This window comes from Bubalus bubalis, chromosome 22 (genome assembly GCF_019923935.1).
Source record: "Bubalus bubalis isolate 160015118507 breed Murrah chromosome 22, NDDB_SH_1, whole genome shotgun sequence".
In the NCBI taxonomy this organism is placed as follows: Eukaryota; Metazoa; Chordata; class Mammalia; order Artiodactyla; family Bovidae; genus Bubalus; species Bubalus bubalis.
The window spans coordinates 31289973-31434151 of NC_059178.1; the positions used below are offsets into that span (position 1 = coordinate 31289973).

Below are 144179 nucleotides of genomic sequence, written 5' to 3' on the forward strand. Positions count from 1 at the left end.
GTTAGGAATACCTAATATAATGTTGCTGCTAACTATAGAACCCTATCTTTAGAAGGAATAAAAATGCTGTCCAAGAGACTCTTTGGTAAAACTGAACATCCTAGGCTCAGTTGCCCACCTTGCTGAGCTGTCCCTTTGCACAGATATACTTGTGTAACTTGGAACTTTGTAACAGGACCATAAGGGGTTCTCTGACTTCTCAGTCAACACTTGCTGATCACCTGACCAAGGTAAGCTAGTCCAGTCCACCAAGTCCTAGCATACAGGATCACAAAGAATTCTCTGAAACAGCAGTGCGTTCATGCTGAACTGAGTGCCCTGAACTTCACTGAAAGCCATTGGCAGCACTGGATAAGCCTCCCAAATGGACCAGGCGCATTTCCACAATGCCAAGCAACCAACTAGGGCTACTGTTGCTTCTTTGTTTTCATTCCCAAAATTCAAAAGCACGGATTCCTCTTGTCCACTGGATGGATGCTGGTTTGTCCCTTCGACATCTCAAGCTTGGTTCAACCCTGATCACCAGACATCTACCCAAGGGCTGCCTAGCCTCTCATCCCTGAGAATGGAGCAGCAGTGCTCAGCACCCATCGCAATTCAAAGAACAGAGATTTTGGAGACCAAAAGTAGACTTCTGGAGCTAGGTGGAATTCCAACAACTGCTTTCCAAACTTGGTTACCCAAGAGCTTGTTGGAGTATCCAGAAGTCACTTTTTACTCTGAAATCTTCAGACTTCTCTAGATCCACAAGGCAGATGCTGAAAGCTCCAGCAGGCTTTAAGCTTCTTTCCCTAAATCATTGTGGATCTCAAAGATCCCAAGTGCAGCCAGCAGAGGAAGGCAGGGTACAAGGTTGGGAGAAGCGGACCTGCCTCTCTCTTGTTCTTCCATCAAAATCCTTTGTAGCCTTCAAAACCCAGGTCAGGCCTTACCACTTCCATAAATATTTCCCTGATGACTCCCTCTCTCCATGAGAATAAATCACTCCCAGCTCTGTACTATTTCTTTATTTGTATAGACTCTACTGTTGCCTGTATCATTTCATGTGTTTATTTCTCATGTTCAACTCTAAACTCCATGAAGGCAGAGATTTTCACCCCTCTTTGTAATTCTCAGTACTAGCATAGAGCTTGCAATTTTCTAGGAACTTAATTAGGGTTTGTTAACTGTCTGAGCAAGAGTTTTACCACTTCCCAGGTGGTGCTAGTGGTAATGAATCCACCTCCCAATGCAGGAGACGCAAGAGACTTGGGTTTAACCCCTGAGCTGGGAAGATCCCTTGGAGTAGGAAATGGCAACCCACTCCAGTATTACTGCCTGGAAAATTCCATGGACAGAGAAGTCTAGCGGGTGACAGTCTATGGGGTTGCAAAGAGTTAGACACAACTGAGAGACTAACTTTTACACTTTTACTTTAACATCTTTGAAAAGAAATTATTTTCTTTAATAGAACCAGCAGGAAAAGCTTAAGGTACTTAACTAATTCAGGGAAAAAGAAAATCTACTAACCTAAATCCAAGGTGCAAGATTCAAATGCATACCTGCAAAGTGTGTTTTTATGTTCTTGGAAATAAGAAAATATTCCCTTCTAGCTTCAAATGGGAGAGAATAAGGGAAAGGGATCACAATAAGGGTGGGGGGTTGACAAGAAAATTGCTAGAGCCAAGAGCACCGAGTCCACCCGCTCCTTCCTGTGTTTGAGGACCCCCAAACTGACATCAGCCAACCCATCACCCAGGCATTCTCTGGGTTGGAGTGACTCTCATAAAGACACCAGAAGTTTCCCTACCCTCCTCTCCCCACCTACCCTCTCACACCACCCTCCTCCTGTGACGGCCCGGAATGTTAGTAAACTCTTCTCAGAATGGAGGGTGAACATCTTCACCTTCAGGGTGGTGGCAGGAAGGGAAGACCTCCAATAGGCAGGGACCATATGGAACCATTTGAAATCAGCCTCCCATCAGCACCCACAGTGGCGGGACACACCATCCCCATTACAACGGCCTTACAACTGTGCAACGTTCTGAAACCTGGAACCATCCCACATCGACATCAGGCAACTCAGGTGCTGAGTTTCCCTTGGTCCCTGCAGGACTCTAGTTAAATGATGTATGGCTTGAGGAGGGAGCCGTTGTCTACATCTCCAAGCTACATAGTGACTCCTGTGTTTGGGATTATGAAGAGTCTTTTAGAACCTATCATTTAGCTTCTAGCTAATACCCAAAGTGCTAACATTTTTAGTACTGGGGCTCACTTCAAAAATGTGCTTACAGTTAAAATCTAACCTAAAGTATACATTTTCTTACTTGGTGACTGAGGCGTGAAATGGAATCATGTGGGATAAGGAAGTGGCTGAGTAGAACAAAGAAACAATACAACAACACAGAAATCAGTGTTTTCTGAGCTCTGGGAAACACATGTTTGAGAAAGCGAATTCCCCAGGAAGTACTTGCTTCTGTGTTGTAACTTTTTTTTTTTTTTCTTTTCTACTCTACCACATTTTCCTTATCCCGTGTGATTGTGTTTCATGGCTCAGTCACTGAAAAAAAAAATGTATATTTTAATTTTGAAGTGAGAATGCTGAAATAGCTTTGAAGTGTGCGGTGGTGCAACAAAGCTGAATCCCTAGGCCTGGAAGATCAGCCACGGAGGTAAGACAATTGAAAAGGAAGTTGAGAGCGCAAAAAGTTGATTCAGCAAGAAAATGGGAAGACATGAGGTGGCGAGAAGTAAATAAGCACCAAACTAACCTGCTGCTGCTCAAAATCAGGTATATACTAGGACCACCAGAAAACAGTTCAAGTGCCTATGGAAGGCAGGTGGTAGCAATTAACAGAGGAACAAAAGGTTTTTGGTTGTTTTTTTTTTTACATTGCTTTTTCTGGAAAGAAGCATGGCGATGTCTAAGCCCAATTAAAAGAATTCTAATATTAATCACTTGTAAAGAAGAATAAATCCAAAGGAAAGGTGTATACAATAGGTTATTGTTGTTTTTTTAATCAGAAGTACAGCATTTTAAGAGTCCAGTCACATTTTTTAACGGCAAAGAGAATTACAATTGTTTTTCCAAGACAGCTATTCAATAATTCTTACACTAACTATTTGCTGTTATAGAGAAAATCTTTGGAGAGAGGGAACTGATGGTTGTAGAGGGACAAGACCTGCAGAAGTTCCAACACAAAAATGCTCCTAACGTCCAGTTGATGATTCTATCAAAGTCAACAGCCATCTGGGGCTTGAATGTCGTTTGCTATTTGTGTTTCTAAAAGTTATTTATCATCCTTTCTTTTTGTCTAAAAAATTTTTTTTAATTTAGAAAGAAAAAGATCAACTTTTTGTACCCTGGGAGATAAATTTCACCCTCAGTGGAAAAGAGCTTTATGTTCATATGTTTTCCTTTCAATAATAGCATTTGTGTTACCCAACCAGCCTCCTTCTCAGCTCTACAATAAAAATCTACTATTCAAAGAGAGACAGGATTCCCAAGATAGTCATCATGCTTCAGTTTATTTACTGCACTAAAGGAGAAAGAACACCGATCTCTCAAGTTTTCGCTGCACTTTTGAGGGGTCTCAAGATTCCCAAATTTCATTTGATGATTGAAAAAAAAATTCCTACAATATTGTATGTGAAAAGTCGTGTTCATCTAATAGGCCTGAATATTACAGTCACCAAGACAATGACACGACTGAAAAGAAGTCTTGGAATAAGTGACAAAGAATAAGAATAAGAGAATAAAAGAATAAGAGACAAAGATAGCAATGGGCCAGTTGTCCCTGAAAAAAGGCCTTTGGTTGATTACACATCTTTTTGGACTTTTTTAATAAACCAGTTCAATTATCTATTAAACCTCTCCGGAACCTTTCGCTAGCAACTTTTCACTCCTCTCTTTACTTAAGAGAAAGTGAGATAAATAGTCCAAACCGGGGGGGGGGGGGGGGGGGGGAGAAATCTATAGTAATGGTTATTAAAATCAAGAACTTAAGAGTTTTTCTCTTAAAAATGAAATATACAAGAAAAAAAAGAATAAGAAACATGAATTACAAATTTTCCAAGTCATGACTTTGGCCTTTGCCACTTTTATTTAAGAACAAAGTCTACAGAATTCTGAAGAATGTACACACATGTGCAAATGGTTCAGGAACTGTATGTATAAATTCAGAGATTAAATCTCTTTACTGTTCCACATATCTGAGCTCACATAAGTCAATAAATTTTGAGGCTATGAGTTTCAAGAGCAACAGGAATTTTCCAACTCCTTCATAGTGAATATTTTACACTTTTAAAAATACATAAGCAAATCCAAACTGAGAGACATTCTACAAAATAAACAATTTGTACTCTTCAATAATGTCAAGGTCATGATGAAGAAAGACTGGAGACTGTTCCAGTTTGAAGAAAATGAAAGAGACTTGAAGTTTAATACAATGCATCATCTGAGGTTTTCACTTGTTATAAAGAAAACTATTGGGAAAACCAGCAATTTGAAAAAGGTAGATTAGATAATGGGGGCTTCCAAGCTGGCTCAGTAGTAAAGAATCCACCTGCCAATGCAGGAGACACAGGAGATGCGAGTTTGATCCCTGGGTTGAGAAGATCTCCTGGAGAAGGACATGGCAACCCACTCCAGTATTCTTGCCTGGAAAACCCCATGGACCGAGGAGCCTGGTGGGCTATAGCCCAGAGGGTCGCAAAGAGTCACACACAACTGAGTGACTGAGCACAAGCTAGAGATTAGTCAATAGTATCGTATCAATGCTAACTGTGTAACAGAATGTCCTTACTTTAAGAAACGTGCAAGCATTTAAGAGTAGAGGGGCAAGGACTTCCCTGGTTGTCCAGTGGTTAAGACTCCACACTTCTAATGCAAGGGGTGAGGCTTCCATCCCTGGTTGGGGATCTAAGATCCCACGTGCCACACGGCAAAAAATAAATAAGTAAAAGATCATCATAGATCACTCATCATATATTCACTATTTAAAAAAAAAATCTTTGTAGAGTTCAAAATACAGTTCAGAAAAGCCTAATAAAATGCACATACATGTGTATATGTACATTATACACACATACACAGAGAACAGGGGCAGCATAAATAAAGCAAATGCAGTGTAGTGCAACAATGTGGAGACTGAGGGCATACAAGAATTCTTTGTACTATGCTTCTAAATCCTCTGGAAATCTGAAACTATGTTAAAATGAAGAGCAAATACAAAATATTTTTAAATAAAAATACATAAGATTAAGATTTTTACTACATGCACTCTTACACCACAGTTACCCCTACTTAAAAAGAGAAACATATTAAGGGTCAAGACTCCTACTAGGGTGTTTTACCCTAAAAATATATATGAAGGAGCACTATTTTAAAAAGGAAATATCTAACAAGTTTGAAAAAAAAAAGTAGGGATCATTACATTCACAGCCTGGTATCTGGAAAGACACTTTAGAATGTGGACAGGTTTCTTATGTGTTAGCAATAAATGTATTTTAAAAGTTGAGGCTTACTAATTTTAGAAAAGGGAAGAATTAGTATCAAAGGCAAGAATTATCCTTTCCCCACATCAGTTCAGTTCAGTTCAGTCGCTCAGTCGTGTCTGACTCTTTGCAACGCCATGAATCGCAGCACGCCAGGCCTCCCTGTCCATCACCAACTCCCGGAGTTCACTCAGACTCACGTCCATCGAGTCAGTGATGCCATCCAGCCATCTCACCCTCTGTTGTCCCTTTCTCCTCCTGCCCCCAATCCCTCCCAGCATCAGAGTCTTTTCCAATGAGTCAACTCTTCGCATGAGGTGGCCAAAGTACTGGAGTTTCAGCTTTAGCATCATTCCTGCCAAAGAAATCCCAGGGCTGATCTCCTTCAGAATGGACTGGTTGGATCTCCTTGCAGTCCAGGGGACTCTCAGGAGTCTTCTCCAATACCACAGTTCAAAAGCATCAATTCTTCGGCGCTCAGCCTTCTTCACAGTCCAACTCTCACATCCATACATGACCAAAAGAAGATTCCACCCGCTCCACTCATTGCCTACTATACTAAAGGTAGAGGAAGTTTGGGGAGAGGAATTTGATGGGAATGAAAGTAGCAATACCCAACATTGATAAAAGTCCCTGCATAAAATGCCCTAAACTGGGTCCCAGGCTTGGGTTCACCCGGTGATTGCTTTAGTAAATGGTTTCCTAGAAACACAGAAGAGTTCATCAACCTCCTTTGCACCAATCAGTGGATCCTTCCTTAGGAAGGATGGGGTTCACCCTCCCTTTCATTTTAACTTATACAGAGAGAGGTATCAGTGCAGATGAAATGCAGCTGGAACAAGAAGTCTCATAGTAGTCCTAGACAGTCTACAAAATCCAGTGGCAAAACCAAGAAAAGCATTTGCCTCCTGTGTTATGTTTAATGTATTTAATATTAGTCATTTGTTCAGAAACTTAATGACTTTTCCAAATGTCCCAAGTTTTCAGATCAATGTCTAGAAGAGTGGGTTGCTCTCTTCACCTTCTTAGAGAAAGATCAGATTAAAATAAGAGAAATTCATCATAAAATATGAATAATATTGCTCTATTACTAATTCTTTCATCTTCAGTAAAATTTCAAACCAAAGTGCTTCATTTGCCAATGTAAACATTTATTTATATATATATATTTGCATTTAATTTCATGAGTATGAAAAGTCCTGAGCCAAAAATAAGAGCAAAGTTAAAGATTAATGCAAATAGTGCCTTGTTTTAACCTGACCTCAGTACCTCTAAAATCATGAAAATTATTGTGAATTGTCTAAATGTCTGGACACAGGCTTAAATTTTTAATACTCCCATCTAAAAACTATGAACCATTTTTCTTCTAATTTGACTTCATTTTCTTTGCTCAATGAGAACGCTACTCACATTCAATTTGAAGTTTATGGCTTCAGCTCTTTGAGTTATATAAGCCTCAAAAGGTCACAGCACTTTTCTTAGAGCAGAAAGTAAGTTTTTTCACCCTCACATGACTCAAATATGGCTAAAGTGACCCAGTGGAAGCTTTAAAAAGACTCACATACCTGTTGGTTTGGAAAGTTTTAACCTAAGAGAATGTAATCCATAACCTAAAAATGACTTTTCAATAGCACGTGTCAGGGAGGGGAAATTTTCTTCTCTACCCCTCTTGAGTTCTTGAGGCTGGACTAATAATAAAATTGATATAAGATAGAGTAACAGGAGAAAAAGTAAAAAATTTTAATTCATCCACATGTAGATCTCATAGACACAGGATTTAAGAAGTGGTCATCACAGGCAGCTTTCATACTTTTTAGACAGAGAAAGAATAAGCTTGTGAGGAACTGCCAAGACAAAGAAATTTAGGCTCTGGGTGCTCAGTGAAGAATCTGGAGCCTGGACTTGGGGTAGTAAATTAAAGAAATCACAAGGTTTGTTTATAAATACCCTGTCTCTGGAGGTAAGGGCGTCCTTCTACCTCCAGACGCGTGAAGGGCACTTCTCACATGAGAGATATATACCCTCCTTTTATGGAGACAGAGAGGAGAGTCAGAGTGTCCCTTTTGAATTGGCTGTTACTTGAGTGGATTTAATTCAAAAATAACCAATGTGTGGTACATATATATACAATGGAATATTCCTCAGCCATCAAAAGGAACAAATTTGAGTCCATTGTAGTGAGGTAGATGAACCTAGGGCCTGTTATACAGACTGAAGTAAGTCAGAAAGAGAAAAATAAATATAAGATATTAATGTATACATATGGAATCTAGAAAAACAGTATTTTGGAACATATTTCCAGGGAAGGAATGGAGACGCAGATGTAGTGAATGGATCTGTGGACACAGCAGGGTAAGGGGAGGGTGGGATGAATTGAGAAACTACCACTGACATATACACACTGCGTGTGTGCATGCTAAGTCGCTCAGTCGTGTCTGACTCTGTGTGACCCTATGGACCGTAACCTGCCAGGCTGCTCAGTCCATGGGATTCTCTAGGCAAGAATCCTGGATTGGATTGCCATGCCTCCTCCAGGGGATCTTCCAGATCCAGGGATCAAACTTCCATGTTAAAACAGATAGCTAGTAAGAAGCTGCTGTATAGCACGAGGGGCTCAGCCTGGTGCTCTGTGATGACCCCCAGGGGCAGGATGGGGGTGGGACAAGAAGGAGGGTACATATATCATATGTATATATAGTTTTATATATATATAGATATAACTGATTCTCGATGCTGTATGGCAGAAACCAACACAACATTGTAAAGGAATTACCCTCCAATTAAAATTTTATAAGATAATAATAATAATAACCAATGCCATTATGCCATATTTGAGGCAGTCAAACATGTTTGATATTACCTTGATTACATGTTCTGTAGTAACACATACAATAATTTATTAATTTTTGGGTTTTTTTTTGGCCGCAACATACCACTTACGGGATCTTAGTTCCCTGACCAGGGATCAAACCCAGGGCCTCCACTGTGAAACTGCAGAATCCTAACATGGGAGCTGACTGTGGCTCAGACCATGAACTCCTTATTGCCAAATTCAGACTTAATTGAAGAAAGTAGGGAAAACCACTACACCATTCAGGTATGACCTAAATCAAATCCCTTATGATTATACAGTGGAAGTGAGAAATAGATTTAAGGGCCTAGATCTGATAGATAGAGTGCCTGATGAACTATGGAATGAGGTTCATGACATTATACAGGAGACAGGGAACAAGACCATTCCCATAGAAAAGAAATGCAAAAAAGCAAAATGGCTGTCTGGGGAGGCCTTACAAATAGCTGTGAAAAGAAGAGAAGTGAAAAGCAAAGGAAAAAAGGAAAGATATAAACATCTAAATGCAGAGTTCCAAAGAACAGCAAGAAGAGATAAGAAAGCCTTCTTCAGCGATCAATGCAAAGAAATAGAGGAAAACAACAGAATGGGAAAGACTAGGGATCTCTTCAAGAAAATCAGAGATACCAAAAGAACATTTCATGCAAAGATGAGCTCGATAAAGGACAGAAATGGTATGGACCTAACAGAAGAAGATATTAAGAAGAAATGGCAAGAATACACAGAAGAACTGTACAAAAAAGATCTTCACGACCCAGATAATCACAATGGTGTGATCACTGACCTAGAGCCAGATATCCTGGAATGTGAAGTCAAGTGGGCCTTAGAAAGCATCACTACGAACAAAGCTAGTGGAGGTGATGGAATTCCAGTTGAACTATTCCAAATCCTGAAAGATGATGCTGTGAAAGTGCTGCACTCAATATGCCAGCAAATGTGGAAAACTCAGCAGTGGCCACAGGACTGGAAAAGGTCAGTTTTCATTCCAATCCCAAAGAAAGGCAATGCCAAAGAATGCTCAAACTACCACACAATTGCACTCATCTCACACGCTACTAAAGTAATGCTCAAAATTCTCCAAGCCAGGCTTCAGTAATATGTGAACCGTGAACTTCCTGATGTTCAAGTTGGTTTTAAAAAAGGCAGAGGAACCAGAGATCAAATTGCCAACATCTGCTGGATCATGGAAAAAGCAAGAGAGTTCCAGAAAAACATCTATTTCTGCTTTATTGACTATGCCAAAGCCTTTGACTGTGTGGATCACAATAAACTGTGGAAAATTCTGAAAGAGATGGGAATATCAGACCACCTTATCTGCCTCTTGAGAAATTTGTATGCAGGTCAGGAAGCAACAGCTAGAATTGGACATGGAACAACAGACTGGTTCCAAATAGGAAAAGGAGTTTGTTAAGGCTGTATATTGTCACCCTGTTTATTTAACTTATATGCAGAGTACATCATGAGAAACGCTGGACTGGAAGAAACACAAACTGGAATCAAGATTGCCGGGAGAAATATCAATCACCTCAGATATGCAGATGACACCACCCTTATGGCAGAAAGTGAAGAGGAACTCAAAAGCCTCTTGATGAAAGTGAAAGAGGAGAGTGAAAAAGTTGGCCTAAAGCTCAACATTCAGAAAACGAAGATCATGGCATCCGGTCCCACCACTTCATGGGAAACAGATGGGGAAACAGTGGAAACAGTGTCAGACTTTATTTTTCTGGGCTCCAAAATCACTGCAGGTGGTGACTGCAGCCTTGAAATTAAAAGACACTTACTCCTTGGAAGGAAGGTTATGACCAACCTAGATAGCATATTCAAAAGCAGAGACATTACTTTGCCAACAAAGGTCTGTCTAGTCAAGGCTATGGTTTTTCCTGTGGTCATGTATGGATGTGAGACTTGGACTGTGAAGAAGGCTGAGCACCGAAGAATTGATGCTTTTGAACTGTGGTGTTGGAGAAGACTCTTGAGAGTCCCTTGGACTGCAAGGAGAGCCAACCAGTCCATTCTGAAGGAGATCAGCCCTGGGATTTCTTTGGCAGGAATGATGCTAAAGCTGAAACTCCAGTACTTTGGCCACTTCATGCGAAGAGTTGACTCATTGGAAAAGACTCTGATGCTGGGAGGGATTGGGGGCAGGAGGAGAAAGGGACAACAGAGGGTGAGATGGCTGGATGGCATCACTGACTCGATGGACGTGAGTCTGAGTGAACTCTGGGAGTTGGTGATGGACAGGGAGGCCTGGCGTGCTGTGATTCATGGGGTCGCAAAGAGTCGGACACGACTGAGCGACTGATCTGATCTGATCTGATCTGAACCACTGGGCCACCAGGGAATTTCTAAAACTTACAAAGTTTTAAACTCACAAATTTTAAGAATTTAATACTATTATTTTTACTTGATTTTCAATACTTTTTGTAGAAGTAAAAAAGGAATTTATTACTGGATTAATAATGTTTTAAGTAAAACTATCCATTTGAACAAATAAGACTGATAGGCATAAAGCAACAATATATGTCTCCCACTGTCCTTCAATTTAATCCTATCTGAAGCAAGTTTCTCCCACCTCCTTAGATAAAAATTAGGGCAGTTTCAAGAGTTTTTCTGGATTTGCTTAGGTAAGAAACATTCGTCTCATGACTCTGGTCCCCCAGTCTGAGTACATTTATAAAATGTTCACTCTCTGATTGCTGTTGTTAGTCACTAAGTCATGCCCAACTCTTTTGCAACCCCATGGACTGTAGCCCAACAGGTTCCTCTGTCCATGGGATTTCCCAGGCAAGGATACTGGAGCGGGTTGCCATTTCCTTCTCAAGAGGATCTTCCTGGCCCAGGGATTGAACCTGTCTCTCCTGCATTGGCAGATGTATTCTTTACCACTGAGACACCAGGGAAGTCCTCACTCTCTGCTGCTGCTACTAAGTCACTTGAGTCGTGTCCAATTCTGTGTGACCCCATAGATGGCAGCCCACCAGGCTCCCACTCCCGGTACCTGTTAAATTTCCAACTATTAAGCTGGGCCTGATTCAGGCTGGACACTGACAGTGACAAAGATGAGCGTGATGCTTCCACTTTTTCTCTACCAGCACTACCCCTTTCCTCTCCACCATCCCCATCTCAGCTGCAGCTGGGCCCTCGGATCTCTCGGGGTTGGAGAGGAGCGAGGAGGAGGGTAAGAGCTACAATATGGTGTGACGCTGTCTTCTGAAGACCTGTATAGCTGACTCCCTCTCCTGGGCTCTTTAGTGGGTTCTTGGGCAGTAGAGGACTTCTTGACTTGTAATCCCAACATGCTGGAAAAGGTATCATCTTAGACTGACAGCTTACACCTCCTCCCTCAACTGCCATCTGTCTGTGCTTCTCCAGGATCCTCTTGATGGACCTCTCCAGATGGACCTTGGGGCAGATCTCAGATGATCTATACCAGTTCTCTCTCTTTTGCTGCTCACAGAACCACTGACATTTGTTGTTGCACAAATTTGAGTGTATAGCCTGCCCCCTACCCGGTAACCAATATTCCCCGTTCTGCCAAAGCAGGCAACCAGTGCCAGACCTGAAGCAGCATCATTCCCTAGGCATGAGAGGAGAGTCAACCTCTTCCTCCTCTCCCTTTGGAACTTCTTAACTTTCCCCCAGATTTCTTATGTCCAGTTCCCCTCTGAGTGTCTTCGACAATGCTCATAGGTTGGAGACAGGTGACCAGCCAAGGGTTACCAAACCATTTCTCAGACAACATCTTCACAACTGCTTCCTTAGTAGTCTGGACCTCTGTTCACACCCATTGTTTTGGGACCTGAGCCAGAACTGATCACATTTTTTAACATCTTGTTTTTAACACTTTTGCAACACCTGCCAAGATGATTAAAACACCCTGGAATGTAACAAAGCCAGGACTGGAAAATGTGGTAGTAAGCATTCAATTTATACTGTTTTAAATCATAGTATCCGTTTAAGGAAAGATAAATTCAGAACTTCATGCTATTTTCAGACCACGGAATCAAGTGTTCCCAGATAACAAACCCAACTGGGACCATAGAGACAATGGAGAAGAGGTAGACGACAGAGGCTGACCGATTATAAAAAAAAAATTGATCCTGAAAGGGAGTCTAGGCAACAGGAAAGAAACTGTTAAAGATAAAGGAAATCAATCAGAAGCCGGTGGAAGACCCATTGGCACTCCTGGAGCACCTCAGGGAATGCCTGCCACTGACCCTGAGTCATGGGAAGGGAAGGCAATCCTGTTGCATTTCATTTCCCAAAGTGCCCCTAGCTCTAGGCATAAGCTTCCTACCTCTCATCTGGTCAAGGTTGCCTAGCAGGTGTTTAAGAACAAGATATAGAGGAGGATAAAAAGACCAGAGGCAAGGCCACCTACTGGCTGTTTCCCTCCAAGGTCAGTCGGTCAGCAGGAAAATCTGGACTAAACCACCCACAGAGACTTGATTCCAGTGAGCAAGCCCTGGCTCCCATCAAGGGACACCCAGCCAAATAAACTAGGACCCAGTCAGCACGCCCCATGTGGACAAGAGGGACACTGGGAAAGAGAAGGGCCTCACTGTCCCCACACAGAGATGTAAACGGCAGATCCCAGCCACTACACTTGAATGCAGATGGTCCAAATAGATTGAGCACGATGGGGCTGGAGGCAGGCCTACTGACCCCAAGGAGCCCCAGCTGACATTGGACGTGGAGAAAGCCTGTCGAATTCTTAGTCGACACCAGAGCCACCTACTCAGTTTTGAACACCACACTGAGCAAACTCAGTCATGATGGTTGTAAACCTACGGGGGTGTCAGGGAAGGTCTAAGAAGAGGCATCCACAGAACCTTTAGAATGCCATCCTTTCCTGCATGTACAGATTGGAGATTGGCACCCCCTTTAAACAAAGGGCACAATATGATAATATTAATGGCTGAGGGCAAACCTCCATGGACAGAGCAGATCCATCTGCCCAGAGTAAACTCCAAGGTTGGGGCTCACAGGTAGGTGAGTTGCAAATGTTACTTCATGGAACTTTTTTTCTGTAATTTGAAATAATTATTCAAATGACCTGTTTCACATGGGTGATTTGTAATAGGTTCTACCTTTACCATTTCACGTATGTTTTCAAGTGAGCGATCTTCGTATATACTCTATAGACGTTGAGTGTTTGTTAACAGTCTCTTACTAGCCTCTTGATGTCTATAGGTTTAGTGTCAAATAAAAATTCAACCCAGTAACTATTAAAGATCACATACATTAGTTTTATATGGTTTCTCTCTACAGTGGAGTCTCTTTTATTGAAATATAATTGATTATAATATTGCTCATTTTGGCTATACTACATAAAGTGGTATGTGCGTGCATGCTAAGTCACTTCAGTCGTGTTCAGCTATGTGACCTTTGGACAGTAGCCCACCAGGCTCCTCTGTCCTTAGGGATTCTGCAGGCATGAATACTGCAGTGAGTTGCCAGGCCCTCCTCCAGGCATCTTCCTGACCCAGGGCTCGAAGCCACATCTCTTAGTCTCCTGCGTTGGAGGCGGGTTGTGTACTACTAGCGGCACCTGGGAAGACCCACATGATGAGGTAACATTTGCATTTGCTTTATAATAAGGAGCCAATCCCATGATAGTCCATCAAACACCTGAACATTCACACCCACCAGACATGAGCACCTCTTTGTAGAGAGACCTTGTTGGGCACGGCCTCCTGATACAGGGCCTAATTGACCAGGGCCTTGTTACATCAGGCCAGTCAGCCTGTTCTCTCTCCATTCTCCCCACAAAGAAATGCACTCGGGAATGAAGGGTGGTGCAGGACCTCAGCGCAGTCAGTGAAGTGCCCCCCCCCGGCTCCGATATACACCAATGGTCCCCAATCCCTACACCCTGCTGGTTGCTCTACTGTCCACCAGGAGCTGGTTCTGCATTAGACCCACATGAAGCTCTTCTTCCAAAACTAAACAACAATACGCCAGGGATATTCAGGCCTCGACACCAGGGCACACTCACTTCCAGGCAAAAGATGTAGATCCCTTCATTTTTTTTTAGGAAAAATGTAACATGTGACCATTATTCCCTTGCTAATATTTGAGCCATGCATCCTAAATTGTCTAGAGTCCTTTGTCTTCAAAAGGTTAGACAGATGGTATTCACTCAGGGAGACTGAGGCCTGAGGACCACTAAACACATCTGAAGGTAGCTGAAGAGGTCTGCTTCTCCACCCGCAGGTGTAAGGAGGAGCAGACTCACACCCACACTCAGACACCCACACTTAGAAAGCTGGGAAAAATTGAGGGCAAGAAGAGAAGGGGGCAACAGAGGATGAGATGGTTGGATGGCATCATTGACTGGATGGACATGAGTTTGAGCAAACTCAGGGAGATAGTAATGGACAGAGAGGCCTGGCATGCTGCAGTCCGTGGGGTCGCAAAGAGTTGGACACGACTGAACAACGAACAACAGAAAATGCAGCTGAGTCCCTCAGCATCCCCTGGGAATGAGGAGCAGGACAAAAGGCAGAGGAGGGGTTTGTCACCAGCAAAACCCATTAACAATTTCCAGGGACTCAAGTGGGAGTGATAAAGTCTAACCTTCTTTTCCTTGTGCGTAGTCTCTCTTACTGGCTCACCGGGTGCTGTGTGCTGAGGCCTCACACCTGCCACTTGACATCAGAGTTCCTCTTGTAAAACGGCTGCCCCGGCACCTCACCTGGGAGGGCCGTGTGCAGAGACCGTGCCCACCACCCCGCAATCCAGGGTGGGGGCGGCGGGCCGTGTGCCGAGCGCTGTGCCCGGCACTGCTGTCTGGAGCCCAGGGCTGCGCACCTGGGCCTGCCTCACGAGGCCCGTCCCCTCCGAGGTTCCTGTAAAGCAGCCTGTCCGCGCACCACGACCCACACCTGTCCGCAAGAGCGTGTGCTCCCAGCAGGAGCCTGCATCTCTCCAATCTGTGATGAAAGAATAAAGCATTTTTACCCTTTGCTTCTGAACCCAACTCTGTCTCGCTCCACTGCCTCAAAGAACATGGGACAGGAGGACCCTCATTGGGGAGCAACTCGAAAGGTTAGGTGACATTAATCATCAGTGCTCAGATTCAAAGCAATCTGGGGTCTTTGTGCTTGTGCTCAGCACATAACAGCATCCTCCACTTGGAGGGGGGGGGTTCTTCGTTCCTGCAGAACAGCTCAAAGATGTGTGTCAAGTTGTTCCTCCCTTCTGGAGGAACTAGGTATCCGTTTTATCACCGAACTAGGTTCTCGACTGCTTTTCCTTTGTTTCTGCATTCCCTCGCTCTCCTAATTGCAATTGCTCCTGCCTGCTCTTTGGAACTCAGGAAAGGCCTAAGGGACTAAGATCTTTTTCTTACAAACAAGAAGTGGGGAGCCTAAGTGGGCTTTTATATTTAGGAAGGTTCCCCCAGGGTCCTGCTCAGTTTCAATCACCCCCCCTTTGCTTTGACACTTCTCAGTCCTGGGGAAAACAGAGGTGGGACAAGAAAAGGAAGAAGGTTTTGGGCGGAGAGGTTAATTATCAGCTCCACAGAGGAACTCAGTTTTAGGGGAACTAGGTTTTGGTGGCAAGACACATACACAGCTGGGGAATGTTAAAGTTGGTAGTGTCAAAGGTGACTATAAATATCATCGAGTTCAATTCTTTTCGAACTTTGGAAACAGAATTCCATAGGAATGCCTCAGGGTCCCCACCAGGAATAAAGGGACAACTGATTATGTGACTTAGGAACGTTCCTCTGCAGCTTTAAATGGAACAGCTTAAATGTAATGTTTAAATATGAGACTTACACAAATTGTTTCTTTCTTTTTTTTTTTTAAAGGGTCCTCATGCAGGAGCCTGGACTACCCTGTAGCTCAAATGGTAAAGAATCTGCCTGCAATGCAGGAGACCTGGGTTCAATCCCTGGGTCAGGAGGATCCCCTGGAGGAGGGACAGGCAACCCACTCCAGTATTCCTGCCTGGAAAATTCCATGGAGAGAGGAGCCTGGCGGGCTACAGTCCATGGGGTTGCAAAGAGTCAGATGACTGAGCACGACAGTGAACAACTGGGAAACAAACCCCTGCTAAAAAGCAGAGCGCTTTTTTACAAGAGCCACCAAATGGCCTTCGCTTTCTTATTGCCGTCACCATCATGTTCTGCAGTAGCAACTCCATACATGGCACTTGCCCAAGACAACACTGGAGAAGGAAATGGCAACCCACTCCAGGATTCTTGCCTGGAGAATCCCACGGACAAAGGAGCCTGGCATGGGGTCACAAGAGTTGGACACGACTTAGTGACTAAACCAAGCACCACCCCGAGACAACACCGCTGATCAGTGGTAAGCAGAGACTGGAACCGAGGTCCCCAGATTTGCAGCCCAGGGTTATGACTGGCATTGTCACACTTCTGGTTCTTATGGTCCTACATTCAATAAATACTTGCTGAATAATTGCACTAATCTGCTCCATGGAAAAATAGATGCATACTTCCAGGAAAATATATTCAGCCCCATTGTCTTGGTTGGTCATGGCTTTTCCCCAGACTTAGCTTTGGGTTAAGGTGGGACAAAGGGTTCCCTTGGTGGTGCAACTTGAAGAGGAGTGGCTATGGCGACACCATAGAGAACCCAATTTCCAAGCCTTTTGATAGAGATTTCTGTTTACCAGACTTCTGCTCTTTCAGCACAAAATTTTGCATCACCAGAAGTCCCTTTTTCTAATGCAAATGCTTCTGGGTAGACCAATTGTCATTATAAAAAATGAATTAGATCAGTAATTCAAAAAATGGTGCACAGCTTTTATCTAGGGCTCTCCTTACAAAGTAACTTCTGATTCGGTCTTTCTGGAGTGAGGGCTGAATTTGTGCATTTCAAACAAGCTCTCAGGTGCCTTGATACCGCCACCCTAGGACCACACTTTGAAATTAAACAGTCTCCAGAAAAAGACTTGGCGGGAATAGAAGACAGGCATAAATCTAGAGGCAGAGTTTCTTCATGAGTTCTAGATTCACAAAGGCCAGGTCTTGGGCGTTTCTAGTGGGGGAGATTCTAAACATTTTCCAAGAAGGACCTCAGTGTGGTCACGAAGCACAGAAAAGGCAGGGCACCGAAGACCATTTGGCTGGAAGCTGCCTGGTTTGAAAAAGAAAGTAAAGCTGAGTTCAGCCAAGGGAATGGGTGAGTGTTAAAATGAGCCATCTCTATGCTTAGCACCCACCTGGGCAACCACGAGAGCCTGGTGTCCTGGATTGTTTAATAAGACCCACTTCCCAGGCTCCCTTGACTTTCAAGCTAACACCTCACTGAGGTGACTAAGCGGTAAGCACGCACTGGAGTCGCACCTAGCTCCTCCGCGGCAGCAATATTATCTGATTGGAGATGATCTTCATAAAGGCTGGGGGACAGGAGTGTTGGCTAAGTTGGTTTCAGTGAGACTTTCACAAAGCTCCTTAAGCAGTTTGCCGCGTAGCAGGCAATATCCAGCCTTCCTCCCTCTGTGGCGTGATGCAGGGACTTGGAGTTTCATTAGCCCCAGCTTAATTTTTACCAGATCCCTACTGAGCATACATAGAAGCAATTTTTTTTATTGGCTATTTTTTTTTTATATTTTGTACTTTTCTTTCTTCTTTTTTTTAAATTGAAGAAATACTATTGCACAAGGGAGATGAGTCATTGGTGAAGTTTGAAGTTTTATTTGTCAGAATTTTTTAAGGCATGACGGTAAAGCATATCTTCTCTTTCTTAGACCTATACAATTTTAAAATATATATGTATCTTTTAAGGGTGGGGAATATCTTTGTATAACATAATAAAGAAAAACTAGCTCTAAAATAATTTCCCAAACTGTGGCATATAGAAAATTACATCATTCACTCCTTTGCCAAATAAGGTATAATTTTAATGTCTAGAAATAATAGCCATGTACTTTGTGCTTATCTTGAAAACATCTTTTCTCTAACTGAAAAAAAAGAAACAGATTATCTTAATCATTTGTATCATTTGTCAGCTGCACATTTGAGGCAATTAATCTCATTTTTAACTTTCTGAGTTTGTTGACACCACTTTGCATTCAGATAGCCCTCCTCCTCCCAGAAAAGGAAAATTTTCTTGTTGGTATTCAGTCAGTACATTCTGCAGGGTCGTTTTCCTAAGTTCTCATCTGCACTTCCCATGCTGAAGAGTCTTCCTACTTCTTTTCTAACACTGAAAACTTAATGTTATTTTAAAATGTCCCCTGTCACAGCCTAGATTCTCTGGAGGAGCATATTCCTTTCCATAGAATGGGCATTTTTGCAACTTAATATCTTACATTTGATTACCACTGGTGCATATTTAAATATTGTCTTGCTCATCTTGTTTATTACATATATGTATTAAAAACTAATAAAAGCAAAATAAGGCAAAAAATGAACATTTCATTTTGGCATCCTCCCTACTACAAAACCCTGCAGATGTTTGGCTGCCTGTGATATATTTTGGAGGATGGAATTTGCAACTGTTATAATTAAGCAATACCATTAAGTCACCCGAGAGTAAATTAGAAACTAAACTGGTGCTGTGTGCTCAGGAACCCAAGATTATGGGCTGAGATCTCTATTCAGTATCTGAAGTCAGCTCCCTTCAAATTGATTCTGAAATAAAAGGTGTTATTTCTATTCCCCACCTCCAAAATACATAAGTGTATAAAACATGTCCCTAATATTGATTTGGCATGCCGGTTGTAATCTTAAATTGTAGGGGGGAAATGTTTTCGTAAATAGAGCTATTTCTGTTTTGCTACTACTGTTTCAGTTGTAATGGGCAAGAGAAATGTGTAGGTCTGGATTATTTCCAGGGATTTGGCCGAGATCCATGAACTCAGTTGTGGTTTAAAAAAAAAAAAAAAAATGGAAAGAAAGAAATCAAGAGAAAGAAAGGGGGAGAAAGGAATCTCAGCACATCCTGTTGCAGTTAGAATTAGATAAGGGTAATGTCATGTCTCAGAGTTTTCCCTACATAATACCATCTAGAAAGACACAATCAAACCCCAGCAACCCAAGATACAAATTGTCTGTAATCAGAATAGAACATCGATACAGTAGCTGTCCTAAAAGGCAGCTTGAACAATCTATATGCTGATACATTTAGAATCTCAACAACTAAAAACTTGTGAATAATTATCTAATAAAATTAAAGTAGATAATCTTGAACACAGCACCAGGCTAAACTCTTTAACAGCAATTTAAGTTGGTTAAACTAAAATATAAAGGTCCAGTCCCTCGCTACTAGCTGTTCAAATTAATGGTCTTTGATACCAGCCCCTTGCTACTCTGGGTATGATCTTTGAAAGCACTATTATGAGCACAGGTTGGGCGTTTGTTGGAAATGCAGAATCTTGACCCCACCCAGGACCGAATCTATATTTTCACAAGATCCCCAGATGATTCATTCATATCTTTAAGGAGAGAAGCACTGATCTTGGCTTTCTACCTGTTTTCAGGACCCAGGTCAGCCCAAATTCACAAAGCCTTTAGTCACAGGACAGGGGCAGCTTTTTTCTACTTCCCCACTTGTCAGTCATTTCCTTGACTTTCATGACATGGCTGATCTCCCTAAAGTCACACTGCATTTCAACATTTTCCAAGAATTCTTTACAAATACCACTGGTGTAGAGGATTGGATCCCAGCTCTTCTTTTCAACAGAGCCACTTTTACGGAGCTCCTCACAGACACATTGACAAGATATTGATGCTATACATTTTCAGAGTAGTTCTCAGACTGATCTTTCTGCACCTGAACTGTTGTTAGGATGGCTTGCTTTTCTCCCCAGACTTGACATATGCCTCCCCTGATCTAACAATCTGCTGCAACTTGGCAGCCTGAATTTATCAAGTTTTCTATTCTTTCAGTTTTTCTTCTACAGATAGTAGTCTGATTTTCTTCTTCATTTGTCTGGGATTAATCAGTTTTGAGGCTTCCCTCATGGCTCAGCAGTAAAGAATCTGCCCACAATACAGGAGACACAATGTAGGAGAGACAGTTTGATCCCTGGGTCAGGAAGATCCCCTGGAGAATGGAATGGCAACCGACTCCAGTGTTCTTGCCTGGAGAGTCCCATGGGCAGAGGAGCCTGGCAGGCTACAGTCCATAGTGTTGCAAAGAGTCTGACGTGACTGAGCACAGTGACCAGTACAGTAACCGGTTTTGATCTGATAGACTTGATGCAAAAGGAAGCTATTTGCAGAAGTAACATTTGTCCTTTATAGATATGGCCAGTCAGGAATGTGTCCTCCCTAGGGTGATTCCAAACGCTTCCTTTCATGGCCTTCTCAGGCTCCCACTTTTTCACTCTACCCTATCAACAGAGGTGGAACGGTGTTCACATTCTGTGTGATTTTGTTGGAAGACTGCAAAAGACATCAATACCTGAGGACATATATCCTCTAATGAACTTTAAGGAAAAGAAAAAACAAAAAGACAAACCTAGCTACATGAGGTCCATTGCACCATGTTAATACAGATACAAAATCATTTTATGGCAAAGTCCCATCAATCGCTATGGTAACTAGTATATCAACCAAAAAGCCAAGATCTGCTTTGTCCTCCAGGCAGCCTCTAAAGATTCTTCTCCTCCTCCAGTTGCCTCCACAATCATGTTCAATCCAAGATTTTGCTACATAGGGTTTGCTTTTATTTCTACTTGGCAATTTCAGTTCTGCTATGACTTCCACAAACTCAACATCATGAATCACTTGAGCAAATAATGAGCCAGTAAGCACAAATCCAAGGGAAATTTCTACAAAGCCATCTTTTGACTCTTTTCACACACAGTGAAGTGTTTCTTGTCATGGGATAATAATCTGAGAAACAACATCTGGCCAGATCCACAACTTCGTTTCAAATTGCAAACTATTTTAATATGTTAGAATAAACATTCCTTTATGCAATCAATATCTATTCAGTGCCTACTTAGATGCAAGAACAAAAGAAGAAAGGAACAACTCTTACAGCCTAAAGATTTTTTCCCCTTATTTCTTCAAGCCTGTGCTTCTCAAATCCATCAAAAGCGCCTCCTAACTAAGTGAAAGGTCTCCGTGGCTCCCCCTACTCCTAAACAGCTCACATCAACCCTGGGAGCACTATCAATTCAGAAGAGGCCTTGAACAGTTTTCAACTCCCCATGGAGGCACTCTCCCAAGCATCCAGAAGAGAGAGCTCTTGATGGCAAATCAAACATAATTTGAGTTAATATGTTTCTTAGTCATCTCAGTTTAATTTTTGTCCTCCCCCCACACATGCACCATTTTTCATACTTCTTCCACTGGTAACAATTTCCCAGCCTCTTGAAACTCTATGTGCTCAGCACTGGGGGACCTAATCAGGTTTTCTAAGCAGCTCCATGCTGTGCTCTCAGCACTCTGGGACAATGCAAGACAGCGCTGAAATAAACTGGGGGAAGCATGTTTTTCTTTCCCGATTCCCAAGTATGCAGTTGGTTCTCACCAAGTTTGCTTCTGATATAGTAGCCAGGCATAAAACCTTGTGATCATATTGAGAATCACTGCCCCCAAGATGCATCCAAAGGTGCAGAGAGACTGCTGATACCAAGCAGGGGATTTCACAAGACCAAGGAAGGGGCACTCAAGAGAGGCAGTCTCCACATTGGATGCTGGGTTTGTACATCATTGGCTGGGTATGAGTGGAGAGATGTACATGAGCAAATAAAATCTCATTGTGTTGAAAACCCTACTGGTTTTGGCTACCTGCTCCAGTTTGGACTGTTTTCCCATTGAGATGTTCTTTAACTTGGAAGAACTCTTTGTTCTGTTTTCCTAAACATTCCTTGGTAAATTCTTCTCTTTTGCATGTGGTAAGTTTTGTTTGTTTGTTTGTTTCCAAGGCTTTTCCTTCTAAGCCTTCCTAGAACTTCATACTGCCTCTTTCAGGAAATAGCATAAGAGAAAAGGCGCAGAGAATTATAAAGTTTAGACCAATGCTACCTGATTCTAAAACTAAAAACAAATAAGATTCAGCCATCACTGTCTAGGAAAATAAACCCTATTAATAATAATAGGATGCTTCTGGTACACCCCCTACTTTATACTTTGTAAATCAGTCTGCCATTCTCATCAGTCGCCCCTCAGGGTTGGCGAGAAGAGCACTGGCGCCCCAGGTAATATTTTTTTGGCAACCCCTCCCCAAAACAACAAAGCCAGTCCCCCACTGCTCTCTCCTCTCCAGTCCTCAGGTCGCCCCATGTCTCTAATTGGTATTCATCCAACGTGGAACAGTAGCTATCAGTACTTGATGATTAACAGCCTTGTGAGACCTTGTGCTAGCAGCAAGAGTTGGCTCTTGTAGCCACCATTTAAAAGGGACGCTCGAATGTGAGATTCTTGTTTCAAAGAGTTACAGATGGATGGCATTGTGTTTCCACCATCTGAATGGGTCCTGGGAGTAAGGGATGTGTGGTGGAGGACGTACACCAAAATCCCTCTGTGTTCCCTCCCGACTTTGCTATGTACTGGGAAACTTTTAAAGCTTGATCTGCTTCTACATCGCTCAAATATTAATAAATCACTGGACTGTTTAGTGGTGAGACACCCATTTGTATTTCAAAGGACCTTCTGATCTGTATTCACTTTTCTCCTCCATGTTGATTTTTGTGCAATGCAACCCTCTTCACCCCTGCTACCCCCCACCAATCCCAGATTCAGGATTCCTGACTCTCTGCCTTTTGCCCCAACTTCACTGACTCATAGGAAATTGGATGATCATCTACATTTATACTAGAGAGCAACCCAGACTTGCATACAGAATTCAACTTCTTTTCGGAATGATCCTAAAGGTCTCTAGTTACAAAGACCTTTGCATGTCAAGATGATGATCCCACCATATGGGGCTCTTGGCTTTGCACTGGACCTGGGCACAGGGTTTCAGAAACAAGGTTTGGGTCTCATGGAACCACCAAGAATGTTTAGATGGCACCAGACTTCATAAGCCACAGAGCAAATTGTAAATACTTTGGGATACTGGTGAACATTTTATAAATAATTCTGGCAGAGCTTTAATTCTCTAGGACTTTAGGGGTTTGTTATATTCCATTTTTCATTATTTGTTCATTTCCATGTGGCCTTATTTCTGCAAACACAATTTCTTGAAAAATGGAATTAGGTCCAGATTTAGCAAATACAAAAGGATGATTTGTAACATTCCTCTCATAAACTGGTTCTAAGCAAAGGCAAAATGAACTCATTTATACTTAGAAGAACATAATTATAAATTTACACATAAAAGTTGAAGGGAAAAATTGATATTTTGAATTTCACCAGTGTCTCCAGTTGCTTTCCTAACCTCTTCAGGGTGACGAGGCCTTTCTCTTTCCGTCGGTCTTATGACCAGAACCCCACAGGGCCTGTGTACTGACTACAGGAAGCAGTGACCCTGTGGCTCCGGAGACAAGTTCCTCTTAGTAGAACCATTTCTTTTCTGAGTGCCCTGGAGTCACCACTGTGCACTGGTTCTACAGAGTGACCCAAGGAGAAAAGAAATGGCTCACGTAAAAATAATGTGTGAGCTATTCATATGATTGTGTTCTTTCTGCCTGAAATACTCTGAGCAGGTGACACGACACGGTGCCTCACTCCCTCACCTCTTTTCTGGTCACTTGGTTGCCACTTTCTCAAGAAGGACTTCCCTGACCACCAATTTTACATTGCAACCCATCCATGCCCAAACCCGGATCCTCTCTGTTTTTTCTCCAGAGCCACTGTACACACACACAGACACACAGACACCACCTGGATGCCGGTGCCATGAGGAAATGGATTTGGGGGCGTTTGGTCACTCCTGTATTCCCAGTTCCTAGAATCGTGCCTTGCACAGGAGAAACACTCTATAAATACTTGTCGAATAAACGGAGGTATACAAGTCCATAAACAATGTGCATAAAAACACACTCTTGGCCATATTATCTCTGTAAAGTTCACACTAGGATATTCACTTTTCCCTTAGACTCATTAGGACCAAGCCTACACCTGATATGCCTTTTAACCTGCTCTTATCTCTGTAGAATCCCCCTCCTCCTCCCATAATTTCCTCTCTATTCTCCTTGAGCCTTGACTTCTTGTTTGTCTTCACCAGAGATCTAGAGTGTATTCATCTGTAGAACCCAGTGCCTGGAGAAGCTAATAAAACTGAGCTATCAGGGTACTTTAAAAGTCACATGAACAAATGAAATAGATGATGAGCTCCATCTTACAGGAGGAAACTTGAGGCTCTGCGAAGTTATGTGTAACTCCCATGCTCACAGGGTCTTGGGTGAGCCAGAGTGGGAACCAAGTCACCAAGGGTTGGTGCTAGAGCAAGATGTTGTTGTTTGGTCACTTAGTCACGTCCACCTCTGAGACCCCATGAACTGCAGCCCACCAGACTCCTATGTCTATGGTGATCTCCAGGGAAGAATACTGGGGTGGGTTGCCACTTCCTTCTCCAGAGGATCTTCTCGGCTCAGGGATTAAACCTGTGTCTCCTTCATCAGCTGGCAGGTTCTTTATCACTGAGCCACCCAGGAATCCCAGAACTAGATAATGTAGCAAAAAGGCAACGATGAATGAGTCTGAATCTGGGTTCTAAAGAATGCTCAGAGTTAAGAGGAGAAAAAGGTAGAAAAAATTAGGATGCCTGGGAGCACATTTGCCTAAACCAAGCAAGGAGAAGTCTGGATAACTGCCACAGAACAACGGAGATGTTCACATAATCTCTGAAATTTATATTTACTGGCTGTTTGGTGGGATTGATCAGAAAATGTTGAGGCTAGGACTCAAGTTGAGGTCCTCTTCCTCAAATACCATTAACTTTTGTTTTTTTAATGATATAAAGCTCTTGGTTTCCTTAATCCATTTTATGGATTGTAGATGTCATTCTCATCTAACAACTTAATTAATAACTTCCTTGTATAGCTCACTCTTGAAAGATGATTAGGAATCAAGAATATTTACTGAAGTAATTCATCTCCACAGTTCATGTTAGTTGCAAAAGAGTAAAAAAGGAAGAAGAGAATTAGAGGGTATATGGGTTCCTCAAATACCATGGCTAACAGGGGGAACACTGTACTCTCTGGAATTCAACAGGGCCATCACTTGCGGCTTACTCTAGTTCTGAAAGAGCTGCTGAAGAGCTAGCTGCTAACATCAGGTGTGTCATTCTTATCAAGCTTGCCAACAAGGCACTGATGCAAGAAGCAAGATGACTGCCTTCAACCAAAGGTGAGTTATGGGGAGAAATGACCCCATGTTTCCTGGATGAAGGCAAAAATGATGGGAAGAATGAGTAAACACAACACAATGACAATATTTGGGCCCACTAATAATGTGACTTGGAAGACTTTTTTATGATTCCTATTTTGGGGAAACTTTTAAAATCTTTCACTGGCCAAGGGAGACCCGGTACTGTTAGCTGGACTGATTAATTTTACATCTGTTCTAACACAAATAGCCAACAGGCATATTATTTCCAGATTCCTAAAGGTTGGTGAATAGCAGTGGAATTAATTCTTGCGTACACATGAGAACATGCTCTCCCCCTACTTAAATACCACTGTGTTTTTTCTTATAGATGACACACAGCAGAGCCTTGTTCACAGTACTCGAATTCTTTCTAAGAAAACCTGATCCTTTTGAAAATCTGAATTCCAAAATTTTGGAGTTTCTATTATACGATTGCTATAAAAATTGTGAAATTCATCAAAACTGTGATCCTGGATTTGATTTAGATAAACTCCTAATAACAGAATTATTATAGCAAACTATGTGTTAAAGTTTGGTTTTCCTCATGGAATTTACTCTGAAACTAGATTTTATATATACATTTATATATATATAGCATGCATGCTAAGTTGCTTCAGTTGTGACCAAGTCTTTGCGACCCTGTGGACAGTAGCCACCACGCTCCTCTGTCCATAGGATTCTCCAGGCAAGAAATATATACATACATATATATACACACTTATACATATATGTGGGCTTCTCTGGTAGCTCAGGGGCGAAGAATCCACATGCCAATGCAGGAGACTCAGGTTCAATCCCTAGGTCGGGAAGATCCCCTGGAGAAGGGCATGGCAACCCACTCCAGTATCTTGCCTGAAGAACCCCATGGACAGAGGAGCCTGGCGGGCTACAATCCATGGAGTCACAAAGAGTCAGACACGACTGAGCGACTAACACCTTCAGCTTGACCAACAGATGACACAGCAAAAACTCCCTTGAGACATACTTGGGACTATTTGTGAAGTTTTATCACCTGATGTTCATCTATCCTTTCCCACTAATACATCTTTCCATCTCAAATGCACAGACTAAAAGCAAGAATAACTTAAGATACAAGATTGTAACCCAGCAGAGCTAACTGTAACCAAGGGAGGGGCTTCATCTACAAGAGACACGAGGGCTCTACACTTGAATTCCAACATCCTCAAGGGACTGCCTTCTACCTCTCTCTGCATTGCCCTGCCGGTAAAACGGGGCTAATTCAGCTCTCCTAGATAACCCACAGACATGAAAGTCAAAGTGTTAGCTGCTCAGTCGTGTCTGACTCTTGGTGACCCCATGGACTGTAACCCACCAGGCTCCTCTGTCCTTGGGATTCTCCAGGCAAGAATACTGAAGTGGGCTGCCATTTCCTTCTCCAGGGGATCTTCCCGATCCAGGGATCAAACCCAGGTCTCCCGCATTGCAGGCAGATTCTTTACCATCTGAGCCATCAGGGAAGCCCCGCAAACGTGAAGAGAAGATGAATTATTCAAGGTTCGCCAAGTGCTTTCAATATGAAAAGCACGATGTATGTCACAAACAGAGGGCTCTGACTTCAGGGGAGGCAATCAGCAGCAGGCACAGATGAACTTTTAAAAAAACAAAGGCCCTATTCTCATGTAAATACTCCATAATAAAGGCTACGGAAAGGAAGCTGCAGGAAATATAAAATATAAACAGAATATTTTCCATGAGGAGTCAGCAGATTTTATCAAGTTAATAAATTATTACAATAGAGTATATAAAATCAAACTCATGCAGAATCAGACCAGAGACTATCACGTGTGGCTGCTGGGATCATCTGGTGAGAAAGATCTCATTGATTTTTGTAGAGCACTGGATCTGGGAGATTTTTAAATTAGGTAAAGATGATGACCCGGTTTGGGTGGGAAACGCTTAGAGATTCCCAAGGAAGAACACAGCCCAAGAAGAAGTCTCTGGAGGTGCAGTTATTTTTAACCTTTCAGACCTGCATGACATGAAGAGAATTCTGAAAACTGAATGCAAAAAGGAGACATTTTAAGAACTTCTATATCCACTTCTCCTTGTCATGACCTGGGCTAAGATTTAAAAAGGATGGGCAAAGTTTATTTATATTGAAATAGGGATTCAAGGAAGATAAAATTCAGCTTGATATTTTGTATTTACCAGTATATGAAGAAACAGAGCTGGGTGGATTTTCTCTTGGACTGTGATTGGACTAGGAGAGCACCATAGGAAATAAAGGCCATGTGTAGTCGCTTCAGTCATGTCCTACTCTTTTCGACCCCATGGACCGTAGCCTGCCAGGCTCCTCTGTCCATGGGATTCTGCAGCCAAGAATACTGGAGTGGGTTACCAGGCCCTCCCCCAGGGGATCTTCTCAACCCAGGGATCTAACCCACATCTCTTTCGTCTCCTGCATTGGCAGGCGGGTTCTTTACCACTAGCATCACCTGGAAGCTACACTGAGACGGCTGAAGAATGTTTATTTTGAGACCACAGAAAATTTCTGTCATCACCCACCATGGTTCCCAACAGTAACTGAGGCCTACACTGCCCAGGGCAGCCTCCCTTTCACTGCCTACATGTAGCAGCTGCTCCAAAGCTTCCCACGCTAGTCAAGTTCTCCATACTCCATGAAGATCCTGCCTACCCTCAGCAGCTAACTTGTTCTTAGAGAAAAATGCACTCACCAGGACCTGTCTCAAACTCTTCTCTTCTACCTCTCCCGACTTGCACTTCTGCATGTATCCATGCAACAGTGGATCCTGTGGGTGCCCACATCTTCTTTACTGAAAGGTAATTTTGTCCCTCAGGCTTTCCATGTGACTCAGTTCAGTTCAGTCATTCAGTCATGTCTGACTCTTTGTGACCCCATGGACTGCAGCACGCCAGGCCTCCCTGTCCATCACCAACTCCCAGAGTTGACTCAAACTCATGTCCATTGAGTCAGTGACGCCATCCAACCATCTCATCCTCTGTCATCCCCTTCTCCTCCCACCTTCAATCTTTCCCAGCATCAAAGTCTTTTCAAATGAGTCAGCTCTTTGCATCAGGTGTCCAAAGTATAGGAGTTTCAGCTTCAGCATCAATGCTTCCAATGAATATTCAGGAGTGATCTCCTTTAGGATGGACTGGTTGGATCTCCTTGCAGTCCAAGGGACTCTCAAGAGTCTTCTCCAACACCACAGCTCAAAGAATCAGCTTGTCAATGCAGGAGATGTGGGTTCAGTCCTGGGGTTGGGAAGATCCCCTGGAAGAGGAAATGGCAACCCATTCCAGTATTCTTGCCTGGAAAATCACATGGACAGAGGAGACTGGCAGGCTATAGTCCATGGGATCTCAAGAGTCAGACACAACTGAACAACTGAGCATGCATGCTTTTGTCCCTCAGCTGTTCTGAGAGCTGGTTGTTTAAAATTCACAGCTACTGCCTTCCGCAGAGAATTGCCCTCAGATCAACTGTATGTACCTAGTCTGGAAGGCTATGACCCATTCCCCTGGTGGGCAGAGCTTAACCAATGAGTAACTGTCAGGAGGAAAGGCCAGTCCTCTGGCTCAAGGTGGGTAACCTTGTGGTGCAGCCCCTCCTTCCATTAGAGTGACATTAGTTTCCAGTCAAGATTACACTCTTGCTTAGCTTTCTTCCCTACCCCATAGAGAAGATAGAGAGTAGTATCAAAAGAGATTTTATAAGAAAAATGAATTGCTTTTGACATGTTAAGTCTTCAATGCCTGTGATATTAAACTTGAGATGTTGAGTAGGCAATTGATATTGAGGGTTTCAAGAAGTTTTGTGTTGGTAAATACATAACTGGCTCCTGGTGGAGGAGGGGAACGCATGCATACATAAGCATTTATACATTTTCCTGATGTGAAGGATGTGTGGTGCCCAACTTACACATACTAATAAAATATAATACTCTATTGTAAACTCCATATCACCAACCAATTCTCATAAAATGTTTTTGTTGACTTTGTGCTTGGATCCACAGAAAACCTATAAATGCAACTGACAAATGAGTGTAGTTATGGTCAATATTTATGTTTAAGAGAAAGCGAAACAAGTACTTTCCTGGTAGTGCAGTGGATAAGAATCCTCCGGCCAATGCAGGGGGCACGTGTTTGATCCCTGGTCCAAGAAGATTCCCCAGGCCACAAAGCAACTAAGCCCATGTGCCACAAATCCTGAGGCCCACGTGCCTAGAGCCTATGCTTTGCAACAAGAGAAGCCACCTCACTGAGAAGCCTTCAAACCGCAGCAAAGTCCCAGCACAGCAATAAATAAATAAATGAAAAATTTTAAAAAGAGAAAGTGAAACAATAAAGCTGTAGGTCAGGATTGCTCTTGTTCATCAATGAAAGGACCAATTTCTTCGCTGAAGTGGATAATACTTTTTGAATACGAAAAGACTATTTCCTCAATTTTTGGCATTACTATGTTACAGCTAGGAGAAGGCAATGGCACCCCACTCCAGTACTCTTGCCTGGAAAATCCCATGGACGGAGGAGCCTGGTGGGCTGCCGTCCGTGGGGTCGCTAAGAGTCGAACACGACTGAGCGACTTCACTTTCACTTTTCACTTTCATGCATTGGAGAAGGAAATGGCAACCCACTCCAGTGTTCTTGCCCGGAGAATCCCAGGGACGGGGGAGCCTGATGGGCTGCCGTCTATGGGGTCACACAGAGTCGGACACGACTGAAGCGACTTAGCAGCATGTTACAGCTATAGACATGACACTATTAAGCTTAATCTACATTATTAACATTTTCTCTATCACCTTCGTAAGTCTAGACAATCAACTAAACAATAAATTAAACCCTGATTTGAAGCATTTCCCAATTTCCATGGCGTAAATATTCCCACTGTGGCAGTTTTCAAGTTACCAAGATGACATCGCAGAATGCAAGCTGCAAGAGATGTGCAGTAATACGCCACCATCAAGTCCTTTCAATGTATAAATACAACCGACACACAAAATCTCAAGTGCATTAATAGTTTTAAAATGTAGAAAAACTGTTAGGAAGTAATGAGTTTTACGTATTTATTACCTTTGTTTTTTTTTTTTTACTATAATTTATTTTGTTGTAAATTTATAATAAAGGCTGGGTTTGGCATTTGGCAGCTGGCTCACAAAGTTCCTGAAAATGTAATAGCTGGCTGGCTGCAGCACACCATCAGCGTAAAGTGAAGTTGAGTGGTCTGGGCGGAGACAGTAAGTATATAAGTAATAGCCCAATCAGGGATATGGATGAAATTCCCCCAGGGCGAATATTTTTCATAAAAAGGTAAGACAAGGTAGTGAGGAGGAAACCAACATTTAAAGGCAGGTAGCAGAAAAGTGAGTATGGGGAGGAGATGAGACAGAGCCAAAGAGAACAAATGAGGCAGCAGAGGGTAGGGGGGAGGGCAAGGGTGAAAAGTGATGTAAGAAACTGGGTGTGGTAACACTGTGAAATGAGGCCAGGAAGTGATCACAAGGAATGAAAGTTATCCATTCATTCATGGGATCATTTGTTTACTCATTCAACACTAACTAATAATTCATTAAAAAAATTTTTTATTGTGGTAGAAGTCACATAATATAAAAAACATACACTTTTAATCATATTTAACTGTACAATTCAGTGGCACTAAGCACATTCACACGGTTGTGCAATTCTCACCACCATCCATCTCCTTGATTTTTTACCTTCCTAAACTGAAACTCTGTTCTCATTAAACACCAACTTCCCATTCCCCGTCCCCCACTGCCGCCACCCCCTGGCCCTTGGCGTCTACCAATGTACTTTCTGACCCTGGATTTGACTTTTGCAGTTTCTCTGTATGTGTGTGCACTAAGTTGCTTCAGTTGTGTCTGACTCATTGCAACCCTGTGGGCTGTAAGCCACCAGGCTCCTCTGTCCATGGAATTCTCCAGGCAAGAATACTGGAGTGGGTTGCCATGCCCTCCTCCAGGGGATCTTCCCAACCCAGAGGTGGAAACTGCATCTGTTATGTCTCCTGCATTGGCAAGTGGGTTCTTTACCACTAGTGCCACCCGGGAAGCCCATCTCTGTATAAGGGGAATCAGATAGTATTTGTTTGTACCTGGGCTTCCCAGGTGATAAAGAACATGCCTGACTGTGCAGATGTAAGAGATGCGGGTTTGATCCTTGGGTAGGGAAGATCCCCTAGAAGAGGGCAGAGCAACCCACTCCAGTATTCTTACCTGGAGAATCCCCATGGACAGAGGAGCCTGGCGGGCTACAGTCCATGGGGTCACGCAGAGTCGGACACAACTGAGCAACTAAGCACAGCACAGCAGCCTGATGGTGACTCACTCCAGGAGAAAGTGTCCACCTGAGGGGCAGGCTGAAGTGGTCTATAGTCTGGGTGCTCGGACACTCAGTTGTGTCTAATTCTTTGTGACCCCATGGACTGTAGCTCCCCAGGCCTTTCTGTCCATGGGATTTCCCAGGCAAGAATACCAGAGTGGGTTGCCATCTCCTCTTCCAGGAGATCTTCTAGACCCAGAGATGGAATCCTCCTCTCTTACCACTAGCATCACCTGGGAAGCCCTCTACAGCCAGAGAAGGAAGCTACGTTTGAGAAGTACCACCTCAAAGGAGGACCTTGGCCCCTTTGAATGCATCCTAAGGGCATTCTGCAGAGGGCCAAGCAGTCTCTGGAAAATGGCTGGAGGTATACATTTGGCTGCAGAGATCACAGCTGCCCATTTTACCATATTTATTTTCTTTCCTTAAGTTTCTATGGCATAATATCTCCCAGTTTTCCTCTTGATTTCTCAGTTTCACTAATCCTCATTATCCACCCACTCCCACACCTGCCTACGTCGTTAGCCATTCAGTCCTCCTTGTATCACTGAGACGCCTCTGTAAAATTATCTTCAGAAAGAAATACTACTTCCTAGTTTGACCTGAATATACTATATTTCACCTAAGACTCGTGTTTTATCTGAGTTTCCAAACTGAAATGATAGAATATGGCTTATCTTTGTCAGTCTGAATTTTCATACCCTTTCCTTTGTCTGTCGTGGCAAACTTCTCTATGCATCAGTCCAAATATGAATGTACAGATCCCACATGTGCTTACCAAGGTATTCCAAGGAGCTCTTGCTATCTATTTCTCGTAGAAAAAGACAAATTATTAGTTAACAGTAATGCCATGTCAGAAGCCCCTCATGTAAGGGAGCTGTCTACCAGAGGAACTTGGAAATGCTTAGAAGCCATAAAAGGTTAATAAAGGAAACAGGTTTAACAGGCAACTTGAATGAACATGGTTGAGTGAATATTATGCGGTAAGGAAAGCCACTTGGAATGTAAAGGTATGTTTGTGGAGGGTGATGGAGAGGTGGGGGAGAAGCTCTAGGAAACAGAAGGGGCATTGTTAAGGTAGGATGGGCGCACAGCCAAGGGTACAAGAAAGATGTGGAGAGGACAAAGAAGTTCCTGATGGCAAGATCATTCTGTGTACCACACAGAGGGCTACAAGGGTGAAGGAGGAACACTGCATTTTTGCCTCGTAAGTTGTAGGATCCTAATCATTTAGCTCTGGGCACAGAGTAGAGAATAACTGAGACCAAAACAAAGACAGGAATGTTGTCATCAATGTCATCATTCTCCTCATCTAAACAGACATCCCTGAGGAGAATTCCCTTTTTTTATTAACAAGGGGAAATAAGACAAAGTTAGCTTTGCTTATCATTTTATAACTATAAACTTATTGCAATTCTATAATTAATAAGTCACCAATATAAACAGGCAACTACTCCTTGCCTACTTAAAAATGAAATGTATTGTTCTATTATACAGCTTAGGTGGCTCAGTTGATAAAGAAACCTGCAATGCAGGAGATGCAGGTTCGATCCCCTGGGTTGGGAAGATCCCCTGGAGAAGAAAATGGCAACCCACACCAGTATCCTTGCCTGGGAGATCCCATGGACAAAGGAACCTGGAGGGCTGTCCATGGGGTCACAAAAGAGTTGGACATGACTTAGCAACTAAACCACCACAGATATTGACACAGGTTCACAATCCCTTATTTGAAATTCCTAAGACAAGATATTTCATATACAGTATCTTACATTAACACCTCAAGGGGAATCTGAGTCAGATAAAGACAGGCCAGGCTTTGCAGGCAGATGACCACAGGATAGGTCAGGACTGGGGAGTTTTGAAAAGGGAATTGTGGACCTGTGTTATTAATAATAATAAAACCCTTCTATTTTAACCCATTTGTTTCATTATTTCATTTATGATTCCTAAATTTCTACATCCTAATTCATAACCAACATTCCTGATACACTTTCAACTAATACTTATGGAATTTCCTTTACCTATCAGGCATTATTCCACACACTGAGAGACCAGCAATAGACAAAGTCCCTGCTTCAGGGAGTTGACAATGACTCCCTTTGAGCAACAGGAAGATTCATAAATGAGCTATAAAGTGATGAAAGAATTCGGTTTCCTTCCTAAATCTAGTCATGACTCCCAAAGAAGCCAAAGACCACACCCTACATCTATTTTGCGACATTAATACCAAATGTAAGAAGTTTATGATCAGGTTGGCTATACAGATCTTTTATAGTTCTAGCAAATATTTGGAATACACAGTACATTTGTAACCACACTCCTTTCTCATTCTCAAACTACTTGCTGCTGCTGCTGCTGCTGCTGCTAAGTCGCTTCAGTCGTGTCCGACTCTGTGTCCGACGGCACCCCACCAGGCTCCTCTGTCCCTGGGGTACTTACTTGTACCTTAATATTTTTTCATGGTCAAATTATAGCTCTGTTAGTTATTTTCAAAACACAGATGTGGTTCTTATTTGATGATCCTGTCTTATTTTATTAATTTACGATCTTTATTATTCCCCTTAAAAATCTTCCTTAGATTGTTTTGTCTGTGTTTAGTTTTGGCTTCCTCATCCATATTCCTGAGTTGAATTTATTTTCCACCTTTTTGTTTTCACATAAAGACATTTAAGGCTATCAATTTACTTCTAAGAACTGTTGCATCAACACCTCACGAGTTTTTATATTGACTTTTATTTTAGCTCAGTTCTAAATGTTTTAAATATCCACTGCAATTTTCTCTTTAACCACAGATGTTTACTAATAAATTTTTCAAGTTTCCAGCACATGTACCGTTGTCAGATAGTGACTCATCCAATATGGATCTATAAAATTTGATCAGATTTTATAAAGTAGCATAAGGTCAATTTTTGTAAATATTACATATACTTGAAAACAATGTATACTGTCAGGTATAGGACTTTATATTTACCTATTAGATTTTCTGCATCAAGGCTATCCAGCATGGTAGCCACTAAGATAGGGTTGCTGAGCACTTGAGATGTGACAAGTGATGCACTCTTAAGTATGAAATACAAACTAGATTTCTAAGACTTACTTTGAAAAGAATGTGAAACATCTCATGAATTTTATCTCGCTTGAAATAGCATTTGGGTTACTATGGGTTACACAAAACATATTATTAAGTTTCTCTGTTTCCATACTTTTAAATGTACGACTAGAAAACATTCTAATTACATATGGAGCTGACACTACATTTCTATTAAACAGAATCTTTCTCTATCTTTATTGTTGTCTGGATAGCAGAGCCAAGTTTCTACTAGAAGTAGATTAAAATCCTTCCACTAAGGCCATGCAGGTGTTCCTTGTGGCTCAGCTGGTAAAGAATCCGCCTGCAATGCGGGAGACCTGGGTTCGATCCCTGGGTTTGGAAGATCCCCTGGAGAAGGGAAAGGCTACCCACTCCAGTATTCTGGCCTGGAGAATTTCATGAACTGTATAGTCCATGGAGTCACAAAGAGTCACACACGACTGAGTGACTTTCACTCACTATGGTCTTGCCGTTTTACATTTTTGCTTCTAATTCTCAGTTTTTGCTTTATACATTCCAAAGTTATTATACCTTAAGTGGTTTTTCTATTTAATTATGTCAGATCCTTTATTCTATTACTGCTTTTGCTTATAAATTCTACTTTGATATTAACATACCTGTTTATTTTTCTACCTTTTTGTTATAGTTTTAGTAATATCTCAATAAGAATAGTTAGGTTTCCCAATTAAATATCCTATAATGAGTAAGCTAAATCTGTTTATACTTACTGTGACTGATGTATTTAGATCTAATTCTATGATATTCTTCATGAGTTTTTACCACCCCATCTCTTTTTCTTCCTTCCACTGGGTTAACACATTTTCTCTATTTCTTCTTCTCCTTTTTTCCTCTTCCTCCCTCTTTCCTGGCTCTTAAATTTATTAACTGTATTTGTTTTTTAACATGACTCATTCTTTATGCTGACACTTTTAACATTACTCTTACAATTATACCCTAAAAATTTCCAACAAAGTCTAAAGTTTTAAGTCTTTCTATTCCCCTGAACATGAAAGAAAACCTACACGCCTCCTATCTTGTATCTTGTTTTTGTATCAGCTATCTATGGCTGCAATAATGCTTCAAAACCAAGAAATACATACACATATGGTCAGTGACATATAACAAAACAAGAGCTTAAGAGCCTGCAGGGTGTAGTTCATCTGGACCAGACTTGAATCTAACCTGTGGTCAGCTGACTGGCTGGGTGGCTTTGCTGGCCTTGCCTGGTGTTCACTGTGTTGATTCGGCTTTGCCTCTCATGACTCTCCCATTCCTGGGCTGGTTAGCCCGGGCAGATTTCCAAGGCAAAGGCAGAGGTACAGAGTGGAAGCAGAACTGCACCAGTGCTCTAAAAGCCCTCTATACAAGTTACAGCTATGGATGTAACAACCCATGGATAAAAACCAAGTCACACAGCCAAAGTTAGAATCCAGAACCCAGAAAATGAACTCAGCCTCTTCAGTGATGGCAAAGGTGCATGAACTCCGAGAAGGGTGAAGAACTGAGATCATGAATGCAACCAACCTACCACATTTACATTTATGAATTTTTTTTTTTAACCTTTACCTTTCCTTTCCATGGGCTTCCCTAGTGGCTCAGATGGTAAATAATCTGCCAGCAATAGAGGAGAGCCAGGTTTGACCCCTGGGTTGGGAAGATCCCCTGGAGAAGGGAATGGCTACCCATTCCAGTATTCTGGCCTGAGAAATTCCATGGACAGAGGAACCTGGACAGCTACAGTCCATGGGGTTGCAAACTGTAAACAGTCAGTGACTGAGTGACTAACACTTTTTCTTTTCCATCCCCTAAAGAAGTGATCTGTTTCCTATGAATAATTACATTTGACAAATTTTATGTAATCTCTTTTCATCATCCTATACCTTCTTCTGATCATTATTATTATTTCTTTGCTGAAGTACATCTTCCATGGATGATAAATTCTCTTGGTCTTTGTAAGTCTGAACATTTCTATTTTGCCTTCACTGAAGAAGGCTAGTTTAGCTAGGAATAACATTTAGACTGACTTATTTTCCCTCAGTACCTGCTTCTCTGTGTCTTTTAGATTGTTGCAGATTAATTCTCTTGCCAAAATTTTATTTCTTCATAGGTAATATGTCTTTTCTCTCAGGTAATTTTTAGATGTTTTGAACACCACCATAATGTTATCTGAATATGGATTCACTTTCCTTTGCCCTCACTGGACCTAGGGCAAATTGATAATTCAAGTATTAATAGACTGAATTGTAGAAAACTGTCAGCTTTTATCTATGCATACTGCTACTGCTAAGTCACTTCAGTTGTGTCCAACTCTGTGTGACCCCATAGACGGCAGCCCACCCGATTCCCCCGTCCCTGGGATTCTCCAGGCAAGAACACTGGAGTGGGTTGCCATTTCTTTCTCCAATGCATGGAAGTGAAAGTGAAAGTGAAGTCGCTCAGTCATGTCAGACTCTCAGCGACCCCATGGACTGCAGCCTACCAGGCTCCTCCATCCATGGGATTTTCCAGGCAGGAGTACTGTATCTATGCATAGCTTTCCTACTAATCCCTCTATTTTCTTCTGGGGCTACCTTATTGAAACTCTGCCTTCACTTCCATATCTCTTCAATGTTCCTTCATTCATATATATATTTTAACGTTTTGTGTTCTTGTATGAGACAATTTTTCACACTGTCATCTAAATCACAAATTTCCTCTTCAGTTATGCCCAGCCTACAGTTTATGCCAATTGAGCTTGCTTCAGTGATGTTATTTACTTGTAAGATTTCTCAGTGGTTTTTATATAACATGTTTCTTCATGTTTTTGTTTTGTAATTTCATATCCATTCAAGGATGTGACTGGATAAATTTCCTTGAGCTGCTTAAGCATTCACATTTTAAAATGTCAGACCATTCTATACTTTTAATTTTATATAGTGGAAATACATGTTCTTCCAAATGATTCTGACATATCTTGAAATTTTAGTTCATGGGTTTATTTAAAGGCTTTACTTGTACTTTTTTTCTCTTTTCCCTACTCTTCTTCCTTCTTTCTGCATTTCCATTTGCACTCCTGGACCCTTGCAGAAAATTCAGAACCAAATCTCTAAAAACTTCTTTCCCTACAATAATTATTTTAGGAATATTTTAGATCTAATTACCAAGTTTCAGAATACCTTGGTTCTGCTCCATATTAAGATGCTAAATATGTATTATCTAGCATCATTATACTTAGCTGCCTGGAAAGAAGGCCCTAGATAGTGATCAGCAGATTTTTTTTAAAAAAACAAAACCTCCTTTTGGATGTGTGAACAGTTGGGAAGAGTCACATTCGAGCTTCTCTGATGTTAAATAGTAAACTTGGCTCCAGTGTTCCAATCTTATTACTTTTAGTTTTTATTACTTCACAGGAGCCAATTTCTTAAGTACCACTACCTGCTTCTAGACTCAAAACCCAGGTGATCTGTGGTTTCAGTCTCACTCACCAATTCACATTTTTTATTCTGTTTTTGTTCAACAGAGATACTTGGTTCTTTGAGCGTGACTATATCTGCTTTGGTTCATTGTTTTGTCTTATCTTACAGTAGCAGTATTAGTTATTAGTATGCCTTTGGAGATAATACATCAAAACATGAACCATCCCTACTTGATCGGAAGTCTACATGGAATGTTCAAATACATACACACCCCAAAACAAACCCCCAAAATCCATACACATTCTTTCTGACTTTGAGTGACTGATCTTAATCATTTTCCATTTCCAAAGAAACTTTAAAATCAAATGATCTATTTAGTGATATTAATGACATAAACTGTTACCTCCCAGAAGACTATCGTAAATTATGGTCCAAAGTCCTTTAATCATGGGAACATTGAGGTATATTTTATTTCAAAGAACCAGAGTTAAGTGCCACTGATCTGCAACTTGGAATTCAATTTCTTCTCATGAAAATCCAGTTATAACTTATTAAAACTCAAAATTAAGTTTTAAGTTGGGGGGGGTGGCTGAAGGAGGATGAATGACTTTTAGAATAGCCTGAGAATCGTGAATAAAGAAAAACATTGCTGTGTTTATTTAGAGAGTATTACCCCTTGGAGCCAGCATTTGCACTAATGCATTTTACATTAGCATGCCGCATCAGGAAATCCTGAATTCTGGTGCCAAGGGGGTAATTAATATCAGTTCATGTTTTCAAAATGGTTGTGTTTATGTGGGAATGAGGACTGAGCACTAACATGTTGAGTTTGAAGTATGAAAGCTTGCTGTGAAGCAAGATCTTGGGAAAGAATGGAATACTGAAATTAATGAATAGGAATAGGATTTCTATGGATAGACTAATATTAGTACTGGAAAGAAAGCTACTGCCACACTTTCTTGTTATTAATTTACTAAGCTAAGCATTAACCGAAATAATCCCCTGGTATAGTCGCATCGATAGAAGATAAAATCCTTGATAGCTATAAACAGTATTTTGGTCCATGATGTCAGGAGTCCTAAAAGTTCAAAAAACTTGATGTGTATGAAAAAGTATGAAAAATAATCAATATTCTAAGATATCCTTCCATACCTAATATAGTTACACTTCCTATAGATATTAAATTCTTTATATTTGACCTGAAGCCGAATGATAAAAGCTGCTACAGGTATAAAGTTAGAATGCTTTTAGTACATCTTAAGGCCCTCCCCCCTCCAAAGGAAAGTTGGCGGGTAAACTAGAATCAATGTATACACTTCAGATAGTGAAAGTCAGAAAACTAAGGAAAATAGCAAGAAAACATTAGAGAAAAGGGTCCAAAGATCAAGTTAGGGCAGAAGAAGCCATAATAAAATTAAAATCATAAGAGATTTTATGAAGCCCTATCTAAAACATAATCCTCAAAGTAAGTAAGTAGAAAACATGCTATTTGTAAAATGTATAAAGATGCCAAATGATAATAAATAGTAAGTATATTTTTTACCAGTACTTTAACTAAATCTATTGTTACTAAATACAGCATTTAGCTAATTCAAGTGGTGGAAAGCTGAATATGATCTTAAAGGAAATATAATGGGTTTTGTCCTGTTTCACTAGTTAAGAATATGAACTATGAAGTACACTACACACACAATAAAAACTTGTCACTCCTAAAAACTGTGACTCCACACAGAATATGTCACAGGTAGTATGAACTGGCCCTCCCTTAGTGACCCTACCTGAGAATATGGGGTTTGCTGCTACAACAAAGAGCCTCATGAGACAGAAGTGTTACTTCTCTCGTGTCACCATCCAGGCAGATGGGCAGTAGGGGGATCCATGAGGCCATTCAGGAGACTTTTCATTTAATTTAGCTGCACTGTCATTCTCTAAGTAATTTTCTAAAATGTTAAGTTTGGGTCTCCCCACTAACATGTGATATCCAAGCCCTTGGGAAATGGAGGAGAGAAAATGGAGCATACTTTACAAACTGTTATCTAGAAGTCACACACATCACTCCAGCCCCTCCTCCACAGGAAGCTGTAAAACGCAGTCACTAGGTAGGCAGCAATGTGTCACCCAAAACTAGCGGATTATTTTTAAAAGGAGAGAGGAGACTATTGATTATCATCAGTATTTCCTAAAAGAGACCAAAAATGATGAAAAATCTCATAATATTCAGGATTTTCCATTCACCCATTTTAACATTAAATAATTATTTATAATGTACCTCTCACAAAAAACCTCTCAGTATATTACCATAGTTACAAATTATAGCCTAAACATAAATGCACTGCTCACACATCTAAGTTCTTAAACTATAGATCCCTATCAGGAAAAAAATTTTTTTTAATATATACATACATTTATCCATATATATACAAATATATAATACACACATATATATGAATGTGTATGTGTAATGTATATTTCAATAATTCTCTTACTATTAAGAAGCCACTCATTATTTATACAATTGCAGTTAACTCTTAGCCAATAGTAAAACCCTTGTGAGGGGGAAAAGTTAATAACTTTATGCCAACTAAATGAAGTCATATTTAAATAAATCTAACTAGTCTTTGAAATGGCATAAATCAAGCATGCCTTAGCTATAATTAATTTTTTAGATAAACAAAATAAGGTGACTTCTTAAATAAGTTGGTTTATTCAGTGAATGATATTGAAAACAACTGGTTATCATATAGGAAAAAAACCAATGCTCTAAATCATATCATGTACAGTAAGTTTAGAAAAAGTATGGGGAATATTCTCATAAATTTGGAAGTTAGGGAGGTTCTAAGAAGCTATGAAATTGAATATGTGAAGTTTTATAACTTTAATACAGTGAAAGATATCAGTATATCTACAGTTAAATAACAGAGACTAAAGAGATGGGCAATATAGAAAGAGAATTAATATTTGCATTTAGAGAACTATATATAATTTTGTAATTTGTGTATATGTATTTATAGAATTTCCTGTCTCTCTTATATGCCCAAAGGAAAATGTACAAAGAACATTAAAAGCCATTTCACAGCAAAAAATAATAAACCCCCTTTAAGTATTTCAGATGCTCAAACTTGAAAATAAATCAAATGTAACTCAAATTAAATTCTGAGATAGCATTTTTTAAAACTCTATTAGAATTGCAAAAATTAACAAGGCTAGTAATCTCGTGTTAGCAAGGATATATCCTTTAGGAAGATAATGTACATGGCCTTAAACCTAACATACTAAAATTTATAGTTCAGAAATATTCCAACAATCATATAAAAACAAAAGCAAAAACACCTTGCCAGGTAAGTTTATGAAAGCTTTGCTTTTGCAATTGTAAAAAAAACAAACAAAAAATCCAAGATATATTTTACCTAAATAAAAAAAAAAGGCTGCAAAACAGTGTGGTTAGTTCAATTACAATTTTGTTTAAAAAGAGAAAATATCTCAGCTTATGTGTATAAAATCAAGCTGGAAGAAATGTATCAAACCTTCTTAACAAGTGTTACATTTGAGAGATGAAATTAGGAAGATTGTACACTTAATATACTTTTGCTAATACCTGAATGATTTAATATAAATGACTTTTTAAAATGAAAAGGCAGCAATTTAGCCATACATATTCTGAGATGATTTTTCATTCATTGTTAACACTGAGAATACAGAATTTCCAGAGCAGGAAGAATCCTGGTACCAAGGTGTTACTTTAAAAAGTATTTATCTTTTAGAGATATTTATTGAAAGAATGAAAGGACATAGTGTTTGCTTCAATTTGTGGGTGGGTGTAAAGACAACACAAGACTGGCCAGGAATCAGTGCCTCAGTCAGATTTCTGGTACACGAAGATCCTCATACCTTTCTCCACACACACAGAAAACGCCATTAAAAAATTAAAAACAAAAACAAAAACAATTTGCCATCAAAGCTGTACAGAATACTAACATAGTTTCAAATGACTAAACTAGCACAGTTAGATATTTTTAAATGTTGATCAATAACTGCCCTGCTCTTCTTAGTAATGTTTTGCTTCTGGAATTTCATGGGACGGTATGATATTTCTTCATAATAATCCATTTTGCTGAAACGAAATTTCCAGTTTTAGAATATATGGTCTATATGGTGATGTCAAACTTGGTAGAAAGCTACTGGTAAAGTTATTTAGCTTACTAGGTATCAAAGGAGTAAGGTAATTTTTGTCACTACCAATTAAAAACTTCTACGAAACAGGACTGTTATAAAACAATTAAACCTTGCAAATGTGGTAGTCTCCAGGAAGAAAGTCCTGGAGGAAATTCTGCTTATTAAAATTGCAATTTTAGTTTCCATTAAAAGGAGAATAAGACAACAGAAGATGGGTTGGCAAGACAAATTATTTCTTAATGTCAGTTGAGCTTATTTCAAATGAGATAACATATCTACACCAGGTTGGGTTCAGCACAATTTCATCTCCTCAACTCATTTATCTAATTCAGTCATCTTGATTATAGCTTCATGGACTTCATTTTCAGAGAAAGAATTCCATAACAAACAGCCCACACAACATGCTGATTACTGAACAGTTAATTCTAATTAACTTGGGCATGACAAGAGAATTTCGATAGTCCTAGAATACAAATATAGTCTGCTTATACTAGACTAACTTATATAAAAAACCCACAGCACAGTCTCCAGACAGAACAAGAGAGTCAAAGAGATCTAATTTAAAAAAACAAATGAGAAAATTAAAATCACAAATAATTTATTCTTCTGTTAGAGTTGATACAGTTTTAAATAGCAACAAAGTACACAGTGGTGGAAAATTGGCACAGAACCTAAAAGCATTTCAGTCACAATAAGGCTGTCCATGCTTTATCTGTTCAAACTTGATGTCCATTTTCTACTGACCATGTTGAAAAAAGCCTTATTCAGACCTTAAAACACGCGCACACTCTCTTTCATACACACAGAGACACATTAAAATTTCTCCTTTCGGTTACAGTATGTTGAGAACAGTACATTTTGCTTTTTCAAATTTATGGCACCCCTTCTGTTTTGTTTCCAGTTGTAAGTGGGAAAAAACAATCCAATTATAAAGAATATACCTTATTCCCTGGGCACAGGCAACTGTGATGAAAATAGCAACTTACCTTTGGGCTAGATGTTTTCAGATTACGCTTAAATAATTGTGGTTATAAACTTCTCAATGCATGATTTCCTGCCCAATGCAAAATCCCTGAACTCAGCTCAAACAATCAGGCACAGGACAGTCTCAAGTATGATTAAATAGACCATGCTAATAAAACAGAGTGATCTGAAATGCAACCTCTATGCTTTTAATATAGATCAGAATAAACCTCATCAGCAAGCATTTTCCTAAACATCTCTGTGTTCTATTAACCAACATAAAAAAGGGAAAAATGTAAAAGTATTCCTTTATAAATGGCATTATTTCCAGTCAAGAAAAGCTGAAAGGAAGGTTTATAGTCTCCTGAACTATTCTTATTATAGAAACCAATTATCCTTCTCATGTTAAAAAATAAAATGCATCATTGTTGACTCTTCTTTGATATCATTTATAAAATGTTCTGATATTACTTACTAGTGATTAGTCAAACAAGGTAAAATCAAAACTTTCAGTTTCAGTTATTGCTGTTTTAGGAGAAGACTTACATGAAACTGTTAACCAAGATTCTTCAGATCCCACATGAAGTAATTCTTATTGCCTCACATTTTAAAACAGAATTATAAATGATCTTTTATAAAAAAGGTTTTTGTCCACAAAACTGGAAAGCTTTTTTAAAAAATGCCTTTTTACTCAAAACTGTACCACAGTGCCCCTGATTAGCTGAGAGAGAAAAGGGGTCTGAACGTCCTCTGAAGAACCTAGTGGTGGACACATGGGCGCTTTGTCTTCCCCCTCGCCTTCAGCGTCACAGAACCCCACATTCAGACTAGCACAATCAAGCATCCAACGTGCTCCCATCCCCAGCAACAGAGGATTTCTCATTCTGTCCAGCGCGTAGTGTACCGCCTTGCATATTCACCACATGAAATAAACATAATATACAAAATATTGCTGCTGTAAAAAGTGTACATTTCCCTCTTCCCCTTACAAAAGAATCTATGGAAAAGTATTAAATTCCCTTAACCTTCATAAACATACAAAGCTGTTCACACCTTTCAGTCTGTAACAGTCCGTTTGAAACACAGTTCCGAAATCATTGCAAATTGGGTATGTCATTGTATTTTCTGTCCAATGTTGCCATCTAGAGTAGACATGTGAAATCAAGAGTATTTTTGAGCTACTAAAGCCTTTTTATAACTAAGCCACACAGGCTGCTTACGGATGAAACAGCCGCTTATCCACAAGGTTTTTCCAAAAACTAGATGGAATGGAAGGGTCTCTTCACAGGAAGGTGTCCACAGTGCTGAGGCGACAATATGGCTGCTAGCAGATTCTGGCTACTGGAATGGAAGTACTCTTCACTGCTGGTAGTTTCCATACTGCCCCTAAAAGATAAATTTTAAAACGTAATGAGATGATCATTTGACCATAATAGTTTGCACAGAAAATCACAAGTCAGTCTTTACACTGTCATACAGCAAAACCAGCTCCTTTCAAAACATACAGAAATTGTTCTATATTAAGGTATACAGTATCTCTGTAATTTTCTTCTGATATCACATTCAACTGCAAATGGATTTTCAAGTCTTTGAGCCTAGAACAGCACATAATGAGAATTTAAGTTTCTGGTGAACTTGGATGAACTGAAGTGATCAGGAATGAGTGAGAAGTTCTGGCTCTAAGCTCTGGCATGGTGTATATCAGTGTATAAATTATATGCTAATATACAAAGTCTGTAACTGTTTGCATTATTATAATATCTTATGTATTAACACCAAGTTAGGATAAGTACCAAGGATGAAGAGATATCTGGGAGATAAGGGGCATAGAACCTTATAGCCTGTCTATAGAATTTGGGCCTTTCCCTGAGGCCAGTGAGGTATCAGCAGACATATTCAGGTAGGCAGCTGGTACATAAAATCAAAGAAAGACTGTTTATCTTTTGTTGCTTTTAATAAGGTAGGTTTGAAGGGCCTGCAGGCTGACAGCAAGGGAAAGAAAATAAAGTATGGATATAAAAGAGGTAATGAATGAAGTAGTAACATTCGACAAGGGAGGTAAACAATGTCCAGTATACAACTGTTAAGCAGGTTTTTAGAAAAGAGAAGGAAAATATTTTTCTCCAAAAAAGAAAAGTAGAAGAAAAGACAGACCAGAAAAAATTTACTTTAATAAAATGTCTTAAATGTGTTTTAAAAAGATGCTCATAAAAGCACTTATTTTCCAAAAACAGTATTCACTGGAAGCACATAATCAGCAGTTTCCTCTGGCTAAATATCCCCCTCGAAGTCCTATTAATTATCTTATATCAAGAAAGTATTCTCGAGTTGAAATCCTCCTATACCGTTAAGTAGTACCCTAAAAGTTTACACTTCCATAGAAGCAGATATACTTGAAAATCTGCTGAATACCACTATATCTAAGCAGATAAAGCACTATAAATAGAATTAAGGTTTTAAAAATATTGAGGTATTTTACATAATTATATTCAGAACGATTTAAAGTCAGAGCTCATCTTAAAATATGTGTAGGGCTTCCTGGGTGGTCCAGTGGTTAAGAATCCAACCGCCAACACAGGGACACAAGTTTGATCCCTGCTCTGGGAAGATCCCACATGCCAGGGAGCCGGTAAGCCCATGTGCCACAACTACTGAGCCCATGCTCTGCAATAAGAGAAGCCCCTGCAATGAGAAGCCCACACACCACAAAGAGCAGCCCCACTTGCCACAACTAGAGAAAACCCCACACAGCAATGAAGCCTCAGCACAGCCAAAAAATAAACAGGCCATTTAAAAAAATAAAATTATAAAAAGAAATATTTATAGGTAGGATTTGCTTTATAAAATAGGATGGGACATATATAAAACAACATTGGTAAAATGTTGATATTTGTTGTAGTTGGTTTGTGGGTATACAGGGATTCATGAGGTTCTTCTCTGCTGTTTTTGTTTAAAAATTCCTATATGCTGTGCTTAATCGTTCAGGTGTGTTCAACTCTTTGCAACCCCATGTGTCCATGGTGATTCTCCACGCAAGAATATTGGACTGGGTTGGCATGCCCTCCTCCAGGGCATCTTCCCAACCCAGGGATCAAACCCAGGTCTTCCGCACTGCAGGTGGATTCTTTACTGTCTGAGCCACCAGGGAAGCACAAAAACTCCTATAGTACAAAGTTTAAAATAAGAAATGTTTAGCGTACAGGAACTTGCTATTCAACTATAAAATTATCTAAATATTAAGTTTAAGTCCCAATCTATTGTTAATTTTTTGAGATGCAGATTCTTCACCTATAAGGTGGGGACTGTAACATATTCATCTCTGGATCTCAATTTTCTGTTTAAGGTTACACGAGTTCTACCTCATTTGTTTGCCAGGACACTCAAATAAGAGAGGACATGAGAAAGCGCTTTCAAAAATTACCAAAAAATTAGAAATAAGCAAGTCTTAATGCTGGAAGGAAATGCTCTCCTAGTGAATGTGTATAATGAGATAGTAATGATGAAAGCAAGTGGCACATGTTATGAATGATGTGAATGCAGAAGAGAGGTAAAAACTGATGTGCTATATAAACAGAAGCTATAATCTATCTACTACAGTATGAATTAACGATAGGGACTAGGTCTTATCCATTCTTAGTCCCTAAGTATTGATGAGTGCCTGACACATCAGACTTCTTCAATAATGTATGGCAAATATGATATTCAAGCAATTACAAACATTTACTGAGCAAATATTATATGCTCAGCACTGTAAGAAATCTGAAAAATGGGGAAAATAAGATTTACAAATAAAGTGCAGTTACAGAACAAGTTCTATAAGCATTCAGAAAGGAAAAGGTTAACACAACTAAAATAATTTTTAAAATATTTCACAGAGACTGTGTGCCTTAATAGTAAAATTTGAATAGCAGAGAAAAGAAAAAAGGGGCAATTCAAATAGCAGACATAGCCAAAGCAAAAGTGGAGAAAGTGTGGTTAAAAAATGCTTAGGGAACTGCAGAATAAAAAAGAATGTACAATAATAAGGAGTAGAAGCTATTGATTATTTGGTAACACAGAGCTTGAAGTAATAGATGTAAGAAGTCTGATTGATATCAGTAAGAGCTAACTGTTAATATATCTCAATAAGATCTTAATTACCATATGTCAAACACCATAAGTGCTTTGTGTTCATCTGTTACCTATGCAGTATACATATCTCCATTTTATAGATGAAGAAACTGAAGCCCTGAAAATTTAAGTAACTTGATCTAGACTTAATCAATTCGCGAGGATAAAATCAAATCACAAGCAAGCCCCCCCAAATACTGTATATTTACAACCATTAGCAAATTCTAGGGTGAAAAGTAAGGGTTTTGCAGCCGGTAATCTAGTTCTAGTTTTAAATCTCCTGCTTAACAGTTTCTTGTCCTGGAGGCCAGTTACCTACCTTCCCTTTCTTGATTTTCTCATCTGACAAGTGAGGATAATTATAATTCCTGCTTCAAAAAGTTATTCAAGAAGAAGAGCATGAAGATGTTCTGCACACAGCTGGTGTGGCTGGAGGCAGCCTGGTACAAGGAAGGGTCCAGTCACTGGGTCTCTAGTCACTCAGGACTTACCACCCAGCTCGACCACTTCTCACCCGTCATCTTGGGTCAATCACTTCTACTCTCTAAGCCTCGGCATAGCATCTCTCTCTTTGCCTCTTCAATTTTTCTTTTCCTTTTTAAATTACAAAATTCCTCTGACTAGAGTAAAGAATGAATGGGAAAGGATGCAAGAAGATACCATGGGAGAATCCTTCATCCTGTGATGAAGTTAGGACATATTAATGGTCTAAACAAAGATACGGCACTTTTAGAAGTGGGTGGATACAAGAATGTTAGAGGAGACCAGGCTAACAAGATTCTGTCATTTACTAGATGGAGAGAGGGAGATGGAGAAAGACCTAAGTACCAAATGTGGCACACGGCTTTCTAACTTGGCAATAGTACCGCTCTCTGACAGACAACACAGAAAGGAGGAATGTGTGGCACAGAGATTATGAATGCTTTGGTTATGTGAAACTGATATGCTATTTCTAACTGCAGATGACTACTAGGCACCTGATGTTCAGAAGAGAAAGTCAGACTAGAAATAGAGACTTGACAGTCAACAGCATGATAAACTGAAACCCTGTGAGTAAATGAGATTTTCTAGAGAGTGTATGGTGTGAGAGTCCCTAGATTGAACAATAACTGAGTAATATCAACCATCTTTAAATTTCTCTTTTTCATTCACCTAATCCTAAAAAGGTCTTAAAATTACTGTCAGAATACTTTTTAGAGGTTTCTTTATTCTTATGATCACAATTCAGATTTAGGAAGTAACAGCCTTATATGTTCACTCACCACATTTACTGACTACTCAATGTGTTCCCTGGAAGAAAAACTATGACAAACCTAGACAGCACATTAAAAAGCAAAGACACTACTTTGCCAACAAAAGTCCATACAGTCAAAACTATGGCTTTTCCGGTAGTCATGTAGGGATGTGAGAGTTGGACCATAAAGAAAGCTGAGCACCAAAGAACTAATGCTTCTGAATTCTGGTACTGGAGAAGACTCTTGAGAGTCCCTTGGACTGCAAAGAGATCCAACCAGTCAATCCTAAAGGAAATCAATCCTGAATATTCATTGGAGGGACTGATGCTGAAGCTGAAGCTCTAATACTCTGGCCACCTGATAAGAAGAGCTGACTCACTGAAAAAGACCCCGATGCTAAGCAAGATTGAAGGCAGGAGAAGGGGACGACAAGAGGACAAGATGGCTGGACGGCATCACAAACTCAGTGGACATGAGTCTGAGCAAGCTCCAGGAGACAGTGAAGGACGGGGAAGCCTGGCGTGCTGCAGTCCATGCGGTCACAGAGAGTTGGACACACCTGAGCAACTGAACAACACTAACAACAGCAATGTGTCCCATAGGTAGTAGAGACTCAACAGTGATAAAAACAGACATGGTGAAGTCTTTAAAGAACTGACAGTCTAGGGGAAGAGAGTATGATAATAAACAATAACTACATAATGTGTCACATGGAGATAAATGCTATGCTAGAAATAAAAGCATCTAACATAGTATTTAATGAAACTTTCCTGCTAAGATCAGGAACAAAGCAGAGATGTCCCCTCACACCACTCTTTCTCAACACTGTACTGAAATTCCTAGCTTATGCAATTAGAAAAAGAAAGAAAGATACACAAATTGGAAAAGAAGAAATAAAACTGTCTTTGTTTGCAGATGACATGACTGACTCGGGAGAAAATCCCAAAGAAGCAACAATAAAAAAAACCTCCTGAAACTAATAAGCAAGGATGCAGGATACAAGGTTAAGACAGAAAATTCCCCTACATACTAGCAGCTGAGAGTCAACTGCTAGGCAGGTTGATAAGAAGTCCAGGGTCCCCAAGGAGGAGAGAGGGGTCTGGAATTCTCAAGAAGGAAAGGACAAACGTCTTTTTTTCCCTCTATGTTCCTTAGTCTGAGTCATAAAACATTTTTTTCTTTAAGCCTGGAACTGATGATTACACAACAAACAGCTTGGTTTAAACTCTGTACTAAAGATTATATAACAACTTATCCTGCTTGAGGACAGTTTCTCCTTCCTGAAAATCTTCTGACTAATCCTGGTATCTTAGAATGTATATTATGGGAGTGGGCCTGGTAAAATCTTTCTGTTGTTAACTTCTAATCCTATTATCTTAAAATGTAAACTGTGGGAGTGGGTCTGGTAAAATTTTTACAACTTGAGACATTCTTTTGATTTACTGTAATAACCAATTTAAAAAGTATATAACTCCCTTGCTAACACTAGTGAGGGGGCACTCTCCATCCCCTTTCTGATGTCTGTCAGAAGCTTTCTCTGTCCCTTTTTATACTTTAATAAAACTCTGCTACACAAAAGCTCTTGAGTCATCAAGCCTGGTCTCTGGTCCTAAAGCTAAATCTTCTTCGGAGATCATGAATCTCACACCATTCACCCTAAGCTATCGCAACGAGCAAGAGGAATTTGAAACTAAAAACAATACCATCTACATAAGAATTCTCCCCCACAAGTTAAACTCTTAGGTATGAATCTAATAAAATATACATAGAATTGCATCAGGAAAACTTAAAAAGTAATAAAAGAAATCAAAGAACTTAATAAATGTAGAGATGTTGCATGTTCATGGATAGCAAACTCAGTATTGTTGAGATATAGGAGCTCTTCCTAACTTGATCTAAAGATTCAACCCAATTCCAACCAAAATCTTAGCAAGTTACTTTTGGATACTGACAATATAATTATAAAATTTATATGGAGCAGCAGAAGACCCAGAATAACCACAGAATACTGGAGGAGACAACAAAGACTGACAATGTTCAACTTCAAGACTTACTATCAAGCTACAGCAATTAAGACAATGTGATATTGGTAAAAGAACAGAAAAATAGATAGATGGAGGTGAATAGAGAGCCCAGAAACAGATCCACTTGGATACAGTCAACTGATCTTTGGCAAAGGAGCAAAGGTAATACAATAGTGCAAGGGAGGTCCCGTTCAACAAATGGTGCTAGTTAACTGGACATCTGCACACAACAAAGTGAATCCAGATACAAAGCTTAACAACTAAGATTTTCTCAATTCAGAGAATTAACTTACGTAAGAACTTGACCTAAATGTAAAATACAAAACTAATAAAGCTCCTAGAAGACAACATAAGAGAAAACATAGGTGACCTTGAGTTCTGTGGTGACTTTACAGATACAACATCAAAGGTGTGATCCATGAAAGAAATAACTGATAAACTGGACTTCATTAAAATTAAAACTTTCTACTCTGAGAAAGACAATGTCAAAAAAATAAGAAAAGTCAAGAAGACAAAGCAGTTAAAAGACACATCTGTTAAGGACTGTTATCTAAACCATACAAAGAACTCTTACAACTCAACAATAAGAAAATAAACAACTCTACTAAAAAATGGGCCAAAGACCTGAAAAGACACCTCACCAAAGAAGATATAAGGATGGCAAATGAGCACATGAAAGGATGTCTATGTAATATGTCATTGGAGAAATGCAAAATTAAACAACAATGAGATATGCCACACACCTATTAGAATGGCCAAAATTCTGAACACTGATAACATCAAATGCTGATGAGGGTGCAGAGTAACAGGAACTCCCATTCACTGCTGGTGAGAATGCAATATGGTTGACCCACACCATTACCAAGATAAAGACCAAGCTCCCCTGTATGGCTTACAAGAGTCCTCCTAACCTGGCCCTAATTTCTCTCTCCACCCTTTTGCCTCTTCCTCCCCACAATTCTGCTTTACTGAGCCACATATCTTAACACTAGTCCTTCATGAGTGCACTTCTTTCTGACGAGAATACCCGTCTGTTCTCTACAACAAGCTGGCTAATATCTTCTCAGCCCTGGGCTCCTGCACTTATACTTCTCAAGGAACATATATCTGAGTTAAGAGCTTCCTTTCACAAAAATCTTGCCTTCCCTCATACAAGTACCTTCTCACATCATATCATCTACTTACTTGTCTGTATCCCACCTAGACTTAAGTTCACAAACGCAGAGTCCATATCAATCTAATTTTCCTAACATATTCCCATCTTGGCATACAAATGTTCCTCAAGAATCATTTGCTTAATGAATGATACAAGTTTAGGATTCAGAAACATGATGAGTCAGGAAGAAAATGATGAAGTTGAAGAAAATGGCAAGACACCCAGAGAGACCTTCTGTACACAGTTGAAAAAATGGAGCTGGAGTTGGGTTGAGAAGGGTGGGCTAAGGATACTGAAAATGTAAGACAGGAGGAATAGAGACTGAGAAAAACACCAAGCCAAGGACTGATAAAAGAAACTGATGGGGTAAAAGAAAGATGAGAAACAAGTAGAAAGTAGAAAAGCAATCACTGGAAATTAAGAGGAACAAAGCAGTAGTCATGTAGAAGCTAAAAAAGACCACTTAAGAATGAAAATAGGAACCGGAGTCAAATGCTAAAGTGAGGTCAAGGAAGATCGAGAGAGTTGCTCCATGAGCCGTAAGGACCAGGTCTGTTTCACTCATCTAGGACACAATAGTGTCCAGCACACACGGGAAATTAATAAAAATTTGTTGAATTACAGAGTAAAGGACCACTTTTCAACAGCAATCCTGTGGATTAGAATGAGCCTAAATTATATCTGCTCAGGGATCTTGTCCTTAAATACTCACTAGTCAACACTTATTTTACAATTAAATAAAACTTCCCCTAATCCTTTGACTTAATCTTAGTACATTCTTTTTAATATTACTTATCTGTCCACATCCTTTTATTTTTCCCACCTATCTAAGAACTGTCAGTACAAGAGGGTTGTCCACTTGAGAGAGTGTTGACGACAGAGCTGCTCATGCCTCAGCATCTAACCAGCATTGTATATGACTTGTTCCTCAAACCAGATCGTCCCCACTGGTCCTGTAACTCTAACATTAAAAAGTAATGTATTTTAGGCAGCTTAAGTGGTAAACAGATCAGATTCTCCTCACTGTAAAGACATTAAACAAACCTGAAATCAATTAAAAAAAAAAAAAACCCTGCCAATGTAATAAATCATCTTAATAATTTAGAGCATGTATGAGAAGATTCATAAAACAATGACCGTGGCACAGGATTATTAAGCCTGAGCAATTTACTGATGAAAAGAAGTTTTAAGAGAATACAGACATCATAGGATGAGATACACTTATACTTATCTGAAGGAAGTAGAAGGAAAGATAGCAGGGGAGAAAGAAAGATTATTAATATCTGACAATAATGGATATAGGTATAGGAGGCAGCAGAGAAAGGTTATGAGTATGAATTGAAAGACAAAGGACATCGTGGCTGCTAAGGAAGTGGAGTGAATATGCTGACATGAAGCTGAGAGCCAGGGAGAGCACTGACTCAGATGGACTCCACATTTCAACAGGTCAAGTCTTGAGTAGTCTTGAACAATAAACAGGAGGGAAATAAGAGAAATCAAGGGGTTTAGAATACAGAATAATGTTTGGAAGGGCTAAGGGAAGCATGCCTGCAGGGTAAAGACTAGAGAGAGACTACAAATGAATGAGAATGAATGAATGCTGGTGGCTGGAGAATGCCGTGCTTTATATGCTACAGTAACCATGATTAACTGTGCTGCTGCTGCTGCTGCTAAGTCGCCTTAGTCGTGTCCGACTCTGTGCGACCCCATAGACGGCAGCCCACCAGGCTCCCCCGTCCCTGGGATTCTCCAGGCAAGAACACTGGAGTGGGTTGCCATTTCCTTCTCCAATGCATGAAAGTGAAAAGTGAAAGTGAAGTCACTCAGTCGTGTCTGACTCTTAGCGACCCCATGGACTGCAGCCTACCAGGCTCCTCGGTCCATGGAATTTTCCAGGCAAGAGTACTGGAGTGGGGTGCCATTGACTGCTCGCATTCTATGAAAAAGACTCAAGAGAAAATACTTTTTTTTGGTTAACTCATGTTATAAACAAAAGGAGGGGAAAATGAGTTGCCAACTGAAAAATATTTAAGCTAATCAAGAGTGAGCACACAATGGGGCAGCCACACAGCTGGCCAAGGAACTTACCTGGTCGTACCCATAAGGCCTCTGCTGCGGTGGCTGTGGGGGTCCAGGCTGTGCCGGTCTGTAACCCCCATACTGCTGACCTTGTCCCTGTGGGTAGTTAGGATACTGAGGACCTGGGCCACCCTGTGAAGGACCTGCAAGATAATTAACACAAATAAAACTCCAAAAGAAAATATAGCAAGTTCCTAGAATTCTAGAAAGGGTTTAGAATTAGATGTTTCTATGTTCTCATTTTTAAATTCAAAAGAATAGTTTGCTATCTTGATTCTTCTCAAATGCTTTCTGAAATAAATTCCAAAATTTATAAGTAAAAATACTGTTAGGTTCGAGAGGAAGGGGACATAGGTATACTTATGGCTGATTCATGCTGACATTTGGCAGAAACCAACACAATATTATAGAGCAATTATCCTTCAATTAAAAATAAATTATAAAAAAATACTGTAAAGATACTACCATGTACCAAGATGTTTTGATTCAGTATAACTATTAAGCTATGTGTTAGCCATTAAAATTTCATATGTCAAAATGAGTAAGAGACTTGGGAGTTGTAAAGCACGTGATGTTAAGGAAACTCATCGTATTTCTATTAGAAAGTTAACCAGTATAAGCAAGGGGGTGAAAGAAAAAAGCAAGAAGCAGATTCAGATTAAAATATTGAAGAAATTTCTAATGAAAGTTTGGGAATCAGTGCTAGTCGCAGCTGTATCACTCAATATTTACACTTGAATCACCAGAAGAATCATAAAGAATGATTTTACACGGAAATTTCAGCTTTACATTCAGAACCACCAAAAGAAAGCTTTATGCTCCACACTGACAAGCACCGACACACAGAAACTAAAGAAGACTTGAAAAGCCACAGACTGCATGTGAAAAAACACGATTCAGAAGTTACCCTCTGTGTACCTATCACCTTTAATACTTAACACATATAAGTGAATGATTTCAACGTCCAGAGAGAGACAAGGGACTAATTTGGCTTGCCAAACACATATGTCTATTTCGTAAATTCTACTACTGTCTATTGTCAGGAATGCTTTATAAAGCATACGCTGAAATGCTTTCCTGCTTAAATGTTTTCAGTCACAGCCATTCAAAACCTGTCATAGAAAACACTGATTATAGAGGAATGTCAAAGAGAATAAATTTTCAAGCTTAAATAAATTCCATCAGTGTTAAAAACATTCCCCTCTTTTGACTATTTATTATGCACCCGATTATTAAAACTAAATTTTCTATTAGAATGAACTTTGACAACTAAAACCTACAGATAAGCAAAGTGGGAACATTTCCATGAGGGTACCCAGTGTCAGACAGAAAAGCATTTAACCATTTAAACCCAAATTACTAAATTTCTTTTACTCTCTCTTTCCACTGAAAATACTTCTCTTAACTCAATAAACTTACCTGACTGATTTATGTAACATTTGTGGGCATTGAACACAATAAAACCAGAATACTCTATTTATTCAATGTACAAATGTCCAATGGTCATGAAATGGAAATGCCATTTGAGAGTAGTAAGAACATCCCTTCAAAAAGACAAGAAATACATGGAATATTTCTAGTCATATTTGGAATTAGGGAACCAGAACTGATCAATACCTAACTTCCAATACTTGACTGAAATTTCAGTGCTTATTTGCGAAGGTTCAAGAGAATTTTAGCCTGGTTCTGGTTCTCAGATTTGCTATCACAGGTGGAAAGAGGTGCCCATAACAGCAGAGTTTAAATCAATGAATAAAAATAGTAAGACGTTGTTGTTGTTCAGTCACTAAGTTAGGTCTGACTCTTTGTGGCCCCATAAACTGCAGCATGCCAGGTTCCTCTATCCTCTACTATCTCCCAGAGTTTGCTCAAATTCATGTCCATTGAGTCAGTGATGGTATCTAACAATCTAATCTTCTGTTGCCCCCTTCTCTTTTTGCCTTCAATCTTTCCCAGCATCAGAGTCTTGTCTCATGAGTCAGCTCTTAGCATCAGGTGGCCAAAGTATTGGAGCTTCAGCGTCAGTCCTTCCAATGAATATTCAGGGTTCATTTTTTAGGAATCACTGGTTTGATCTTGCAGTCCAAGGGACTCTCAAGAGTCATCTCCAGCACCACAGTTCGAAAGCATCAATTTTTCGGTGCTCAGCCTTCCTTACGGCCTATATCTCACATCTGTACACAACTACTGGAAAAACGGTATTTTCAACTATACGGACCTTTGTCGGCAAAGTGATATCTCTGCTTTCTTAATACACTGTCTAGGTTTGTCATAGCTTTCCTTCTAAGGAGCAACTATATTTTAATTTCATGGCTGCAGTCACCATTCACAGTGATTTTGGAGCCTAAGAAAATAAAATCCGTCACTGCTTCTACTTTTCCCCCTTCTATTTGTCATGAAGTGATGGGACCAGATGCCATGATCTTGGTTTTTTTAAATGTTGAGTTTCAAGTCAACTTTTCATTCTCCTCTTTCATCGTCATTAAGAAGCTTTTTAGTTCTTCTTCACTTTCTGCCATTAGAGTGGTATCATCAGCGTATCTGAGGTCATTGATATTTCTCCTGGCAATCTTGATTCCAGCTTGTGATTCATCTAGTCCTACATTTTGCATATAAGTTAAATAAGCAGAGTGATAATATACAGCCTTGACGTACTCCTTTCCCAATTTTGAACAGGTCATTCTATGTCCGGTTCTAACTGCTGCTTTTTGACCCACATACAGGTTTCTCAGGTAACAGCTAAGGTGATCTGGCATTCTCATCTCTTTTAAGACTTTTTCACAGTTTGTTATGATCCACAAAAAGCTTCAGCATAGTCAATGAAGCAGAAGTATATGATTTTCTGGAATTCTCTTGCTTTCTCCACGATCGAACAAATGTTGACAATTTGATCTCTGGTCCCTCTGCCTCTTTGAAAACCATCTTGTGCATCTGGAAGTTCTTAGTTCACATACTGCTGAAGTTTAGCTTGAAGAATTTTGCGCATATCCTTGCTAGAATGTGAAATGAGCACAACTGTATGATAGTTTGGACATTCTTTGGCAATGGAATGAAAATTGACCTTTTCTAGTCCATGGCTACTGCTGAATTTTTCAAAGTTGCTACATATTGAGTGCAGCATTTTAACAGCATCATCTTTTAAGATTTTAAATAGCTCAGCTGGAATTTCATCACCTCCACTAGCTTTGTTCATAGTAATGCTTTATAAGGCTCACTTGACTTCACACTCCAGGATGGCTCTAGGTGAGTGACCACACCATTGTAGTTATCTGGGTAATTAAGACCTTTTTTGTATAATTCTTCTGTATGTTCTTGCTACCTCTTCTTAGTCTCTTCTGCTTCTGTTAGGTCCTTAGCACTTCTGTCCTTTATCATGTGCATCCCTGCATAAATGTCCTGTTAGCTCCAATTTTCTTGAAAAGAACTCTAGTCTTTCCCCTTCAATTATTTTCCTTTATTTCTCTGCACTGTTCATTTAAGAAGGGCTTCTAATCTCTCTGGAACTCTGCATTCAGTTGAGTATATGTTTCCCTTTCTGCCTTGCCTTTCACTTCTCTTCCTTCCTCAGCTATTTGTAAAGCATCCTCAGACAACTACTTTGCCTTCTTGCATTTCTTGGGGATGGTTTTGGTCACTGCCTCTTGTACAACATTACAAACCTCTGTCTATAGCTCTTCAGATACTCGTCTAGCAGATCTAATGCCTTGAACTGATTTGTCACCTCCACTGTATAATCATAAGGGATTTGATTGAGGTCATACCTGAATGGCCTGGTGGTTCCCCCTACTTTCTTCAATTTAAGCCTGAATTTTGTAATAGGAAGCTAGCTCATGATCTGAGCCACTGTCATTTAGACATTCTGATGTAAAAAAAGAGACCCTGTTAGCAAAAGATGACATCTAATTAAGCAGCTATATCTCCTATCATAGGAACCATATTTTCCTATATCTCAAGTAGTCATAGATAATTAAGACTGATATTTAAGACTGAGATATCAGGTCTGTATCATTCCCCACTCCCTATCTAATAGATAGCCAACTAGTAAATACTACAGTGAGAATATAATAAGAAAAAATGGCTATACTTCCTCCAAACTCTGTAAGATACATACCTGCAATAAACATACCCCTATGGAAGTGTACACAGCTATTTTAATAGGGCATGACAAAAACATTTTCTCTAGGCATTCCAAATGGACCTCATTCGTACACTAAAACATCAATGTTACTTTTCATGGTAACAGTCATTAGTTTTGGAAACGAATTTGCCAACCAGATTATGTAGATACTGTTAGTAATCACCCAACTCATCAGTTTTCTAAGCACATGCAAAGCTACTGGCTGGTCATGAACGTCAAACAGGTTTAGGAATTGATTAATTAGTGAATTCATTTCAAATTACTTTCTATACCTTACCTGTGGTCAATGAGCCATCTCCAGTTTATGCTTTTTCTTAAACAGACTGCTAGTTTTAAGAACATTTTAAAGAGACACTCCATGAGTAGACTGAGCTAAAGCTGTGAATTTTCAAATGAACATTAAATATCCACCTCCACATTTTGCAGGGGGGACAAAGTTAAAACTGCCGGAAGCAATTACCGTAGCCCTGCTGCTGTCCTGGGTAGCCCTGCTGCCCTGGGTACTGCTGCTGGGGTGGGTAGCCCTGCTGGGGAGGTGGTCCTTGGTAGGCATCTTGCTGTTGGCCATACTGCGAATTTCCTACATGATAATTGGAGAAGAGGACAAAAAGAAAATACTGAAGAGTTTGCTTAATTAACTTTTTTCCTCTAAGATGCATAGCCAACAACACAAGAACAAAATGAAATGCTATATTGATTTTTTAAAGTTAACAAAACAAAGAAAAAACTCAAACCAAACAGAAGGATTTCGGCCAAACAAACTGCAGTTAAAGCCAATTTTGCAAGGTTGAACTGCAGCATTTTCAGCGTCTCTGCCATACGAGCATTACATTTACTGGAACATCACAGTCATAAGATCATGACTATGCTAAATAAAATAAAAAAGACAAAAATTAAAGACAGCTACAAGAGCACACACTAGCTACACAAGATCAGCAAGCTGTTTCCTAGAGGCACTAAACTTATATGTAAAATTATACATATGTGAACACACAACAAGAAAAAAAATTGGATTGATGGACTTATGTTCAAATAGAAAATTTCCACTGAGGAAAAAAATTATTTTAAAATGTTTTAGTCTTTTTATGGTTGTTAGAAATGCAAGTCATGGTTATACATTTTAAATATTTGTAAGAAAATTATTCTGATTGTTCTAGGCTCCCTGGAACTTTCAAGACAGCCAGCAACTAGTATTCTACAAGAGCTTTGCGTGGGTAGAAGTTGTCTTATGCAAGAATTTTCGTTCCTGTAGAAGGGGATATATATGTGTATGTGTGTGAAGGTATATAGATACCTCCTTCGTAGTAATGTTGTGAGGAATCCTCATAAGGCCTATCGTAGCCTTGTTCAGGATACGACGGTTGCTGATAACCGTAATCATTATGACCTACATCAATTCGACAAGAGACAGGAAGAAACGTTAATGGCCACTGAGTGAAAACCCTAAATATATTTATACTTTCAGATAAAACTGAAAAAAAAAGAAAAAGAAATGGAAATACATAAAAAATTTCAATTGCATTAGCCAAATATTTACCAAATGTGATTGCTTTCATATTGAGATAACGTGCAATTTTCTTTTTAAAGCAAAAAACAGTTTTAGAAACATTACACTTAGTCTTAACTCTGATAATCCTCATCAAGGAGGGGAAAAAAAACTTTATCTTCTATTTTTTTAAAAAAGAAAAGGAAAGCATTTAGGCCTTTCACATGTAAATAACCTGAATTAAATTAGAATGAGCAAAGGAAGCAATTATCATATTTTGTCAAACACCTGTTCTGCTGGTCGCCAATTCCACAGCATATGCTAAAACAACGCAAAATATAAAAGAACTCCGTAAGTTTTTTTCCCCCTAAAAGAAACTTAAATATTTCACATTCTGTATTAACTTCCTTGAAGTATTTGTATCTCAAAGTATTTTCAGATGCAAAAATATATTGCTTAATGCTGCCTTTCTGGGAGTCTTTAGAAAATATTTCTAGAGTACCATAAACATACACCTTCAAAAATTAATACCGTGTTAATTGCCAGAGCATGTCTTTCATTTTAAGACACAGTAAGTTACACCTGCAAGATGACTAGGCTTAGTCCTTTTTTTTTTTCCCAAAGTAAGAATTTCATTTTTATTTGTTTGTGCAAATAGTTTTTACAGAAACTCTTATTAGGCTTAGTCCTTTTAACTTAGTTGCCCAAAGAAACTGCAGGAAAAAACCTTTCAGTTAGCTAAAATCTGAACTAAATTTTAGAAGAATACCTAATTAAGGAAGGAGGAATATAGTTATGAATAAATATAATACTCATAGCTCTAGTATTCCAATGTTTCCAAACTACCTCCTAAATATCTATATTATAGATTGGCAACCTATGGCCTGCAGTCTAAATACAGCCAGTGGCTTGTTTTTGCAAATTAAGTTTCACTGGAACAGTCATACCCATTCATATTTTCTATAGCTGTTTTCATGCTACCACAAGAGCTTAGAAGTTGAGACCAAGACCATAGGACTTGCAAAGACTAAAATATTTACTCCCTGGCCCTTTACAGAAAAAAGTTTGCTGGTCCTTAATCTACATATTTACTGGAATAAGTATCTAAATGTAGTAAGAAAACATCCAGTGCTGTTTAAGAAAATTAACTGTTGCTATAAATGAAATACTCTATGTAAATATCGGACAAATATATTAATATACATTTATGTAAAAATGATATATGGCTTAAATTTTTAAATTCCATTGTACAATAAAAGAATTATTTATAGCAACCTTAAAGTTCTGCTATTTACAAAGAAAACATATCTATTTTGAATAGAAAGTTTGTGTTTATAACAATATAAATATATCTGTAGTATATAAATGTAACTAAAGTTTTTCAAGGAAAAAAAAGTTAAAACAATGTCTACATGTGAAAGGAAAACAAAAAACCTCCAACATTCTAAATAACTAAGGGCAAGTAAAATATTTTTAAAAAAATATTTTCTAACCAAAATTATCCTTATGTATCACTACCACTAAGAAACATATTTTGTGGGCAAAATTCTATAGGGAGTGTTTGTTCTGCCTATACAAGCAGAATCTCTGCAGGAAAAAAACAATGTCCATATACCGCTTGTGATTTACACTCTGACAGAAAGTGGCAGACAATATGGTTTTTAGATACACCAGTCATATCCTCCTGCTAGTGTACATTAGCTTCTAGTCAAATGGTCTCAACATTTCAGCTTCAAGTTCTTAGTTTCTCCAAGTTTCTCTGTTAAGTAGTTTTACCTAATTATATCAAGGGAGCTTAATATAAATGAAAATTTTGGCAAATCCTTCCAAACAAGACAGATCATTTTGTAATATGAACAGCTACGTCTATCTGATCAATTTTATATGTCTGGATTATTTTTTCTTCAATATTGTATCATAAAATTTTCAAGCATACAGGTAAACAAAGAACTGTATGATGAAAGTCTACTTGTATGCTTGGCTAACTACTAAACACAGTACATCTTTTACTGACCATTTTTTCACAAGCCACCTTCTCGTTAAAAAAATAAAATTACCATTAAACTAAATAACTAGAGTTAAAATCTGATTTTCAAATGCCTTTCTATTCTACTAACTCTATATAAACAGCTATATTATGGATATAATTTAGCCTCCAAAATTTTTCTCAAATGCAAATGATAACACATATAAACCATAGTTCTTTGAGACATATGTAATATTAACTAACAGTATAAAATTTGGTAAAATACTCAAGAACTATATTCTCTTTGTATTTATACAATGAATAAAAGTAAATCAACAGTTGAACTTTATGGTATATGAATTACCTCAATAAAGCTGTTTTTTAAAAAAAGCAAATCAGTAACACTTGCTTTGGTTCAAATGAACAATTCCAAATATAAAAGGATCTTCTTTTACATAAGATAGGATTCCAATGATAGAACATGTTGCCTGACAATACGAATATGGAATAACCAACCAAAATATACTTTAAAATAGATTATAAATTAACGCCACGATTGATGCTTTAGACTACCGATGTGTTTCTAAATTTGGAAGAAACACAGTGTTAGTTTTTTCGTTCTCATTACAACGTTTTGAATAGCTAGCTACATTAATACTGGGCAGGGATAGAAAATGGGAAAGTTAACATGAGGAGAGATTACCATCAGGGTAATACTGCTGGTTCATGCCTTCTGGAGGACCTTGTCCACCATGACTGTATTGCTCCCCATAATAGTCCTCCTGGCCTGAGTACTGCTGTGGTGGGCCTGAAAAACCACAACCAGTCAAGACGTAAACAGTTTGTTCTCTGGGTCATCAAAGGCATTCCGTCTAATTGACGTTAGGACAGATTATTTCTCAGCCGTAGATTCCCCTCCCATGCTTTGGCATCTCAGACACTTCTGACTTTTCTTATACACACACATATATAAACAAACAGCAACAACACATACCACATTTCACAGAAATCAATGTTAAGACCATACATGCAATATCAAACAACAGCAACTCAAAAAACACAAACACTATCTTCCTAAAAAGAGATTCAAACTGGCAGAAAATTAATTTCCTTTCTGATATTAGAGCAGTTTGAAACAAATTAGGGTTTGTTTCTGATCATACATTTAGTAATTTCTCAAAAATAAAATATTTTCTGCTGTAAATTAGTGAGCTTATGATAATAATTTGATGACATAACTTTTTCCCAGAAAAGAATAAATAAAACCATAAACCAGGGAGTTCATATCCACTTTTCGTGACCCTCTGTACGTATTATACCCATTACCTTTTAAGAAAAATAATAAAATATAATTTTCAAAATCAAGAAAGAAAAGGCTCTAACTTTGCCTATATGAAAAGTTTGTTAAAATGGAAAGCCTTTCGAGCACTGTGAGAATTTTTCCCCGTGGAGCCGTACCCTGTTGAGGTGGTCTATAGGGGGGGATCTGCCTCTGACCCAGCATATGATTGCCTTGGTTAACTTGACTCATCATTCCCATTGGTGGCTGCTGGCCTTGGTAATGCTGCCCACCTCCCTGGGGCATGCTGTACTGTTGAGAAGGAGGCTGCTGGTGCATCACTGGACCTGAAAACAGACAAAACATTACACACATAATTGCTGGCATATAACTTAAACATCTTAAGAGAAATACAAACTTCTTTTATTGTCATATAATACCTAAACCAGGTAATTTATTGGAAGACAAACTGACTTCAAGTAATATAAGCAAATCTTTGAACTACAGTTCACGTGCCTAAAATAATCTGCAAACTAGGGAAAACAAGTGATCCACGGTAGCTGATTTGAATTCCACTGGAGGAATATTGTAGCAATTTCTTAAAAAACAGAGTGGTTACAATATATGACCTTCCCAAATGCATATATGTTCCATTATGTACTATCCAGACAACCTTTGCAGAAAACACAGAATCTTATGCTACATAAGAAAATATCTCAAAACAAAGAAAACCACAAAAATCACACAGCAAATGAGTATTTAAACAGAGGGAAAGAAATCTAATTCCTGGGTATGTCTTTTTCCTTTTTCAATGCCCAATCATTATGTAACAATAGGGAATCTACAAACACATTTATAAATGTACTACTTGTATCAGTGGAATTTCATACACAATTTTAAAACAAAAACCTAAGGGTCTTCTATTTTTCAACTTTGTGAGTATGTGTGTTCAGTCACGTCTGACTCTTTGTGACCCCATGGACTGCAGTCCGCCAGGCTCCTCTGTCTATGGGATTTTCCAGGCAAAAACACTGGAGCAGGTTGCCATTTCCTTCTCCAGGGGATCTACCGGACCCAGGGACCGAACTCTTTTATCTCTTGTGTCTCCTTCACCGGCAGGATGGTTCTTTACCAGTTGAGCCACTAGGAAGTTTTTTCAGCTCTAAGATTTATAAACCAAAACAGTCTTCCTAAAATCAAAGGCTATAAAATGCTTAATAACCTCTGACACAGTCAAAAAATACCTAGGCAGAGAATTACAATAAGCCATAGACTAAGAAATCAGAACTGTGCGGTTTCCTGAGTGAGCAATATGCAGATAGTGGAACAGCCACCGCTGCAGTATCACACTGGCAACAGTAAAAACGCATCACGCGATATAATCAGCAACGGCCATCAAGTTCTGTGTCGCTCGTCCAACAAAGTAGGTAGCTCAGAGGTTCACTGGGCTAAGTTACGGTATGTGGAGCTCATCATTCGGACATTATAACCATTACTGCCTGAGAAGCATGTATGAGTTGTCTCCCAATTTCCTGCTTAAATAGCTGCATGCGCCACCCCGCCTTCACTGACTTGGGCAAAGAATTAGAAAAGTTGTACAGGTAAAATTGTCCAGATGAGCCAAAAGATCACAATTTACATAAAAATTTTAAATGCAACACACCCACCTCTTTAAATATATTTCTGACTTACAACAGCAGGAACAATGTGAGCGAAGAGAATCTACTCTTTTCCAATATGAAGAACTGGCTACCTAAAGAAGTACTCTATCAGAGCTAAAAATTCTTTTTTCTCCTATTTGCCTTCTTCTATTCTGCTTCTTTCAAATTTCTTTTTCCTTCTAATTTTGTCATAAGTCTTTCAAAGGTTACTCTGGGACTTTGTTTTCAACAAGGAAGTAAACTCAATCGTAGGGATGAGATAGTTCAGTAGAGACTGGAAGAGGACAACCTGACACAGAATGCGCTTACTACCAGACGTGCGTTCACGTTTACTTCATGTCAATCACTAACAACTATCAGAGGTAAGGATCCTAACTGTCAAGTGTTCAGCCAAGAAATCCTAAGATCAAGATTATATAAGCTAATAGACATCAACTGGGAATCAGGCAAAACTCCAGTTAGATTTCAAAGCACATTTATTCCACTATTCGTCACTGCCTCTGCTCCAGCTATAGCCCAGTGAGTAGTTCAGAAGCAAATTATGGAATGAAAAAGTTTCAAAATACTACTTTAATTCAGGTTACAATTATCAAAACATTTTGTATATTGAACACTAGCATTCATAATAGAATAGGCAGCATAACTGACCATTTACAGAATTCATTTCCAGTAAATGAAGGTTTTGCCTTGTCTTTTTTCTTCAACAGTGATTAAAGATCTCTTGTTTTAACAGAAGATCACTATAAAATTAAAGCATATAATATGCAGTGGAACCAAAATTAAAGGAGAAAGAAAGCAAAAACAGAACAGTTGGGGAAAAATCCAGAAAGACACAGTAATAACAAAGTTCTAAGGCTTGCTATAAAGGAGAAAAGTAATGCTAGCTTAAGCCCTAGATAGAAAAGACCATGCCACTTGAGCTTTATCTTTTGGCACTGTCAGCAGTTCCAATCCCAGAGAGCTCAATTACCACCCTTCTTTTATTTTCTGTCACTGTTCTCCCTCTAAGGATCCATGACATCACTCAAGATCAAGCCTAAAACTGCCGAAAACAGAGCAGGAGAGCACGGCTAAACCACGGCACTTTCCACCTTCTTCCTTGAAGCCTTACCTATTAAAAAAAGTTACAACTTAAATTCTGATTGTTTAGGAAGCATATTGTTTTTCTTATGATAATGAAATATGTTACACTATGGCAAATAAATGTGTATTATCTATTGAGACACTAATGGAAATAAGAGCGCTAAACCTCAAAAGGCTACCCCAAAAGAAGTTCTAAAAATTTGTGCTACAGAGTAAAGATTACAAAATGAGTCTATTATAACCATTTTCTACAAAGTGTGACATTTCACATTACTATATGCTTAAAGGCTATGTCTTATCTTTCACATAAACCTTTCTGACACTAAGAAGTACTATAAAGGATGATATATACAAAGATCCTACTATCAAATACTCTACAGAAACAATGTCCTATATTTTAATCATATCTTGAGATGCAAAATAATAAAACTCTAAAGTCATATCATTAATCTATGCATAATTTTAAATGAAGATTAAAAACGACAGCTAACAGTTAGTGAACACCTGTGGCCCAGGCATTAAGCTCAGAGCTTTATGTCTATTATTTATCCTCCTCAAACCCTATGAAACAGATAGTATTGTTGTCAACTTCACTTTACAAGTAAGAAAACTTAAAGCATACCAGCATTAAGACTCTTACCTAAAGTTGCATGGCAAGGAGACGGTGAGAAATCTAAAACCATGCTCTTAGCCATTATATGTACCTCTTCTCCAAAGTCAAATCAGACTTCTCCAATGTAATATCTCTGAGAAAAACAGTCCTACATAACATTATCACTGTAATAACAAAATCCTAGAATACAGTACGTTCCTTCTCTTCATCTATTATCTCTGTGTTATAGTAAGAGTGAATACAAACCTGTGTAGATAATATCCACTACAAGCCCATTTGCCTGTTCATCTTTCACCACCTGTTGCCCACATTTTACTACTTTTCCTTAACCATTCAATCTCAAACTAAACCATTTATAGCTCTCATTTGAAAGCATTACTAATGCTTTATTTGCAAGAAGAAATCCCTGTTTCATTAAATTCAATTAGCCAACCCACTACCTATTAAAATGCCATTTAAAGTGAATAGGATTCTTTACTTACCTAAAATCTACCCCTGCCTTCATCAAGAGTTTTAAGTGTTTAAGAGTTAAAGTTTTAAGACATTTAGAAAAAAACATCAAGGATAAAAGAACGAGAGCTAAGTAAGAAAATCTCAGAAGTTTAGTAAAGTCACTGTTAACTAGTGCAAACTGAGCTGAATTTCCTAGCAACCAATGAAGAAATACAACCATGACAGATTTTATCTAGTAAAAAGAACAATTTTTAGAGAAATCCCATGAAAGTATTTAAAAAGTACTGAAACTTAACAGTATCAAAAACTTTTGTTATTGTTGCTAAGTTTCTTCAGTAACACAGACCACCCTTACATGCAGTTCCTTACAGTAATCATTTCTTAAGGCTGTGATTTTCAACCCTGAGTGATTTTGTCCCCAGGGGATATTCAGCAAAGTTCGGAGACATTTGTGGTCGTCTCCACAGGTACTGGGGGGGGGGGTTGCTACTGCCACCTAGTGGGTACAAGACAGAAATACGGCTAAATATCTCAGTGCACAGGGTAGGCCCCCACAATAGAGATTTAGGTAACTCAACATGTCATTAGTGCTGAGTTAAGAAGTCCTGGATTCTCAAGGGCATAATTCTACATCATAGGCATCTCTACAAACTAGTCTGAGGATTAGATTATATATTTATCTTTCTGATGACTGAAAATTAGAAAAGGGATGTGTTGTGCCTTCATAAATCTGGCAAAGCAAAAAGCTATGCAATTTCTCAATCAACTCCTCTGAATAGTTTCAACTATACAATAATATTAATTCAAAAAAAAGACCCTGTAGACTGCATCTACTGTAGACTGAAAGGAATTCCAAAAGCTCTAGATTTATGGGACACAAGTGACAATCTGCTGTGAAAGTAAAGTCCCCATCTTGCCCAAACAGGAAGCCATGGACACAGGCTATCTGAGAACATACAGCTTTGGGTCAACTTAGTATGAAAGCTGAAACTTATGAAGCAACAGGTACAGGAGAGATTATCCTGCCCAGAAAAACTTCAGATGGAATGGGCTATATAAACAGGCATGACTTGGAATATTTGTAAACTATAATTTCTAAAATTTACCCCTGCTGCTACTGCTGCTGCTAAGTCACTTCAGTCGTGTCCGACTCTGTGCGACCCCATAGACGGCAGCCCACCAGGCTCCCCCGTCCCTGGGACTCTCCAGGCAAGAACACTGGAGTGGGTTGCCATTGCCTTCTCCAATGCATGAAAGTGAAAAGTGAAAGTGAAGTCGCTCAGTCGTGTCCGACTCTTAGCGACCTCATGGACTGCAGCCTACCAGGCTCCTCAGTCCATGGGATTTTCCAGGCAAGAGTACTGGAGTGGGGTGCCATTGCCTTCTCCGAAATTTACCCCTAGAGATTCTCATTTAGCGGGCATGGGGTAGAGCAGACAAATCTTGTTTTAACAGGTACCCCTGATGATTCTGATGCCGGTGGTCTTAGGATCACACTTTGAGATAAAGACTTCTAACAGAAAAAGTAAATCAATCATCCCCTTTTACCATAAAAGAAGCTAGATTATGGTTAACACAAAATATTTAAACTGGAGTAAAACGGCATCCCATAAAGGCACCTAAGATGTTAGTTATAAAACGAAGGCCAAGGAGTACATGTGTTACAAATACATCAAAACCCAATGAATGAGACACTTAAGATTTTATTTCATTGTATGTAAATGTTACAAAAAAAAAAACTATTAAAAGAAAAAGGAAAAATTTTTCAACGTTGTGCTCTAATGCTATGCAGACTAAAGTATTAATGGGCAAAAGTATAATAATATCTGCAAAACACTCGGAAATGCATTTAAAAAGAAGATGCCATTAATGGATGGGTAGAATACAGGAGACAACTATACAGGTACAATTCCTTCAAGTTTTCTATATGTTCGAAATTTTACACTAAAAAAAAAACTGGGAGAAAAATTTTAAATTAATCCTAAAAGAATATACAAAGATTTCTCAACAGTTAGAAAATAATTCAACTAGAAAATGGGCAAAAGACATTAAGAGACATTTCACTGAAGAGGATATACAGATGGCAAATAAGCACGTGAAAAGATGTTCAGCATCACTAGCCATTGGGGAGATGCAAATTAAGGCCACAATGAGATGTGATCTACTACTCATTTTTAGAACAGCTAAGATTAAAAAATAACTGACAATACCAAATGCTGGCAAATACCTGAAGAAAGTGGATCCCACATGCACTGTGCTGCCGGGATGGTAAAATGGGAGAGCTACTTTGGTAATCACTTTGGCAGTCTCTAAAAAAACTGAATATATAACTGATAATAAACCACTGTAAAATAAGAGTAAATATAACAAACCTGGCTATGACAATATTTTTTTGCCCTTCATATTTATATGATAAAGGTACTGAAAGAAAAATTTCCCACTACTCTAATGTCAAGCTTCTAGATCACATCATTATCACTTGCAACTTATTAGCTAAATCAATCAAGACTTTCTTAATACTGTTCAAACAAAACTAAAGCCAGAGATAAATTAGGTTTTATGGCTAAAGAAGACAATTGCCAATAAACAGATCTCAAGTTTGCTGCTGCTGCTGCTAAGTCGCTTCAGTCGTGTCCGACTCTGTGTGACCCCACAGACGGCAGCCCACCAGGCTCCCCCGTCCCTGGGATTCTCCAGGCAAGAACACTGGAGTGGGTTGCCATTTCCTTCTCCAGTGCATGAAAGTGAAAAGTGAAAGTGAAGTCAGTCATGTCCGACTCTGAGCGACCCCATGGACTGCAGCCCACCAGGGTCCTCCATCCATGGGATTTTCCAGGCAAGAGTACTGGAGTGGGGTGCCATTGCCTTCTCCAGTTTGCATTATTACAAAAACCCTTGGTCTCATTTTACGTAAATTATACAAATAATTATGGAATTAGGATTTTTAAATGCATCATCTCACTTAATCTTACTTAAAGAAATTAAGAAAATTAGATAGAGGTCCCACACATAGTAATCTATGGGGCCAAGACCTGGATCCAAGTCTGAAGAATTATATACCATACCTGGAACTTGTGAAATATATGCTTTAACACAAACATAACAATCTGTGAAAATCCTTATGTTTGAATATGTAATAAGTAAGTAAAATGGTGTTAAAATCTGGGAAGCTATAATCACTAATGCCTGGGAATGAAAAATATGCTGATTCTATCAAATGTTAACTTTTGTTCCAGAAAGCCTACTACTCTATTCAAATTAGTTGGACTTTTAAGAAACATCTTTAAGGCACTAATGTTCCATCTTTCTGGGTTATCATGAAACATTTGGTTTCAGTTCCCATTCACTGAAAAGACAAATCTGCAGGCCTACCCCCAGGTTTTGTTCTAGACACCAGAACAAAAGAGGCAAACCTCTGCCTCTTTGGAGCTGTATCTGAACTGCAGTGGAGCTGACACTCTCTACGTGAGTGAGTAGTAGATCCAACACGTAAGAAGGTGATCAACTGTGAACATGAGCCTTACTCCTAAAGTTGAAAGTGAACATCACTGAAGGTAACCTGGGTAGCAGTTAAAATAACACAGGAAGTAGGTCGGATTAACTATTTACAACGCTGTGCAGCGATTTAAGAAAGAAATTAACATTAAAAACTTGCTAAACCACTCATCTAAAAACAGGAGTCCTCATATGAGAATATACACTAAAGGCTAAATTTAAAAATATTTGCTTTCTCAATTCATAGATATGCATAAAATTACAACTAAAAGTAGGTACCAACTGCAATGCCACTGTCATATAAATTCATTTAACTTATAATTTTTTAATGACCATGAATATAGTAACCAGTAAATTAAATGGGGCAATTTTTTATTCAGCTTTTTGAAATGACATGTTTGGTGTGGTAGGTCTACATGTTTTCACTATATTAGACTTTGCATTAATTTGGTTTACTGTTATTTTTCAATTTTTCAGTAAAAATTTAAAAGCTGAAAACAGCTTTTAGAGAATTAATGACATCCAAAGACACTCCATAATTTCATTGCCAGAAATGATACTTTTACTATAACACTAGTACACAATGTCCCCTTTTATATTAGAACTATGGGTATAAATTATCATGCTGCTTCTCCTTCCTTTTTTAAACAATCAAAATGATAAACTGAAAATGTATCCTTTGAATTAATTTCAATCAGACTCCAAAATACATGACAAAATTTTTAGACGAGTACTTTTTTCCTCCTGAATTTCATTTTCAAAGAGGGGAGGGAAAAAAAGAAGGAAAGGAAAGGAGAGAGGGTAAAAAACAAAGCCACTTCAAAACGACCAGAAAAAACACGTCGAGGTCTTGACCTGCAACGTTCTGTTTAGAAAACTACTATGACATCATCAGATAAAGTACCCAAATATGTCACCTAAATAGTTAATAATTATTAATGTGACAAAGGTTAAATAATTGCTATTTGTTTTTAAAACACAATTATCCGGACTGGCTTTTCTCCCCTTCGTTTGTCATTGGACAGAGATTTAATCTAAGAAATACCACTATTTCATTATTAAATATTTAATAAATTTCATTATTAGAAAGTAAGTGGTTTTAACATTTTTTTTCTAATAGCTATTGATGTAGAGATATGTATACAGAAATAAGCAGATAGTCAAAAGGTCTCAACGTTTTGAAATCTGAATTAACTCAAAGAACAGCAAATAATATCTCAACAAATATTAACAAAAAAATTTTAAAGTAGAAATATTTCCTTTTATAGAATATTGGTATTCCTCTAAGCTTTTCTTTAAAATATTTTAAAATGTAGTCTCCTCTAATTTCTTTCACCTATTTATCAAAACAGAAAAAATTTAATGTAAAACATATAGGTTATTTTTATAAAACTATCTAAGGAAAGGTTTTATAATAAAATAAACATTAAAACTTCAAATAAAACTTATATCATGCTGAACAAGTTTTTAAAAATCCAACAGGCACCATGTAATTAAAATATTTTTATAAGGAATTCCAAAATATTTTTATAAGAAATTTAACTGAAAAGTTTTTTATTTGTGATTAAGAAAGCAAGTATTGCTAAAAACTCATATAACTTTCCCTCCTTTTTTCCATGGTAATTGTAATTTTCTTTGGTGGTTCTTGATTCTGAAATGTCAAAATTTAACTGAAAATTTCAGCTTTATATTTGTCCTGAAGAGATTTTTTTAAAACAGTGGTCATTTCCTCCCTAACATCCTCTTTTCTCTTTTGAAATGTAGCTTTTATTTCTAAATCAGATTCTCAAAGTCATGTTTTATACAGTCTATTTTCTATTCATAAATTCACAAATTATGAGAACAAAGAAAAAGTAAAATAAGTTCTAAAAAAAGAAAAAACTATACATTGATACAAATATGACATTTTTCAGAAGAACACTGTGGGGTGTTGGGGGTGATGCACAAAATGGGTGAGAGAGATTAAGAGGAACAAACTTCCAGGTATAAAATAAGTCATGGTGGTATAATGTACACATAGGGAATACAGTCAGTAATATTTAACAATTTAGTTCAATAATGTGGTAACTGGACTTATGGTGATCATTTCATAATGCACGAAGCTATCAAATCATGATGCTATACATCTGAAACTAATACTGTATGTTAACTGTAACTCAATAAAAGAAAAATAATTTTAATTTCAAAAACAATAATAGCTGGTGGCTATGTTTTGAACAGCAACTCCTATAAAACTTTAACTCCTTTTTCCAAAAACAGTAAACCTATTTTCTCCATACACATTGCTGCACATGTTATTTTTCTTCTTCAAACCTTAAGTGCATGCTCAGTTGCGTCTGACTCTTTCGCGAACCTATAGGCTGTACCCTGCCAGGCTCCTCTGTCCGTGGGATTTTCCAGGCAAGAATACTGGAGTGGGTTGCCATTTCCTTCTCCAGGGGATCCAGGGATCTTCCTGACCCAGGGATCAAACCCAGGTCTCCTGCACTGCAGGCGGATTCTTTACCACTGAGACACCTGGGACGCCCCTTCAAATCTTAAGATGCCGTATCAATCCATGCTGCAGCAACATCCATTTTTGCACATGTTATTTTCTAAGAAGTGTGCCACCATTATTACGGTGGTTGCTGTAAAGAATCACTATCGCTATTTTTTTGCTCTCTTTCCTGGTAATCAAACTGTATAGGAAACATCTGAACCCCTCCTAATCTAGCACTGACTGGATCTTGCTGTGGTTTTGACCTTTATTTGATATAACTTAAAAAAGGAAATATTCCATAATGGGCACTCAAGAACTTTCAAGGTAAAAGAATGGAACAAGTGTCAGTTCTATGAAGCTATGTTCATTCACAATTTGTTTCATTTATCTGCCTTTGTTTCTGGTGTATTTTACCAAAATTATAGAAAATATCTGTAGATTTTTAAATCACAATATATTATTTCATCAAAAATAATGATCAACAGATTAACATTAACTTCCTTTATCTGGGTGTATTTTGGTGATTTGTTTTTCATAAGAAAAATCTAGACAATTTTACTGCAAATACATTTAATTCTATCTGAGACTCTTAACCTCATCACATTTCATAATTGAAATAGCTTTAAGCTGGCAACAGGCCAAATGTTTTAACAGGCAATTAGCAGAACAGAGCGCCACTTACTGGTTTTTAGTTATTATTCACAAGAATACTTAAAAGAGAAACATGATAACAATTTCCTTCTCTGAGATTGGTAATAAACTTGAATAGACTTCACATCACTCTAATAATACAAGAATACAGCAGTACCTCCACTGAACATTCTAACAACAAATTATCTTAAAATTACCTTTAATGCTGAAACACAGCATCAGAAAACATTAAATCAAGGAAGATTCAAAGAAAATTAATATATTCTTCACAAGTAAAATGAACCACAGAGCAGATGCTTTTTAAGGACTGTACTTAATAAAATAAAATTCTATTTTCTCAATTCTCTAGGTCTAACCAAATGTTCTGTTATTCACCAATTAGCTTCAAAATCCAAAAATACAGTCTCAAATAAACTGTCCAAAAAATATAAAAATAAATAAGCTTAAAAAGCTAAACAGCAATTTAATTCCTAAAAGAAAAAAATTATTTTCAGCTGGTTTCAAACCTGATGTTCCTTTTCTGAGTATGACTTAATTCAAACTTGTGTTTTTGAAAATCAGCTAACATTTTGAAAAAACTGATTTTCAAAAGCTAATGGAGCATTCTAGTCGAGAAGGGTATACAGAAAGCTAACTTACCTTGGTTTGGCTGCATGCTCATATTTGGTCTGGGGCCGTAGTTTCCCATGGGCTGCCCTTGACTCATGGTCATCTGGTTCTGTACCGGCATGCTCTGGGATGACGGCACGGAATGGCTGTAACCTCCCATGGACCCGTGGCTACTTGAAGGCATGTTCATGGAACTGTTTGTCATATTAAGTTGATTGGGTCCAGGTCCCTGCATAGGGATATGGTTGGGCCCTTGAAGAAAAGTGATCAAAACCAAAATATGAAAGTTAAACAGATGATCTATACAAAAGTACCTTAAAAAGCTTTTTTTTTTTTTTTTTTTGCATTAATGCAGTAGTAATACCAAATAATAACTTGAGTAGTTAATCAGTAGCAAAAAAAGTAAATGCTTTACTTAAATGATAGCAAATACTGTAAGGTGGACTGCTGCTGCTGCTAAGTCGCTTCAGTCGTGTCCAACTCTGTGCGACCCCATAGACGGCAGCCCACCAGGCCCCGCCATCCCTGGGATTCTCTAGGCAAGAACACTGGAGTGGGTTGCCATTTCCTTCTCCAATGCATGAAAGTGAAAAGTGAAAGTGAAGTCGCTCTGTCATGTCCGCCTCTTAACGACCTCATGGATTGCAGCCCACCAGGCTCCTCCATCCATGGGATTTTCCAGGCAAGAGTACTGGTGTGGGGTGCCACTGCCTTCTCCAAAGTATTGAGTATTTAATCAATAGCAAAAAAAAGTAAATGCTTTACTTGAATGATAGCAACTACTGTGAGGTGGACTACTATTCTCATTTTACAGATTAAGAAACTGATGCTTTTGAAAAGCCAGAAACATTCTAGAAAAATTAAAAAAAAAAAAAAACAGTATGAAGGAGGACTTGCTTTATAAGAGACCAAAACATAGGAAGCTGAATTAAAAGCGTGTAGTGCTAACACATAAATGAACAAATTAACACATCAGTGAACCTAGAGCACAATCTAAAAACTGACCCAAAAGCACAATCAGGTAAATGACAATGGTTCTGATATTAGGTATCTGTGAGCAAAAGAAAGATAATTCAATAAGTGATGTTGTGACAACTGAGTAGACATCTGGAAAAACACAGGCTGGATTCCCTACCATGTTTTTTCTAGCAAAACTAAGTCCAGATGTAAAAGAAGAAAGAAAAAGTAAGGAAACCATAAAAGAGTATTTCAAACTGGAGAATTTCTAAAATAGAGTGGAAGCGCTTTTCAGAACTATAAAAGATTTATAAACTAGAGTACATAAAAATAAAACATTTGCACATGACCAACAAAGCAAAATTAAATAATACAAATATTAACTGGGAAAAAATATTTACAAGAAATATCACAGACCAAACTAATTACTTAACATATAAACTAAGTAAGTAAAAGTCCAGCAGCAGTAAACAGGCAAGGTACATGAAACATCAGTTTACACAAAAGCTTTACAAAAGGGCCATAAATATGAGAAAATTCCTTGTTTCATTTAATATAGTAAAAAGGCAAATTAAAACCATGAGATCCATTTTTCATCTTTTAGATTTGCAAAGATCAAAAGCTTTGTTCCAACCCTATTATGAAGAAAAAAGCACTTTCATGCTTCATTGGAAGACTATAAATGTATAAGTAAGTACTATTTTTATGTAGACCAATATGACAATAACTACCATATTATAAAATGCATATACCTTTAACCTAGCAATTTTAGTTCTAGGACTTTATCCTACAAATATACAAGTTTTTGAGTGTATATGGATACAAAACTGTAAATTTGTTTACTTATTTATATTTCACAGGCATATTCACAACAGCGTAATTTTTAATACCAAAAGTCTAGAAATAACCTATATTTCTATCAGAAGGAAACTGTCCAAATAAATGAGAGGCATCCATAAAAAGAATGTAATACAGTCATCAAAAACAACGAGGAAGCTCTTTATATACTTAGCGGTCTCCAAAATATACTCTTGCCTGCAAAATCCCATGGACGGAGGAGCCTGGTAGGCTGCAGTCCATGGGGTCGCTAAGAGTCGGGCACGACTGAGCAACTTCACTTTCACGCATTGGAGAAGGAAATGGCAACCCACTCCAGTGTTCTTGCCTGGAGAATCCCAGGGACAGGGGAGCCTGGTGGGCTGCCGTCTATGGGGTCGCACAGAGTTGGACACGACTGAAGCGACTTAGCAGCAGCAGCAGCTCCAAAATATATCTTTATATACTCATGGTGTCTAAGGGAAATCTTTAAGAGGTAAAAATATGAAATATAATACTATCTAACATATGGTACCATTTGTGTTTAAAAGAAAAGAGAAGAAAAAAGAATGTAAACCAGCATATGTTTTAAAGGGTAACTAGACACCAATGACTATCTGGAACAATGAGTCTGGGTAGATAGGGGCTGTGTGCCTTTTCGCACCTTTTGATTTTGGTACCATCAGTATATATTATCTAATTGTTTTTTTAATCAGCTAAATTTATTTTAAAGGAAGATATGTGACCAAGAGCAAACAGCATATAAAGAGCACTACCACTTACAAGACAAAATATTAAAAACACAACTAAAATCAGAAATTAAAAGCCTAGATACAAATCTGTGTACAGAAAAAGGTTGGCTAAATACCGTAGAAACTTTTTAAATAAAAACAATATAACTAACTGGACTTCCAATTTCTCCTACACCTAACTGTAAACTTCCTAACAATGAGTTGTTTTAGAAGTTCTCCAGTATTCTGGACAACCTAGGTCATAACTGGTTGAAAATCCCTGGCTCATAAAGAGATATCTTATTCCAGATGGCCTTACACAAAAAACCAAATGTCATGTTAACAATAATTACACTGCTGCTCACTTGCTTCCTCAGCCTTTGGCGTGAATGTTACCTGGAGAAGTTGAATTGAATTCCTAATTAAAGGCACCACTATAAAAAAAAAAAAAATCACAAAACTCCCCTGACTTACTAACCTGCATTGGCACTACCCTGACAGTTTTAAAAGCAACGTGTCCTGATGATCTAAGTGTGGACAGAGCAAGAAGCTTCCTTTGACTACAACCAGTTCCTTCTGGCTACAACCAGAAGGAAGCAAGAAGCTTCCTTCTAACTACAACCAACAAGCTGTTATGTCTTTAATCCTGCCTCCACGTGGGGTGAGGGCCATGTGGGCCATGACTGTGGAAGCCCCGGCAAGAAAAAGAAAGCTGCCACCAAAACACCTCACCCTCCTACATGACCAATCAATCACACATCACTGTCCTGTAAGCCAGGTGACCTGGCCTCTTCTGCTCTGTGCTTTCTACATCCAAAGACTCTGAACACCAATGCTACCAACACAATCAGTTCATACTATCCTAAGGATGCTAATAATACTAATTTTAAAAATAAACCTCTCTGTGATTTTAATTTACTCTCACTATTGCTATTTGTATAATACATTCTTTATGTTAATGAAAATAACCTTTGTTTTTAGAAAGCAAAAATATTCTCACATTAAATGTAGAAAACACCCCACCAAAAATTATGGGTGTGGGTGTGACTATTGCTACAAAAACAAGATAATTTAAAGATACTTTTCAGATTAAAAATTCAACCCAGCAAAAGGTGTGTAAATCAGCACCTGATGGTCTGAAAGATATTTTAAGTAGCTCTAAACTTAAAATGGATAAACAACAAATAATGCATTATATAAGAAAGCTGACACTTTACAGCTTTTAATTCTGCTCAATTTCCATATTTCCATTATGCTATAAACATTTATATTCATAAAAATCCAAGCTCAGTTTCAATAGACCAATGAGGAAATATTAAATACAGTCACACTTTAGAGGGTGTTTCGTTTTTATCTCCCCATGTGTTATTTTTTCAGCAGTACCGTTTCTGAGATCAATAAAATTTCAAGTAAACACAAAACTCAGAGAAATGCTACAATACATTTTTATAAACATTTTAATTCTTATGCCATGCCTTTTTCCCCCTCCAAAAGCTTCTAAAGCCAGCTGTATTGCATAGTTTCAGACAGACTAAATTTAGCCAGTTCTGTTCATCAGAGGAATGCTGTGTGTCAGCTACATCAAAGCCCAAGGGCAGCCTGATAAACACTGAATACAGGTCACGTAGCTCTGTAGCTAACAAACTCTAAGAGAGCTTGGACTCGAGGGCATTCAAAGCAGTTTTGTCATCAACAATCTAAGTATCCCTTGAGCCCCCATGTCGTTTCAGTTGCTAAGCAACTCTGGTGTTAATGTCTTAGAGGAGAGAAACTTACCAGGCATCTGGCCGTTCATCTGGTTCTGCATGTGTGGTGCCGGAGGACCCCCACCTACCATTCCATCTGAAGGCATGTTGTGAGTGCGCGGAGGTGGGGGAGGGCCGCTCGGACTCATCCCTCCGGGACCCATAGGCATATTCTGTGTGGGTGGCTGAAAGAAGACAGTTTAGTAAAACAAGACAAACAGTCAGACTAATATATTAAAGATGCATATGGTGTAACTGTTGCCTATATTATTCAAGTGAACACGAACAAAAACACACATGCGTTTCAACTTATTCTACTGCATTTTAATTATGGGTTTATTCACATTGTGTTTAATACGCTCCAAAAACTTCATAGGATCATCAGCACGGATGTATCCTCTGGCCACCTTAGACCAAAAGAAGAACCACAATTCAGGTCTATTTTACTTTACAGTGAAAATTTAAAAATCGTAACATTCGATACAAAAAGAATTCTTGTTTATCTATAAAGATCTCTCAAGTGCCCACTATTGCTATTTCAATTATACTTTAAAAATCAAATCTCCCTTCATTATTGATATATTTGGATATATTTACTCTTAGTGATTTATTTCACCTGAAAAGATACAGTAACAAAAGACTAAGGTACAGAAACTTCAAAATGTGATACATTTTATATTGTTGGAGGGGGGTGGCTTTGGAGGAGGAATGTTTTAAACCACAAAGATGCAGCTCAGCCCAACATTTTTGTGCAACTACTCCTATAGATTGGAAACATTACTGACGGCCTCCAAGGGTACACAGACAGCTGCCTCAAAAGGATGCCTTTGGCAAATTTCCTAATGAAAGTGTGAAGAAAATCACTGACTAACCTTGAGAGTTCACAAAAGGGCAGGAAAAACACAGATATAAGATAAGGTAGTCTGTAAACCTGGCTCCCTTCTTGGGGATTTTTGGGTAAAGAAAGCATATAGTTTCTTTCCAAAACCCAGTTTTTTAAGCCTGTAAGAGGATACAGAAATCTTACCTTTACAGATCTATTTTGCTTTCTTTCTCTACTTGTCTGTGTTCTAAACAGAATGTCCATTTCTACAACTTCAGTCTTCCTCTGACGTGTTTACTGTGTCTATACTACCCAGATTTTGCAAACACAGTCTTCTCTAGCACACTGACCAGATATATACATTGTTCTTTAGACATCACGTGTAAACACTCAAATCTCCAACCACCTCATAACCACTAACACTTACAAAATTAAACAGATTCAAAATCTTAAATTCATAATCTGTTTCTTCCACTACTGAACCCAATAACTGCTTATTAAATATTTCCTCTTCAAGTTTTATCTTAAATTCCTTATCCAATTTGTATTCTTTAAATACTTTGCTCCATTTTCAAGAAAATTACCAAACATCAACTCAGTGTCACATATCGCACTTTTAAATCACCCTTTATCTTCCTTCAATATGGCTGACTTGACCCTCTAGTTTGAAAATCAAATTCCTTCCTCCTATTATCTTGTCCAAATTTTCTGTTCAGGAATTTATGCTCTCACTCTCAGTAGGTATCAGTTCCTCATCTTCTTGTGATTTAACTCATAAAGCATCAGTGTTCTCAGTTCCCATCATAATAAAGTAGCTTGTATCAAAGTAACCCTGTTGCTAATAAAAGCTATAAAATCCAGATAGGCCACTCTCTCCTTCCGAGATGGCCCAAACTCTGTCTGTGGAGTGTCTTTTTCTCTAAATCCATTTCTTACCTATCACTTGGTTCTCACAGAATTCTTTCTGCCACGAGACATCAAGAACCTGAGCTTCATCAAGTTCTGAAACCAGGAGGTGGACCGAGAAAGATCTTGCTGTGATTTACGTCAAGAAGTATTCTGTTTTCCAAGACTCATTACTTTATATTTGTGCTTTTTCACCTGGTTAGTTGTACTTTTTGAAAACGGCGGAAAAAAAAAATTAAAACTGTTTCTCTAAAAAAAATAAAAGCTGGATAAAAGGAAAAATCATTTGAAGGCACTGAAGAGTAATGTACACAGAGAGGAACAAGAGGGGCGACAATTGTTAAAAGAAGGGGAAAATGGAAACAACACGACCCCACAGGCACGCTGGCTTTTCCTGACTTCCTTGTGGAACAGAAAACAGCCCATGCAAGAGGTGGCAGTCCCACTAGGTTGAGAGAAGACAGAGATTTTCGGCCACCAGAGAGCCAGAAACTAAAGAGCAAAGTCCCAGAGAGGAAGATTCAAGAAAAGCAGAAAACAGCCATTACGACAAAAAAGAGCTGAGAAGAGGTTTCAGCTCTGCCCTGTTCAAGGGAGACAAAGATTGGAGTAGAGGTCTCAGCACATCAGAAGGGCCTTCAAACAAGCCAATCCCTCTGTTAAGATTTCAAAAGAGCCTCTACTTGGATTAAGATCAAAATTTAAATAGATCAGCCCTACCAAGTCCAAAAATCCTCAATTAAAATTAAAAGGCATTCTACAAAAAGTAAGAAGAAATGGCCAACACTCATCAGGATGGCTACAATAATTTTTTTTTAAACTACAGAAAATAACAAGTGTTGGTAAGAAAGTAGAGAAAATAACTCTCATACATGCTGAAGGGACTGTAAAAGGGTGCAGCTGTTATGCAGAACACTTGAGCAGTTTCTCAAAGAGGTAAACACAGAGCTATCAAAGGACCTAGCAATTCCACTCCAGGTATAGATCCAAGAGAACTGAAGACATATATTCACACCGTATTTATACATCAATGTCCACAGCAGCACTATTCATAAAATGGCCAAACAGGAGGGAAAAAACTAAAAGTTATTTAATCGATGAATGAATAAACAAAACGTGATAAATTATGTACACAATGCAATGTTTTGCAGCCACAAAATGGAGTCAAGTCTGATACACACTACAACACAGACACATCTTGCAAACACTTATGCTAAGTGAAGAAGTCAGACTCCAAAGTCCATACATGGTACGATTCATTTATATGAACTGTCCAGAACAGGCAAAGCCAGAGCGACAGAAAGTAGACTGATCAGTCTTTGCCGGGGGATGGGCAGAGGGGACAACTGGAGCTGATGGTCAATGGTCATGAGTTTTCTTTTTGGGGTGATGGAAGTGTCCTGAAATTAGATAATGGTAATGGCTGTATACCCTGTGAATACACTGAAAACCACTGAGTTGTACACAAGCATTCCTCACTTTATTGTGCTTCAAAGATACTGTGTGTGTGTGTTTTATAAATCAGAGGTGTGTGGCAACCCTGTGTGAAGCAAGTATATTGGTGCCATTTTTCCAACAGCATTTGCTCATTTCAAGTTTCTGTGTCATGTTTTGGTAATTTTCACAGTATTTCCAACTTTTTCATGACTATTATATTTGTCACGGTGGTCTGTGAGCAGTGCTCTTTAATGTTACTATTGCAAAACGATTACAACTCACTGACAGTTCTGATGCTGGCGAGCATTTTTTTAGCAATCGAGTATTTTTTAATTAAGGTGTATACACTGATGTTCAGACACAGTGCCGATGCACACTTCACAGACTACAGTACAGTGTAACACAACTTTTATATGCTCTGGGAAACAGAAAAATTTCTGTGACTAGCTTTATTGCAGTACTCACTTTATTGTGGTGGCCTAGAATGCCGTGTCCGACTCTTTGCAACCCCATGAACCGTAGCCTACCACGATCCTCCGTCCATGGGATTTTCCAGGCAAGAGTACTGGAGTGGGTTGCCATTTCCTTCTCCAAGAATGGAACCCACAAAGGTTAAATGGAACCCATTTTAACCTTTTAAAGTACAGTCACCCACCCATATCTGAGGGTGACTGTACTTTAAAAGGTTAAAATGGTAAAATTCACACTATGTGAATTTTATCTCCATTAAAAAAAGAAGAGAGGAGACGGATGACCAACAGAAATAATAGAAAACAGAAAAAAGACACATAGGTCATTCACATTTTACAGTTATATGAGAGACCTTAATAATGATTGATATGTTCCAGGCAAAAAGCAAACAGGATAAATGGAGAATTTCAGCAAAGCCTAGAATTCTTAAAAGAGTAAAATGGAACAACAAAAGTGTAAAATAAAATCACACATCAAGATAGAAAAAATGGAGAGAAAACACAACTCAAAAGTGTTAAAGACATGTATGTCATGCTAAAAAGGCCTAACACATATCTAACTGGAGTTACAAAAAGTGGAGAAAATGACACATAAGCAGTAAGAATGCTGGTCAAGAATTTTCCAAAGCTAGCAAAAGACAGGAGTCTCTAGCAAACGTATGAAGCTCTACAAACCTCAGTAGGATATGAAGCAAATATAGCTAGACATATCAGAGTCAAAGTCCTAAAAGCCAAAGTCAAAGTGAAAACCTTAAAAGCAGCCAGGGAAAATAAGTCACATTTCCTTCAGGGGAATGGCAATCAGACTAAAAACCTATTCTGTATCATAAATAATGGAAATAGAATACAAAAAAACAAGATCTTTAAGGTGCTAAGACAGAAAAAGAAAATAATAAATCAACCAACCTAGAATTCTATACTAAGAGAAAACATACTCCAAATACAAAGATGAAATAATAATAGTTTCAGATGAATGAAAACTGAGATAACTTGTTCAACTGAAAAGGACTCATCCAGCTAAAAGAAAATGACCACAGATGGAAGCACAGAACTAGAGGAATTAACAGAAAGGAATGGAAAGGTAAAAATGTAAACAAATAAAAACATTAACATTTAAAATAACAGTAACAATGACTAGTATAGTTTAAAGATGTGTAGAAGTATAAAATATGACAAGACTAACATAAAGGACAACAGAATAAATAGTTAAATTGCTATAAATTTCTTGTATTTTTCAGCAAGTGTTAGATGTACAAATTTAGACTGGAATCTAATAAACCAAGCTTGCACAATGTAATCTATTGGGTAACTACTTCAAAATGCCTATACACATATAAAGGAACAAATAATGCTTGATTAATTCACAGAAGGACCAAAACAAGACAAATAGAAAACCAGGATCAGGCTGACAAGATCAGAACCTATTATATCATGTTCTACATTAAATGTTTATGGACCTCTCAGATTTCAAATTCATATTCAATTTCATATTCATATTCAATATTTCAATAAAATAACAAATATTACTTAATTTTTAAAACACTCAACTATATTCTGTTTATAGGAGATTTGCTTTAAACTTAGGGACATATAGATGTCAAAAGAAAAATAATAATATATAAACATTAATTAAATGTATGGTGATGTCACTATGTATCAGTTGACAAATCAAAAACTATTACTACTAGAAAAACTAAAGGGACAGTTTATTATAATAAAAGGACCAATTAACCAGGAATTTAACAATCATAAATTTGCATACATCTTATAACACAGCTTCAAAATCTATATTGTAAGAGTTGACAGACTCAAAAGGAAAAATTGAATAATCCATAATAATGGTTGGAGATTTTAATATACTTCTAGTAACTGACAGGACAAAAAAACATCTAATAGCAATAAAAAGCCTTAGAATATAAGATTTGACAAAACCATTAACAACTCAATTTAATTAACATGCTTAGACTACTATACCCACTCCAGTGTTCTTGCCTGGAGAATCCCAGGGACGGGGGAGCCTGGTGGGCTGCCGTCTATGGGGTCGCACAGAGTCGGACACGACTGAAGCGACTTAGCAGCAGCAGCAGCAGACTACTCTATACAACAATTGCATAATACACATTCTTCTCAAACACTCAAGGAATGTAGACCAAACTAGGCTATATATGGGGCCACAGAGGAAGTCAACAAATAACAAATGATTGAAATGACATGTTATATGTTTTGAGCACAGTGAAATTAAACTCAAAATCAGTAACAGAAAACTAATAACCTGTTACTGAAGAAATCACAATGGAAATTAGAAAATATGCTGAAATGAATGAATGGTAATGAAAATGCAACATCAAAATTTGTGAGACAGGGACTTCCCTGGTGCCCCAGTGGTTAAGACTCCGAGCTCCTAAAGCAGGGGGCCTAGGTTCAATCCCTGGTCAGAGAACTAGATCCCCCATGCTGCAACTGAGGCCCAGCACAGCCAAATAAATAAATTTTTTTTTTTTTTTTTTTTTAAAAGCAGCAGCAGCCCAGGGGGAAAAAAAAAAAAAAGAGAGATACAGCTAAACCATGAACATTTATAGCTTGAAAATGCATATTTAAAATGCATTTTTAAGAAAGGTTGAAAAATTAATAAGTTTCCATCTGCAGTAGCCAGGAAGACAGCAATCAAACCCCAAATAGTATAATGAAGGAAATAAAATAAGACAAGTACAGAACTCAAGGAACCATATGCAATCTTGAGAACACAAAAATGGGGAACAATTTCCAAGTCTTAATGAGGCCACCAAAACTCTGATACCAAACCTGACAATGACATCACAAGAAAGAAATTTACAGGCCAATATTTCTCATGAACAGACACAAAAATCCTAAACAAAATTTTGCAAATCAAATTCAGACTGCATAAAAAAGATGATGCATTATATAACCAATGGAATTTATTTCAGGAAAGCAGGCTAATTTAACTTTTGGAAATTAATCATTGTAACTCACCAAATTACCAAAATAAAATTCATATAATCATCTCAATAAAGGAAAATTATCTGTTAAAATTCAACATCCACTGAAGACTTTAAAACATTAAGAATGAGAACATCCTTAACCTAATAAATCTAGTTTACAAAATAAAATGTATACTCAATATCATCTTTTATTGATGAAAATACTGGACTTTCAGGAAGAAAATAAAAATTCAGGAACAAGACAAGTATATTCATTAACACCGTATATTCAACAAAAGAAACAAACCAACAGACAAATCAACAGTATAAAAAAAGAATAAAGCAGGGGGAAAAATAAAAGATTGGTAATGACATATAATTATTATTCAAAGATAACATGATTGAGTGCATAGAAAACAAGAGAATCTTTAACAAACTGTTAGAATCACTAAAGTAACTCGACACAGGTGTCAAGTAACTAGACACAAATAGGTATATACATATATACACACACATATATATACACACATATATATACACACCTATATATGTGTGTATATATATAATTTCTATCATTTCCAATAAACTAGAAAACTAAAATTTTGAAAATGATACCACGTATAATAGCATCCAAAAAAAGGTGAATAGCTAGAAGATAAATCTAGCAAGAGAAGTGCAATACTTCTACACTGCGACATTGTTGACAGAAATTAAGGGGTTTACTAAACAGAGGGATATGTCATCCTCACTGACTGGAAGACTAAATATTGTGGAGATGTATCAGTTTCTCCAATGTTGGCTTAGAGATTTTATTTAATCTCAATCAAAATCCCAGCAGGCTTTCTGCAGAAATTAACAGACTAACTCTAAAATTTACATGGAAATACAAAAGACTTAGAACAGCCAGGACTCTAGAAGAACAACATTACCTGATGTGCAGTGTTCAGGTATGTGGCTGATGCAAGGACTGATACACAGACCAACACAATCAAAGAACAGAGGAACAGCCCCCCATACACAGTCACTTGACAACAAAATGATTTATATTCAGTGGGTGAAAACTGATCTTTCCAATAAATGGTACTGGATAAACGGAACATCATATGAACAAAAATGAACCCTGACTCCTAGCTCAGATCATAAACAAATTTAATCTGCAATGAATCATGGATAAACGAACTTTCAGAAGCAAGGATATCTTCATGACCCTTATACAAGAAAGTATTTTGTAAACAAGACACTGAAAAAAAAAGAAAAAGACTGATAAATTGGGATTTCACTTAAATTAGAAACTGTTCATCCAAAGACACCATAAAGAGAATAAAAAGGTAATTTGTAAACTGGAAGAAAGTATTTGCAATATACATAGTCAGTAAAAGATTTGTATCTAGAATATAGGAAGAACCCCTACAAATCAATTTAAAAGACAACCCAGTTGAAAGTGGGCAAAAAACAGGCATCAGAGAACTTTTTTGGAATGACAGCATTATTCTATATCCTGCCTGTAGCGGTGGTCACAAGGATTAGTCAAAATTCATCCACCTATACAATTTAAATGAATGAATTTTATTCTATATAAATTATAGCTCCACCGTCATTTTCTCAAGAAAGCCTTCCCTCACCCTCAGGGTCATCAGGCCCCATTATCTGCCCCCTTAGTCCTAGATGCCCTTCCTTCATAGCATTTGCAACTGTTACTAAAAATGTTTGCATAATTACTTAACATCTGTCTACCAAACTATATGTTAATTTCTGTAAGGACTGAGCCCATAATTGTATTTGCTTATCACTGTAGCCCCGAATCATCTAGTATCAAATAGAAGTGAAATGTTTATTGTTCAGTCGTGTCCGACTCTTTATAAGCCTATGGACTGCAGCCCGACAGGCTCCTCTTTCCATGGGATTCTCCAGGCAAGAATACTGGAGCGGGTTGCCATTTCCTTATCTTCCCGACCCAGGGATCCAACCTCGGTCTCTGGCAATGTGGGCATATTCTTTACCATCTGAACTATCAAATAGAGGTACTCAATAAATAATTGTTATGAAAAACTGGGGTTTCCCTGGTGGTTCAGGTAAAGAATCCACCTGCAATGCAGGAGACCTGGGTTTGATCCCTGGGTTGGGAAGATCCCCCCCAGGGGAGAGGGAATGGCAATCCACTCCAGTATTCTTACATGGAGAATGCCCATGGACAGAGAAGCCTGGTGGGATCATGATTTTTGATTGTCAAAATTGCCTACTCAACTCCACACCTCCATTTGGAAATCTATTAGACACTCCAACTTAAAATCTACAACACTGAGTCCCTGACATCTCGGCCTCAGCCTCAAATCCCTTTATCCAACACTATCTATCAGCTGATGGCAATTTCATCGTCCAGTTGCTCTGCTGAAAACCAACAGGGGCACCCTTTACACCTCTTCTTACATACTGCCTCCTACATCCAACTTTCAACATATCCTTTGGGCTCTACCTTCAAAACAAACCCACAATTTGACTTCTACTGCCAACTCCTCTGCTACCACCCTAGTACAAGCCACCATCACCACGCATGCTCATGATTACTGCAAAAGCCTCCTTGAGGACTCCCTGCTTCGACCCACACTTCTCCATGGTAAATTCTCCACAAAGTAATCAGAATGAACTTGTTAAACATCAATATAGTAAATTCTCCACAAAGTAATCAGAATGAACTTGTTAAACATCAATCCACTCTCTGGCTCAAAATCCTCCATGAGCTTCTGGTTTCAGAGAGAAAAACAAAGTCCTTACAACAGCCTGCTATTAGGCTCTGTTCACACACCTTCCTTACCTTATTCTGTTCCAGCCACAACAACCTTCCCGTTGTCCCTTGAACAAGCCAGGCACATTCTCACTTCAGGAGCTTTCCACTGCTTGTTTCCTCTGCCTAAAACACTTTCTCAGGTCTTAGCTCAGACTTCACCTTCTCAAAGAGGTCTACCCTGACCACTCTAATTTCATATTATAAACTCCATCCCAGCTTCCAGTATTTCCAATACACCTCTTCCTCTCCTATTTGTTTTCCTTTCCTTAGCTCTTTCTATCTCCTAACAGGCAACATGATTTAATTATTTATCACGCCTGCCTTGCTTGGTACAACATAAAATCCAAAAGAGCAGGAGTATTTGTGTTTTGGTAAAGTAATTAACTATTGCCTAACACACAGTAGGCATCTAATACTTAGGGAAAAAATGAAGAAGCCATCAAATTTAAACAATTTGCTATAAAACTAAAAATAATTCTAACTATAAAATATCTTCACTATTTCTTTAGAGTATTTTAAGAAACTAAAAAATACAAATTTTAGTTTAATGATCTTTGACCTGTATAAATATCATTAGTGTAACTGTCATTAAATAGTTCCCCAAAGGAGGCAATCAAGTGACATAAAGAAACAGATTAAAAGGAAATTATTCAAAACAGGCTACATATATTTTACATATACAGATAGATACATATACACATATAAATATTTCTAAAAACTGATAAAGAGATGACCCTTAGATACACATAAGAGTCTTGATGAATCAACCAAGACTGGATACAAAAGCCCCATTCATATCATTATTTGTCTTACTTCCTAGTCCTAAAACCAGTCTCCCAAAATGAGTTTTACACATATCTGAAACAGTTTAGGAAGGTCTCCTCGATTCCTCATTCATGCTATCCAGCAAATGGCTATCATGATTTTTCCTAGGAGTCTGAAAAGACAAGACAGGCAACAATGTTGACAAAATGCTCCCTGTATTAGCGTAGAGAAATGTGTTCCCATAAATTAATTCTCTATGAAATGCACGGTTACCTCCTTTATGAAACCTTCTCTAATCCTCAACAGAAGAACTAATCACTTCTATTATGTTTCAAATGTACTTGAAATATACATACTTCTAAAATAGCATGTAATTATACTGCAGAATTACTGTTGTCTTTAATTTCATTTATAGAACGCTCTGGCATATAAAATACAGATAGACATTTCAAAAGACCATTTCACCTGCAGTCTTGCTCTGTTTTTAATACCAAAATGTCTTAATTAGACACCTTTTATTTTGCAGCACTTATTAAGGTAGAAGAGAAAGAAGACAGCTGTGGCTGGTGAAAGAAAAGGGAGTAGTCTGAGATGATCACTATGTTTCTCAGTGAAAGAACTCAGTGTTTATACTACTCACTTGAGACAGGAAATACGAAAATACAGGCTGCGCACTTTTTTTCCCCCTTTAACAGCAGGGAACAGAGGAAACTTGAGAGAGATGAGTTTCGCCCACATCATGTGGTGAGGAATATTCAAACTGGGTATGCCAAATGGAAGCCAGATTCACGGTGCACACCTGGGCAAGAAGATACCTATTTGGGAGCCAAGAATATGGAGAAAGTGAAAGTGAAAGTCGCTCAGTTATGTCTGACTCTTTTTGACCCCACGGACTATACAGTCCAAGGACTTCTCCAGGCCAGAATACTGGAGTGGGTAGCCTTTCCCTTCTCCAGGGGAATCTTTCCAACCCAGGGATCAAACCCAGGTCTCCCGCATTGCAGGCGGATTCTTTACCAGCTGAGCCACAAGGGAAGCCCAATAATACGGAGGGGGAACTTCAAGTCAAGAATATAAAAAAACCAGGAATGTGAGTGAAATCTCCCAGAATGGGTGTGTATAGTAAAAAAAAAAATGTTCAAGGATAGATCATCAGCATTTCATGGGCAGGTAAAAAGATAAGGAGCTGAGTAGCTAGAAAAGCAAACAAAGAGAACTCACAGAAGTTAAAGAACACAAGCTTCACCATTATCACACTGACCAAATAAACATGATCATGTTCATCAAACACTTAAAACATTCTGAAACACTCTGAAAAGATGCCAATATTGAAGAAAAGGCCGTACCATAAATCTAAATAAAATTTTAAACGCTTTCATTCAAAAAAAAAAAAAAACAAACTAATAGGACAGTATGTACAGCATGGTTCTACTTGCATAGAAAAGAAGAGGAAAGTATGTATTTACATTGGCTTTTATTTGCATAAAACACAGCAAGAAGACAAGTTGGAGATGGGTTTTGTATAGCTTTCTGCAGTCCTTAATGTTCTAACAACATCAAAGTATTATTATCTGTGCTAAAAATTAAGCTGAAATTTATAAATGAAACAGAACTTGCTAATCTTTAAAATATTCCACAGCTCTAACCATGTGTTCCTTCATTTCACTTGGATCACACCTGCAAACAGCTAATTTTGTAAACAGCAAATCCTATAATATCAAACTTCAGTCAGTGAAACATCGTAACTAATGAGCGCCCTGCCAACATGGTCACTGACCTGAAGACAAATATATGATCGCTTTACTGACACTTGTCTAAGGAAAGGCTAATCGAGTGCCCAGCGCTAACTCAGACTAAAGTGTGGCATCCTCCAAAAATGCAATTTAGGAAATAAAAAAACAACATATGAAGTGTAAGGCTACTTTCTCTAAGCTGATTTTTAGTAATAATTTAAGACTTTTCTTTTTTTGTACAGAAAATAGATTAAACAAAAATTATCTTTAATACCTAACACTGCTATGCTAAGTCACTTCAGTCGTGTCCGACTCTGTGTGACCTCATAGACGGCAGCCTACCAGGCTCCCCCGTCCCTGGGATTCTCCAGGCAAGAATACTGGAGTGGGTTGCCATTGCCTTCTCCAATGCATGAAAGTGAAAAGTGAAAGTGAAATTGTACAGTCATGTCCAACTCTTAGCGACCCCATGGACTGCAGCCTACCAGGCTCCTCCGTCCATGGGATTTTCCAGGCAAAAGTACTGGAGTGGGGTGCCATTGCCTTCTCCGAATACCTAACATTACCTGGTTAAATTAGAGATTCTTTTTAAAACTTAATGCTCATAATGAATTAAGTGAAAAGCCAAGACAATCAATTCCAATCAACTTTCAGCCTTCTTTTAAAATTAAATGCACACACACTCAAACTCAGTGAATGGCATGAATATCAGTTAAGTCTCCAAACTCCTTCCCTTATCCTGGATAGGTATTCAGTAACTGAATCCAGCCAATCTTCTTTCAAACACTCCCAAATCTGAATTCTCTTTCCATGTGTATGTTCCAATTGCATACTACCTTCATTTTCATCACCATCAATATTTACTGAGTACCTCCTACATACTGGACACCCTGAATTGTTTCATTTAGTTCTCCATGTAATAGAATCATGGAGTAATTGTAAATTCTCATATTGTAAAGTGGTCACAGTATATATCAAATGAAGGTAGATACTATAGAAAAAGTAATCATATTTTTCCGAAGTTTTACATATCCTCAAGCGTCATTGGATATCCCATTCAAAATACATAGCAATATAAAATCCTCAATTCCTAGTTATACAATAGAATCAACTGAAAAGCTTTTAAAATGTGCAGCCAAGATAAATAAACACTAGACTATATGACTATCCTAGTTCCTTTCAGCTCTAAAACTTTAATTCTGTAGAAATATTTCCAGACTGTATGTCTTCAAAATGAACTGCCACAATAAAAAAGACTATTTTCTCCCCAAGTTCTTCCCAAAGAAAAATTAAATCAATAGATAAAAGCTTTTTAAAATTTAAACTGTTCTCTCATAATTCTTTTCTAAATCAATAGTAATTGAAAGTGAAAGTTGCTCAGCCATGTCCAACTCTTTGCGACCCCATGGACTATATAGCCCACCAGGCTCCTCTGTCCATGGGATTCTCCAAGCAAGAATACTGGAGTGTGTTACCATGCCCTCCTCCAGGGGATCTTCCTGACCCAGGTATTGAACCCAGGGTTCCTGCATTGCAGTCAGAGTCTTTACCATCTGAGCCACCAGGGAAGCCCACTGTTGTTGTAGAAAGTAAATACCAACTCTGAAAACCAATATTCCAGTGATGCCTCCAACATCATAAGGTAGACAGGACCCTATATACACATACTAAATGGAGTCAGAATAGTGTGCACTTTGAACAATGCCAACTTTGTATAAATATTTGGGCTCTTTCAATGTCACCTCAGATGTCAGGCACACTGCTTTTAAATAAGCCTGTCCACAGACTACATTCTCTGAGTTCTGATTTGTGATTTGCTGCTTTTTGGTTATGGGCTTAAAATTGAAAAATCAAACTGTTAAAACATATATAAAATTAAGAATAGTTTCTGTTAGAAACTTACAATGCATTTGAAACAAGAAAAGAATACCCAGGACCCAGACTAAGGAGTAAAATGCCTAATGGTTAGTACACTGACTTTGTAAGTCGTCTTTCTCCTTTTTTGGTCTTTTTCCATTTATTCCTGGTCTTTTAATTCTTGACTTTCATTCAAACAGAAGAGGCTTGCTAGATCTGGCCTAGTTTCAGATACATGAAATATTACTATAAACACATAATCCCTCTTTGAGGGGGTGATTAAAAACTGAGAGTTGAGCTTACATATAAGTATGGGCACATTTCCCATTCCTACAACCAGTTAAAAAAAGTGAAAAACTTCATTCTGGAAAACATGAGTAAAATCACCCTAAAACATAGAGTCTTCTTTCAGGGTCAAAATTTCTCACTCTACAGTTAGTAACTAGTATATTCTATCCCTTTTTGCCAATTGGTGATATGTATTCTGCTATTTCAGTTTTCCCAAATTCACCATTCTTCCTATTTCATCTCTAATCCAACTGCTTCCCTTGCAGCTGATTTTTCCCCTCTCTAGCCCCACTTTTCTTTATTGGTCCAACTCTCTGTTGCTCCCCTTACTATGAGGATTGATTTATTTCTAGTTTCTCTAAAACCCCTCCTCCTTTGCTAATGTTGCTTTTCAAACAACTTAAGCTTCAAAATACTCATTTTTTAAAATGAAAATTTGGTCACAAACAGACTTCAAATAAAACTTTGACCAGTATTAAGAAGGAAATTTTTTATTTCAAAGTACACAAATGGCAATATCTATATTCTTTAGCAAAATATGTAAAATGGTGCCTCTGTGTTAAATGAATCTGAAATAATCGTAGGTTTGTAATGAAATCTGTCTTTCCAATGTGATAGTTCTTAACTAGGTGATGGTAAAATAATATCTGCCTTGAATACAAACAATAATAATTTTTACTGTCCTATCTGATCTACAGGGAAAAATATAAATGCTATTATTAAAAATTGCAAAAAATTCAGTAAAGTGTATAACTGAGCAAAAGGTGAGAATGGACTAGTAAATGGTAAATTCTGAATCAGAAAATTCTGCGGTAGCTTAATGAATTTCTATGGTAAGCTACATTTTACCACATTGGCTTCTCAATAATTACTACTTTCCTGAGGATGGGCAAGAGAAATGAGTAACTAAATCTCAAGATGCGTGCTATGAACCTACACTGTTGGGTTCTCCATAAAAGCTAGAGAGAATAAGGGACGTCAAATCCCTTATGATTATACAGGGGAAGGGAGAAATACATTTAAGGGCCTAGATCTGATAGACAGAGTGCCCGATGAACTATGGACAGAGGTTCATGACACTGTACAGGAGACAGGGATCAAGACCATCCCCATGGAAAAGAAATGCAAAAAAGCAAAATGGCTGTCTGAGGAGGCCTCACAAATAGCTGTGAAAAGAAGAGAAGCAAAAAGCAAAGGAGAAAAGGAAAGACAGAAGCATCTGAATGCAGAGTTCCAAAGAATAGCAAGGAGAGATAAGAAAGCCTTCCTCAGCGATCAATGCAAAGAAATAGAGGAAAACAACAGAATGGGAAAGACTAGAGATCTCTTCAAGAAAATAAGAGATACCAAGGGAACATTTCATGCAAAGATGGGCTCGATAAAGGACAGAAATGGTATGGACCTAACAGAAGCAGAAGATATTAAGAAGAGGTGCCAAGAATACACAGAAGAACTGTACAAAAAAGAGCTTCACGACCAAGATAATTATGAAGGTGTGATCACTCACCTAGAGCCAGACATCCTGGAATGTGAAGTCAAGTGGGCCTTAGAAAGCATCACTACAGACAAAGCTAGTGGAGGTGATGGAATTCCAGTTGAGCTATTTCAAATCCTGAAAGATGATGCCGTGAAAGTGCTGCACTCAATATGCCAGCAAATTTGGAAAACTCAGCAGTGGCCACAGGACTGGAAAAGGTCAGTTTTCATTCCAATCCCAAAGAAAGGCAATGCCAAAGAGTGCTCAAACTACCGCCCAATTGCACTCATTTCACACACTAGCAAAGTAATGCTCAAAATTCTCCAAGCCAGGCTTCAGCAATACGTGAACCGTGAACTTCCAGATGTTCAAGCTGGTTTTAGAAAAGGCAGAGGAACCCGAGATCAAATTGCCAACATCCGCTGGATCATGGAAAAAGCAAGCGAATTCCAGAAAACCATCTATTTCTGCTTTATTGACTATGCCAAAGCCTTTGACTGTGTGGATCACAATAAACTGTGGAAAATTCTGAAAGAGATGGGAATACCAGACCACCTGACCTGCCTCTTGAGAAACCTACATGCAGGTCAGGAAGCAACAGTTAGAACTGGACATGGAACAACAGACTGGTCCCAAATAGGAAAAGGAGTACGTCAAGGCTGTATTTTGTCACCCTGCTTATTTAACTTATATGCAGAGTACATCGTGAGAAACGCTGCCCTGGAAGAAACACAAGCTGGAATCAACATTGCCAGGAGAAATATCAATAACCTCAGATATGCAGATGACACCACCCTTATGGCAGAAAGTGAAGAGGAACTAAAAAGCCTCTTGATGAAAGTGAAAGAGGAGAGTGAAAAAGTTGGCTTAAAACTCAACATTCAGAAAACAAAGATCATAGCATCCGGTCCCATCACTTCATGGGAAATAGATGGGGAAACAGTGGAACAGTGTCAGACTTTATTTTTCTGGGCTCCAAAATCACTGCAGATGGTGATTGCAGCCATAAAATAAAAAGACGCTTACTCCTTGGAAGGAAAGTTATGACCAACCTAGATAGCATATTCAAAAGCAGAGACGCTACTTTGCCAACAAAGGTCCGTCTAGTCAAGGCTATGGTTTTTCCAGTGGTCATGTATGGATGTGAGAGTTGGACTGTGAAGAAAGCTGCGTGCCGAAGAATTGATGCTTTTGAACTGTGGTGTTGGAGAAGACTCTTGAGAGTCCCTTGGACTGCAAGGAGATCCAACCTGTCCATTCTGAAGGAGATCAGCCCTGGGATTTCTTTGGAAGGAATGATGCTAAAGCTGAAACTCCAGTACTTTGGCCACCTCATGCGAAGAGTTGACTCATTGGAAAAGACTCTGATGCTGGGAGGGATTGGGGGCAGGAGGAGAAGGGGACAACAGAGGATGAGATGGCTGGATGGCATCACCAACTTGATGGACGTGAGTCTGAGTGAACTCCGGGAGTTGGTGATGGACAGGGAGGCCTGGCGTGCTGCGATTCATGGGGTCGCAAAGAGTCGGACATGACCGAGTGACTGAACTGAACTGAAGACTTTAAGATATTTCCATATTCTATGAAGACAATATTTCAAATCAAGACAAACTGACAAAATTCAGAATTGCACAGTATCATAAGTTACAGAGACTCTCCACTAGTTGGGCCAAAGGGATACGGAAGGGGTAACAGGATCACCTGAGAACACCGTGCACACTGCTCACTCCCCAGCCACCCACAGGATTCCGGTAACAGCCTGGGGGAGAATGTCCCCTCTCCACACTCAATGCCCTGACTTAAGAATCCTGTAATGTGTTACTGTTTTGACAAGAACATGATCAGAAAAGTGTTATATCTTTCAGGTGTACTAGAACAGGAGAAAAGAAAAAAATCACCATAGGCCACCATGGTGACAATAAGCGAAATTCTTAGCCTACATCTTAAATCCACAGTATAGTCCCCAGACTATAAGCAGACTCATTCATTTAACATGTTCTTTACAAATTTAACACCTAAGGACAAGAACAATGCTAGACAAAAAAGAAACAAAAGTGATTAAGGCATTCATTTACCTAACAACACAACAGAACAATCAAGTCACTGCAGGTTGTAAAATTTAGATTCAATTCAAGCTATAGAAAAATCTAGCCAACTCCTACCCTGATACACAAACTTAAGAGCAAAGGGGTCAAACTTTTATTTCCATTCCATCCTAGTAGTAACATGACTGACTGATGTAATGCATAAACTGCTTTCAGTAAGGTGTGGGTTCAAGGGTCATGTTACCACTTACCAAGACACCCGAATCATCCTGAGACTCAGTTTCTTCAACCATGAAATGGGACCAATATTTTAAAGAATTCTGAGGATGAAATACAGTACTCAAAGGACCCAGTACTTAGAAGTCCTTCTGCAAGTGTGTTCTCTCTCCAGTGAAACAGGCATATCTGAGAAGCCATAAAAAATAATTAATATACTATGGATAGCAAAATAGAATTCTATTCTAATACTTAAAGGAATCACATAGGGTGATGGCAGAGGAGGTCATTCAAATCCTCCCCGGTAGACAACAAAAAAGCTGGAGAAAATGTTTGAAAAATATTTTTCATGACATAGAAGAACAGGCAAAGCAATTAAAAATGTACAGGCCAAGCTCCAGAAGAAAAAAAATGCAGAGACATGGGCCCATATCTGGGGCTACATTTGCTGTGGGCACAACAGGCAGGACAGAAAGCTGGTTGAGAATTTCCCAAAACTGATCAAAGATTTCAATCCACAGACTTCAGAAATCTCAACAAAACACCAAGCAGGATAAATAAAAAGAAAGAAGATAAATACAACACCTAGAGAGATCACAGTAAAACTGCAAAAACCTCTAGACAAAGCAAAACTCTTCAACACAAACAGTCAAACTGCCTTCAAAGTAAAAACGTTTACATCGACACAGCTGTCAATATAAAGGCCAGAAAACAACAGAATTATTAATTTAATGTACTCATATGCCAACCTAAAATCTGTCCCTGGCAAAAGCATCTTATAAGAATGATAGTAAAAAAAAAAAAAAAAAGAAAAATTTCAGCTCACATATACAAAAAAAAAGACCTGAAGGTATTTGCCACCACCAAACCAGTGCTAAAAGGAAATGTTCAAATATGTTCTTTTAGAAGGAAAAAAAGAAATGATTTGAGAAAAAAGGCTGAAAATGAAGGGAGGAATGAAAGGCATCAGAATTGGCAACAATAATAATTCTAACGAATACTAACTTTAAAAAAAAGTAATAATCACTTGTGAGTAAACAGTCACAGATTTAAAATGTGTAACAACAGATAAGTCATTGAGAAAATGAATAGAAATACAGTATCTGAGGGTTCTTGAATTAACTGTATAGTAACCTATATAGTAAAAGAATAGCAAGCATGTAAGTATATAAAAACGAGCATAAAGTAAAAGGAATAACAAAAAAATTATCCAGACAGAAAGAACAGAAAAAAGGAATATAAACAGATGAGACAAACACAACGTGTTTGTATGGTAGGTTTATATGATGGTAGGTTTAAACCCATATATATGAGCAATTATGTTCACTATAAACGGATTTAATGTTTCAAGTAAATAACAAAGATTGTTAGATTGGATTTTTTTTTTAAAGTTTACATATTATTCATAGAACAGGTATCTCTAGCACAAAGAAATGGAAAGCTAGATACAACATGAAAATGCTAAAGAAAGCGGACTGAGCTACACAAAAACCAGACAAGTAGATATTAAGACCAAAAGCATAATTAGCGACAAGGAGGAATACTTCATAATGACACATGTTACAAAGAATCAGAAAGCTGTAACATTTCTAAACATATAAGCACCCACTAACAGTGCCTAGGTGTGATAAAATCTTAAAACTTTGCAAGGGAAAACAGTCAATCTATAACTATACTTGGACATTTTAAACACACACCTCTCAGTAGCTGATAGAACAAACACAAAAATGAAACGTTAAAAAAAAATCAGTAATAGAAGATTCAAACAAGATTAACACACTTGAAACAGTCAACATATAAAGGACTCTGCACTCAGGGGCTAACGAATACATGGAACTTTTGTAAAAACTGACCATATGTTGGACCATAAAACAAATCTCAAAGAATTCCCAAGAACTGAAATGAAGCGTTAACTACCCACAATGCAATGAAGTCAGAAACCATTAAGAAAAAGAAACAATAAAATCTCCCTGCTTGCAAACTAAGAAATATATTTACCTACCTATGTACAAAGAAGAAATAACAATGGAAATTATAAAATATGTGGAACTGAATAAGTATGAATATGCTACACCAAAGAACTAATTCGACAGAAATTTATGCCCTCAAATGCATAAATGAGTATGGAAGGATTAAACCTCAGGAAGCCAGCATTCATCTTAAAACTCAGAAAAAGAACAGCAAGATACAGTGAAAGAAAATAAAATGAAACAATAAGTAAGATCAGAAACGAGCCATAGCCAAAAACAGACAAAAGAGTAATATCACAGAGTCTGGTTCTCAAGAATTCTTTTAGGAAATCCAAAAGGTCAAAACTATTTCCATAATAGTACTAAGATGATGTTTGCCTTTTAGGCTATGTTGGTATTTATAACATCATGGTGCAACAGCAAAAGTGGACATAACAGATGCAGGCTTATATCAAGGCATCAAACTCTACTTAAATCATTGTATTATTGACTGTCACAGACTGGCAGTAAAATAAAGTCTCTTTCACTTAAGAATGTCCTTGATAAAGCAGTAAAAATTATTCATTTATTAAATTCTCCATGTCAGTTAAATACTCCATGTGATGACAAAATGAGAAAATAATAAACATATCTGCCACAAATCAAAGTGAAATGAAAACACTTTGTGACTGAGCTGCTTGCTGATTTAGGCACTGTTTTCATGGAATACTGGGGTTCGTTTTTTCATGGAACATCTGTGACTCACATGGTAAAGAATCTGCCTGCAACACAGGAGATCCAGGTTCAATTTCTGGGTTGGGAAGATCCCCTGGGAAAGGGAATGGCAACCCACTCCAGTACTCTTGACTGGAGAATTCACGGACCGAGGAGGCTGGTCAGTTACAGTCCATGGGGTCACAAAGAGTCAGACACAACTGAGCGACTAACACTTTCACTTCCCTTCATGGAACACCAACTTTACTTCAAAGAACAATTTCTAGACAAATTACACTTATCCAGGCAGACATTTCCTCAAAACTGGACACAGTGAGCCTGGAAAACAACTGGCAGTACTTGTTGCCAAAGATCACACTGCCAATGATCCTTGACTTTTCAAGGAAGAAATGGGAATTTGGCAAACATATTTTCTATCTTGAGCTTGACAGCATCCCAATATATAAGAGACTTTTCTGATAAGACTGGCAGTAATTTCAACAAATGTGGTTTTTGGTATCACATAATGAAACATATCAGTATTTAGAAAATGTGCAGAACTAAGTGAATTTATTATTTTCCAAATGAGCAAATCATGATGTTCTGAAATCTTGCATAAGTAAAAGATCCTCCAAAAGTGCAAGAGAGACCAACGAACTTTAAGGTAGCGGAGTAAGATAAATGTACTGATAAAATTACAGCTTCCAGACTGCAACTAACCTTTAAAAAAAAACACCACCTGCTGAGATGTGCTATACTATCAGATTATTCACAACAATCTGAAAAGGCTAAAAATATTCTTCCCTTTACAAACTTCCTATTTGTGTGGGAAACAACCAAAACATATTATGCTAGATCGAATTCAGAAGTAAATATGAAAATACAGATGTTTTCTATTAAGCCAGACATTCAAAAGAAATTTGCAAAATTATTAAACAGTATCATTTACTTCACTAAATTAGTTCTCAAAGATATAGTTGTTTTTTCTTTAAAGAATCTTATTTATATTAACATGCAATGAGTTTAATATTATTTATTTTAAATGAATAGTAGTATAGTAAGTAAAATAAAATAGTAGTATAGTAAGTAAAATAAAATAAATACATCATATATATAACATATGAAACTCCTCAGAGTGTCCAGTAATGTTTACATATAATGCAGTTCTGAGAACAGAGTTTGACAAACAATGCAACAGGGAAAGATCAAAGACAAACACTGATTCTTTAAAAAGATTAAGAGAAAAAATACAATAAATACTTGGCAACTGTGATTAAAAAAGATTTTTAACGAGAAGTCACAAATAAACTACAATGAGGATTAAAAAAAAGAAACTATCACTACAGATCCTACAGACGTTAGGAAAATTCTACAAAACCCTAACAGATGTTAGGATTATTCTACAAACTTTATTATCAATAAATTTGAAATTTTAGATAAAATGCTAAAAAGCACAATTTACTGAAATAGGTATCTCATAAAATATAGAAATGCATAAAATGTCCTATAACCATAAAGAAATTGAGCAGGTAAATAAATGTCTTCTCACAAAGAAAACTCCAGATCCAGATGGCTTTTCTAAAGAATTATACCAATCATCTAGGAAATAGCTATATTATGCAAATTCTTCCAGATAAGAAAAAGTGGGAAAATTCTGCAGCTCATTTTATAAAGACAGCATAACCTCAAAACAAAAGAGAGACAAAGGCATTATAAGAAAGGAAAGCTAAAAGGCAATTACACTCATGAACACACATAAAAATCTTGATCAAAAATTCAACAAACTACAATTTTTTTAAAAAGACCATGACCAAGTAGGTCATGAAAAAGTAGGTTAATTACTAAAAAATTCAAGACTGAACAATAAGAAGTAAATCAGATTAAAGAGAAATAACAGATTAAGTTATTAATCTGTAAATAAATAATAAAGTAAATAGCAGATTAAAGAGAAAACTATGATCCTCTCATTAGATGCAATAAAAGTATTTAATAAAATTTAACATCCATTCAATATATAAACTCTTGGCACAAAAGAAACAGAAGGGAACTTCCTTAATCTGATTAAAGGTATCTACCAAAAAACTACAGGGAACATCATAGGGAATGGTTAAACAGTGAAAGCTTTCCCTTTGTGATCAGGAACAAGATTAAGATGTCCTGTCACCACTTCTACTCAGGAACGTACTGGAGGTCCTAGCCAGAGAAGTAAGGCAAAAGAAATAAATAAAAGGTGTAAGGACTGGCAAGAAAAGAACAAAACTCATTATTCACAAATGATATAGCAGTGAATAGAGAAAACGAAAGTATCCACAGAAAAATTATTAGAGATGAGAACTGAACAATTGGATTCAAAACCAATTGCGTTTCTATGTAAAAAGCAATCACAGTTACAAAATAAAACAAAAAAACACAAAGATTCCATTTTAAAATTGCCTTAAAAAGACAACGTACTTAGCAACAGATCCAAAGAGAGGTGTGTAAATCCTCTCCAGAAAAATCACAAAACTTCATTGACAGGGAGTAAAGGGCTAAATAAATCAAAATATATGCAATGATTATGATTTGAAAGACTCAGTATTCCAGAGACATCAATTCTCCCCAAACTGATTGACAGTCAAAGTCATCTCAGTGAAAATCACAATGGAATGATTATAGTGAACACACTGATAAGTTTAAGTGTATAAGGAAATGCAAAGGACCAGTACCCAGGATAGTCTTGGAAAAAAAAAAAAAAGGAACATAAGGAAGAAGTAAAGAACTTCTCTAATATACATCAAGACTTATTACAAGTCTTGACTATGCGTGGAGAAGGAAATGGCAAGCCACTCCAGTATTCTTGCCTAGAGAATCCTGTGGACAGTGGTGGGCTGATGTACATTGGGTCGCACAGAGTCAGACATGACTGAAGTGACTTAGCATGCATGAATGCACTGGAGAAGGAAATGGCAACCCACTCCAGTATTCTTGCCTGGAGAATCCCAGGGACAGAGGAGTCTGGTGGGCTGCCATCTATGGGGTCTCGCAGAGTTGGACACGACTGAAGCGACTTAGCAGCAGCAGCAGCAGTGAGCCTGGACAGAGAAGGCAATGGAACCCCACTCCAGTACTCTTGCCTGGAAAATCCCATGGATGGAGGAGCCTGGTGGACTGCAGCCCATGGGATCCCTAAGAGTCGGACACAACTGAGCGACTTCACTTTCACTTTCACGCTTTGGAGAAGGAAATGGCAACCCACTCCAGTGTTCTTGCCTGGAGAATCCCAGGGATGGGGGAGCCTAGTGGGCTGCCGTCTACAGGCTCACACAGAGTCGGACACGACTGAAGCAACTTAGCAGCAGCAGCAGCAGCATACAGAAGTAGAGAAAAGATATTTTGCTTTGTTTTCCCAATAGATAATGCTGCAAGAGAATTATCTACCTGGAAACAAATGAAATCAAACCAATTCCTTATACTAGCTGGTAATCAACATTATGGTAAAAAAATCACCTTATTTCAGATTCAAAACAAAATTTATTCATTATATACCCTTAGTGAGATATATCTTAAGGACAAGCCTATTATTGTTAGTGGCAACCCTGATATTGCTATGGTGAAATTATGTTAATATATAGTAGTACCAAGTAAACAAATGACTATAAAGTTGCTATCAAGATTTTTAGAAAGAGACACTAATATACAAAATTAATTAAGTTAAAAAGAAAAACCTTTCCTGAGATGAAAAATATCACTAATATTTTCTTTATTTTTAAAAATAAAAAACATGCTTACTACCTCTGTCCACTGAAAATGCTCCAAACATTCATTGGAAGGACTGATGCTGAAGCTCCAATATTTTGGCCACCTAATGCAAAGAGCCAACTCATTGGAAAAGACCCTGATGCTGGGAAAGACTGAGGGCAGGAGGAGAAGGGGGCAACAGAGGATGAGATGGTTGGATGGCATCACCAATTCAATGGACATGAGTTTGAGCAAACTCTGACATAGTGAAGGACAAGATAGCCTGGTGGGCTGCAGGGGGTCACAAAGAGTCAGGCACAACTTAGTGACTAAACAACAACCAAACTCAAACTTAATAACAAATGCCCCAAACATCCAAATTGTGGTCTCTAAATATCAACTCCCACAGAAAAAAAGGCTAGCTGAAAAAACAGCTGGGGCAGAATAGTTCTGGGGCAGAAATATAGTCAGTCTGATCTCTCTCACAAATTCTAAAGCAAATAAGCTCTACAAGAATACTGGAATCATGTCAGCAGGACACAGACGCCAAAGGAAGGGATTTCCACCAACCAAAGGTGAGAAAACTTGAGCATCACAGTGTCTCAATGGATTTAAACGTGTTAAAAATATAGAAATGTGTAAGTTCAGATAATAATAAAAACAAAGACAAAATCCTTGGTCATCCTTTGCAAGTTGCCACAGACCAACTTGTTATTCTGAAAACTGATAAATTGATTAAAAAATTGATAAAGAATAGAATCAAGACTTTATCATGACTTTCCTATAGGAACTCTATTTCAAGATAACCAAATATTTGCTGAAGTTTTCCTTTTTAGAAGAAGTACAATGCAGGAGGAACTGTAAAATGAGAAATTTATCACTCTTAGATCCTAGGAAACAACGGACCCAACCAAAGAGCACCAATGACTGATAAACCCATTAACTGAAAGGTAGATGAGGAACTTTATTACGGTCTGATAGAACTGGTATCAACTGTGAGCACTGATCAATCTTAACATCACTAAAAATGGGACAACAGAATATGTTCCTCCAAACGAGATACAACAGCAACACTCACATGGCACAATCAATGAAATATTCAACATAAAACTAAATCTAATTATAGTTGAGCCTCTACATCTATAAATTGCCAATTCAGAGGAAATAGAAATGAGATGAAGGAACATGTTAAAGGATCATGAGGCTACCAACAGCCAAATCCAGAATGTGAGAAATTCTACAAAATAAGTGACCCTCTTTCTTCAGTAAGTAAATGGAGAATGAAAAAAACTGATACATGTTAAAAAAGACCTAAGACACAGATCAACCAAAGCAAAGAGCGGGCCTTGTTTGGATTCTGTGGCAAACAACCAGCAAAACATTCAAATTATTTTTATATAACTGGGGAAAATTGAAAACATCCTAATTATTATAAGACATTAAGAGATTCCGGCTAAGTTTGTTACGTGGGATATCAGTACTTATCTGCTAGAGATGCATATTAAATTACATACATGATGGATAGGGATTTGCTTTAAAATATTACAGATCTGTTCCTAAATAATTTGTGTGATTACACATCAAAATAAATGAATAAATAGGTAGGTGGATGGGTGAATGAATAGATGGATAGATGTAACTTCCTTGGGCAGCGAATCAATTCTAGCTGAATTAATTCAAATTAAATATGAAGGCAAAAGATTAAAGCTAATAGATCATGTAAACGAATTTTACATGTTCTCAGAGGAGGGCAGGATTTCCTAAACAAATCTCAGAATCACTCAACAAAAATCGGTTCTTCTGTACAGAACAATACAAAAATTATCTACACTTCCCACTATTTTAAAGGTACTTACTGCTGGTAAGAGAGACTGCATGTTCTGATTAGAATCTGCTATTGTAGCAAGGTAGACCAAGTTGGTATGCAACATCTGTTGATACCTATTAAAACAAAACAAATGTCAATATTAAAAAATAATTTTCTTCCTATCTGTTTACACACAAACAGCATTCTATTTCTCAAGTTTTTTGTAAGAGATCTGTTACATGAACATCAGCAGCACTTCAATTTTTTCCTAGTTCTTCTGCAAAATAACTGCTAATAAGTACATTCAAAGACAAAAATAAACATAGGGCTCTCGTCATATGCTAGATACTTAAACACGCTTTATATACTTAAACATCAAACCAACACTAGGAGGTAAAGGTTCTTATTTTCTCCATTTTATAGATGAAGAAATTGAGGTTTAGAAAGGTTTCTGCTGCTGCTGCTGCTAAGTTGCTTCAGTCGTGTCCGACTCTGTGCGACCCCATAGACGGCAGCCCAGCAGGCTCCCCCGTCCCTGGGATTCTCCAGGCAAGAATACTGGAGTGGGTTGCCATTTCCTTCTCCAATGCATGAAAGTGAAAAGTGAAAGTGAAGTTGCTCAGTCGTGTCCGATTCTTAGCGACCCCATGGACTGCAGCCCACCAGGCTCCTCCAACCATGGGATTCTCCAGGCAAGACTACTGCAGTGGGTTGCCATTGCCTTCTCCGAGAAGACAATAAATAGGTGTCTCCAATTAAAAAGCAGAGACACTACTTTGCTAACAAAGGTCCGTCTCATCAAGGCTATGGTTTTTCCAGTAGTAAAGTTGGACTATAAAGAAAGCTGAGCACCAAAGAATGGGTGCTTTTGAAATGTGGTGTTGGAGAAGGCTCTTGAAAGTCCCTTGGACTGCAAGGAGATCCAACCAGTCCATCCTAAAGGAAATCTGTCCTGAATATTCATTTGGAAGGACTGATGTTGAAGCTGAAACTGCAATACTTTGGCCACCTGATGTGAAGAACGGACTCATTTGAAAAGACCTTGATGCTGGGAAAGACTGAAGGCAGGAGAAGAAGGGGACGACAGAGGATGAGATGGTTGTATGGCATCACCAACTCAACGGACATGAGTTTGGGTAAACTCCGGCAGTTGGTGATGGACAGGGAGGCCTGGTGTGGTGCGGTTCATGGGGTCACAAAGAGTCGGACATGACTGAGCAACTGAACTGAATTACCAAAAAAAAGTTACAAGCTAAAGCACTGAGATGGAGTAAAGAACAGGACACCAACACCATTACAAATTAATGTTAAAAAATAAAGCAAACTCTCGTTATTGGTGTGAAGTGGTTAAACAAGTTTATTGCTATTTTATTTACTTGTGAATAATTTTTGCTAAGCCTCTCTTCATAATTTTAAAAATTAATTCCAATGAAACCAGACTGAAATTAGCAGTGATTCAATTACTAGTGTTGGTAAACACACAAAATACAAACTTAAAATCTGCATCAGATCGTTATTTTTGTAGAATTTCATTTACTAATAAACAGTAAATAAAAATTATGAAATAAGTAAAAAAACACCTTTATTCTGCTAAAGCCTTCTAATGCAGATCCCAAATGCAGTAATTTTCTAAAACAGACACCATAAATCCTAGCAAATTCTTTGCTGTTAGAAAAACTAGTAAACTCTTTTTCCTGTTAGAAAAACTGGTTTCATCACTTTTTTCTTATTTAGTGGGGAACAAAACTTATTTCTCACTGAACTTGAAGTTTCTTAACTAACAAGATTATGCTTTTGTAGTTTGCTTGTTTTTTTTAGATTTATTGAGTTATAACTGATATTTATAAAGAACTTCACATATTATATGCACCATTTGATGTTTGGACATACATGAACACCTGTGAAAATATCACCACCGTGGAGGTAAGACATACCTAACACTTCCCAAGGTTTGTTTCCCTTTGTTACTATTTTTTATTGTTTAAAAACAAGCCTACAGGTTCTTTACGTTTCCTCCTCACATATATTATACACTGTGCTGCTCAATCACACGTGATATTGTTACAATGACCCTTATACAAACAAGGACCAAGAAATGATATTTTTCAGTTATTCGTAATTCATAATTATGCCACTGAAATTCTTCAAATAGTACTGACAGGCACCACCAGCTGGAACTACTTCATTATTCCGTAGGGATCTTAAATGGAATTTAAGGTGCAGGGTTCCACAATCTTGCCATTTTTAAAAAACCAACCAGCCATTTTTAATTAGAACATATAATGCATTTCAAAGGCTACTCCTTCAAGTTCTCCTCTTTTTCTGAGTACTGGTAAGGCTCTAATACACATACTCAGATATGAGATTTGCTGACTGCCCTATCAAAAACAAAAATGCCAACGTTACTAAGAACTATGGCTTACTTATGACCCTTGAAGAAAAACTGTAGTCATGGTTACTGGTACTCAGTAAATCAGTACTAAACTATTTAATCTGCCACACTCTTAAGGCCCCATTTATAAAATACTGGCAGTCAGAGTGGATCTATAAAGTGCTTGCAGTTCTAAATAACTTCAAATACAGCACCTTTTATCAAATATTTTAAAACATTTCCCTAACTTTCAAATCTTAATTTTTAATCTTGAAATAATCCCAAATTCAAGAATAGTATGAAGAACTCCCAAATATCTCTCTCCCACACTCCCTAACTGTCAGCATTTTGCATTTGTCTCACACTATCTCTAAACACACAAATCAACATACATATGCATGCAACTACACACTTTTTTCCAAAGCCATCTGAGAGTCAGTTACTGACATAATACTCATCACTCCTAATACTACATTGTCAGTTTCCCAAAAATAAGGATATTCCCTTACATAACTACAGAACAATCATCATAAGGAGGAAATGAATGCTGATACAATGTTAATCAATTCAATCTGACAGAACACAAGTCAAATTGCTACAGCCGTCCCAACAGCCAAATCTTTTTATCTAATGTAAGGGGAGAGGTAAAAATGAAAAATGTTAATGGGTCTTTTGTAAGTAACTTCATTAGGTTTTCTTTCTGGTAAAACTGCATTCTTCTTACAGTACTCATCAAATAAGCTTATTCTCTATTCTACAAATATTCTTCTGAGAAACTTTTTTTATTCTATAAATACTGCTAATTTATCACTGAAGCAGTTTTTAATGTATATGCTTATAATTTCTAAAGCAGTATATTTTATATAAGAAAACTAAATAAACAAAGGGCAGATATAAAACATATTCAACATCTTATATTTGATGATGGTAACTGCCTAATAAATACCGGCAGGTATTTCCAAATACCCTTAATTATTAACCTATTAAATGTGAGGCAGTTCACTTCCCAAAGATTCCACTAAGAGCCACTATATCAATTACCCTGAAAAAAGTTAAATAACCACTATTGAATTTACTGACATAATTATAAAATGAATCAAAAATCATGAGATTTCATTTTGAAAAAGACATCTTTACCTAGAAGCTATGAAGACATATTTATAGGTTAATAGGAATACAATGTACAGAATAAAAGTTATCTTCATAACTAGAGATTTTAAACAAAATTCATTTATATTATGATGAACACAAATTTTTCATTTGAGAATTGTTTATAACACATTCTGAAATAGATGCAATCATCCTGAAAAAAAAAAAGGGCTGATTTAAGCAAATATATGGAATCATTTAGAAAATGCTCAAACCAAACACCACAAGAGAGCAATAATATATTCTTACATGTACGTTGTCAGAATTTCAAGCGAAGAGGAGCTGGGTGTACGTGCTCCACAGTGATGCACTGGCTTATATGACTGTGTGAATGAATGTATGTATGTAGCTAAGGAAAGAGTAATACACACAAACAGAGCTTCCCAGGTGGTTCTAGTGGTAAAGGATCCTCTTGCCAAAGAGGAGACACAATAGATACAGGTTTGATCCCTGGATCAGGAGATCCCTTGAAGTAGGAAATGGCAACTCACTCCAGTATTCCAGCCTGGAAAATTCCAAGGGCAGAAGAGCCTAGCAGCCTACCATCCATGGAGTTGATGTAATCAGTAAAAAATCTTTGGGTGATGAGAATATGGTGTTCATTCTCTAAATTTTATATATCCGTGTTTCCTAATTTTCTACAATGCATATACTGTGTTCATAAAAATAAAGTTATTTTTTATTTATAAAAAACTCTGCTTGAGGCAGTTATCACATCTTAAGGAACTGTTTAATTAAAATTGAACTGTCAATTCCCAAATGGTTGTCATTGACGTTTGTCTTTATTTTCCTTTCGCTTCTCCTCCTGTGAGAAACAAGAACATTTATTAACATTGAGAGGAGAGATTTTTTTTCTCTTCACTCCTAAACCAATTCTGAAAACTTGAGAAATAAAGAGTACCTGGAAAACTCTAAGAATGAAATTAAATACAAGAGAAAGGGCAGAATTTAAGATTCTACCTAAATCAATTTAGGCCTCACTTATACCAGATACATCTATGTGAATAAATGAGGTCTATGCCAATAGGCCAAGAAAGAGGAAAATGACAATATGCACGAAAATGCTGAGAATATAAAGAATAAGACAGGATGAACTTTTGCCAACAAGTTGGAAAAGAGGGTTCTAGATCTGAACACGTCTTATCCCCGTCACTTACTGCCAAGGCCTATAGGAAACTGAACCAACCCTACGCCCTCGGCTCTGCCTGGCATTTTAAAAAGTCACAGGTGTGGTGATCACTTTGTAACGTACAGAAGGATCAAATCACTATGCTGTGCACCAGGAACTAACATAGTGTTATAAGTCAGTTGTGCTTCGAAAACAAACGCACAGAAAAAGAGGTTAGATTCGTGGTTACCGGGGGCTTGGGGGAGGGTGGGGAATGTGGACCGGCAGAGGTGCTGGATGAAGGCAGTAAAAAGAAACAAGCCCCAAGTGAAAACGAGTATTCTCATCAGTGCCTCATGGCTGTTACTATTCCACAGCCGACTTGAGGTAGTGATCTCCTGACAACTGATGATCAGCCACAGTTAAGCTAAGGAAGTAGCTCCGCTGGTAATAATCTTAGAAGCATTTTTCACATATAAACAGGCAAGATTCATCAAAGAAAATATACGTAAAAGAAATGGCAGTGGTGACATAAAATGCAAAATGCACAAATGATTAGAAAATAAGATATCCTAGCATTCAGATCTTAATTTCTGAATATTATTTTCCAAAAAAAGAACGAGGGCCTGGAGAAATGGACGATTCCAGACTGGGGCAGAAAAAAGTACAAGATAAGCCTGGAACATTTTGTCATGCAATAAAATTCTGTAAATGCTCAAAAAATAATAGGAGCTGTATCAAGAAGCCAGCTCGAAGGGCTGCCAGTGGCCAGCATTTGGGACAATTAGAAAAAGAAAATATATAGACTAACAAATTATAATCCAGAGGATACACTAAAAATCCGTAAGTCCATTCAGATATAAATCAATGAATGAATGAATGGGAGCAGAGCTTTGGAAATTTCTTCCTTACAGTAGGATTCCAAACAATGTAGAAGGAAAAATAGATTCTGTCACCTTTTGGCAACCAACAAAATAGTAACTGTTTAAGAACTGTTGTTGTTACTGGTGTTTAGTCACTAAGTCTATTGCTGTTTAGTCACTAAGTCATGTTCGACTCTTTTGCGACCCCATGGACTGAGGAGCTGGCAGGGATTTCCCAGACAAGAATACTGGAGTGGGTTGCCATTTCTTTCTCGAGGAGATCTTCCCAACCCAGAGACTGAACCCACATCTCCTGCATTGGCAGGTGGGTTCTTTACCAGAGTCACCAGGGAAGCCCCAAGAATCACTGGTGGACGTTACAATGAACATGTAGAAACAGGCTAAGAAACAGTGTTACATGTGTCTCAAGGTATCTCCCCAAAACATAGGTAGGAATTATCAAGCGGAAAATAGTAACTTTATAGTAAAAATCTTGGCAGACGTGACAGCACCTTAACAAAGTGGCCAAAGTTATCATGAATACTGGAACAATCCACGGTCACACAGCTACCGCGGACACACCGAGAAGACGACAGAAGTATGTGAACATGGGTCTCATCGAAGAGAAACAGCAGTCAAACTCCACAGTGAGGGACAGACCACACAACTGGCCTGTACTCTTCAATAATGTAAACATCATGAAAGAGAACAGATAAACTGAAGGACAGGTCCAGATGAAAGTATTCTGAGACCAACCTAAACATAGCATCTGACCCTGTACCAGACTGTGGACCTGAGCAATACACTAACAGGAAAACTGGTAAAATTTCTAAAAAGTCTGAAACTAGACAACAGTATTGAATCTTGATTTGAACAATTAGACTCTTAAGAAGTTCTGCCTGTTTTTATGAAATACACACAGATATTATAAAAGTAAGAGAGAATCATGCCTGTAACTTTTTCTCAAATGTTTCAGAAAAACCATGTAGGGAAGAAATGAATGACATAGCAAGGTTGCTAATATATTAACATTTGAGGAATTTCAGGGAAGGACACACAGGAATTTCTACTATCTTTGAAACGTTTTTTGTAGGAGTGAAATTATTTTAAAATAAAAAATTTTAGGAAGAGATACCACTCTTCAGCAATCTATGTAAAAAAATTTTTTAAGATGGCCACTATCCACTGCTGGCAGACATGGTTGAAAACTAGGTGTCTCAAACCTAGTTGGAGGAAGGCAAACCAATACAATACAATTGAGTAATTTGGAGATTCAGCACAGTTTCTGACCCAGCCATTCCTTTTATAAAACTTTAACCTATTAAAAACAAAATGTCTGAATGTGTTTATATAAATGCACAGAAAAATGTTTGGAAAGACAGAACTAAACCACCGTAAGTAGTTACCTCTATGGAGAATAGAGATAAGAGTGAGATAAGAGTGAGAAATAACAAGTGTATGCCGATGGCCGATTCACATTGATATATGACAAAAAAAATCACAATACTGTAAAGTAATTACCTTCCAATTACAATAAATAAAAATTTTTACAAAGTTTCATCTCTACAAACTTTTATGCTTTATGATTTTAATTCAAAAATAATTTTAAGCAAAGGGGAAAGAGTCATGGAGAAGTCATGAAGAAGGACTCAAAATTAGGAAAGGGGTTAATCAGATAATGGCCAAGAGACCAGCACAGAATGAAAGCTGTGCAGAGCCAGAGCTGCTGAAAAACACCTTCCTGAGAGCAGACCAGTGAGATCTTCAGGAAATAGATGAATACCAAAACAACGGTGGGAGAAAAGTATTTATAACTGAGTTGTCCAATACGGCAGCCACTGCTGCTGCTACTGCTGCCAAGTCGCTTCAGTTGTGCACGACCCCACAGACGACAGCCCACCAGGCTCCCCCGTCCCTGAGATTCTCCAGGCAAGAACGCTGGAGTGGGTTGCCATTTCCTTCTCCAATGCATGAAAGTGAAAAGTGAAAGTGAAGTTGCTCAGTTGTGTCCGACTCTTAGCGACCCCATGGACTGCAGCCCACCAGGCTCCTCCATCCATGGGATTTTCCAGGCAAGAGTGATAGAGTGGGGTGCCATTGCCTTCTCCATCGGTAGCCACTAGACACACTGAACTTGAGGCTAGTACAAAATGATGTTAGTAGAATCAGATGCACAGTGGATTTCAAAGACTTGGCATGAAACAAAAGAACATAAATTAACTGATCAGTATTTTTATACTGGTTATATATTGAAATGATATTTTAGAAACAATGAGTTAAGTAAGACATTATTAAAATTAATTTCACCTGTTTCTTTTTACCTGTATAATGTGCCTACTGGTGGCTGAGATGGTAAAGAATCTGCCTGCAATGCAAGAGACCCAGGTTAATCCCTGGGTCAGGAAGATCCCCTGGAGAAGGGAACAGCTAGCTACTCCCATATTTTTGCCTGGAGAATCCCTTGGACAGAGGAGCCTGTGGGGTACATTCCATGGGGTCGCCAAGAGTCAGACACGACTGAGTGACTAACACACACACAAAAGCAAATGTAGAATGACTTATGTGGCTTGCAATGTATTTCTGCTGACAGTACTGTTCTAAAGATTTCTGATAAAATATTCAATTTGTTCCACTCTATTAGATTCTACTAGATATAGGATACTGTTTATTTCAGACACATCATTACTTTAAAATAAGAAGTTCAGTTCTTACTACTGATAATCAATTCTCTATTTATTAGATATAAACTTTACATTCTCACCCACATACAGTTGACCTTTACACAAAAGGGATGAAGACACTGAGCCACCTGCAGTTGAAAATCCAAGTATAACCCTACAGCTTGCCCTCAGTATCTCATGGTTTTGCATCATGTATTCAACCAACCACAGATCATATAGCACTGCAGTACATCTACACTGAAAAAAAAATCCATGTAAGTACACTTGTGTAGTTTAAACCTAAGCTATTCAAGAGTCAACAGAATACACATGTAACTATGAATGTGAAGATCTAACTGTTCCAAAAATCAGACTATAGAAACTTGAAGTCATTTATAACACAGGATAAGAAGTGTAAGGAAAAAACTGATATATCCTCCAGCCCAAGTAACAAATTTTTCTTTTACAAAAATCAAGAAAAGTCACACAAAAAATTGCACACAAATGTGCACAGCATCACTCATCACAGTCAAGAACTGGAGACAATCCAAATGTTCATCACTGATAGATAAATAAAATGTGGTAGAGCCATGGAAGATTATTTAGCAATAAAAAGGAAGGAAATACTGATATAAGCTCCAACATGGATGAATCCTGAAAACACGATGCTAAAAGAAAGCAGTCAAAAAAGATCACGTACTGAAAGAATTCATTTGTATCAAGTGTCCACAATAAGCAAATCTACATAGACAGAAAGCAAATTAGTGGTTATCAGGGGGTGTGTCATTAGGAGGTGAGAATGGGGAGTGACTGCTAATGACAGGGTTCCTTTCGGGACTGTTGAAAATGTTCTAAAACTGATCAAAGTGATAATAGTACAACTCTATGAATATACTAAAAATCACTGAATTGTACACTTTAAAACAGGTGAATTATATGGTATGTAAGTTATATCTCAATAAAGCTATTCCTAAAAAGAAAGAAAAGTTAAAAAACTAACCAACACAGAAAAAGAAATACCAAAAAACTTGCATATCAATCTTACTGAGAACACTCTGAGGTCTTTCCTTTATTCTGATAGTCCATTATACACTGAATAAGATGGTTATTTTCATCCAGCATCTGAAATAAAAGTAAAAAAAGTTTATTGTAAATCTCATGCATCAAGTAAAATAAAAAATTAAGATTTCTAGAAAAGTTTATCTATACAGGAACTGAATCCACAGGTCTTTTTTATACCTACAATATAGCTCTGCACAAAAGATCTTATTTTATATCTTTGGGATGTTATGTTTAATCAACAATTTTTAATTTTTTTTTTAACCACTGCCACCCAGCTTGTGGGATCTTAGTTTCCAATCAGGGATTGAACCTGTGCCCCCTACAGTGGAAGCTAATCTGTCCTAATGCAGAATGAAGTAAACTGATGAAAACTTCAGCACAGGAGGCTTAAGGAGATAGCTGGTTAGCTTCCAAGTTTTATGTTGTTGTCTGACTCTTTGAGACCCCATGGACTGCAGCACACCAAGCTTCCCTGTCCTTCACCCTATCCCAGAGCTTGCTCAAACTTGTGCCCATTGAGTCCATGATACCATCCAACCATCTCTCCCTCTGTGACCTCCTTCTCCTCCTGCCCTCTATCTTTTCCACCATCAGGGTCTTTTCCAAGTTTTATGCAACATGGTTTTGTGACTTTCCAAATATGCAATAATTAATGCCAGTAATTTCTAGGTAAGTACTATAATATTAACCACAGACCCTATGAGCCAACCTTATAATTGTCCCAAAAGTTTAAAAACAAGCATATATTTATCATACTATGAAAACAATTCAAAGCAAAACTGGCTTTAAGGGTTAAATAATGCATCTAAGCAGAGTGGTTCTGAGGAAAAAGCACTGATGTAGCAATTAAAAGGCCAGTTTTACTGTGATGCTATCCTAAGCATACCACTCAAGATGTCAAAGGCTCAGATTTATCAAGGGACAGGGGTAGATGTTCCTCCTCCAACCGCCCCCACCCTTCCAGGATTTCAAAGCTTTAATATCATAACCACTCCTTCTCAATTTAGTTAATGTAATTCTTTTAATTAAACACGAAGATCCATTTAAAAGTGTGACCTCTTTTTTGCAAATGAATCAGTCTTTACTTGGTGGAGAAAAAAAAAACATTAACATGCCCTTCAAAAAACACAAATGCAGTTTTCTTCTTATATCTACTCATCAGATGCCAAAAAATTTGTCTTTAGAATGTGTTTTAATACAACCTCCAGTCTAACGACTTCACCACCTATCTTCTCAGTAGATTCCACAGCTTAACAATCTTCACCATTAGAACGTCTGGGTTTGTCTCGTATCTAACGTCATTCCCTCACGCTATACAATCAGGCACTTAATGTGGGATCCTTTTTCTCTCCTGAGCTGAGGATGAACACTTTAACTGATCAGCATCTCTTGAGTTAGTCACCCACGATAAATTATCTTAAGATGTAGGTAAGAAAAACTCTTTATAGGAAATACAAACTCAGAACTTTTCTACAGTCCAAAAAGTGAAGCCTTCCAGAAACACGTTTTGTGTACGTGTACTCGGAGCTGTCTGCCAGGCTGCAGACTTCGCCCAGCACGCTATACAAAAAGCACTGCATTTTCAGGCAATGCCAAGCCTGTCTCTTCATAAATAAAGCAACAGTTGGGCAAATGTCAAACGCCACACTGTAAAGAGCCTGAGAGTCAACAGAAGCCTATTAACATAAACTACTAGGCATATGATGGTGGTGTCTTGAGTGGTCTTAAAAGTTGACTGTATTTTTACACTTTCATCTTTGTTCCGGTGCATAAAACGAAACCGAACTATTTAGGGTAAACTGCAAAATTTATCAAGTAACTTTTCAAACTCTGGTTCACTCAAATTCAGAATGCTGCCGTGCTCAAAGGCAACAAGGGGCAGAAAACAATAAAGAAACCTTTGTGTCCCCAACTGGCAAGTAACCGCGGCCACAGCGCAGCTCCCCGCGTGTGTATCACGTCTTCTGAAACTGATCACGAGGCTCAGTCCGTCTCCATCACTCGACCCTAAGCTCCCTGAAGGCAGGCAGGGATCATGCTCACCACCGCAGCCTCGGCGCCTACGCTTGGCGCTGCAGCTGTAAATGGGTCGGGGGTGGACCCGGAGGGGAGAAGCGGGTCCGAGAGAACCCCGAAGTCTAGAGGGTGCTCCCTCGTCCGCCTCGGAGCCTCGGCCGAGGTTTCCCGCAGCATCCCCCAAGTTCTGCTGTGAGCTCCCCAACTCGGCCGGAGTTTGCGGCCGAGCGCCGAGAGCGAGCAGCGCTCCTACTTCTTCCTAGGCCCACTCCCGGGACCCGCGGTGGGGTCGACCCGGGGCGGCCGCCGCACCGCGCGGGGCGGGGCGACGCCAAAGTAACTCCGGAGCGACGCGCGGACCGCGGGGGGCGCGGGCCTCGGAAAACAGCCCTGCCCCGCGCGGCCACCGCCGCCGGGCGCACGCGCCCCGCCGCGCGAACGCCGCCCCATCCCCAGAGAAATCGGGCGGCGGTTACTCGAGCTTTTGTGCCCCTAGGAAGAAGCCCGAAGGGGCGCGCAGGACTCTGCGAGGGGAGCAGTTCGCCCCTTCCGCCACCCACTCGGGCGCAGCCCCGCGGCTCAGGTTCCCACACCCTCCCGCCCGCCCAGCAGGCCCGCCTCCGCCCCCGGCGCGGCCGACAAGCCTGGCCCGAGCCCAACCCCCGGGTTCCTCCTCAACGCGGGCCAGGCCTGGCATCCCCGACGCCGCGCGGCTTCACCTTCTGAATCGCGGCGGGAGTGATCTCCCCCTTGCCGCGCTGCCTCGGGGCCGCGAACGCCACGGACATGTTGCCGCCGTCACCACTACGGGCAAGTCCCGAGCGCTCCGGGTGAACGGCAAACTGGGGGAGAGACGCCGGCCTCTCGGGCCGAACCACGTCGGGCTCGCGGGGAGGGGGGATGCTCCGGCGCCCGACGGGCCGCCGGCCGGCCCCGCCTGCGGGAGAAGCTCGGGCACGAACTAGTCCGGTTTCTGCAGGGTACCTGGGAGCCGCGGCCCCGGCAGAACGTCCCTGTTCTCGGTCGCCTTCCGGTTCCTCCGCCTGTCCTTCCCAGCCACCCCCGGCCCTCAGCGCTCGTGGTAGGGCCGCGCCCCAGCCCTCCCTCCGCTTCAGCGATTCAGGAAATGGTCCCGCCGCCCGCGGGAGAGGGAGAGGCTAGGGCAGCCCCTGTCACAGGAAATGCGAGCGCCCGAGCCGGCCCGCCCCCTTCGCGCGGGGCCACTTGCCTCTCTCTCCGCGCGCCCGGGTGTCCCTCGGCGGCGTTTCGGCGCTCCGCTCTATAGCTCGAGCAGTTTTGCCAACTTCATCCTCACCCCCTCCTGGGTAGAAGTGGCCGCCCCGAGCTGTGCGGGTACCCGGAGAGGGGAGGAGGAAGGTCAGAACCCGGGAGTTTCGTGCGCACCCGTGGAGCATCTGCTGAGACGGGGCAGGGGTGGCCGGACTAGGGGAGCGCCGATTCGCTGGTTTGAATGGCTCGGCTACGCCCCCGAAGTGCGCACCTCCGAGTCCACGGTCTCGTGCGCACACAGAGCCCTGCCGAACAATTAGAAAGTAAGCGCGACCCAAAATCGGGAAACGAAGGCTATGTCCCGTACTTCAGGGGCAGTCGGCCAACTTGGCTGCAGCGCCCCGAGTTCGCCTCTTAGGATAAACCCTTGACGGAAATGTGGGTCAGTTTCATCTGACTTGCATCTTTGGGATTAGGTTTTGAAATAGGGCACCCTCGCGCTTTTCTTTTGCAATTATGTATTTACTGGCTTGCTTGTACATTAGGCCCAAGCTAATCAGAGTGAGGGAAAAAGCCAAAAGTTTTCAAATTGTGGAAGGGACATGGGCAAAGGTCCGTAATATGTTGGTGCAGGGTTTATTAATTCACAGTAAAATTAGACTTTCATGTAACACGAAGGAAAAGTTTATATAAAAATGTCACCCAACATTAATGAGGCTCAAAAATCAATCCCTCGGTTAATATATAAAATAAACCGGGGGAAAAAAAAGGGAAATTTTCCTTATTTGAAAATATAAGTTTCAAATAAATGCTCTTCACAAAAAGGTCATGAGTTTCATTCATTCAGCAAATTTGGGTTCTTTTTATGTGCTCGCCTTTATTCTAGGCACCTGGGATACAGCTGTGAACAAGATGGACCGAGTACCTGTTCTCAAGGAACTTAAACTCTGATAGGGTTCAGAGACCAGAAACAAGTAAACAAATACGTACATATGTAAAGTACTTAGGAAGGCAAGCAAACTGGGGACTGAGAGAGACTGACAGAGGCACTCGGGTGGTTGTGATGGGAAGTCCCCTTGGTTATATTTAACCTGAGACCTAAAGGATGAAGACACTCAAGACATCCTCAGAATAAAAGTAAGATGATTTGTACTTCTGCAAATAGTAGTTTCTTTCAGGAATTGTCTTTCACTACCCTCAGCGTTGACAAGTAAACTTGGACATAATGCAAACACATCAATTTGGAAAACCTATTGAATTCAGAACAGAAACTAAGTCTTATCCAAAAGCCTGGCTTCCATGGTGGTGTGTTGATGTTTACACAAATGTGCCTTAGTAGTTGAGAATATCTCAGTAAGAGAAATGAAACTCTTACTGCTCCACTTCCATCTGCTAGGGAGCTAGCATGGAAATTGTAAAAGAATGACATGAACCAGTAGCAACACTGTCTGAATTCCTATACCCCGGGGGGGAGGGGGGAAAGTGCCAAGGTAGTACCCAGAGACAGGTAACTCTTTTGTCTAAATTACAGTTTCCCAGCAGTAGGTAAGGAAAGAGATAACAGCTCTGCTTAAGTTGTTTATTCCTTCAAAGTAGCAGGGCAGGGCCTAGGGCACCCACTACCTCTAGACATGGATAAGCACAGTTTTCTCTGATACCAAGGGCTTCCCAGGTGGCGAGTGGAAAAGAATCTGCCTGCCAATGCAAGAGACACCAGAGGCATGAGTTCAATCCCCCCTGGGTCAAGAAGATCTCCTGGAGTAGGAAATGGCAACCCACTCCAGTATTCTCACCTGCAAAATTCCATGGACAGAGGAGCCTGGTGCTCTGTTGTCCCAGGGCTTGCAAACTTGGACGCCACTGAGCATGCACACATATATGCCAAAAAGATACGGGTATTTTCTGTGTCCATCCCATGAAATAAAGGGCAAGCACGGTGTAATGGTTCATCCAAAGATACAAATGATCTCCCTGAAGAATTCACTTTTTTAAAGGGGCCCTATCTTACTCCTGGGCTTCCCAGGTGGCGCTAGTGGTGAAGAATCTGCCAGGCGATGCAAGTTGTAAGAAACGCCGGTTCTATCCCTGGGTTGGGAAGATCCCCTGGAGAAGGAAATGACAACCCACTCCAGTATTCTTGCCTGGGAAATCCCATGGACAGAGGAGCAAGGCGGTCTACAGTCCACAGGGTCGCAAGAGAGGGACACAACTTAGCAAACAGATACTTAACAACAATCTTACTTTTAAGCTTTCAGTATAAATCCAATCAATCAGCTTGACCTGGACAAATAAAAAATTCAGCAAGTGGTAAGGAAGACTATAACCTGGAGGAACTCTCTGGGAATTTTGGAGTCTTTGTACCTATAAGATCCTTGAGTTAGGGAAAAGATAGAAGCATCTAGTCTCGTTTTACCATTAGTTTAGAGAGAGGAATCCCAAGGTAACTACAAAGTGATAGCAGGACTGGAAGGGAAAAGAATAAAGAGTCCCCAGCATTTAGATAAGGAGAACACAGAGAATGAATATGGGTAGTTGGCCCAAGTTTGAGAAATGACTTGGAAATTAAAAATGAGCTACGCAGGCAGCCGTCTCCCCAACTAGAAAACTCTGTCCCATTATTTAAACTGCTCTTGGATTGAGACATCTGAAAAAGGAATTCAGTCCCATAACAAAGAGGTGAAAGGTTTTTGCGAATATACAATAGCTCAGAATAAGTAAAATTATCCACATGAACAATTAATTGATCTTGATTATTCACACTAATGAATGTAGATACACTTTTCAAAAATAGTAATGAGGAAATTATCTGTGCTTGATTTTCAAATATGCTTAAATTCTCTATTTGTTTTACATGAATTTGTATTCCTAAATGTATTTAACTGAACTGACTGAATCAAGTGCTATAGGAATGTGTTCAATATTTTATAAAACTATAAAATCATGGCATTAAAATTATCTTAATCCACACAAAATACATCATGAATTTTCAGATAATTGAGATTACTTTCATACAAGTATTTCTTTAGTACTTACTGTTTCATAATTAGTAGACTCTGTACTACCAAATTAGCTGGTATTTTACACCCCTGTGCTGCCATCAATTCATATAATACATTGGGAACGCACAGACCAAGCCTGTCTGCTTATAATTGGGCTCAGAGCAAAACCCCTCAGGTAATATCTTTCAAAATATTTCTGCTCACTGTCACCATGGCATTTGATGAGTCATTTTGAGTTGTGGCTTCCACAGATTTCAAGACTATAAGGAGAACAGCAGACATCTATATATAAAATCATTATTCTAGGCAAGAACAAATCACCTTTCCCAATCCTTCGTAAAAGACTTTATTTTCAATACTCCAGAAGATTTCATTCAAAGTAGACTATAACTTAACCTCTCTGGCACATTTCCATTTATTCTAATACTATCAAATAATGAATTAAGGAGGAGCTGAATCAATTATGTTTGGGGGTTTAATGTTATTAGAAAGCATTGCTTCAAAAAACTAGTTTCTTTGTGAAGCTCTGTGCAACTGTAACTAGCTCACGGTGATGAATGCACAAGTTTGGAGTTCCCAGTTCTTCCACCTATGCCATGATACTGGACAGAACACTCTTTATTTCATTCACCTTTTGCCACCCTATCTAAAAGACTATGAGGAATAATAAGATATTTAATTATTTAGTTGGTATTTATTATGCACAGCCACCATGCTGAGTGATTCTTTAAGATGTCGTCAATCTTAACTGGTAAAATGTGCAAAAAAATGTGATATTGTAATTACTAAATAAGGATAAGATTTGTACTTAATAATCTAATAAGGAGAGAAATACATACTTCAAGACCAGAAATGGTCCAAAATACTTGACAGTGCAGCCTCCTCTTAAGATATTTTATAACTTAGAGATCATATTTTTTCCTGTTGAACATGTTTCCCGACCTTGAAAATGATGTGCAGTTACTTTACCTTTAGTAAAAGAATATAATAACTGTCCGTGAACTACTTCACAATTTATAGAGAGGATGATGACATACTAATTTCCCTATGAATTGTTAACTAAGTCCCCTATGAATGGATGCAATAGGCACTGTAATTTCATCCTCACAAAGATGACTACTTCCCAATCCTCAGAACCTGTGAATATGATAACTTACATGAAAACATGGTATTAAGGTTCCAATTGGAATTGAGGTGGTTAATCAGCTGACCTCAAAATACAAAGATGAACCTGGATTATTTGGGTGAAAGTTAAAGTCTCTCCGTCTGTCCAACTCTTTGCAACCCCATGGAGTATACAGTCCATGGAATTCTCCAGGCCAGAATACTGGAGTGGGTAGCCTTTCCCACTGGGAAGATCCCCTGGGAAGATCCTCCAGAGGATCTTCCCAACCCAGGGATCGAACCCAGATCTCCCGCACTGCAAGCAGATTCTTTACCAGCTGAGCCACCATGGATGCCCTTATTTGAGTGAGTCCAGTGCGGCAATGGCACCCCACTCCAGTACTCTTGCCTGGCAAATCCCATGGACAGAAGAGCCTGGTAGGCTGCAGTCCATGGGGTCGCTAGGAGTCGGACACGACTGAGCGACTTCATTTTCATTTTTCACTTTCATGCATTAGAGAAGGAAATGGCAACCCACTCCAGTGTTCTTGCCTGGAGAATCCCAGGGACAGGGGAGCCTGGTGGGCTGCCATCTATGGGGTCGCACAGAGTCAGACACGGCTGAAGTGACTTAGCAGCAGCAGGTTCATCCACCTCATTAGAACTGACTCAAATGCATTCCTTTTTATGGGTGAGTAATAGTCCATTGTGTATATGTACCATAACTTCTTTATCCATTCATCTGTCGATGGACATCTAGGTTGCTTCCATGTTCTAGCTATTGTAAATAGTGCTGCAATGAACAATGGGATACATGTGTCTTTTTCAATTTTGGTTTCCTCAGGGTATATGCCTAGGGGTGAGATTGCTGGGTCATATTGTGGCTTTATTCCTAGTTTTTTAAAGTTTTTATCTTATTTTATATATTTTTAATTTTTTATATTTATTTTATTCCTAGTTTTCCATGTTCTTTATGGTATCTTTTGAATGTGGGTGGCCTCCAGATACTAAAAAGGCAAGGAAGGAGATTCTCCCCAAGAGCTTCCAGAAGACATAAAACCATACTAACACTTAATTATAGCCAAGAGAGGCCCATTTTGGGTATCTGACCTCTAAAACTGTGAAGTAATAAATTTGTGTTGTTTTAAGCTATTCAGTTAGGGATAATTTGTTCATGCACCTATAGGAAATTTCTCTATCTAACATTTATGGTTGAATTATGCAATGTGCACTAAAATATGGATGTTATTCAATATGTTACAAACTATTATCCTAATTATATACTAAGCTAACCTAATCACATTTATTATATATTTTCTTTTGAAGAAAATATTATAGTGCAGTCCTATAGACACTGTAGTTTCAGCCTTCTGGACTCCAGAATTGTGAGAGAATAAATTTCTGTTATTTTAAGCCACCAGATTTGTGGTAATTTATTACAGCAGCCATAGGAAAACTAATACAGATGCCAAGATAATTCAGTAGAGGAAAGACTATTTTGCAACAATTCATGTTTTAAAAAATGAACTTTGACCCTTTCCTCACATAGGCACAAAAATTAACTTGAAATATACTGTAGACCTAATGTAGAAAGTAAAACTATAAAATTCTGAAACAAAAAATTGGATAAAATCTTCATGACCTTGAGTTAAATATTTCTTAGATATAACAAATAACAAGAAGCATCCAAGAACAATTGCTAAAGTGGATTTCAATTAAATTTAAAAGTCTCTTCAATCCTCTTCAAAGGATTATAAGAAAGTAAAAATGCAAGCTATACTCCAGGTGAAAATGTATGAAAACAGAGAATTTGTATCTAGAATATTTAAAGAACGCTTGCTGCTGCTAAGTCACTTCAGTTGTGTCCAACTCTGTGCGACCCCATCAGTAAAAACACAAACAACTCTTAACAAAAATGGACGAAAGATTTAAAGACACTTACAACAATGATGTAGGAGCGGCCAATACATAATGCAGGTTTACTGTGATAGTTTCTTAAAGTTGGTTGAAACTTACAGATTCTTACCAATGAATTCTTATTACTCTTGTTCTTGTTGTTATTTAGTCACTCAGTCGTGTCTGACTCTTAGTGACCCCACAGACTGCAGCACACCAGGCTTCCCTGTCTTTCACTTTCTCCCAGAGCTTGCTCAAACTTATGTCCATTGAGTCAGTGATGCTCTCCATCCAACCATCTCATCCTCTGTTGTCCCCTTCTCCTCTTGCCTTCAATCTTTCTCAGCATCAGGGTCTTTTCCTATGAGTCAGTTCTTCGCATTAGGTGGCCAAAGTATTGCAGCTTCAGCATCAGTCCCTCCAGTGAATATTCAGGGTTGATTTCCTTTAGGATTGACTAGTTATCTCCTTGCAGACCAAGGGACTCTCAAGAGTTCTCCAGCACCACCGATCAAAAGCATCAGTTCTTCTGCAATCAGCCTTCTTTACGGTCAAACTCTCACATCCATACATGACTACTGGAAAAACCGTAGCTTTGACTGTACAGACCTTTGTCAGCAAAGTAATGTCTCTGCTTTTTAATACACTAAGTTGGTCATAGTGTTTCCTCCAAGCAAGCATTTTTTATTTCATGGCTGCAGTCACCGTCTGCAGTAATTTTGAAGGCAAGTTTGTTATTACTCCAACTCTATTACATTAAAATCCATTGGTCTATGTAGTCTTTTATTTATACATAATTGTGTATCTTGCTTTGGTCATTGGAAAATACTTGTTCACTGAATTATGTATAAATTCCAAATTCAGTACTACATAAAAAATTAGACTTTTTCATTGCCACTAGTCTCATCAGTAAAAGTTTATTTTTTTTGCCATTTAAGATTTTAATTTAAAAATATTTTACATATACATTTTTCTATTCTTCTTCAATTTTTTTCCTAAATGGGTTATTATAGAATACAGAGCAAAGTTTTAATTTATGGGGAAGTTGTCCAGTTTATGGTGATATATGCAAGACTTCCAAAAATTCTAATTTTTGCTTAAATGCTTGAATTTTATCTTTTGAAACACACACTATCTGGTTTTGGGGGGGTTGTTTTGGCCTTGCAGTGGAGGTTGTAGGATCTTCATTCCCCAACCAGGGACTGAACCTGCCCTGAGCAGGGAAAGCACAGAGTCCTAACCACTGGCATGCATACCTGCTCAGTTGCTCAGCTGTGTTTGATTCTTTGCTACACCATGGACTGTAGCCCACCAGGCTCCAATGTCCATGGGATTTTCCAAGCAAGAATACTGGAGCGGGTTGCCATTTCCTTCCCAACTCAGGGATGAACCTGAGTCTCCTGCATCTCCTGCACTGGCAGGTGGATTCTTTATCACTGAGCCACCTGGGAAGCCCTCTAACCACAGGACCACCAGGTAACTCCCTATATGTTGTTCTTTTGAAATGACAGGTTAATGTCATTCAAGAAATGTTTGCCTAAATATCTAACTCTGAAAAACCACAGTATGTCAATCATTCTTTCAAGAACAAATGATGTTCCATAAGAAAGGGGGTGGTTCAGCAAACAACTCAAATATTTTAAAAAATGCTTTTTCTCAAGCTAACATCTTAATTTGAAGGCAGAAGAGGTGTTCTGTGTGTACTGCCCCTTATCTCATTCTGAATATTAAAACGACAGGTACTCAAGAGAGATTTAATAAAATTCATAATTAAGTGCTTATTCAATAACATTCTAAAATGAATTTGGCATTTCTTCCCACAGGTGCTCAGTGGTAAAGAGATAATGTTTACTAGTACAATTTTGTACTACTGCCTTGATTTATTCCACAACTCTAGCAGTTTTACCCATTTCTTTGCACTGTCAATGTAAATATCCATACAGTGAAAGGGCAAATACAGTTTTTTAAAAAAAACTTTTTATTGGAGTATAATTGATTTGCAATGTTGTGGGACAAACACCCGTTTCAGTGTTATCACTATAGACTTGACATTGAGAATCCCTTGAAAGGTTTTTGGGTACCTCCAAGATCAGATATGCAGATGACACCACCCTTATGGCAGAAAGTGAAGAGGAACTAAAAAGCCTCTTGATGAAAGTGAAAGTGGAGAGTGAAAAAGTTGGCTTAAAGCTCAACATTCAGAAAACGAAGATCATGGCATCCAGTCCCATCACTTCATGGGAAATAGATGGGGAAGCAGTGGAAACAGTGTCAGACTTTATTTTTTTGGACTCCAAAATCACTGCAGATGGTAACTGCAGCCATGAAATTAAAAGACACTTACTCCTTGGAAGGAAAGTTATGACCAACCTAGATAGCATATTCAAAAGCAGAGACATTACTTTGCCAACAAAGGTCCGTCTAGTCAAGGCTATGGTTTTTCCTGTGGTCATGTATGGATGTGAGAGTTGGACTGTGAAGAAGGTTGAGCGCCGAAGAATTGATGCTTTTGAACTGTGGTGTTGGAGAAGACTCTTGAGAGTCCCTTGGACTGCAAGGAGATCCAACCAGTCCATTCTGAAGGAGAGCAGCCCTGGGATTTCTTTGGAAGGAATGATGCTAAAGCTGAAACTCCAGTACTTTGGCCACCTCACGCAAAGAGTTGACTCATTGGAAAAGACTCTGATGCTGGGAGGGATTGGGGGCAAGAGGAGAAGGGGACAACAGAGGATGAGATGGCTGGATGGCATCACTGACTCGATGGACGTGAGTCTCAGTGAACTCCAGGAGTTGGCGATGGACAGGGAGGCCTGGCGTACTGCAATTCATGGGGTCGCAAAGAGTTGGACATGACTGAGCGACTGAACTGAACTGAACATCTCTGAACTCCAGTTTGAGAAACAATGCTTTATTCCAGTAGGACCAAGATGATTCAAAGCTTGGTATTAGTCCCTGTGAGAATAGGTCTATTTTTGTTTCACTCTTACTTCGGGTTGTGGCCCTCTGAATCCCAACAAAAGCCTAGATTTTTTTCATGACCTCTGTACTCTGAAAGGCTTTGAACTCCAATTTTTGTTTATCAAAGGTCTCCTTTGCTTCTAATCTAGGAATAGGCAGATACCTTAAGAAGAAGACGCTAGGCTTAATCTCTATGAGTTTTCCTTCTCTTCTGAATCCTGGCACCACAAACCCTAGGTGGAGTCAGCAAGCATGCATATATTTTTTAATATTTTGTCCAGTATTTCTGATTGTTCAGTAAGATATTTGGCTCAAACCATCAAGATGTCATTGTTGGAATCCTCTAGGCATTAAACTATAAAGTTTAACGTTGCTTTTATTGTTTAAGTATAAATTATGTTTGCTGTGGCTGAGCCACTTCCCTGGTAGCTCAGACAGTAAAGCATCTTGCTTACAATGTGGGAGACCTGGGTTCGATCCCTAGGTCGGGAAGATCCTCTGGAGAAAGAAATGGCAACCCACTCCAGTACTCTTGCCTGGAAAATCCCATGGACAGAGAAGCATGGTGGGCTACAGTCCATGGGGTTGCAAAGAGTTGGACACAACTGAGCGACTTCACTTTCATTTTATGTTTGCTGTAAAAAATTTAAAATAATACATACATACATATAAAGTTTGGAACAATATCTTCTCTTTTCTTACCATGTCTCCCCATTCTCCTTCCAATCCTTGGCCTTTTGCAAAGAAAACCATTTGGTTGACAAGGTGTATGTTCTTTCACTCTTTTTTCTGTAGATTTAGAAATACATATGTATACACATGTACATTTTAAAAATATATAAATGAGTTCATGCTAAATTTTTACACTTCCTAATTTTTCTCTGACAGAAAAATCTTAACTTTTTACTTAACTCAATGATTAATAACAATGGTTATCATTTTTCAAGTGCTTATCTGTGTTAGGTAAGGTGGCCTGGTATTCCCATCTCTTCAGGAATTTTCCACAGTTTGTTGTGATCCACAGAGCCAAAGGTTTGGGTGTAGTCAATAAAGCAGAAGTAGATTTTTTTTTCTTTAACTCTCTTGATTTTTTGATGATCCAATGGATGTTGGCAATTTGATCTCTGGTTCCTCTGCCTTTTCTAAATCCAGCTTGAACATCTGGAAGTTCATGGTTCACATACTGTTGAAGCTTAGCTTGGAAGATTTTGAGCATTACTTTGCTAGCGTGTGAGGTGAGTGCAATTGTGAGGTAGTTTGAACATTCTTTGCATCACCCTTCTTTGGGATTAGAATGAAAACTGACCTTTTCCAGTCCTGTGGCCACTGCTGAGTTTTCCAAATTTGCTGGCACATTGAGTGCAGCACGTTCACCTCATCATCTTTTAGGATCTGAAATAGCTCAACTAGAACTCCATCACCTCACTAGCTTTGTTCATAGTGATGCTTCCTAAGGCCCACTTGACTTCACATTCCATGGGGTTGCATTCCATGGGGTCTGGCTCTAGGTGAGTGATCACACCATCATGGTTATCTGGGTCATGAAGATCTTTTTTGTATAGTTCTTCTTTGTATTCTTGCCACCTCTTCTTAATATCTTCTGCTTCTGTTGCTGCTGCTGCTAAGTTGCTTCAGTTGTGTCTGACTCTGTGCGACCCAATAGATGGCAGCCCACCAGGCTCCCCAGTCCCTGGGATTCTCCAGGCAAGAACACAGGAGTAGCTTGCCATTTCCTTCTCCAATGCATGAAAAGTGAAAAGTGAATGTGAAGTCGCTCAGTCATGTCCGATTCTTAGCGACCCCATGGACTGCAGCCCACCAAGCTCCTCCATCCATGGGATTTTCCAGGCAAGAGTACTGGAGTGGGGTGCCATTGCCTTCTCTGCTGCTTCTGTTAGGTCCATACAATTTCTGTCCTTTATTGAGCCTATCTTTGCATGAAATGTTCCCTTGGTATCTCTAATTTTCTTGAAGAGATCTCTAGTCTTTCCCATTCTATTGTTTTCCTCTATTTCTTTGCATTGATCACCAAGGAAGGATTTCTTATCTTTCCTTGCTATTCTTTGGAACTCTGCATTCAAATGGGTATATCTTTCCTTTTCTCCTTTGTCTTTAGTTTCTCTTCTTTTCTCAGCTATTTGTAAAGCCTCCTCAGGCAACAATTTTGCCTTTTTGCATTTCTTTTTCTTGGGGATGGTCTTGATCACTGCCTCCTGTACAATGTCACAAACCTCCATCCATAGCTCTTCAGGCACTCTATCAGATCTAAACCCTTGAATCTATTTGTCACTTCCACTGTAAGGGATTTGATTTAGATCATACCTGAATGGTCTAGTGGTTTTCTCTACTTTCTTCAATTTAAGTCTGAATTCCCCAATAAGGTGTTCATGATTTGAGCCACAGTCAGCTCCTGGTCTTGTTTTTGCTAACTGTGGAAAATTCTTAAAGAGATGGGAATACCAGATCACCTTACCTGCATCCTGAGAAATCTGTATGTAAGTCAAGAAGCAACAGTTAGAACTGGATATGGAGCAAATGACTGGTTCCAAATCAGGAAAGGAGTATGTCAAGGCTGTATATTGTCACCCTGCTTATTTAACTTATATGCAGAGTACATCATGAGAAACGCTGGACTGGATGAAGCACAAGCTGGAATCAAGATTTCAGGGAGAAATATCAATAACCTCAGATATACAGATGAGCCCACCCTTATGGCAGAAAGTGAAGAAGAACTGAAGAGCTTCTTGATGAAAGTGAAAGAGGAGAGTGAAAACATTGGCTTAAAGCTCAACATTCAGAAAATTAAGATCATGGCATCCAGTTCTATCACTTCATGGCAAATAGATGGGGAAACAATTCAAGCAGTGACAGACTGTATTTTCTTGGGCTCCAAAATCACTGCAGATGGTGACTGCAGCCATGAAATTAAAAGACGCTTACTCCTTGGAAAAAAAGCTATGACCAACCTAGACAGCATATTAAAAAGCAGATAGATTACTTTGCCAACAAATTCCGTCTAGTCAAAGCTATGGTTTTTCCAGTAGTCATGTATGGATGTGAGAGTTGGACTATAATGAAAGCTGAGTGCCAAAGACCTGCTGCTTTTGAACTGTGGTGTTGGAGAAGACTTTTGAAAGTCCCTTGGACTACAAGAAGATCCAACCAGTCCATCCTAAAGGAAATCAGTCCTGAATATTCACTGGAAGGACTGAAGCTCAAACTCCAATACTCTGACCACGTGTTGCGAAGAACTGACTCACTGGAAAAGCCCCTGATGCTGGGAAAGACTGAAGGTGGGAGGAGAAGGTGAGGACAGAGGATGAGATGGTTGGATGGCAACACCGACTTGATGGACGTGAGTTTGAGCACGCTCTGGGAGTTGGTGATGGACAGGGAAGCCCAGCGTGCTGCATTCCATGGGGTGGCAAAGAGTTGGACACAACTGAGCAACTGAACTGAACTAAACTATCTGTGTTAGGCACTGCCCTACAGGCAGTAACACATTATTTCATTTTCTCTTCACAACAACCTTATGAAATAACTATTGTTATCCTTGTTTTACAGATCAGAAAACTATTTTTCACCATCACTAAAAGACTATTTTAATGACGAGAAATATACTTGCCCAAAGCCACCCTGTTGGTTGCAATGTCAATATGAATCCCTGAATGGGTCAATTAATCCTTGTCAACATTTGAATGCTATATTTATTAAATATATGCTATAACACACTGTAACACTTTCAAATGTCTTTCAGTCAGAGCTATGTAATTATTTTATACCAATGTCAATTTCCTGGTTCTGATATTGTACTATCGTTAGTATGATGTAACATATTGGGCAAACTAGATGAAGAGTACAAGAGCCCACTCTCTTTTATCATTGTAACTTCCTGTGAATCTATAATTGTCTTTAAAAAAAGTTACATACTGTATAATATAACAAGGGAAGAAGGGGAAGAGAGAGAAGGAAATTCTAGAATATGAAACCAAAGAGAAGAGACTGAAAATTAATTTACCACTGGTTCTCTAACAGGTTTGTGAAAAATAAAAATACCTAATCTTCTAAATACTGGGTGTGTATCTGTGTGGTGTGTGTGTGTGTGTGTGTGGTCAGTTATGTCTGACTCTTTGTCCACCATGCCCCTCTGTCCATGGGATTTCCCAGGCAAGAAAACTGGAGTGGGTTGCCATTTCCTTCTCTAGGGAAATCTTCCCAAGCCAGGGATTGAACCCGTGTAATCTGTGTCTTCTGCACTGGCAAGAGGATTCTTTACCAATGCACCACTTGAGAAAGACCTATTCTCACTATTAAGCCCTAATCTTTGAGATAGTTTTCACAACCCCATCCTGGAGCAATACCAGGGTGGGAAAACCGGGACTCAGGAACCAGGAACTAAGGGTAGCACTGGAACAGGATCACAGTCAATTCGCACTTAGCACCGCTCACCCGCGGTTGCAAACACTTCTGGCGGCTTCTTGAGGAGCACGCAAGCACTTCCGGATAGCACGTGGCCGCAGGCCCTGCCGCTCCTGGGCTGTGATAGTGTGGGGGGGCTCAGCTGGAATAGGGGTTAGTGGTGCGCGATGGCATCTCGGTATGACCGGGCGATCACTGTCTTCTCCCCGGATGGACACCTATTTCAAGTGGAATATGCCCAGGAAGCAGTAAAGAAAGGCTCCACCGCGGTGAGAGAGCAACTTTTCTTAGCCAACGGCCCCTGCCTTGTGTCAGGCCTTTATTACTCCACCATCCCAGCCCATCGCTGGATATGGGGGGACCGGAAAAGAGTCCCCTACATGTGAAAATTGCCTCCTTTCTTTAGCAAGGGGGGTGTTGTTTCTGAAACTAGGGTTGGAAACAGCGGAGTTAAAAGTTGGTAGATTTCTTAGGTTTCCGTTGTTGCAACTGCCATTAACAGTCGCCATAGACATGTACCTGGGGCGAAGGGGGGTGCGGGGGGGAGTGTTTTGTAGCTTTGACTGTAGAAGAGACTTTTTTTTCCCCCAAACTTAAAGCTTTTTATTTTGTATTGAGGTATAGCGGATTAACAATGTTGTGGTATCTTCAGGTGGACAGCAGAGGGATTCAGTCATGCGTATACATGCATCCGTTTTCACCTAAACCGCCCCCCTCCCCCACCATCCATGGAGGCTGGCACATAACACTGAGTAGAGTTCCATGTGGTGTATAACAGGTCCTTGTTGGTTATCCGTTTTGCAAATAGCAGTATGCACAGTGACCTTCCCAAACTCCCTAACTATCCCTTCCCTCCCCCGCCAAACATAAATTCGTTCTCTAAGTCTGTATCTTTCTGTTCTGTAAGTTCATTTGTATCATTTCTTTTTAGATTCCACATATAAGGGATGTCATACCATATTTCTCCTTTGGTGCCTGTCTGTCTTGTGGAAGAGAGATTAATGCTGTGTCTGACAGTTAGGAAAGAAAAGACTTCTTTCAGCCTGTAGCATCCTACCTGAATGCACACTACCCACTTCCTCAGGATTTGGCAAACACGTGTAAAAGTAACAATTACAGTAAAAATCAAAAACTGAATATGTCTGTCAATGAAATGTGGCCTAAATCGATGTGAAATTAAATCTTGTGGAGAAAAACCGTTGAAATGGCTAACCTACTCAAACATTTTCACCTATTAAAAATGTTTGTTCAGAAATTTACTCCTGAGTATTTAGCGGCCATCTAGAGATTTTTAAGCCCCCAAGAATCTCCACTCTTTGGCCATTTCCCACTTTTGGTTTGGTTGTTATAAAGGAGAGTATCAGATCAGATCAGATCAGTCGCTCAGTCATGTCCAACTGTTTGCGACCCCATGAATCGCAGCACACCAGGCCTCCCTGTCCATCACCAACTCCCGGAGTTCACTCATGGAGTCAGTGATGCCATCCAGCCATCTCATCCTCTGTCGTCCCCTTCTCCTCTTGCCCCCAATCCCTCCCAGCATCAGAGTCTTTTCCAATGAGTCAACTCTTCGCATGAGGTGGCCAAAGTACTGGACTTTCAGCTTTAGCATCATTCCTTCCAAAGAAATCCCAGGGCTGATCTCCTTTAGAATGGACTGGTTGGATCTCCTTGCAGTCCAAGGGACTCTCAAGAGTCTTCTCCAACACCACAGTTCAAAAGCATCAATTCTTCGGCGCTCAGCCTTCTTCACAGTCCAACTCTCACATCCATACATGACCACAGGAAAAATCATAGCCTTGACTAGACGGACCTTTGTTGGCAAAGTAATGTCTCTGCTTTTGAATATGCTATCTAGGTTGGTCATAACTTTCCTTCCAAGGAGTAAGTGTCTTTTAATTTCATGGCTGCAGTCACCATCTGCAGTGATTTTGGAGTATACCCTCCTTTAAATTGATATATCCACGTTTCTGAAAAACTTTCAAATACTCAGGGTAGCAGTAGTACTCCTGCCAAGGTTTAATTACATTTAATAATCTTAGTGATTTATAAAAACTAAAAAGGACAAAAATGGCCTGGTAACCAAAAATCTGTTACCCCAAATCTTCCAAATCCTAGCCATTGGATTCAGGAGGACTTGATGTTTTAAAATCTTTTGAATTTCATGAGCATGTTTGTTGTGTATCTTGGAAAAGGAGACACCAGCTATGAGAATACACAGTGCATTTCTAAGTCTAGCAATGTCTATATTTTCTCTCGCTTTCCATACCAACCTAGTTATGGAAGGAAATAATTCACTTTTATTATAAATCTATCAAATGTAAAGTGGTAAAAAAAAATAACACTAGAAGGAATCTTATCATCATTTTTAAAGTATTTTTTATTTAATTGGGCCCTCTAGTTTTACTTCTGTTTTGTAAGTAATTCTTTTAGAATTGTAAATTTAAGAAAAGTCTGATGTAGCTTAAACCAAAGGGGTACCGTTTTGGTAAAAACAAGAAGTTATATAATCCCCAGCATGGCGTGAAGCATATGGTTAGAAAATAATGCCCCAGTTTTAGAGCCTAAAATAAAGGGAGTAATGGGAGAAGACTGAGGTGTAATAAGAAACCGCATTGGCTATTTAAAATGTTTTAAGAATGCTATAGAACTGATTGATAGTTCCTTTGTAATGAGCTGTAAAAGGGTAAGGATATAAAAATACCTATAGTGGGCATTTTTAAAGATACATTGCAAGGAGGAGACAGTTTTGTCTCAGGATTCTGGATTATAATTTGCATCTTTGTATGGAGTTATTCATTGTGTTTCCTTTAGGGTGCTATGACCTGTCATGTGGGGGTAAAGTTTATAATGGCACTTTTTATTAAGATATGTCACAGAAGATTCTGTCTGTAAATGACAGTTGATATGATGAGTTTTAAATAAGCCAAGGTTGGCCAGTTTTGACCAATATGAAGATATTATTTAGTAATACAAAAGTTATATGGGCTGCAACTAGAGACCCTGGGTTCTGCTTTCTTCTTGATGATTATCTTACAGAATGAAGTGACGCAAGAGGCCTGTTTTCTTTTTCCTTAGTTCCCTTTTTATATAAATGAAAAATATGTTTGAATAACATTTTAGAGAGGTAATACCTTTCTTTTTAGGAAAGAAAAAAAATGAACCCCTCACAGTATTCCCATGGAAATGTTAAGATTTATTATCGTTCTTCATTCTGTCCTTTCCCTGACCCCAAACTGTTATTAGCTCCATATTTCCTACTTTATCAAACCCCAGATCCACAGTCTGGCCATCAAAGTCTCCCATGATCCACTGTAATTAAGGGTGCAGCTTTGTGGTTTTACCAATATATGCTTCTGCCCTTGTAGGTGGGGAGAGCAGAAAACACCTCTGTCACTCTCCATCTTACTTATTCTCTAAGAATCTCTGCACATTTCTCTCCTTTGTGGAGCCATCTCTGATCCACTCCAGTCATTATGGATCTCTTGGTTCTCTAAATTTACCATCTGTACCACAGAACAGATGATAATAATAAATATAGTATTTATTATTTGGCCTTATGGGCTTCCCTGGTGGCTCAATTGGTGAAGAATTTTCCTGCAGTGTGGGAGACCTGGTTTCAACTCCTGGGATGGGAAGATACCCTGGAGGAGGGCATGGCAACCCACTCCAGTTTTCTTGCCTGGAGAATCCCCATGAACAGATGAGCCTAGTGGGCTACAGTCCATGGGGTTGTAAAGAGTCAGACACAACTGAGCGCCTAAGCACAGAACATTTGGCCTCATTTTCTCTTTAATGTCAGATATTCTTAATAGTCTTCTCACTTCAACTGGATAGTAAGACCTTGGTAAAGAATCCACCTGCAATGCAGGAGACTCTGGTTTGATTCCTGGGTTGGGAAGATCTGCTTCCAGTATGCTTGGGCTTCCCTTGTGGCTCAGCTGGTAAAGAATCCGCCTGCCATGTGGGACACCTGGATTCAATCCCTGGGTTGGGAAGACCCCTTGGAGAAAGAAAAGGCTACCCACTACAGTATTCTGGCCTGGAGAATTCCATGGATTGTATAGTCCATGGGGTCGCAAAGAGTCAGACACAACTGAGCAACTTTCACTTTCGAGAATTTAAATGGTGTAATGCCTTTTGTATTTCTACTGCAGGATATACAGTGGAGGAGCTGAGAAAGAAGTAATCTACCATTTTAAGTAATACTCATTTCCCCCACATATTTCATGTACATTGTCTTACACCGCATGCTCAATTGATTGGTCACGTCCGACTCTTTGCTAGCCCATGGACTGTAACCCGCCAGCCTCCTCTGTCCATGGAATTTTTCAAGCAAGAATACTGGAATGGGTTGCCATTTCCTACTCTATGGGGTCTTCCCAACCCAGGGATGGAACCTGTGTCTCCTGCATCTTCTGTGTTGACAGGTGGATTCTTTACCACTGAGCCACCATTAAGAACAGTGTTTAATCCCCTTTTTAATGTATGTGGGAGCTATGATTCAGAAGCTTTCATAACTTGGTAAGGGTACCCAGCCAGAAAGTCAAGAGTCCATATCCTCACTTTAGTTCTTCTGGTTCCAAAGCCTTTGCACTTTGTGTTGCACCATGTGATTTATTCCATAAATGTTTGTATATTAATTATCTGTCAACATCTAAATGTGGAAGCTAGATATGTATCATATAAAGCAATTAACTTCTCTAAGCTTCAGTTTTTTAAATAGTAAAATAGGCATCAAAATAGTGCCTGCTTCATAGAGTTGATTTGAGAATTGAATTGAGGCAATAATATGTGTTCACCATCTTGCAGTGTCTGGTTCACAGCAAGTACTTAGTAAATGATAGTTATTCCTCTTTACTATCCCTTTGTTTTCTCTTTTTCCTTCAATTTTGTCTGTAGTTCTTCCAGCACTTCCATTTACTATTTAAAGACATTTTTGTTTAACACTTACACCTGCCAGATGTGGTGCGAGGGCCACTGGTTTCACAGTGGACAAAACAGACTCAGTCTTTGGCCTCAGAGAGCTTGCTGTCTAGCAGGGATGTTGGATGACTGTGAGTCTATAGTCCTAACAAGGCCTGTCTAAGTATTATAATGGGAGATTATGAGGCATTGTGGGAACTCTAGGTATTAGGTCCTAGGTCCATGGTCCCCATGAGGAAGTATGTAATATTTATGTAGACCCCTGAAAGATGAAGTTAGCCAGATGAAAAAGTGGAAGGGGAAAGAGAGGAGTATTATAGACAAAAAGCACTAACGGGATAAGACCAAGTAGGAAAGTACAACTGTGGTTCACAAACTGAAAGACATTCAGGATTCTGAAGCAATGGGAAAATGGGGAGAGGTGAAGCCAGGAGCAGGAGCCAGACTGCGGAATGCTTTTAAGGGAATAAGAAGGCTTGAAGGGTTTTGATGTGGCTATTATTGTTCTGCCTTTCTAATAACAGACTCCATTTGTCCCACCAAAGAGGTACTCACATGACCCAAGAAATGTCATTCATAGTTTCTGTCCTCCAGCAATAAGCAAGGGACAGAAATCTAGCCAGTATAAGTCCACAGAGCAGGACTTTTCTAGCTAGAGATACTGGTAGCTTTTTTCCTCTGGGAGAACTATTGGGATATGAGTCCAGGTTTCCCTTTTTTTTTTTCCTGTACAGATAAAGCATGTCTGCATTAAGAGAGCAGAAAGTTGATATTACAGTCCCTAGATCCTTTTGTCCCAAGTCTACTTCTGTGTTATCTTGGTTTGCCTAGTGAGAAATGTTCCCTACTAATACAAGTTTTAAGTGGGGGAGTGCAACATTCCGATTTTCTTTTCTTTTTTTCTTCATATTTTTATTTTTCAAAGATTTCTCAGACTGCATCATGGTCAGTGGATTAGATGAAATCAAGGAAGTGGGGAAACCTCATAGGAGTCTATGGAAGTAGCCCAGATGAAAGACGATAGGAGGTGTTGCTAGGGTTGGGGCAAAAATGGACATACGGCAGATTCTGGAGAAAATTCCATGGTGTTGTTGATACGTTGGATGATTATTTGGATGGTTTTGGGGGTTGAGGAAGGAGAAAAGGTATTGAAGAGGGAGGAGTCAGAGAAGGTGCCTCTGTTTCTGGATTTAGTCTCTTGGTATATGGCACTGCCTTTTTTTTTTTTTTTTTTTTTTAAGGCAATCTGAAGCAGTAATTGACATGCTTGTAGGATCTGTAGTAAGCAGCCTCCAAAATGGCCTTTAATGATCCCCACCTTCTAGTGTTCGTTCCCTCCAGTAACCCTCTCCCTGTATGTGAGCTGAACCTAGTGAGTGGTTTCTAAGGAATGGAATGGGAAAAGTGATGGAACGTCACTTCACATGTTGGGTTTCAGATGGTGACTTACTTCAGCCTCTTGCTTGCTTACCCAGGTGAAGCCCAGTTGGCATGTTGTGATTTGTCATATGGAGGGTTCTGTATAGCAAGGAACTGAGGGAAACGTTTCTGTTAAAAACCCGGTATGGAGCAAAGCCCAGTGTGGAACTGAGGTCCTTAGTCCAGCAATCCACAAGGAACTGAATCTTGTTAACAACCTTGTGAGTGAGCTTGTAAAGATTCTCCCCCATGAGCCAGGAGATGAGTGCAGCCTTGGGTGACAGCTTGGTTGCAGCCTTGTGAGAGACTGAACTTAGCTAAATTGTCCAGATTTCTGACCTACAGCTGAATATACATGTTTGGAAATCAAGAGACTGATCTAGGCTCGGAAATACTAATTTTAAAGTGTATCCTTTCTCTCCCCAGCTTAAAACCTATGTTGAAGGTCAAGCAAATGAGTTTTCTTAAGTACCCTTCTTCCCTCAAGAAAACAAAATATAGACTACAGACCGTGTAGAGGTAGACTAAAGCCATAAGGGACCTTAATGACCTGTGTGTAGTCCACCTTGGCAAAACACTGGGAGGAGTGGGGTGGAAACCAGGTTGCTGTACAAACTAAGAGTTGATGACAGTATTTGGCCTTGAAAGGGTTAAGAGAGAGAGGCAGAATTGAAATAAAGTGGTCTTTAATATTTTGTTTAAAATAAGAGAGATTTAGCCATGTGTTCAAATGTTGGTTGCTCAGTTTTATCCGACTCTTTGCAACCCCATGAACTATACAATCCATGGAATTCTCCAGGCCAGAATACTGGAGTGGGTAGCCTTTCCTTTCTCCAGAGGATCTTCCCAAACCAGGGGTCAAACCCAGGTTTCCCTCATTGCAGGCAGATTCTTCACCAGCTGAGCCACTAGGGAAGCCCACAAGCCCACAAGGGAAGCCACAACAGACTTCCCTGGTGGCTGAGATGGTAAAGTGTCTGCCTACAATGTGGGAGACCTGGGTTCGATCCCTGGGTTGGGAAGATCTCCTGGAGAAGGAAATGGCAACCCACTCCAGTATTTTTGCCTGAAAATCCCATGGACGGAGGAGCCTGGTAGGCCCCAGTCCATGAGATTGCAAAGAGTTGGACACAATTGAGCGACTTCACTTACTTAAAATGTTGGTGAGAAAAACCCTGGAGAGAAAGCTGAAGTTTATTTGTTTTTGGCTTTATTTTTTTTTTTTTAAACTTTTTATTATAGAATATTTTACATTTACAAAGATATAGAGGGAATAGTATAGTGAACTTCTATATACCCATTACGCAGCACCAGTAATTATCAACATTTTACCAGTCTTTTTAATCTTTCCTGACTTTTTCCTTTCCCCAGTGGAGTAGTTTTAAATGAAATTTCTACTGAGGTCATTGTAGATTCACATGCAGTTGGAAGAAATAAAATATAGGGCTTCCTAGTATACTTTCTGCATTTTCTGCCAATACTAACATTTTGTAAACTGGTACAATGTCACAACCAGGATATCGATGTTGATATTTTATTCAGAATTCTCCAATTTGCCTTGGACTCATTTGCCTGTGTACATTCCTGTCTGTATCCACAGTCAAGATACTAACCAGTTCCAGCTCCACAATTCCATATGTTGCTCTTATTTAACTACACCCAACTCTTTATTTAACTTCCCTACCAAACTGACCTATCCATATCCCTAATCCCTTGCAGCATTCATCTATCCTTCATGTGTAAAATTTTGTAACTTCAAAATGTTATTTAAATGACATCCTACAGTATGAAACTTTGGGGATTTGCTTTCTTCCCTTGAGTTTCATCCAAGTTGTTGCATGTATCAGTGTTTTATTGCAAGTGAACCCACTCCAGTGTTCTTGCCTAGAGAATCCCAGGGATAGAGGAGCCTGGTAGGAGGCCGTCTATGGGGTCGCACAGAGTTGGACACGACTGAAGCGACTTGGCAGCAGTAGCAGCAGCAGTGTTCCATGGTATGGATGTACCATAGTGTTTAATTAACTCTTCATGTATTGGAGAACATTTGTTTCCAGTTTGGAGTTTTTAACGAATAAAGGTACATTCATAGCAGGCTTTTGTGTGAACATGCTTTTATTTCTCTGATAAAATCTCCCAAGTGTACAATTACTAGATTGTATGTTAATTGCCTGTTTTATAAAAAGCTGCCAAATTGTCTGCTCTGGGCCCTAATCCTTCTCTCCTAACTGTGAGATGTATGGAAGAGCTTTCAGGATTTTATCTACTTGACATTCTAGACTGCTTCTACTACCACCAGTACTGGTACTACCCATTCTATAAGAAATGCACATGTGTTCCCAGCGTCTTCTTTCATTTGGGTGAACGTTGTCCTGTTTTTAGATAGTACTCCCTTAGGCGTCTGAGATTAGGACAGTCATGTAGTTTCAGCACTGGTGATGTATTCTTCGGTTTATACCTATTGGTCTTTGCTTTGAGTTTGGGAAATGGACTTTCTGTAAGCCTATACTTGTGTGTCTTTATTTTTCTTAGACGTCTATTTTTCTCTTTTATACTGAAGGTTTAAGGAAAAGCCTTTTCCTGTAAGTCATTTGTTAGAATAATTTGATTGTAGGTGTTAAAATGGCCAGCTCATTCTTTTTTATAATGACTCAGCAGGTTGGAATTCGAGGTACTAATATAGTTGTGCTCGGGGTCGAAAAGAAATCCGTTGCCAAGCTTCAAGATGAAAGAACTGTGAGGAAGATTTGTGCCCTTGATGACCATGTCTGCATGGCTTTTGCAGGTATGTGGGCCTACAGTAATGATGCAGAGTATGTTGATGTAACACAGCTGGCCCCACGGTAGCTGTTACATAATATACATACATCATAAATATACTACACTCCATTTCTCATTAAACATAAATAGTATGTCTTATATTTTTTGGGAAAGTCACAACTCTATAAACCAAGATTTCTGACAATGAGTTTTCTACATATGATACTTTTATTTTTCTATAGTTTTGGATCATATCAATATTTACAATGTAAAGAAATACTGTACTTCAACAACTCCTATCATATTTTTAAATGGAGTGAAGCTTTTAGCCTATAGGGTAAGCTAAGTCGATCTATCACCATTTCTTTCTCTCAGATAACCTTTGCAAAGAGAAAAGAATCAATTTTTCTCAACAGTGGCATGTTCTGACAGCTTCTTCTTTGTTGGTTACTGTTAACTATCTTCAGGAACTAACCATTCTTCCAGGTTTATAGAAACACATTTTGAAATGGTGTGGAAGGGAAACAAGAGTTCGTGACTGCAGAAGACTGATTGGTTATGTGAGAAATGGCTGTTTCAGAGATTTTGTGAATGAGTTTTTTGAGCAATATGATATTAAGAGAGTGGAGAAAGAAAGTAAATGGTGATGAAAAGGTCAAATGCCATAAAGTCTTCAATAGAAATGTTTGTAATCATTTGAATCCATTTAAGTTTTTGGTCATTTTGATAGAAACATCTTCTATCTCCTCTTAGAAGTGTTAATTCATCACATGATGTTTTGGTATGATAAAGGCAAGATGAAGTTTTTTCTTTCCTTCTTTCTTGTTTTTTGGCTGTACACCTTGTGGCATCCTAGTTCCCTGACCAGGAGTCGAACCCAGGCCCTCAGCAATGGACATGCCAGAGTCCTCACCATTCGACTGCCAGCAAATGCCCTTCTTTTTCTGTTTTAATGTTCTTGATTTTCAAACCCCTAATCTTAGACAAAAAGCTGACAAGCGGCATGTCATGGTCATGTTGAAAGCAGATTGAGTTCATGTTTGATAAAGAAGTTTCATTGTTTTCATAAGAAGAAATCCAACTTAGTTTATGTTTAGGTAATAAGTAGCTTGGTTCTGGAATCAGGATAGATGGTCAGCTTTTGAACAAATCTGCCACTGATACTGTCTCAAAAAAGCTTTTAAAATTTGACTACAGTTTTTTTTAAATTTAATAAAACCTAATAATCAAACCAGCTACTGTAAATTAAACCATCTTGATCTTTGGGAAATAGGTTACTTAACATTCCTGTTTAAATATTATTTAAAACAATTTTCTTTAAAAAGTAAATAACAATGGATCAAATGAAGGAAACAAAGCAACTTAGGATGAGTGATACTCTACTTCATAAATTCTTTATTATGGACATATATTGGAAAAAACAAAGAATGTTACAGGAAAAATAGCATGGTAGCCAAAACACTTTTAATGAGGAAGACTTCATTATTCTTTGACTGTTTTTATAGGCCTGACTGCTGATGCAAGAGTAGTAATAAACAAAGCTCGTGTGGAATGCCAGAGTCATAAGCTTACAGTTGAGGACCCAGTCACTGTAGAATACATAACTCGCTTCATAGCAACCTTAAAGCAGGTAAGCCAGTATTCCAACAGATTTCTTCAAGTGTTCTTTTTTCCACCATGATGGGTCCTATCATGGGAATACTAGTCACTCCAACCATTCAGTCTGTTAAAATGTACTAAATTCCTTACTATTTCTCATTTCACATTCAGATTTTTATTCCAGTGGAGTGGATTGATTTGATCACTAGAAATCTCAATCAGTATCAATTCTGAGAATTAAATATTTTTAAAAAAATGAGTGACCTTTTAAGGAGATTTCTGTAGTTCAGAGATGTGGCAGTAAGACACCATTTTTAAAGTTTTCCACAGAAATACCCGATTCTTTCATCTACAAAGCTAAACACAACTGATCAGGTTTAGAAATTATGTCTTCTGAATCCATGTGTAGATACATGATTTGACCTTTAGTATAATCATGATGCATACAAATATTGCTTCATTTATTATCATTTTCTTTGTTATTTATCCACAGCAGCATAGTTCTTACACATCCTAACTATACAGTACTGTTTCTAATTGCCGTCTCCTGATGATTTAGGTTGCTCCAGGTTCTTCTTTCCTTTTCTCCTTCCCTCCCCCACTCCCTCTTTCTGCCTTTCTCTTTCAATCTGCTACTTTAATAACATTATTCTATCTTGGTCACAGTTTTTTCTTTTTTGAGTTATATTGTTAAATTAATTTTCAGTCTGGGATTCCTAGATTAAAGGTTGTAATTAGTTTTAAGACTCTTGTTATATGTAGCTAAATTGCTTTCTAAAAAGATTGAACAAATTTTTATCGTACAACTAGCAGTACCTAAATATTTCCCTAAAGAATCATCAGCATTGGGTTTTTCATTTTTCTTTATTTTGCAAATAAGTATAGCATAGCATTGTAATAGTTGTTTTAATTTGTATTTTATAACTAGTAGTGAGGTCAATTTTTTCCCCACGTTTGTTTGCTATTTTCATTTCTCCTAGTGTAAACTGTCTTCTCTTTTGACAGGCACTCTGGCAGTTAAGAATTTGCTCCCAGGAGCGAAAAATTTGGGGTTTAAGTCCTGGCTTTGCTACTTCCTAGTTAATGCCCTGGGCAAATCATTTAGCCCGTTTTGCCTCAATTTCCTTATTTATAAAATTAACATTACAATAATGTTTGTTGAGTTGCAATATATATAGTACACTTAAAGAATTTAGAATACTTCCTGGGATGAATTTTACTATTTGTTTTTACATAGAGATATTTTTATAGGTTCTATATATTCTAGATATTACATTTTTAAATTTCATACTTACAAGAAATGGCCCTATTTTTTTTTTTAGAATTTAATTCGTTTCAACAAAGTTCAACATTTTTATATTGTTCTGTTTTTCTTTCTTCATTGCTTTGATTTTCCCAAGTTAAAAGGTACTCACCAAAAGCCAAGGTAGAGAAGATTGTGTACACAAGGTTCCCAGTTAAGGTTTTCTTTTGGAAATATAAAAACTATTATGCATGGAACATTTATAGAGACACGCATTGTGAATCTGTAACAGTGGTGTTGCTACAGAGGAGAAGCCTGAGGCTCTGGAACAAAAGTTATCCTCATGTACAACTTTTGTTCTTTTAAATGATTTTAACCTTGTGCTCGTGTTTCTTCTTCATACTGGGGATGCAGCTTCGATCCCTGGTGGGGGAACTAAGATCTCACATGCCTCTCGGCATGGCCAAAACAAAACAAAAAAGTGGTTGCTTAAGCAAACAAAGTAAAACTTTCTTTCCTTTAAGGTATGTTTACAAAACATCTACTTCATACCTACGTGTGAACTAGGAACATTAGGGAATAACAGAGAAAAAAGACAAACCCTATTCTTTCAGAGTTTATGTTGTAACTAAATCTAAAGTGGCTTTGGAAATTCCCTGGCAATCCAGTGATTACAACTCAGGCTTCCACTGCTGGGGGTGCAGGCATTTTGAGCTAAGATCCCACGAGTTGTGTGGCATGGCTGAAGAAAAATCAAACAAAAGAACCCCAAATTTAAAGTGGCTTGTAAATATATATATAATAACATTAAAATTTTTTAAAAAATTATGTAGACAAGTCCAAGAAGAAAGCTAGTCTAAATACAGGCCAGACTTCATACAGTTGCCTACAAATGTGGTCCTGAGTTTTCTACCATGGCTGCCTCTCTGCACAACTTCTGTGGATGCCAGTCTCAGAATTTGTGTGAATTCCACTCCCTAGGACACAAATTTAGAAAGTTCCTAGCACCAAAGTAAAAAGATAAAACTGGTTTCCAGTGCCCCATTGTCAGTGAGGAAAAAACATGCTTTTTCTTCAACAGAAGTTTCTTGTTTTGAGACTGAAAGAAATGTCTTAGTTGGACTTTTATGTAGAGATAAGAGCATACTGAACAGAATATACTTGATAATAATAGTATCAAGTAAGAATACTTGATAATAACAACAGTGTCCCTCACAATGAAACCAAGGCCGTGCTTCGCACAGCTCACTGAAATCAACTTTGTTGAGAACCAAAACGACATGACAAGCACAGTTCTCTGCAATAGGAAAATGGTTACAGTCTAGTTATGCTACCAAACTTGTATAAGGCAACAGGAAAACAAATTTGAGACCATACATAAGAAACTTATGATTTCATTTTACAAGACTGTCAGTATTTACTTTTTAAAATTTTCATCATGGATTGAGGTTACTACAGAAAAGTTCAGCAAGAGGATCTTGAAGTTATACAAAATAGAAATTAATAAAGATCATTTTATCAGGAATACTTTATATTATAAATTGTTATTTGATAAGTAATAGTGTTGTCCTTTCTTTGGCCTCATACAGAGAGTAGTCAAGAAAACATTTTATTTTTCAGAAATATACTCAGAGCAATGGACGAAGGCCTTTTGGTATATCTGCCTTGATTGTAGGTTTTGATGATGATGGTATCCCAAGATTATACCAGACTGATCCCTCTGGTACTTATCATGCTTGGAAGGTGAGTCAGGAATTTGTTCATGTCTTTTAGAATTTGAGGGTTATACTTGTTGGATAGCATCACTGGCTCAATGGACATGAGTTTGAGCAAACTCTGGGAGATAGTGAAGGACAGGGAGGCCTGGCATGCTGCAGTCCAGGTCGCAAAGAGTTGGACACAACTTAGCGACTGAATAACAACTGCTGAGAAGCATTTTTATTTCAAAGTCAGTTAGGAAAATAATGGAGATTGCTTAATTGTTGGCAAGTTTATTTATCATCTGGGTCTGAAACTGCTTTGCTGTGGTGTTGTCAGGCCAGGTGGTGGAGGTGGGAGGGTGTAAACAGCACGAGCTTGTGCACGCACACATGTACACAATGTCATCATCATTTCACTGATTCTATGTATCGCACTTTCTTATAAGATTTTGGTTGAACGAAGCATTATGCAACTTAAAAAAATCATCT

General features: G+C 38.7%; 2 protein-coding genes across 7 annotated transcripts in view; one reads left to right on the forward strand and one right to left on the reverse strand.

The window, feature by feature from the left end:
* Nucleotides 1-43135: 43135 nt before the first annotated feature.
* Nucleotides 43136-116809, reverse strand: SS18 (SS18 subunit of BAF chromatin remodeling complex). 5 transcript variants are annotated; one of them, XM_006052281.4, is made up of 11 exons: nt 116669-116809; nt 113408-113484; nt 104261-104345; nt 78315-78468; nt 74065-74286; nt 63170-63337; nt 62415-62519; nt 59554-59646; nt 58720-58839; nt 54131-54264; nt 43136-44903 (listed from the first exon to the last, which is right to left on the reverse strand). In XM_006052281.4, exons 2-11 carry the CDS (start codon nt 113482-113484, stop codon nt 44877-44879), a joined length of 1185 nt encoding a protein of 394 aa, XP_006052343.1. In that variant the 5' UTR covers nt 116669-116809; the 3' UTR covers nt 43136-44876. The 5 variants fall into 5 exon arrangements, with proteins under 5 accessions (XP_006052343.1, XP_006052344.1, XP_006052345.1 ...); XM_006052282.4 differs by lacking the exon at nt 116669-116809 and adding an exon at nt 116425-116539; XM_006052283.4 differs by lacking the exon at nt 116669-116809 and adding an exon at nt 116160-116317.
* Nucleotides 116810-130148: 13339 nt separating this feature from the next.
* PSMA8 (proteasome 20S subunit alpha 8) overlaps nt 130149-144179 on the forward strand; it is a 21895-nt gene continuing 7864 nt past the window's right edge. The window contains exons 1-4 of one of the 2 annotated variants that reach the window (XM_006052285.3): nt 130149-130315; nt 139047-139173; nt 140654-140778; nt 143611-143733. In XM_006052285.3, the coding sequence (XP_006052347.1) occupies nt 130214-130315; nt 139047-139173; nt 140654-140778; nt 143611-143733 (477 nt within the window). In that variant the 5' untranslated portion in view covers nt 130149-130213. The remainder of the gene's footprint in view (nt 130316-139046; nt 139174-140653; nt 140779-143610; nt 143734-144179) is intronic. The other variant, XM_044934596.1, reaches the window with a different exon arrangement.

Bases quoted from the DNA above. Each gene is read 5' to 3' on its own strand.
- SS18 (XM_006052283.4), bottom strand. From the start codon at position 116,228: ATGTCCGTGGCGTTCGCGGCCCCGAGGCAGCGCGGCAAGGGGGAGATC. The intron at 58,840-59,553 runs GTATCTATATAC...ATTATCATGTAG, and splicing joins ACAACATTACTACGAAGGAG to GAAATTCGCAGTATGGCCAA. The intron at 44,904-54,130 runs GTAAGTTCCTTG...TTTATCTTTTAG, and splicing joins GGCCTTATGGGTACGACCAG to GGGCAGTATGGAAACTACCA.